Here is a 144,179-nt window from a genome sequence, read left to right as displayed (position 1 = left end):
CTTTGCTGGGGAATGTGTGGATTACCTGTATTACGGCAGGAGGAGGCTGGTGCCCTGTGCCCAGGCACTGTGCAATCACCCGGGTGAGCGATGGGGGGCTGCAAAGAGGGCTGGAAGTGGTGCAATCAGCACATCCTCACCCACAGAGGAGTAATATCCAAATGGGCTGAAATGACAGAAGAAGAGGTCAATTCTTAGCTGGTTTCTGCCACAAAAGCCCAGGACCACAGAGAAGGAAAGCTGCTATGTCATCTTAGGTGAATTAAATTGGCAGTCTAAAATGAGCATTAATTCTTCTCCAAAGCATGGTTTGCTGGGATGGTGTGGGCCCTGGGGTTTTGTCACTGCCCCTGGCTGTGACGGCCTCGGTGGCAGGGAGCCAGCCCACTTCCACCAGCACCTTTCCACCAGTTTTGTTGCCATTACTATTTTTTAAGGCATCACGAAACAGTGGAGGTCTTTAAGCATGAAATGGAGCTGTGGTGAAGATGTTATTCAAAGCAGAGGGCTCTTACTTCTATTTGAGTGGTTCAAAGTAGATTGCAAAGATATTTGCTAATCCCAGTAAACAAAAAAATCCCTGCAGCTGAGAACCATCTCCAGAAAGCACAGGCAGAGTTGGCTCTCCCACGCTGTTCCCCCAGTTTTCCTTCCCTCTCAGTCATGAACAAACACAATATTTGTTTTTAACCCTTTGCCCTGGTAGAAAAAAAAAAAAAATCACATCTTTTCTTGGAACAAGAGATACTTTTTTTTTTTTTTTTTGTACCTTTTGTTCCACAGATGCTAACAGGACAGTCTCAGGGTCCTCAGCATACATGCATCTGTATGAGTGTAAGATAAAGTGGGGGAAGATGGCAAACGTTACAGTGATACTAAGTGGCATGGGGCTAGAAATGCTGTGGTTTAAGGATAATTTAAAATCTCTTTGGCCACGTCACTGTCTTGTTACCTGTCCTGGAAAAGGGACCGCATATAACATTATGAGCCATAGTGCCTGAAAATCCTATGGTTTGCTGTTGAAACCTCTTAAAATGAGGGAACAGTGAGGCAGCAGGCAAACGTTCAACTTTCAGAGTCTCAGAGCTTTTTAGATAACCAAAGAGCATAAAGTTTGCCAGTTAGTATTTTGGACAATGCTAGAGCTGGCGGAGCATGTGAAATGCTGGCAGGGCAAGATCTGGTTTCAGTAGTGGAGATGTGCATTACTTCCCACGGATTATTTTTGGACAGGTGAAAGTAATTATTTCTGATTACAAAATGGGGAATATGTGTGATACCAGGGCTGGGGGTACTGATGTGAGCCCGAGGCCACTGGTGCCATTAGGGCAGCTGAGCCTGCAGGCAGGGACCTGATGGGGGGCTGGGGCTTGGGGCGAGGATGCTTTGTGAGCATTTGGTTGGGGCTTTGGCTTTTAATCAGGCTCTGTAACAGTCCCCAGGGGATCTTGGTACAATAAAAAACAAAGGAAAATATGAGAATATCCAGGAGAATCAGCTCATTTTAAAATTCAGATGAAGTTTTGGAGAGGAGCAGTTCCCATGCTCCCAAGGCTAGGAGAATGGTTTGCTTGTTGCCCGTGCCCATGGCTGGAAGAAGTCTTGTGAAACTTGTTTTAAAGGAAATTTTTGACTAATGGTGGTAGTTTTCTTGTTACCAGAAAAGGAATTTTTTTAATCTCCCATCTGACAGCATCATTAAAAGTTCATCCTCTTACTTAACCTCCACTTCAGCTCTTAATGAGTGTAAAGTAGGTTTGACCATCTGTATATTCCCCCTATTAAATGCTCTTTTCCTAATAAGCTATACAGTAACTCTCTCAGGGGTGATAATTCTGGCACAATAACAGTTTATTCCAATGCAGCCATTCTTTTGATGAGAGTAAACCTGCTCCAAGAGAGCAGCCATGAGGGACAGTGCAGCCTTCACCCATGTCCCTACAACAGGCTCACTTCTCTGATGTTTATGGCAAAAGGGACCTACAGGATAGTGTTGTTCAAGACAATTGCCCAGCTGCTTATGATGGAAGTCCTCAAGTAACTCTGGAAAAAGATGAAGATATTACATGACTATTTCTTGGGACCTATCATGCTGCATAGAGTATTGCAGAGCCAGAGGGAGGTGCTGCATGAAATATGGGGAGAGGCACGTGTTCCTGAATTACCAGCAAGGGGGGTTTCTCGCAGAGAAGGGACCTGCTCTGCCACGAGATAACATGAGAGGGAAGTGCTCTAGTCTGGCAAACTGAGGTGGCTCCCAGCAGGAAATGTAAAAAATTCCCGATTTTTTCCCTTATCAAAGCCAAAAGCCTTCAGCCCTGACAAAGCTGCACCTGATTTGGGGCACCGACCCACTGCAGCCATGCCTGGAGCCCCTCTTGCCTTGGAGTCTTGTGCCTCCCCAGCACATGCTTCTGCAACAAAGAAATACTCCAGGGAAACTGCAACCCTGGTAAAAGCCTGGGAACAAGTATTGAAGGCAAATAAATGGGATTTCAGACCGTTTTTTTTTTTTCCTTTTAGTGAGGGTCACTGGAGCGGTTGAGCACGCTCCCACTGGCTTTCAGAGTAGTCCAGGAGCCTCCTCCATCACCCTCCACAGGGCTTGCTTCACCCCTGCTCACTTCTGTGGTTGTGCTGCAATGGTGCCAGTTTCAATTTTTTCTCTCAGTGGCCTTTCATGAAATTATATTATTTATAGTCCTGTGTCCGTTCACATCATCTTTGCTCTCTAACAATAAACTTAACAATGCCTTTGCAAGCCTTTGTTTTTTGCTGAATGCTGTGGGGTGCTGTGTTTCTGAGCTAACATGCACTTTAAAGAGTCTATGATTTGTCTCTTGGGTATGTTATCTTGCTATTAGCTGTAAATAGGGATGTAGATAATGTTTTACATCTGTACCATTAAGAAGCAACAAATTAGACTCTTCCCCAGCCTCTTCCCCTAGCTCACAAATCTTTGTTAACTCCAGAAAAAATGGAATAAAAAAATCATTGTTTGTAAAGACACAGACAAAACTCTGCAATTCATATGCTTGTGAATATAACAATTGAGATTTTTAACAAGATCTGTTTGAAATTCAATATTCCTTTTGTTGGGAAAGCTCCAAAATGTTGTTATTTGTTTTCACAGCAAAATGAAAAGAAAGCCCAAAGCATCAAAGTTTCCTTTACAAAATGAGATAAAAAGCAATTAATTTCAAATCAACTGTTTAGAACATTTTTTTTTCAATTAAATAGATTTGCTGTTTTCAATAAGGTGCAATACAAAATAAAACACTTCAGAATGAAAAGCCACTTAAGAATAAAAAATATCAAAATGTTCCTTCTCAGAGCAACTGAAACATTTATTTTCAATGTATTTGCAAATTAAAATAAGAAGCTTCTAGCTATTCCCTGGAAAGTTTTGTTTTCACAGGCTGACCAGGTAGCAGCTTTCGAGCTGCCTTCTCCGCAGCCAAATTCCTGGCACCTTCTTGCAGGCTTCCTCTATGGGCAAACCAGAGGTCTGTCCTGGTTTCAGCTGGGATAGAGTTAATTTTCTTCCTAGTAGCTGGCATAGTGCTGTGTTTTGGATTTAGGATGAGAAGAATGCTGATAACATGCTGATGTTTTTAGTTGTTGCTAAGTACTGCTTATGCTAGTCAAGGACTTTTCAGCTTCCCATGCTCTGCAAGGTGCACAAGAAACTGGGAGGGGGCACAGCCAGAAGAGTTGATCCAAACTGACCAAAGGGCTATTCCATACCATGTGACATCATGCTCAGTATAGAAACTGGGGGGGGGGTTGGCCGGGGAGCCGCGATTGCTGCTCGGGAACTGTCTGGGTATCGGTTGGTGGGTGGTGAGCAATTGCATTGTGCATCACTTGCTTTGTATATTGTTATTATTATTATCATTATTATATTGTTATTATTATCATTACTATTTTACTTTATTTCAATTATTAAACTGTTCTTCTCTCAACCCAGGAGTGTTTCTCACTCTTACTCCTCCAATTCTCTCCCCCATCCCATCAGGGTAGGGGGAGTGAGCGAGCGGCTGTGTGGTGCTTAGTTGCTGGCTGGGGCTAAACCACGACAAGGTCAAAGGCAGGTAGCAAATAGTTGCAGACACTTGAGCAAAAAATGCTGAATTTCTCCCTCCCCCATGCTGGAGACATTTTGATTAACTCCCAAAAGGCAGGGGAACAAATGCTTTTTCAAATTTTCTTTCCACATTGACAAAACTCCAGGCTTTTGGCTTTTTTAAAGTAATGATTCAGTAGCTGAGGTTTTGAAGCTGAAAAGAACAGCTCAATTTCGGACAGAGGGGGCTTTCCAGACAGACAGCTTATGCTGGACAGTGTGCCAAAGGAGTGGGACAGACAAACTGCTTGGGCTCCCCGCTGTTCCCCGGCCTCTCGTCCTCCCAAGACATGGATGCTTTGCCTGGCCTCTCTGCAAATGTGCTCCCCACTCAGTATAACATTTTCAAAAGTGATACATTCAGAGGTTTGAGGTCCCAGCTGAGCACTCTGAAATCTGGTTTCATGGATAGTTTTTGGAGACCCAAAGGGGTTGACACAATCTCATTGCCTGATCTCCAGTTTCTTCCATAACTTCTGCATCAAACCTATAACACCACTTGCTTAGTTTGGTAAGGAGTCCATTTCAGCTAAGTTGGTATATCTAGATTAATTTGCTATCAGAGCACCCCTGTTGGGGTTTTGCACTAAATTAAGTTGCTTTTTGAAACTAATTTTTGTTAAAATAGTGCCACTTCCCACATACACAAAATTTTCATGGCTATATGCAACAACCTGCCCAGAGACTCACTAAACCTCCTGCAATCACTGCCTGATATATCCCCTAAAGCAGGACAGTTTCTACACAAACATTACTTAAGGAGATGTATTCTCTCTTGCACACACTGGTTTTTGCTGAGCATCTCATGGCAGTCCAGAACATCTCACTCCTGCATGGCTGCCACGGGTGCAGCTGCAGGTCCTGGGCACAGGCATCCCAGTGGCAGGCAGAGTTTGGCCAGACCCTTGGTGGTCTCCACCCCCACGACCTCCTCAGCTGTGACCAAATGGCGTCACTGCAATTTTCAGGGTTTTTCCTAACTACACTGACCACCATCTCTCTAGTCACCAGGAAACACCCCATGCCCGTTTTTTGACTTTCTCTTCCACACTTGATTTTCCCTTGAAGTTTTTCCTTCCTGGGAGCAGTGTCATCACCTGACACTGATGGAAAAGGATTTGGGAATACACTGCCAACCCGTTTGCTCCCTGGCACGAGGAAACCATTGCAATCCACTAGATATGCCATTTCTTCACCGAACTCCTGTTTGTCCATCTCTTATTAACCAGCGGTTACAGCAACAGACTGATTTGTTTTGCTGGAAACCACCACCAGCATGGAGAGTGGATGTGTCTGCAGCCAAGCATCCACACTGGTGCCAGTGAATACCTTGTTTGGAGAAAAGGGAAATCTTTTTATCACAGTACCAGTGAAATAACTTGAGCAGACCCATGATTGTCCGGGGAAGCTCGGTGCAATTTCAGAAGATCAAATTAGCACAGCTTAGGACTCAGGGAAACCTGAAATTTGGGAGGGATGTGCCTGCTGACAGGCACCATGGAGGGGGCTGCGGTGCTTGGGGTAAAGCTCTGCAAAACACAGCGAGTGCCTGCTCTCCTGGTTTCTCATGTGAAGGTAGATGGGCTTCAGCACAGATTTTCAGCACCTTGTGGTGGCAGGCTGCAATGATGTGCACTATGGCCAGAGCACAAGACTGGTCATATCAGGTCATAGGCACTGGTGATATGTGGGATGGTATCTGCTATAGCAATGACCAATGGAAGCAAATTAAAATTCTATGCAATATTCATAGCTTTCTTAACTGCTCCCTTCCTACCACGAAGCGATCCCCTGGCATACTGGGCTAATTTTGCTGTGTTGGTTTCACTCCTAGTTTTCACTGCTGAATTTCACCTGCTCTTCCCTCTGGCTCCACAACAGCTCTTTCTCATTTTCTGAGGGAGCTCTATTTAGTCTGAATAATTGGGAGAGTTGTTCTTTGTTAGATTTTAAGATGTATTTTCTATGTATCCAAAGCTGGTAGGATTTGCATTTCCCATTCAATTTCTAAGGTGTGATGATCCAAATTCAGATATATTAAGAGGAAATAGGAAATATGAGTGAGAAACACCATGACAAAAAAATTTTCCCAGTTATTAAGATTTGCTGTAATTTTGTCTGTCTGTCTGCGTTCTTTGCTTTTTTTTTAAAAAAAAAAAAAAAAAAAAAAAGATGACTGTCAAGACTTTTCCTAGAAGCCATGCAAATCTGCAAGAGAAATTCAAAACAGGCTTTGTGGAATATAAATCTCCTCTGGACAGTGCTACTGTGGTCACAATATAATAAGAAAAAATTGGTGTGATAAAAAAAAGATTTAAAGAAATCACTGAAACTCAATTATAAGTGGAACTTTAAGAAATCTGTTATTGGCTGGGCTACAAAAGTTAACAGTAATGAATGCACAGAACTGTTTTAAAATATAAAACATGTTATTGTTTAATATTCCTTGATTTTTAATGAATTAAGTTCAAAATATTACGCACACATTTCATAGAGTTGGATTTGTTCACTCTATGCAACTAAGCAACAAAAGCCCATGCATTTTCAAATGGTGATCATATTTAAAATGGGAAAGGGGGCAGCTGCAGTGGGTATTATGCTCAGGAGTGTAGGTGAGCACCTGAACTTAAAACACAGTGCACCCTCCAGAGAAGCAATAGGTGTGGGAGCTCTGCGCGTCTGAAAATCACACTGGAGATCAGGCTTGACTCTGAGATGCTGTAAGGATGCTCTGAGGCATGTGATGAGCTGGGCACTAATCCTGCTCCCATAGGTACAACCTCTCAGATACCTGGTGAAGGTAACTGGCTGCTTCCCACTGAATATTTGCTAATGGAAACACCCCTGCCACAGGACCCTGATGCACCCACCTGCTGCCCCTCACTGCCATTTGCTCCAAGACAAGTTTCCCTTTATTTACTCCAGCTGTGCATTGTGCAATTAAGAACAAGACCAGGTGATACATTTTCAGTCCCTCTTCTTTAAATCCTGCCTCTGCATTTTCCTTGGAGGTAATTGGTGACTTGCACTACTCAGTTTTTGGTTTATAAAAGTTAGCAGTCAGAAGGGTTATCTCTTCTTTCACTCCCTTCATGTTCTCAGAAATGTGTCTCGGAGAAACAAGCTAGGGCTGTGGTGTTGCCCATCTGCATGCAGCAAGGAAAAAAAAAATCTTTCTTCACAGAAATATGGGCTACTTCATCCACAAGGTGAGTTACTGCACAGTGAGAGAATGTTGTGGCACTGGGTTTGCAAATGTGGAAGCTGAAACTGTCATTTTTGGATCCTAGGGGAACTTAAACCCAGCTCAGGATGCCAGCCTATAATTGATGGGTATGTTAGAGCAGGAGGGACTGGGAAGATGTTCCTGTTATTTTAGTAAGTCCAAATAGCCTTCTCCAAAGGGATGCCACAGAGCATCTCAGGGAAGCAGGAGTCAGTACAGGTACATAAATAACTTGAGGCTCAGGTACTGCTTTGTCCAAATTTGAAGGCAAGGGCATAACTCCCTTCTGTGTCTTTTGTTTCTTTGCTTCCCCCCTGCCCTTGTAAAAATACTAAATTTAAAGATCACTGAAAGATCAGAGGGGCAAATAAACCCACAGCAAAGGTTAAGATATCAGCTGGAAGTTGAAGTGTACTGGGATCTGGTGGAGGTGCTGTGCCTGCTCCAGCCTCAGTGGCCTGTGAAGTGGGGGGCAAATGGTCCTAAATGTTACTGCTCCCCACCAGCTTCTGCACCCCTGTCCCTGGAAGGGGCTGTTCTGCAAGCCAAACCAGCAGGAACTGCCCCAGGGAAATTAATGTTTATTAATGCACAGGCCCTGTAGGGGTCCCTTGCAGATGGCACCTGTCCTCCACGTCAGGCAGAAGAAAGATCCTTCTTTTCACTTAGATCTAAACCTCAGTTACTTTAATTCTCTAAATCAGGAGTCACATGCTCCTGCACATCCATCAGGTGTGACAAGGATGTGTTGGTGTAGCAGTAAAACACCAAGAAGGTTGTGCTCTCCCGTGGTATTCACCTAGAGGTGCTCACAGGTGAGCCCCAGGCTTTTAGACAGTGTTATTAGTGAATTAAATGAATGCCAAAGGGGATTCTAAGCAGACTAGCTGCATTAGATAATACAAGGGTAGCGACAATGCTGATCAAGTGCAGCAGGGCTGGTGTGGTTGGAATGGCCCCAGGGAGAGCAGTAGAAAGATGGATGGGTTGGCCACTGCTGTGCTTCCTCCAAGCATCCCTTCCCCTGCAGGTGGAAAGGCCAAAGAAAAGTTAAGCAAAGACTGTCTTAAACTCACAGACCAAGGGCCTTTACTGGGTGCTAGCCCACTGCAAGGGCCATGACCAGGCTCTGCACTGGCATCCAGGCTGCAAACTTCCCAGACCGCTCTGTCTGAGCAGCTGCTCCCAAGGGCTGGGCTGAACTGGTGGGGATGCACTACAGCAGCAGGCACCTGCTGGGAACAGTGTTAAATGCCTTTCCCAATGTTTGGAAGAGTGCTGCTGCAAAAAACTGTGAAACCTCAGCTGGCAGTTCCCTCTGGGGCAGCTCTGTGTGGTACCAGGGATGGCTGGGTGCTGCAGGGAAGTGCCCATGGCTTTGGTCCATGCAGGCACAGATTTACTGGGGAAGGCAGTGAGGGCAATGGGATGGAACAGTGTTCAGGTGTTCCTGCTTGTCCCCGGGGTGGAAAGGTGAGACAGGGGATAGCTGGTTGTCCCTGGTTGCTACCATGTAGAGTGTTCGCTGGCATTCAAGTCTCACTGTAAGATAATTCAATGAATAATGGATGGATTAATATTTGGAAAAGGCAAGCCTGAGCAAAAGACAAGATATGGTGTGTGTAGTCTGCTTGTGCTAAGAAACCTACATGTAGGATCTCAATGGGTCACAGGGATGTGCTTGGGAACTGCAGAGCCTGTGCATGCAAAGGGCAGCCTGCCCTGCTCACCCTCACCTCTGCTGGGCAGAGGTGTCGACTACTGCCGGAAGTATTTTCATGCAAGAGGAATTATGGATTACACACAGCACTTAACACTTTCTAGTTCTTTGTATTCTTTCATCCATGTCTCTTACAGTTGGACTCGATCTTAAAGGTCTTTTCCAACCAAAATGATTTTATGATTCTTACCTTAATTTAGTGGGATTTAATATTTGATTTAATATTTAATAATATTTAATGTTTGATTTGACATATCTAAAGTTGGTGGAAACTGACTTTTATAGTGGTGTTAAGCATGAGCACAGAGAGAGAAGCTACTTCTTATGTTGCCACATGTTAGAAAAGCTGAAGCTGAAATAGTTGTGATGGGGATATCATGCCTATCAGGTCATGCCTGATACTTTGGGCAGCTCAGAGAGAGTGTACAGTCTCCAACCTTGGAGAGGTTCAAAACCTGATTGGATATTGCCCTGAGCTACCTGCTCTGGGTGACCTGCTTGAGCAGGGGGGTTGAACAAGATGACCTCCAGAGGTGCCTTCCCACCTCACTCAGCCTGTGATACTACAAATGATGAGCTTTTAGAAGCTTTGGCATTCTTTCTATTTCTTAAGCTCCTTCATATTGCCTTTGAGTGAAAATAAAATGGTCTATGGATTGGTCCCCCTTTCCCCCTCATGAATGGCTGTGGTGGGCCTCCAGCTGGAGACAGCTCTGAAGGCAGCCACAGAACCTCTCCATTGCCATGGGTGCCAAGGACAACAAGAGGCTTTGAAGCCCAGAGCCCAAGCAACAAACTCTGAAAATTGAAGAAAAACCTCCAAGTGAGAGACTTTAAAAAAAAAAACCCAAAAAAAACCAACCAAACCAAAAACCCAACCAAACCCAAATGCAAAAACTCCCCCAAAGAACCCACCAAAATCCCTTTGCTCCCTACTGCACCCTGCAGGCTGGTCCGTCTTGTTCACTCTGCAGTGGCTTTTCTGGTTTCCCACAATGTCCTGTGCTCGTGAGTGAGCAATGGCAGTATACCCCTGTGGGCTGCCCTTCTCTTTGATGGGACACGATTAGCTTGACAAATGCGTTTCTGCTGGATGGGGCTGTCTGCAGATAAACTTGGGTTCTTGGAAATGGGCAAAATTGGAACTCTATTCCCATCTGGCTGAGTGTGTGCATTTGCACACAGACTGCATTGAAACAATTTCATTAATAACTTTTCTCTCTGGCACAGGCATGTTTATGTACAGGTGCTGCAGGAGGGTACTTGCTGCAGCCCCCACAGGAGACCTAGTGGGATGGGGGAAAGGGGTAGAAAAGACTTGCCTTCTGGATCAGCATTAGCTGCAAAAATCAGACTATCCTATCTAAAGGTTTATCTGATTTTAAAAGAAAAACAATCTAAGACAATAAATGCATTAAAGACTAAAATGTTGACAGTAAGAAAAATTGACTTCCAGTCCTTTAGAGGAAATAAATTTAACTATTTGGCTCTGTCTTGCTTTAATACTGCTTTTAAATCACCTACTTTGAAAATAAATTCATATATTGCAGTTTCCCCACATTGTGGGGCACTGCTGGAAAAATCCTTTGCTGAAGGAATGGATGTCATTAATGTGTAGTAAAAAAGGTTTTGATTTGTTCTAGAGTCTGTTTTAACATGTCTAAATTACAGTGTTTTCCAGTCTAATCTGTCATTTCTTAGAAGAAAATCATCAGCTGATGTTTTTAATCATTCATTTAGTGCCTAAGCTGGCTGCTCATGAAAACGCTGCTTTTCACAGGAATTGGCTTTGAGTAATGTGGGGTTGTAGTCTGTTTTCTTTAAGTTATATCTCAACATTTTTCTTGGCATCATCAGGAGGATATTCTTCTGTTGCAGCACCTCTCAGGTGAATCCCTTTGTGGATGAAGAAAAGGCAGATACCTTTTTTCCTATTCCAGAATATTTCCTCAGGGATTCAGCAGCTGTATAAAATTACAAGATATTCCAAGGTATTGCAAGATCTTGGTTCGCCGTTCATGCTCCTGTTGGGCTCTTGTTTAGCAGGAGGAGAAGGGGAGGAAAATCAGCCTCAGCCAAACAGTAAATGGTGCATGTGAACCTCTTAACACATGCTCGTGTCCGTGTGCTGTGTCTGGCAGACTCAGGCCTGGGGCTCTGGGCTGCTCCAGTTGTGGCAGGGTGCTGGGAGGCTGCACGGGGCTATGCCGAGGACCTGGGGCCCTCGCAGTGTTCAGTGGTTGGAGTTACATGTCCTGATGAAACCTGAGTTCACATTTAAAAACCCTGAAATGCAAAATATCATTCAAAGCCAACAGTAAAAATGAGGCAGAAAGGAAAGAAAGGAGTTATTCCCTTTTAGAAAACAATTTCTGTTCTTCGTTTATTAGCTCATTGTTCACCTGCCATTTGCATTTTTAATGTATTACTTCTGCTGTGTGTAGTGTTGGAGACTTCTGAAAATGTCTGTGAAATTAGACTATGATTTGAATGGAACATAAAAGCTAATTTTATTTAAAGTCATATTATCTTTAAATTGAAGTCCTGTGTCCAGGTTGTATCTTGTTACTAAGTACTGCTTGTACCGTCAATGTGTCTTGGAGCCCAAATCCTCACTGTGTGAAGGGCTTATGGAAAAGGGTCTTCTCTGCCTCTCTCTCCTCATCTTTTCCTCCAAGGAGTTGTGTTTTTCTCTTGCTTATGCACACTTTGTGGGCAAGGCAGATACTGCATCAGGTGGAGCCAGGATTAATCCAGTGAGGAAAGACCTGCAGGGATGTACTCCACAACGTACATGACCGAAGCCTGGTGCCGGCATGCCCTCCCAGGCAGCTCTAGCACGAATTGTGCGGGGCGGCCCCTCCCCAGGAGCGGTGGTGTGCAGCAGTGTGTTGCAAGCAACCCACCTCCACTCATCTTGCACGGCACCCTTCAGCCATATGGTGACATTTGCATCTTCATTGATCACTTGGTATAATGAAAATACAGGCATTTGTTTTGTTGCAACACTTGTCTTCCATGAATGTCTTGACATTTATGTACCACCAAGAGACATTATGTTATATCAGGATTTTATTCTTGTGGCATTATCTACCCTAATTAAGGCTGTCCCTACCTGCTTCAGCTGTGTAGCAAAGTAACAATGAGGTTGTTTTAATTTCCGAGTCTTTTGAAGCTGTAACAAAGGAGGCAGTTGATGCCAGGAGGATGGGTGCTGCATCGTCGCAGCCTGCCTCAAACACTGCTCAATGCCATGCCATGCAGCAAAGCTCTCCATCACTTGTTCAGAGCAAACTTATGTCCTCAGCTGTGGCTGGTACCAAGGATGTGTCTGGCAGCCCCAGCACTGGAAGGGGCACTATTCCTGAGCATCTGTGCATCTCTTTTGTAGATCAGCTACTATAAAACAGAAGAATTGTGTATATATGATATTTTGCAAAGCCAGCTTTCTGGAAAGCTGGGAAAGACCAGGCTTAAATCAGCCTGAGCAATGGGAAAAGCACTCACCATGCAGATGAGTGCAGGCAGTGTTCATGGATGCATAAGTCTTTTTCTCTTGCCTCCATCTCCCTTTCCTGGTGTGTAGCCTTGGTGGACAGTAAGGCAGGTAATAAATGAATGTGCTGGTTTTGGCTGGGGTAGAGTTCATTTTCTTCATAGTAGCTAATATGGGGCTGTGTTTTGGATTTGTGCTGGAAACAGCATTGATAACACAGGGATGTTTTGGTTACTGCTGAGCAGTGCTTACACAGAGTCAAGGCCTTTTCTGCTCCTCACCCCACCCCACCAGCCAGCAGGCTGGGGGTGCACAAGAAGCTGGGAGGGGACACAGCCAGGACAGCTGATCCCAACTGACCAAAGGGATATCCCACACCATGTGATGTCATGCTCAGCATATAAAGCTGAGGGAAGAGGGGGGGTTGTTTGGAGTGATGGCGTTTGTCTTCCCAAGTAACTGTTACATGTGATGGAGCCCTGCTGTCCTGGAGATGGCTGAACACCTGCCTGCCGGTGGGAAGGAGTGAATGAATTCCTTGTTTTGCTCTGTTAAACTTATTAAACTGTCTGTACCTCAAACCACAAGTTTTCTCACTTTTACCCTTCTGATTCTCTCCCCCATCCCACCAGGGGTGGGGAGTGAGCAAGTGGTTGTGTGGGGCTTAGTTGTCGGCTGGGGTTAAACCATGACAATGAGGCATCTCTGCGGAGATGCCCCAGGCTCTTGTGCAATTGGAGTGTCTCATCACCTCCTGCAGATAGCCCAGGTGTCATCTGGTGCCATTTGCTCACCTCCAGCTTCTGCCACGTGCTGCAACTTATGTCCTCTCTCCTAACCTCTCTGAGGTGTACCAGGGCCGGACCAAATACCATTAAGGCCACATGCAGGATGTAAACCATGTGGTTTGCTACCAAACAGCTGTAGTATCCTATTAGCATGGTTTTGCTCATGGAGGAAAACGTAACAGTTTGGGAAAAATGAACCGCAGATGAGGAAGAGAAATTGTCTTCTACAGCTTTTATAAGTTTTATCAGACTGCAGGGCAAGAACATTTTTCTTCCTCTATGTAAACGGAAGCAGTTTCCTTTAGCATTTACGGAAGCATCTTTTATACAGATGCATATATCTATCTACATATAATATAATTTCTGGACACTTAGAGCTGCTGTAAGAGTCATCAGGATTTATGCACAGTAAGCCGGAGTGGGTAGATGGCTCAACAGCTGATTAATTGTTCTTGCTGGAGTAGGTTTGTATTAATGAAGTGCCCGTCACCCCTGCAGGGCTCTAATTCAGAGGAGACAAGTGCCTTGAGGGTGCCCTCCCAGGGCCTCTCTTCCCAGGCACGGGTAAGCAGTGCCACATCCCAATCACAGCTTCATGTCTGTTCAGCCACTGACTTCTTGGAGAAGACTGTCATTAAAATCGGAGACATTTTTTTTTGTGTTATTCCTTCTCAGAGATTGAGTGTTTGGGAAATTGAGCACTCCTGGTCTAATGACAGGGCTCTTCCCCAACATGGGGCCAAATTTCCCCATTCATTTATCTGCCATTCAACCTTTGACATGTCAAAGTAAAAACATAAATATCTTAAAATCACAACCTACTTAAAGAAAAGAAGGGAATTTTTTTTTTTTCTCCTTAAAGTTTGAAAAAAGGCTTTACTGGAAATGGAGCCAAATGGGTCTGACAGTCTATGCCATTGGAAAACAAATACAGTAATAACCTGTGAAATGATCGCTCCTCAGCACAGCCAGTCTTCTGCCTCCACCACAGCTAATGCACTTGCCGCCTGTGCTGCGGCTGGTGGGACCTCCTGAGACCCACCCTGGCAAAGACCAGAAGCCGTGCAAAGAGCTGTTCCAGCTGGAGGCTGGCTGGATGCTGGGCGGGTTTGGTATTGTGGAGCGTAAAGTGAATTATCCTTATCTTTAGTATGAGACTTGTTCATTGCTGTGTCTCATGGGGAAATATGTATTTGGGATATTAATGATTGCCTCCAGCTAAAACCTCTAAGGCAGATACCTTCATGTTTTAATTGTTACTGCTGACATCCCCCTGACTTTGTAGTCTCTCTATTCTCTCTCGTTAGCAGAACTGGTAATTGTATTTTAAAATAATTATAACATTTCCTCTGATGAGCTTAGCTTGTTTAGCTAGGTCGAACAAAGGTTAGAGATGTAATATCTCTTAACAAATATGTTGGGTGGTAAATGCTGAGGAAAGGAAAGAGCTCTTTGAGTCCAAGGATCAAACAGCTACATATTGGTCATGAATAAATTTATACTGTAAATTAAAAGACAATTTCTGAGTATCTGAAGAGGCAAGTTCTGAAGAGCTCATTTGATCAGGGAAAAGGGGGATTTGGGCTTGTTTTAAGACAGAGCATCATGGCCCCACACGAGGGGCAGAATAGGTGAAGAAAGGAACCCTTGGAGTTAAGGGATGAGGTTTATGCTGTGAGACCTTGGCTGCAACAAATTAAATCCAAAGGGGTTTTGAAGAGACACGGGATTCCTCTGCTAACACTGTACTTGTACTGTCATTACTTTGTGTTTCAGCTCTCTGGGATGCCGGGAAGGACACTGCTGACTGGTGAACCAGGGTGGTGGTAACATGCACTGTTGCTGCTGGAGTGTTCACTTCAAAGGAGTCTCAGTGCATGTCCTCTTTTCTGCTCTGCTTAAACCCATCACCAGAACTTGGTCTAGACAGAAGGGACAATGGAGGGTTTCTTATGTCTGTTCTGGTAGCATGATCCTGGTCTGCTTTGTTGGTCCATCTAGGATTTTTTTGTTTGTTTTTTTTTTGTTTTTTTGCAATAGCATATCAATTTGCAGTTATTGGAGAGCCAGTGATGTGAGTGATGTCCCTGATCTTTTCTTTCCTGTTCTCTTCATAGAATCATAGAATTGTTTAGGTTGGAAAAGACCTTTAAGATCATCCAGTCCTTCCTGTGGGTGGATCTCAGTTTATCATAGCCTTTGAGTTTTTGAGTTTGTTGCAGAGGGGGATGCTCTGTGCCCCACAGCATGTCCTGGCAGATGGGTAGATGTCCTGGGGTCCCTCTACACTTGACACTCACTGCCTGGCACCTTGTGATCATGACAGTCCCCCTAGGCTGGCATTCCTTTATGTACCAAGTACCACCGTCCATTGCCCTGCAAATAGCTCTAGAAAACAAGAGATGCTGCTTTATAAGGTTTTTAGTCCAGGGTGAGTTTTTACTAAAGGTGTATTATCATGACTAAAATTACCCTCCTGTATCTATCTGCTGTGCACTTTTTTCCAGCGTTCATACATGAAATCATGAGGTTCTAGTTAAATGAAGATTTTTTGCTTAGAATAAACTTTCTCTTTAAAAATGCTAACTTATATCAACTGGGCCTATGATAGCTTGAAATATAACACTCAGAGAGTGGGAATTATTTACAAAAAAGCTGGTTGTTTAACTGTGCAGTGTCTCTCTGACCATTAGTACTGTGTTCTCTTTGCCTGAGACATGATGTGGAGTTGAGCCTAAGCCCACAGCAAGACACAGGACGTGCTGGGTGCAGCACTTGTAGCACTAACTGTTGAAGCTCGGTTCTCAGGGACAGAAAAAAACCCAAGTTTTGGCTATCTTCTGTTACATTCTTAAAGTGTAGGCAAATCTGGCAATTTTAACAAAAAAAAAAATCTGGTAATTTTGATAGTATGGTGTGCACACTGAAACAGTATTGAGTTTTCAGAGAATTGAGGTTTTCTGTGAGAATGTGATGTGACATTATCTGAGAGTGTGGCCTGTCCTAAAAAAGCATATTCTTTCTGTCTGTATTCTTCTGCACTCACTGTTTGAATTTCTCTTCTGAAAACTTCATATATAAACTACCATAGACTGAGAGCCAAATCTGGCCAAAGGTGCAGCACCTACAATTTCTAGGACTATGAAGAAATGTGAATCAGACAGTACATCCATTTTCCTACTACTTGTGCTGCTGTTGCATATGTTTTGCCTGCTCTGTGCAGAAGAGTCCTCCTCTGCATACAGGAAAGCTGTGAAGCTTCCCACATGGCATCACCAGCATGTAACTCCACTTAGCCCCTTAACACTCACAATCAAATTTTTTTTTTTTTTTTTTTTTTTTTTGTGCATTGTAAAAGGTTGAAAAAAGCTTGCCAGTGAGCAAAAATACTGTGAAAGCACTGATTCAATATCTGCACCCTCGGTCAGTTAATAGCCCTTCAGCTCCTTGCTGCCTAGCTTTTTCCTCCTCTGTTGGAGCAGGGTACAGAAGGACTATTCTAATGATCAGTTTTGGTTAATAGAAGATGAAAGACCAAACTAGCGCATCTGTCAGAGACATTTCTTTTGGAAATGCCAGCAAGGTGAGAGAAAAAGTGAGAGCGACTGGTCCAGCAAGGAGACAGGTCTGAGGAAGACGGTCTTTGGGCAATTCCACTATTCCAAAGCCAGAGCTGTATAGACCTGTCTGTGTACATGCATGCAGGTAGATATGGTGTGTCAATGGCAGTAGCTGTCCTTTTTTCAGAACAATATTTCCTACGGATGTTTTTATCTTTCAGTAGGGAAGAATTTTTTTGTTTGGAAAACACAGCTTGGAAATAATTAGCCTTACTTTACACTACACTTCTAATTTTAAGTACTTTACCATGGGCAAGCTAATGAATTAATCATGGACACTTTAATAAAGAAATCCAGTAGGTCAATAAATTGTTCATAACCATGGCTAATAATTATCTAAAATCATAGATATAGAATCATAGAATCATAGAATCATAGAATCATCTAGGTTGGAAAAGACCTTTAAGATCATCCAGTCCAACCATTAACCTACACTACCAAGCCCACTCTAGACTAATCAAGGGTAGACCAGACTAAACCATATCCCGAAGTGCCACATCTACCCGTTTTTTAAACGCCTCCAGGGATGGTGACTCCACCACCTCTCTGGGCAGCCTGTTCCAATGCCTGACCACCCTTTCCGTAAAGAAATTTTTCCTAATTTCCAGTCTAAACCTCCCCTGGCGCAGCTTAAGCCCATTTCCTCTTGTCCTATCGCTAGCTACTTGGGAGAAGAGACCAACACCCACCTCACTACAACCTCCTTTCAGGTAGTTGTAGAGAGCGATAAGGTCTCCCCTCAGCCTCCTCTTTTCCAGGCTAAACAACCCCAGTTCCCTCAGCCGCTCCTCATAAGGCCTGTGCTCCAGACCCTTCACCAGCTTCGTTGCCCGCCTCTGAACACGCTCCAGCACCTCAATGTCTTTCTTGTAGTGAGGGGCCCAAAACTGGACACAGTATTCCAGGTGCGGCCTCACCAGCGCCGAGTACAGGGGGACAATCACCTCCCTGCTCCTGCTGGCCACAGCATTCCTGATACAAGCCAGGATGCTGTTGGCCTTCTTGGCCACCTGGGCACACTGCTGGCTCATGTTCAGCCGGCTATCTACTAACACCCCCAGGTCCTTTTCGGCCAGGCAGCTTTCCAGCCACTCCTCCCCAAGCCTGTAGCGTTGCATGGGGTTGTTGTGACCGAAGTGCAGGACCCGGCACTTGGCCTTGTTGAACCTCATACAGTTGGCCACGGCCCATCGATCCAGTCTGTCCAGGTCCCTCTGCAGGGCCATCCTACCCTCGAGCAGATCGACACTCACACCCAATTTGGTGTCGTCTGCAAACTTACTGAGGGTGCACTCGATCCCCTCATCCAGATCATTGATAAAGATATTGAACAAGACTGGCCCTAAAACATATGCATAGGACCATCTCTAATGCTAGCCACAGGAGCCTGGCACATCATTTAGGGACTCTTTACAAGTAGAGCCTGCATAGAAATTGTGACCAAGGACTGTTAAAAGCCACCCATTTCATAATCTGCCACCTGTCTAAATGAGAAGCATGTGGGTCTGTAACGTCAGCTTCCTCTGCAGCAGCACACAGTCACTTCCATGTGTGTGGGGGGTGTTGTGTCTTAAACAGCAGAACTTGCTGTGCCAGGTGAATTTTTTCTGGACAGCTTTGTCATTGTCCATAAACAAAATCAAATCAGTCTGAATTGTTAGGAATATTTTTGTCACTCTTCCCAGTTTAGAGGAATCCTGCACATTCACTGCCTGTAAGAAGAATAACTTTCATGTCCTTTGAGGATAGCCTTTCATTACATAGGAGCTAAGATGCATATGCTTGTAACCCTTAAAATGTAATTCCCTCTTTCTACTGAGAGCATGCAGCAGTCTCACTGTGAAGAACAAGATCAGTGCCATCACTCAAAGACTTTGCAGCAACTAGTGTAAAATGAAGGTTTCTCTAGACTACCCAGGCAGTGCATGCAGCCCAATGTTACTTGTTTATTCTTCAAAATCACCTACTGTTCATGGCTGTTTAGTATCTCATACTGTCCTGGTTTCATCTGGGATAGAGTTAATTTTCTTCCTAGTAGCTGCCATAGTGCTGTGTTTTGGATTTAGTTTGAGAATAATGCTGATAACACACTGATGTTTTAGTTGTTGCTGAGTACTGCTTACGCTAGTCAAGGACTTTTCAGCTTCCCATGCTCTGCCAGGTGCACAAGAAGCTGGGAGGGGGCACAGCCAGGCCAGCTGACTCAAACTGGCCAAAGGGCTATTCCATACCATATGATGTCATGCTCAGTATAGAAACTTGGGGGGGTTGGCCGGGGAGCAGCGATTGCTGCTCAGGGACTGGCTGGGCATTGGTCAGTGGGTGGTGAGCAACTGCACTGTGCATCACTTGTTTTGTATATTCTTTTATTGCTATTATTACTACTTTCTCTTTCTCTGCTGTCCTATTAAACTACCTTTATTTTAACCCAGGGGTTTTACATTTTTTTTTTTTCCTCGATGCTCTCCCCCATCCCACTGGGGTGGGGGGAGGGTAAGGGAGTGGCTCTGTGGTGCTTAGTTGCCAACTGGGGTTAAACCATGACACATACATAAGTTATGCACGAAGGCACATGCTCTCTGCAGCTTATGCTTATAAGCCTTAGAAACAGTGGCTGAACTGCAGCTTTCTCACTCACTATAAATACCCAGGTTTTGCTGGTCCCATTGAACACCCCGATTCTTTGTGAACATCCACTTAACAAAAAACACACAGTGCCCAGTGCCAGGCCAAAGCAGGCTGTGAGGATGGTGCTGTGAGACACTTATGGGCTCTCCAAATGATATGGCTGCAAAAATATTTCAAAAAGCCCTTGAGCCTACAGAGTTTGACTGGTTTATGCAAGAAACAGTGGGCTTGTAAGTAATTCTTATACAATATTAATGACATTAAACAATCTTTTCCCAGATGATCTGAAGAGAGATTGTTATTTCCTTCATCACATTTAGATTTACAACAGAGAATAAACTTTAGAAGGCACCACATAAAGCAATTCACAGCATGCCCCTGCAGGGGCTTTAATGCATGGTGTTAACTTTACTTCTTCTTTCTGTGTACATATATCTAATCAGGATTGTACAGATTTTATACAGGTTTTTACAGAACCCCCATCACTGTAGTATCTGAAGGGTTTCCATGGTACTTCAGTCAGGCATGGGCCTTCCTGTAATATGTCTTCAGAGGGAAAATGTAGTTGCAGAAGGGCATTTTACTTCAGAATTTTTTTTTGTTTAGATTTGAACCTTTTTGAGTTTCAGGTCCTGCGGCTACTGTTCTGGTGGCAATAATAAAAAGCTGTGAAACCAAGGCTGGGGCATGTGTGAGGATGGGAATGAACCTCTTAGACAGCAATGATGAAATCACTGTTCATTGACACTACCTGGCATCAGCACCATAAGAAACCTTCTAATTTCAGACTGAACTTTTTCTGCCTGCAGATACGCAAATAGGAGCCAAGCCTTCCTGAGCCATCAAGTCTAGTCTCCCACTATGTCTGTCACTTCATGTTTTCCCATACACGTGTCTGCCAAGGCCCACTTCAGCATGTTGTCTGGCCCGTTGTCCAGGCTGAGAGGGTGCTCCAGAGCCTCTGCTGACTGGGAACTTTCTTCTTGCTTCCAGACTGATACTATTAGTGGGAGTTTTTACCTTTTGCTGTAGTGCCAAACACACCTCTTGGCCTTAATAATCCTTCTCTCTGGTGTTTAGTTTATCCATACTGTATTTAAAGAGAAAAACCCCACCACTCCTTGCCAATGATTTCCATGGCTAACTGCTCCAGGATATTTCATGCACTCGCAGGGACTCGCCGGCCGCTCTTACCCATCTCGATGTGTGCCTGCTCTAGTCTGCACTCATTCATACTGCAGACAAATGGCTTTCATTGTATGCCATTGCATTTAAAAATCAGATTATGTTAGCAGTTCGTTTTCTATATTTTGTAATGATTTCATTTAATGTTAGTCAGTGGATGAGGTAAGCCTGGTGGATGGGAGCTCTGACAATGTTTCTGTGTGTGGTCACATTCACCCCCTTTCCATCCTCAGGAATATTTCATTATCCCTTGCGAAGTGGTACTCACAGATTTTTACTACAGGAGAGCACATAGCTGGTGGTTTGGGCACTGGAGCAAGTGCTGTGGGCTCAGAGCCTTCTTAGTGAGGTTTCCTCATGGAAACCCTTGCTATGGGATGTTGGCAGGCCCTTGGGGTCCATAGGATCTTTCCAGGGGACAGCATGGACACAGGGAATTGAACAAACATGGCAGGTGAGGAGGGAGTCATAGGGTTTAAGCTGGTGACTCTGCATCCTAGAGTGACAAGCTGGTAGTTTTGGGGCTCCAGTGATGCACTGTACCTTGGGCCATTCCGCTGGCTCGTGGGCACCAGTCCAGCCATTGTGACCTGGGTATCTTCACTTCTTCTGCAAAATGGCAGAGCATGGGGAGCTCAACCTGTGGCTGCCTGCCACGGGCTGGAAACTCTCTGGTTGAAAGGCATGCATGCCAGGGCAAGGATTTTTGTTGCACCATCGCCATCAGCAGGGGGGGAATATCGCTGAAATAGGATAAGCAAGTGGTTCAGTGTTACCTGAAATATTTTTGTAGAAACCATGGCAACTGTCTTCCTCAAAATAATAGCAGCTTTGCTGTCTGGGAGCTCATCTTGCACCTGCTTAAGCTGTTACTTGTAGCTAACCCCTTTCCTGCACTAGGGCTGCCCGAGCAGATGACGCCAAGCACCTGAGTACTTGTTTGAGAGTATGGTCATTCGACCATTATGGCTTCAGAGGAACAGCTTGAGAGTAATTTTCTCAGTGAAATCTCTGTGTATGCATATGAGTGTGTGTGTCTGTGTATAATTTCCACCTAGATCATTTTAATTTATTGATGTATAAAAGCTCTTGCAGTTTGGTGTTCATCCTGCATGGCTCTTGTACACAGACAAATCACTCTTCACTGCTGTGTCAGAAACAGTTATTTATGGCCTGGGAAAGGTCTCGATTTTCATTATATTTTATCATTCTCCTTTACACTAACTACAAACTGGGACTGTCTGTTTATTTACTCAAACTACAGTGGTTTGGCAGTATTTCTAGATACTTTGCAAGGCAATGTGAAATGCAGAGAAGAGAGTTGCTCTCCTAGAGGGCTTCTTTTCCCCATGCACAGGGCTGCCAGCATTACAGATACATGGAGGCACACACATTTTGCTTATTCTGCCAACTTATGTGTATTAATGCTATTTAATGTTCACTGTGAGGAGGGTATTTTGGAGGACTTCTAAGGACCAGTTCGGTCTCAGAGCTGTTTTATTTGATGAGGTTTATTTTGTTTGATGGGGTCTCTAAAGAGCATCTTCTCAGAAGCCTTTACAAGAGCATCTCTTGTTGTACCAAATGGGCTGCACTCTGCTACCCTGGGGCTGTTTTGTATCTTGGGGGCTGTGGCAGAGCATATGCTGCTGCATGGTGCTGCAGGGTGTGTGTGTGGAGTGAGCTAGGCAGTGCTGTGGCAGCTCCTGTGTTTGTCACCCAGCTTTCGCAGCAGGACCAAGCACATGGGGAAGCCACTGGGGAAGAGGTTATGAGCCCTTGTGCTTCCTCCCTACTTTGCTGCAACCTCCCAGACAGCTGATCTGTCCTGCTAGCCTGAGTGTGAATAATAGTAATAGTAATAATATGATTTTTTCCCAGAGATTTCTGAACTGTACTGCCACATTCGGATGGAAGAATAATTAATAACACCCAACACCCACCCTCCCCACCCCCCCCAACCATTCTGGACCTGTATTTCTTGAGCATTTTTTAACACGAGTCACTGAACACTGTTATTAAAATAAAAACTTATTGTCATAGCTGCTATAAACAGCCAATGTTTTACGGTGGACGTTCTTTCAGCTGCAGCCGTGTAGAGCCTAGTGCTTTTTATAGAGTCAGAGAGCACCAGCATTTGAACAATACCTTAGTGTAAAAGGAAAATCTCATAATTTTGTTGCTTGATATGGTGATCCATCTGTAATTCAATATCATCAGTCTTATATCAGATGGTAATAAAATCATTGTAAGCTGAGGTACAAATCTGATGTCTTTTTTTTAAACTGAATGGAGACCTTTCAGCCATTTTTAAGGACCTCTCCTTGCTAAGAGTACAGAAATTGTTTTTACTTGATCCAATTTGACATTAGGACAAAAAGTAAATTTCATGCTACATTTAATTTTCAGATGTAGTGTATAAAATCATGAGCTACAAAAGAAAGTGGTGTACTGTTCCTATCCTTTGTCTCATAATAAAACAACAACAAAGTGAAAGTGTGGAGAGAAACAGAAAGTTTCCTAGCGAAAAAAGCCCCACCATGCAGTGGTGAAATTAAGAACCTGTGCATCTTCCTATAGAATAAGTTGTGGCTTTATTTAAGGAGCTGCAATTTGCCCACTGGAAGGTCAGGAGATTATATTCCCTGTCTGCCTCAGTTCTTGCCTGTGGTTCTTACTGAATGCACAATCTTTCATTCACTGCTCTGATAGGCTGACTAATGGATATTAAGGCTGGAAGATAGCTCTAGATATTTAGTCTGACAAATATGCCATGTACTACAAAGATTCACCCTGGCCCATTGATCTATGATTTATTTTCCAGAAAGATACACAGTCTTGATTTGGAGAGTCCAAGTGATGGCTGAATATCAATATCTCTTGGTGCTTTGTTCTAGCTCCAACATCCTCACCTGACAGACTTTGTGTCCTCATATCTCTAAGGTGAAGATGTCTGCCACCCATTCTTGTTATTCTTAGTCTGTGACAGAGATGGCTTCTCTTTACTGATGGTTGTGTTTCAGTGGGTGGCAAAAGGAGCCTTTATTCATCTTCTGAGCTCTACAGTTCTAGGAAGCTCTATGCTTTTTTATCCAACCAAAAACTATACAGTAATTTTTTAATTATATAGTTAATAAATTGGGCTAAGACTATCTAGCCACAGTCAGAAGCTTGCCCTTTATCTTTGGCTGAGGATTAAACCTCAGAAACAGGAGAACTATCACCTAGCAAAGGACAGTTCAGCTATCTGACCTTTTTGTTGAAAGTCTTGAGATGGTACATTGCTGTAAAAACACCATCTGAGCATGTCCAAAAAACACAGAAGAAAATTCACTACTAGAGAGATTAGCATGTTGATACACTGATGAGATACTACAAATTCTGATCATGTCAGATCAAATCCAGCTGCACTTTTTAAGTGGCCCCACATTTCTTCATTGTTTTGTGATGAGTATATTAAGAGTAGAAAAAAAAAAAAAAATCAGAGATTAACATCCCTGCAGAAAACTCATTCAGACTCAAACTAAGCATGGCTGAAAACTCTTGACGTCTTTCTATGTTGCCATTACAACAGGTACATAAATAATATCTCTCCCAGGCACAACTGTATCAGACAAATCCTAACTACTGTTACAGCTCTGTGTGATACACAGGTAATTAGTCCTGGCTGTCAGTTATGCTTTCAGGCATTCTCTTTTTGTTTCTAAGGCAAAATTAGAGTGATTGTTGCTTAGAGGTAACAAAACCCAAGAAATGACCTTATTAAAATTTAGACTTGCCTGCCCTCTCAAACAGAAACCCAGAAGGCTGTGTGTGGTCTACTGAATCTCAGTTTGTCCATAGCATGGAGGCCACGTGGCCTGGGTGACCAAAAGCACCAATGCCTCCGTGGAAAGCTGTGACTGACCCACCACCTGCAAACCTGTAATTGTCACTATATACTGGTGCCAGTGACCTCCTGCTACTGCCCAGAGCCAGGCTGCCATCCCTGCCACAGTGACAGCCCGGTGTGAAGGAGTGTTCATCTTCAGGGACCCAGCCCTTGCCTTTGCATGAGGGTTTGCTGGTGTCAAGGGCAGCTTGCTGCTGGCCTTAAGCTGGAGACACCAAGAGCCTCCAGGACCAAAGGCAGGACTTTGATATCAAGGACTGTTAAAGATCTTATATGAGGTCTTGTGGACCTCCATGCACAGAGGTATAATTTTTTTGGATCCTGATCAGGCAGATAGATACCTCTGGCTATGTAAGTCTGTGTATTAGTGAGTCACCCAGGCTCTATTTCTCCCCTTTGTTCCCTCCCTCCCATTGTTCATCCTCAGGGAGCTTGTGAGACAAGACATTTATGCCATACTTCTCTAGAGATAGCAATGGTTTCCCTTTGTTTCCTTCTTTTTGCAGAAACCCCAGAGCTTGGAAAATCTGAATCGACATGCAGAAAGCAGTTGATGGAAATGTTACCCAGCCAAGACATACATGAGCATTAATAGTTTTGTACCAGTATTAGGAAACACTTCAAGGTTTAACTTCATCTTTTAGTCTCACCAGTATTTTGAGCACCTCAAAGCAGGCTACCAAAGTAGAGTATAGCATTGTGCTCATGTTTTGTGTTGTGGGCAGGAAGTTTTCGGGGGGTCCAGAAACTCACTTTCTTTCCCAGCAAGGAAACACTCTGCTGTTCCACATTCCTGTCATGTCTAGTACAGATTCTCACAACTCCTTTTTCCTCTGTCTTAATATGAACATTACAGGAAGCCTGAGATTGTGCAGCATTCAGCTATATGCCTCATAAATAATGATGGCCAATGCAAGCATTCACACCTGTGCTTTGCTAACTATGTTTCATCCTCCTCAATTTCAGAACAGAGTTCAAAATCCTCCTCCTCATCTACAAAGTCATTGCTAGAATAATGACAAACTCTGCTTTAGGGACTACTCTATCCTCCAGAAAGCTCCATGCTCCAGGGAAGACAATACTTCTGGGACAGAGTCTTGGTTGCTTGAGGTGCACAGGGCATCTTCAGTTGAGTATCCCTGTAGAAAGACGGGAGAGTGGGCTGAGCATGAGCCTGACTGTGAAGTGTATAGCACATTTTTCTTTAAGACCAGGGACTGGTACTAAAGCCAATACTATGGCGGGGGGGGGGGTTGGAACTAGATGATCTTTAAGGTCCCTTCCAACCCAAATCATTCTGTGATTCTAATGCATGCTAAAAAAGAGAACAAGACACCTAACCTCCTCAAATATATGTGTGTGTGTGTATATATATATATTCACACCCTGCAGTAGGGCAAGGGAACGGGCTGGGCAAGCAGAAAGATGGGGTGACCTGTGATTAAGGTGTTGCCCCCAGGCTTTACCTCTAGGCTCCTCTTGCCCAATTTTTAAATCTTTCTGGATCATGCTATCTCATCTGTAAAATGATGGCTGGAAGTACTGTTTTTGTCTTTTATCCAGATAAAATGAGATTATATTAATGAATGATTGTAAGGGACTGGGATAATATGATGACAGGAAAAATACCAGTTGCTTTTGAATCTATGGTCCTACTTGGATAAAAAGAAACTTAATGCATAAATATCAAAGATTGTTTTCTAAAATTACAAATGGTGGGGAAATAAAGAATTCAAGATATGTGTAATTAAAGCCCTTGGAGCAGCTTGGGTGAAAGTCACCATAAAATTGTTCATTATCATATTTCTATGCTGGACTAAAGAGTAGCAGCTTTCCCCTTTTTTTCACTCAGCTTTGCTTTTTTTAGAAGGCATGTTCAATGCTTTGATACTGTTGCTTGCTTAAATGAGAAGACCATTGTTTCTACAAAATGGCACAACTCCAGAGCACATGTCCCATCTGTGCTTGTCTGAAAAGTTACCGTGATGATGCCACCCCATGCTTACAAAAGTGACCAAGCCATTGCAGCCAGCAGCAGTCCATGCCCTGGTTAAACATCAAATAATAGCCGATGCTGAAAAAGCTGCCGAGCTGAAGAAACCTCCCCTTCACACTGCTTATCACAAACCAAAGCCATTAGATCTAGCCTTACATATAGCAGCACTAGCAGTGTGTCTCAAGTCTGGGGAGATGTTCAGCTCCTTTTACTTTGTCTTAGAAAATCACATTGTAAGAAATTACTTAGTCTACCTGGGATTTAATAAAGCAGTTCTATTATATTTTATGTTGTGGAAAATTATGTTGAAGGAAGAACATATTCAGAAGAAAAAGGCCCTTTCCTAATGGTTGTCTCCCTCAGGAAAGAGGGCTGTCGGCTGTGAGGACTTGCCATTCCACCACTCTCTGGGAGCTTTGGGGTCATGGTTCTCACTGCTATTAATTAATGGGAGTCACTCCTCTGTGTGAAAGCAAGACCTGCTGGCAGCAGGAAAAATTCAACTCATTCCTTCCTTTCCCTTCTTCAAAATTTTTGTAATTTTGTGAATGACTACAATTACTATTTTGAAATCAGTAAGCTCCAAAGTTGTCAAATTAGGTATATACCACTGTTAAAAAAAAAAAAAAAACCAACAAAAAAAACCCCAATTTGTGGCAATGTGAAAATGTTGCTGGTAGTAAGTACAGTGGTGTGAAATGAAATCAGTCATGTTACTACCGGAAAATCTGTTGTGGTTATCAAGCGAATAGAAAGTTCAGGGATTATTCCCAATTAATTTGATATACATGACGTTCATTCCTTTTGCTGCACACACTAGCTATTTCTACATTAGCCAGTAAAATTAAGCTATCCATAAACCTGAAGGCTCTGCTCTCATATGCAGTTTAATATACCAATAAGAACAATGCAATTTCCTGAGGATGAATAACTAGGGGCTTGCTGGGAGCTAATGGGCCAAGGTGTGCACAGAAACAATCACACCCTTCTGGTCATTAATCCCTGGGATCAGCATGTTCTGATTATTACTGTGTAATTAGTTAATAAAGCCCCTTTCAAAGTGGAAGAGAGCTGCTTTCTCTGAGCACAATGTGCATTGCATCTATCATGGTTTATTCATTCTGGATGAATCTGATTCTCATTTAAGAGGATGTATTCTGGGAACTTAACATCTCTACTGTAATGTTTCTGTTGTTTCCAACACTGCAAAAATAAAAGATGGTGATGATTATGAATTATTTTGATCTGAAGAAAATTTTTAAGAAGCAACTTACATTGGGAACAGTATTTTGGATTGGGTATAAAAAGCAGACGTGAAGGAGGGAAACTTTCAGAGAGACACATTTGCATGTGTGACTTGGAGAAGATGACACATAATCTGAACAACAAATATTTTCACTTTCTGTTGTCCAGAATTGGAATGATATTTGATTTACTATCTACTATTAAATTGCTATTTACTATTAAATGTATTTTTTAAATAACTGCTTTAAAGAGTAGCTAGTCTTCAAGAAGAATTATCTTGATCTGTTTTAATTTCATGCATATGTTGCATGGCATTTAAGTGTAAGTTGCCAGGCCGAAGGTTTTGGAACTCAGAACAACTTAATGTTAGTGTTTTCCATGACAGATCATAGAGTAAATTCATTGAACAGAATATTCACAGACACAAATACGAAGAGACCTCATTGTAGTCAACTGAATTTTTTGTAAAATATTAAATAAATATTCACAGATAGGTTTTTTTTCTTTCCCCTGCCAGTACTTGGTCCAGGTTAACTGATCAACTTCTCAAGTTAGAAAACAGATCCTTCCCATTCCTCTGTGGAAGTCTGATGAGTTTAGGTCCTGCTCCAGAAGATGTAGTGAGAATCAAATCCAGCCAGAATTGTCTCAATCCCTGATCAGTAGCAGCCTAATCTTCTCCATTATTCAAAGTCTTTTTCAAGATACAGATAGCATTGTCGGCATCCTGAAATGGGAGTGCTGACCACCTTACTGATATTGCTTGACCAATGGAGCTGTTATGGGTTTGTATAAGCAATGAACAAAAATGTGTCTCTCCTAATACCATCAGATCAGCAGTAGTCCCTTTTAATTACAAATCTCTGCTGGGAAATTAATGGGAGCGCCTTTGTAGCCTTTTATTGTTTAACAGAACCTGAAGAGGTTGATTAGACGGAACGAACCCAGTGGAGGGCCACCAGGATGCTCAGGGGCTGGAGTACCTGCGCTGCAAGGGCAGCCTGAGGGACAGGGCTGCTTCTGCCTGGAGAAGAGAAGGTTTTGGGGGCACCTCAGAGCAGCCTTCTCCTGCCTACAGGCAGGTCACTGAGAAGATGGACCCAGGCTCTCCACAGCAGTGCAAGGCAGCAGGATAAGAGACTGTGGGTCTAAGTCGGAACAGAAGAAGCCCACATTATATATAAAGGAAAAACCTTTATCCCCATGGGGACAGTCCAGAGTGGAGGAGGTTGCCAAGAGAGGCAGTGGAGTCGTTCTTGGAGCTTTTCAAGATGGGGCTGGAGAAAGCCCCAAGCCACACGGTCTGACCTTCTTGCTGCTGCTGTTTTGAGCAGGCGGTTGCACCTTCTTTAGGTGCATCAGTGTAAGCAGTCTTTAAAAGTCAACTGGATCCCTGGGTGCAACTGAGTTCATACTGTATATGTAAGGTTGGTACGGTCTGTATTTTCATTTGTAGTTAGGTCAAGTGAATGTTTCTTCTTCTATGATTGAATTTGCTCAGCTTGGGGATTATCTCAGTGAGGATTCTGCTGTGCATATCTGCTCTCTGCTGATTTCTCAAATGTGTTGTACCTTATTTACAGTCTTCTGCAGCTACTGTGCATACTTTCTGTATAATTGAGTTTATTTCATGTTCTAGCTCATTGCTTAGGTTATGAGCAAGCTGCTGTGCACTGGAGCTCTAGAAACTATAGCTGATGATCGTTTTTCAAATTTCAGGCAACATTTTTCCCTATTATCTTATAAGAAACATTCCAACTCATTAGCCAGTTCATGTGCTTTGAAGATATTTTAGTGCACTGATTTTTCAGTTGTGACTTTGTAAAGAACAAAGTCAAGTACATGTTACCACCACTCAAGACTTCAAGCCAGTTACTTTCCACCACTCAATAAATTAAATTAACTGTCTGGCAAGACTTGTTTTCCATAAAATCACATTGACTTAAGTTAATTATTGTCTTCCTCTAATTCTTTATCAATTAAATCCCTACAATAGATTAGAGAGACTCTACCTAATAGCAGCCAATGAAGGTTCAATGAATAAGCTGTTTCTCCAGCTACAACTAAAGAGCATTGACTCAGGAAAAACAGGAATAAGGAGGGCAAGGAGCACAGAAAAGCCAGAGCTGGAGGAAGGACAAAAAGGTCTTAACCTGTGAGATTAGCTGTACCTTCTTCTTGCCTGCAGAGCAAAAACTGTCACTAAACATTTGGGCAGAATAAAGAGCAACAGTGGCAAATGTGTTGCCATGGCAGATGTAAGATGGCTCATTTTCTGTGGGCTGAATCTCCTACAATTGATTATTTGATTTCCCACTATTTTGCCTGAGATTGCTATCAAATTAAGCCACCATCTGTCATTCTGTTTGCTCCTGCTGAAGTGTGGACAATGTTGCAGCTCTTCCAGTCATCAGGTGTTTTCTGTGGCCTCTCCTAAAATTTATTTTATGTAGAAAATCAAGTGTCTAAAACCTTTCTTAGAAATATATTTCATGACTTCTGAAAAAGTTGTCTGGCCCTTTTGACTCAAGTGTTTATCCCATATATATAGCTTGGTGTGCTTCTTTGGTTACTGCTGGCCTTGGAATCATTTCATCATTGTAATGAAAATACTTCATCTAGTACCTCGTCTTGCTGTTTTCCAGATATAAAGCCATAAATGATTATAGAAAGGCTGTTACTAATGTGGTAGAAAGAGCTGTTCAGCAAATGGGTGCCCATCTTATTTTCATTGTTGCTTTTTTTCTTAAAACACTTAAATGGAAGTTGCTTTGTTCTTTGCCCTGCCTGCCATGGATTTTTATATAACATTGTTAACTTCTCTTATTATACCTTCCTATACTCCAAGCTAGACATCATATTCATTTTACCTATTCCTCCTTGTTTCTTTATTATAGATCTAGCTTCTACACGGTCCTCATTTATCCAATAGGAACTTTTACTCACAAAAAATTCTCTGCCTTGATTGTAACTTTTTAACCATCTAAAACTTTTCTTAAAGAACTACAATATTTGTTCTTATTCCTTCTTTTTTTCTGATCTTTTCTTTCAGATGAAGTTGCCTAAAACTTTCCTCATATACAGGAAAAGAACTGTCTCCTTTTTATTGGTACTGACGCTAATCCATGAATCTTACCTTATAGGATTCAGAAAGAACTGGAACAGGTAAAACTTTTAGACCTTGGAAGACTTCTAAGTGGGAATGTAAATAATGAAACTTTTGGGAGAAGAAAAACAACTTTGTTCAATGATCTTTTGACATCAAATTAAAATTTGTGAACATGTACAGAAAGCTTAAAAAGACCCCACAGAAACACCGGTTAGGTGGTGAACACCAGAAGGGATGAACAGATAAGGATACGATCCAGCAGCATGCCAGGTAGCATCCAAGTCAAGGATGCAAATTTCGGAATAGTAACCTAAGACAACAGTCCTAACATCTACATATATACTGTTCTAATTGGTTTACTGTGTTTAACCCACTTGTATGTGTCAAATGTGGAAAAAAGGAACTAAAAAAAGGAAGCAAACCAACTTGCAGGTGGTATAACCAGCTTTCAAGTTGCCGTCTATTATTATTATTATTATTATTATTATTACTACTGCTCTGGACACTAACTTCAAGTCCCTAAGGTAAGCAGGGGTGCCTGTGACACATGGTGTAATTCTTCCACCTACATCATACCTGCTTTGTTCCTCTTAAGCAGGTTAAAAGCAATGTTTTTAACATTCCAGACATGCAAATCCTCCCACTAGATTTCTGTAATGTCAATTAGATTAAATGTCTTCTTGTAAATGAGAAATTTCCAATTATTTTTGCTTCTTACTGCAAGTTCTAGCAACTGGAATGATACTTATTTTCACTTTTTCTGTCATTGTAGGTCAATTTGTTCATGATTTGCTGAGTTAACGTCTGTGTTACATTTAACTCCTTTGCATAGTCCCTTATATTTTTAAAGTACTACCTTCCTTATTGCTCTTCTTGCCTCCATTCCCAATAATTATTGCTGCAACATGGGAGATACTGGTCACCCAGTCTTTCAAAAAACTCTTCTGTTTAAGGCTCTGCAAAAAGAAAACCCATTTCACTCTAGTAATATGACTAAAGATGTGCGCCCATTATTTTTATCCTGTTCCCATCTCACTCGTGGGGACAGAAAAAATGGAGACAAGTTTCTTTCTCTCATCTGTCTAGTTTTGTTTGATATCATATTGGTCCCTGGGTGTATCACCATTAGTAGCAGTTTTCTGGATGTCTTCATAATTCTATCCAGTTCCTGCAGTTCAAATAAAAAAGTCAGGGTTCGTGCTTTTCTCCTCCAAATAGGCAGCATGCACTATCCTGTTGTTCTTGTGCCCCCGAGACAAATGGTGTATAATCTCAGTATTGATAATGGTTATCTCTAATCTTGATATGGCTGAAGAACTTCTGGTTGATGCTTACTTCATACCACAAGGATGCCTATTAGGTTACATCCTGTTTAGCTGAGTTTTGCTTCTTCACAGACAGTTTTCTTGGAAGTTAACTCACCAACAACCTGGTAACCATCTGATGTCTCCAGCCAAGTTGAAAACTGTTTCTATTTCTCATCTTTGACTAGCAGTCTCCAGTCTGGACTGCACATGAATGTGAGTACTGGGGTATGTAAGAGAATAATGGCTTTTATCCAGGCTTGTAGAAAGTCCTGAATTTCACCAAGAACTTGAAGTGACTTTATTTTGACTTTTCAATTAGTTGTTTATTGAAAGGGTCATTTGATCTTGACCAATATTGGTATCCAAATCCAGCCTAGCTTTGGAGAGTGAAGGAGACTTTAAAACTGATAAAGGTCTCAGCTGAAGTTTTTTCACTGGTATGGCTGAGGACTAGAAGGTCACAGTTTTTTACTACAGCTTGAGAAACATAAGGTGCCAGTGGGGTTCCCCCCACAAAACTGCAGAGCACATCTTTGTTATTTATGCATAAGAAAACAGAGGGATGCTAGCAGAATTAAAAAACAGACCATATGAGGCTATAGTAATATTTTGTTCTTATTATTTTGTTCTTGCCAGTGGATAAACCAGTGCAATCATAGGGATGAGAAATGTTGGAAGTTGCTATATTTGGACAATAACTGTTAAATACCCTTCAGAGAAAATACTTCCCTCAGAGGAAGAGACTTTAATTACTGCTTTTAAGATATACACAGGACAACTGTGATTTTAGTTAATATGATGCCACCTTCATCGGATTCTGGGCTGCACCTGGGTGTGTGAGAAAAGCTTAGACCCATGATTATTTTGTAAGCAAATAGTAATATTGCAGTGCTATCTCTGGGATGTGGTCTTCAGCAGCACAGAAGAGAAAGGGAAAGAATTGTGCATAAATGAGTATAAAACAGCAAGGGCCCACAATCACTCTGCAGATATGAAGTTACGTTTCGACTGTGCAAGACTGTGCTATGTATTTTGAGTTGTAGCCTGTGTCCCCTTTTACACTGGGAAAGGGAGTATGCACACCTGATGGTGTAACTCCTCTAAACTCTGAGCATCTTCCTCCTTAGCCATACTGCTGTTCTGCCAGCTTCAGACAAAGTTCTCAAAGGTTTTTGGAAAGAAAAAAAGAAAGGAAATTTAAAAAGGGCACAGGGACGCTCTAGGAGCTTGAAGCTTTTCCCTACGTGCTGGTGTGAAGATTTCCTCAGGTGCTTGTTTATGAAGACAGCAAGAGGCAGCCTCTGCCCAGCCTGGGGTCCCTCAAGGACTGCAAAGCTGAACTGAGTCACATCCCTGTGCCCCAGTGCATAAAGGCAGCAGTAGATCTGTTTCCTTGCTGCCTGCAAATCTTATGCCTTATGTATTCCTTGGGCAAACCAACCATAAAAGTGACAAAATATTGGCGAGTGAAACAATGAAAATTGGTCCCAGTGAGTTTCTGACTGTGACCCAGGACACTGTGAACAGCAAGCTGGAGGCAGTGTGCCTTGGCTTTGCGATGTGGCCAAAGGACTGGATATTGATATGAATGAGAGAAAGGAAAGATTAAGAGAAGTTGCTAAGCAACCAGGGGAAATTATTCTTGGAAATGACATTTGGACTGAAAAGGGCCAATGTCTGATATAAGCCTTCCTGCTGCAGAGGGGTTAACCTAATAAGAATGCTATGCACAGTTATCTGCAGTGGGCTCTTCACCGTCTTAAATGGAAGTTACTTAATAACAAGAGAACTAATTTGAAGATGGAAAAGCTGTAACTCACAGAAGTGAAAGTGGCTAAGGTAAAACTAAGGGGAAAAGGCAGAATAATAACTGCTTGCAGCAAGAGAGGTAAAGCCCTGTCATTGCTGTAGCTGGAGCACAGACAGCAGTGTTAGAAAGAGCACATAACTGTTCAGCACATCAAGTTGCATGCAGTATGTTTACAAGTGGCATGTTTGGTATTTTTTGTTTACGGATATGCCATGACAGTATAGTAATATGTTGGGAGACATAACACCACGCAAAAAGGAACAGAATTATAATGGATTGCAACAGTCACTTGTGCATTGGCATCCTGAATTCACGTTCAGTATAAAGAATGTATATATCTTGTTCCCAATGGCAAAGAAGAGTGGGACTAGCCCCCTAATAGCACCACATACATGACCCGATAGCACACTCATATATACATGTGTGTATGGATGCCACACAGAGGAATATATTATTCAGTGTTGCACGGGCAAGGACAACATCTTTAAAGGAAGCTAGGGATCAGATGAGATCCACAGCAGTGACAAGGCACCTAATCTACCTCTAATTTCAATGGGAAATTGAGTATTTGGTATCTCAGGGATTTGGCCATAGTTCCTACCAAATGGTCTAGACTCTCATCTGCGGTTCTAGACAGAGTCAAGAGTACAGGAGTTAATCTTTTATTTCTAATAACTCTAATGATCCAAATGTCTTATGGACCATAGTCTGAGCTGACAATGTCTTTTATAATACTGTAAAATGCCTTATGGCACTGTGAGGACGGAGTTAGTTTATTCTGGTGAAAGAGAGAAGTGCAAGAGAGCTGAGTCAAGTTTTTGCTTTCACCTAGGCAGAAGGAAGCTGCGGGGCAGCCCCAGGGAGCAAAGAACAGTCTCACACTAAAATCATGAAAGATCCTCTTTCTATGGTCCTAAGTCTTACATTTCTGATTTAACCATGTTGTCTTGCACCAGCCATTTAATCTAGCTCCGTGTTTTGGGCTGAGTAAAGTTAAGTTTTGTACTAACTGGAACCAGGAAGATAATTTTGCACCTTTCTCTAGTATGGGTATTTGCACCAGTATGAAAGGACTGTATCAATACGGATGGTACTTGTCAACTCACTGAAGTGAGATGTAGGGGCCTTTTTGTTATGAAACCAGCACATCAGCATTAGCAAGGAAAAACACACCTTTGAAAACAAAGAACGTTTTTGTGGTTTCACTTTGAAGCTGATCTCATGAAATGTTAAGGTCTAAATGGACTGTCATCACCTTATCCCCTTTTGCTGTCTCTGTAGCCTCAGAGGTAGACAAGGGAAGCTGGCATCTCTGATTCTTGAATTTTTGCTTACCTATCTTCTACTTTGGCATATGTTATATGCTTACCTCTCCGGTGCACGAAGTAAAATAATGCCAAGCAGTGCGAGTTTGTTGTCAACATTTTAAAGCATGTCAAAATCCTGAAATATTATGCACTGGCTATGCACCTGAAAAAAAAAAATGTTTGAAATGATGAACCAACTTTTGATTGAAATAGTCTGGTTTGCATCTTCAGACACTAGTCCATTTTCCTCAAATAGTTCTACCAAAGATGATTTCCCTCAAAAATGAAAAGTCAGTTGGGAGCAGAAAAAGTAGGCAAGCTTGTTTTCCAGTTTATGACTAAAATGAAATGTGGATGTGAAATTTACTGGTTTTAAAATCTTGAAGGACACAGTCACCAGGAACAATCTGTTCAGTTCATTGTATTTCTTAATAAATCAGTTTTTAATGTAGAATATGATTTTATAAGCTTATTTTTTCTTTTGTATCCAGCAAATTCAAGGCAATTTAACAAATAAAACTACTCTTAAATTCTGCTGCATGTAATTTAGATGACTTCCAATTTCCATCTAAATGTTGCTTTGACATATCACTAAAAAGAAGTTTCTTGGAGACAGGGCATACACTGTTTACATTTATGTAAGCAGCTATTGAATTGTAAATGGTTATGTAGCTTAACATAGTTATTCAGTCTTATTTAATCTTGTGAAGACATTGTATGCATCCTTGTGTTACCAAGAATTATGAAATCTAGTGAAAGAACTAGAGTAGTTGAAAGAACTATAGCAGTTGAAAATTCACATATAATTACAGCTTCACAACATAAATCAACTTTTCTTCAGGAAAATAAAAAGAGAACAAGATTAAAATGCATGACAACATGAATGAAGACCTCTTCTGTGGTGTTGGTATGGTATTTTACATCAATTCATCCTGAAAATACTGTGTAGATCAGGCTTTTGAGTCAATCTGTCATAATTTCAGCATTATGAAATGTTAGATACGCTAAAGTCGGCATGGGTGGGGTGCATCTTTCTTTGCCTTTTCTAAGTAGCAGTGAAATGCACCTAACACTGCTGAGGAGCCAGAAAGCCAACGCAGCAGGAAAGACAAGCGTTGGAAGTTGCAGGAAGAAAGGTGCTAATGGAGCTTGAGTGCATGTCCATTTTCACCAGCATGTCCCACGTCAGAGAGCTGCCTCTCCTGGCCCATGGCATAGCAAGCACGGGGCTTGCGGCAGTGCAACAGTGGGATGTGCTGCAGCCCAATGTGTTGGGTTAATGACTCTGCTAGAAACCATTGCAAATCCAAGTCTACAATGACACAAAATTGCTAGAAACAAGCAGTACCAAGGTTGAAGACGTTTAACCTTCATTTCTGATTAAACCAGTTCTGAGAAAGTGTGGATATAAAAGTAGCTCTAACCATGCATGTGGCCAGTGTCTGTGCAGCCCCAGGCAGCAATGCAGGGGATGAACTGGCAGCACTATTACCTTTGCCTTCTCCTGAGTTCTAATGCCAAAGGGGCTGACTTGGGCCAGGGAGCAGCACTGGGATTGCTTTCATACATACAGCTAGCAATTTTTACCAGCAGAAAGCGTGCTCTGATCGCTCCTGTTCTAGCTGGGGAGTTGGATGTAAGTGGCTTAACTCTGGGGTCATGGGGTCTCTAGCATTAAAGCTGCCTCTCACTCCAGGGAAATCTCCTGCTTCCAGAAGGGTGGCTTTCCACTCTTTTCTGACATTAAAGTACTGCTCCCACTGTAATGGGATTGACCTGATTTTGATTAGGTGCCTATAGTAATATCTGCAGTCATGAAAACAGAATAAAATGTAGGTGAGGAAAGGAAAAGACAGAAACTTATCAGAGTTTCTACCATTTTTTTTTTTCCTATCTTTATCCATTTAAAACACCACACCTTTCCAGCAAGGTTAGCAGGTGAAAGCAGGAGCCGGCCACTTGCTTTGTTTGCTAACACTAAACACTGCGCCATGCAGGGGTGCAGTTCAGTGCTGTGTGGTGACCTGGTTTGTTTGTCCCTGTCAGGGAGCTCGAGGAACCGGGGGGTCATGTGCCACATGTTGGTATGATGGCGAATGCCCCCACTCAGCCTCTCCATGGCCATGACGGAAGATAATCACAGGATAAGTTCACCACTTGAGTGTGTCCATCAATGAAATGTTGTAGCATTAAAGCATTAAAAATAATGCACTTCAGACTTAACTCTTTTTTAATGGCAAAAATCCCCAGTGAATCTGCTTAGATTCAAGACAAACAGAAACATCCAGTGAACAGTGTTTTAAAGTGTTACAGGATAGGACAAGAGGAAATGCCCTCAAGCTGCATCAGGGGAGGTTTAGATCGGATATCAGGAAAGACTTCTTTACTGAAAGAGTGGTCAAGTGTTGGAACAGGCTGCCCAGAGAGGTGGTGGAGTCACCATCTCTGGAGGTGTTCAAAAAATGGGTAGACGTGGCACTTTGGGACATAGTTTAATAGGCATGGTGGTGTTGGGTTGATGGTTGGGCTGATGATCTTGGAGGTCCTTTCCAACCTTAATGATTGTATTCTAGTTTTACTTTCATTAAAAAATAATCCAGCCACCAAGCCAGGAAACATGAAATTAATTATTACTCTACCCTAAATTGGACTTGGTAGTGTTAGGCTAATGGTTGGATTTGATGATCTTAAAGGTCTTTTCCAAACTAAACGATTCTATGATTCTATAGGAAAACTTTTAAAAATATTTGCATGCATCTGCCATCTTGCTTTTCGTGCTGTTATGGTATCTAAGTATTGACAGCTGTGCACACAACAGAGGGGTAGCTTGAAATACCACATCTGTTTTCACGGGAGGCTGCAGCCTGCCAGCTGTTCTGGTCAGGGGATCGCAGCCATGAGCAGGTTTTGGTTTTCAGCTGTGATATCTGCCTGCTTTCAAAGCTCTGCTGTGGTGTTCATATCCCAGTGTCACACATGCCCTGTGAGTCCACAAGGTCAGTGGCCCCACCAAGGTGGATCCCTCCGAGGAAGATGAAGGATGGTGGCTGCTGGCCATGCAGCCTAGTGCCCAGGAGTGAGGACACACTCAAGCAGGTTGTCTCCTTTCAGAGGGCTCTGAAGTATGCCCAGATGCGGGCAGGAAAAAGCTGAGAGCCCCCCCGGACTCACTCATGGGATGCACCAAACCAGGGTGAAGGCTGGGACTTTGGGCAATACCTGGGTGTTAGATCGTAACGTGCTACTGGTTCTTGAAATTTCCTTTGCATTAGTCAATTGCTAACCTGGTGGTGACTGCAAGTCCAAGGGTTGTTTTAGATGGTAATCTCAGAAGCCCTAAAATTTTCTTAAAAATTACAATCAACTGAAAAACTGAAAATTGACATCACTATCAGGTTTTATTTATGTGTGAGTAACAGGAATTTAAGCCTTTTAAGCTGTCATTGCATTTCCATTAGTAGAAGGTTGTGTGTGACTTTTATTTCATCTGACAGCACTTACAAGTTCACAAATTGAAAATTATAATAAAATAAAATGTGGTTTAGCTTGATGAAAAGCAATGGTGTCCTTCCTTCATTCTGTCTCCAGATTTCCACTGCAACAGGAATGCAACAGCCACAATATTGGGGCCTTTTTTGGAATAAGGATGCTAAATGAATTTGAATCTGGCAATACAAGTAATATTTGCTTCATCTTATTTATGTTTGTATGCTGGCATACAATAAATATTACATCTAGGTACACAAGCACCTGCTGCCTATTTGCTTATGTGTTGATAATGGCACTCAGGCTTGGTTTTTGCTGCTTTTTCCCTCCCTGAGCAGCATAAACACTTAGAAAAGGCAGCTGCTGCTGCTCTCCACCAGCACGTGAGTTTCTGCACCTTTGCTCGAGGGGGCCTGCAGGGCTGCCACCACTCTGCAGAGACCCTCCTTCTCCACACAGAGCCTCCAGGGCATGGATGCCAGAGATCTCGCCTTCCCGCTTCCTGCTTCCTAAGGCTTGACCCCATCACGTTAAGATTTTAACCATTAAATGTAACTATTATAAATTTCCAAACAGGGTAATTTTTACTTAAGATTAAAAATTTTAAATTACCAACCCAGGGAGTGCCTCTTCCCTGGGATTGCTTTTCCCATCTGCAAGGGGTCGTGTCTGTGATGCCCACAAGCCTGCATTCACAGCCCGTCCTGCTTTTCCCCCATTGCCACTCCTTATTCAGTAATTTTTTATTTTGCTTTTTTTGTGCATGTTCATAGTAGTAAAGAGTAACCTCAGAGTCACCTGGACAGTAATTATGCTCCTCATGAAGCATAATAACACTCAGCATTTCCCAGGGAGATGAGGCAAATCTTACACTTTTCAGCTCCAACCTCAGAGTGAAAAGAACGTTTTCCCTGTATTGTGAAAACACAACGGCCCCACACGGTGAGACAAAGAGTGCTGGGGCACTATTGGATACAATTATTTTAGTGATGCTCTTTGCCTCTGCTTTTGGGTGGACTGCAGAACAGTTTTTTGAGGCAGGGATCAGTGCTTGTGTTAGGGCTGTGGGTGAAGGTTGTAGAGAGGAAACAAGGACAACGCAGAGAGGAACATCTTCAGATGAGCTTTGCAGAGAACAAAGTGGCTCACCTCCTTTTAGTTTCTGTGAAAGAAGCATGGAAAGAAGTTTCTTGCTTCATTACACAGGTGGGGGGTGTGTGTGTGTGTGGGTGTGTGTGGGGGTGTGTGTGTATGTCTGGAATTGTTCTTAAAAACTCTTCTCAGGGAAGAGGGACTTATAAAAATCAAGCAGATGGAAATTAAGAGGAAGGAAAGTCATCCAGACTGTTTAAAATCCTAAATCTCATTTATGGTCTCTTAAAAAAAACAGGCCGATTGAATATGTGAGTGTTCCTCGTAATAAATAGATGTATTTTATTGTGCTGTCAGATTATCTCATGGGAAAGATACCAGAATCTTAAAAGCAATCATAATCTGGTTATCAGTTACAAACTCTATTGATTTATTTTTTAAATGAAAATGTAACTGGGAAGGTACAATATTTGCTTTTAAAAGATGACAATTTTACTGACTTGTGTGGGTTGAGAATAAAAGAGGCAGCTGATGGAAAGTCTACAGATCTGATTGAAGAATCAAACAGAAAATTATTCCTGCATGAGCTGAAGCATAGACAAATAGCCCAGTTTGCTGTGTTTATGATGGCTGTTAGTGATCTGGGACCCGAGAGAAGAAAGGGATTAATAATATTTTATTGCTGTTTAGGGAAATTTTAAATGGAGCCATTGTGATCCTTTACTGGTTAAAGCTTCATTGGGGAATAAGAAATGACTCTTCTAGATGGTGAGTAAAGAAGCAGGAACTTCTTGCAGATGGGTTTTGCATATCGATTGGGAATTGGTACCTCTAGAGCTAATGTGTGTGTTTCTGGTGCAGAGTACAGGCACAGAAGATTACTTCATTAGGCATTTTTTCAAGTCAAATAGGCTGGAGAAAAATGTTCAGGAAAAAACATGTATATCATTGAGAGAAATTTGCAAATCTGCAACATAGTTCAATGGGAGCCAAAGAAAAAGAAAAAAAAAAAAATTAACAACCCCCCAGATACGTACTTAACTGCTGCTGGAAGAGGTGTACAAGGGCTGAAAACTCATCTCAGAAATATCAAGCATAGACATTTTCAGATGCTTTTCAATTTTTATGGCAATAAGAAAGGAAGGAAAAGCAGAAAGTGTAGAATTCAGGACATGAAGAGTCCAATGATGAGCTGCCTCAGTGGGTCCAGAAGCGCAGCCTGTTCACTGTTTCTTTCCTGAGGTGTAGTGAGTCACTCCGGGAGGGAGAGTTTGTCTGCCATCATCCTATCTGACCTTTTTGGTCCAACGAAGAGAGGGGACATAGGACTGTGCTCTTCTCTTGGCCTCTCCCCTCATGACAAACTGTAACTTTGTGGATTTGCAGGGAGAGAAGGGTGTCTGGTGGACCTTAAGTTTGTTTCAGGAGTTTTGAGGAGGGGAGAGGGAGGGAAATGGAGAACATGCACTTTTGGAGCTGGCTTCCACCAACCCGCAGTTTCTGGCTGCTGCTCGGGTCCCCACGTGCTGCTGTCCAGCCCTGTACATGAAACGATTTCCACACAGACCCCACAACTGTGTCTGGGTTTCTTTAAACTCATCTTCCTCTCAGGCTTCTCAGATGATGGATTTAGTCATTACTACTCTGCATCCACTTACTCCTAGAACTGGGGTGGTATTGCAGAGTATTGATGGAAAAGACTGCCTCCAACTCCTCCAAGGGAACTGCAACATGCAGACCCACTGACAGCCGGTTTCACCTCTGAATTTAATTAGTTTTACTAGGACTGATGCAAGGCAGTGTCAAAATCAGTCTTTTATTATCCCATAGTCTGTCTGCTTCTCTGTGAAGCACTCAACATACACTGAAAAAACATGAGCATCCTCCCTAGGATGCTGAAGAAATTGGTATTTATGAAAAAGCTAAAGGGTAAAAGATTAAGACAAAAACTTCTAACAATCGCAGGCTGCTTCTTTTAATTAAAATAACAAACTGAAATAAAGTCATGTCATTTAAAATGAGCTTGCCAGAAGCAAACAAGGGCACATGAGGTATAATGGCTAATAAAAAGGATAGACTGCTGATGAATAATAAAACTTTTGGCACTTCTAGCGCATCCTTGAAATACTTCTATAAGGAAGCAGTATCAAAGCAAAAGGAAAAAAAATGGGTGCCTTGAACCTTCTTTTTTATTCTTTCAAGCATAAAAAGCTGCAATCCAGGGAAAGCATAAAATACAGAGGTTTATCTCCATTGTGATCCTTTCAAACTTCATATTAAAAGTATAAACAAATTTGTAAAAATACATATACAAATAATAAGCAGGTGAGCATTAAAACAACTGAAATGGATTTGTATTTTTCATAGGCCTAGTTCTCCTTTTGCAGAGGTTTTATACCAGAAAAACTTACTCACATCTGTGTATTTACATGTATAAGAGGGACATTCAGGTTTTACACTTTTCTAGAAGGACCTAATGACCCTTTGGCTGCCCAGATGAGAAGGACAAAGACAGCCTTTCTTTGCGTTTTAAAAAGGATCAGCTTCTCGATAACACCTTGTGCCTCTCAGCAGAGAGCAGAGAACAGGTGCATGCCATAAAACTGAATCAGAATTTGCATCCCAAATTAAAGAAAAAGATATTTGAGCTTGTTGATAGCACCAGGCATGCAATTAGTCCCACAGATTTGGTGGTACTATTCACATGATTAAAGTTACTTTGTAACTCATAAAAGAAATCAGACACATGTTTAACTATTTTGTAATGATAGGGCCAGCCAGCATTTCTTGAACCTCTGAGGGATTGCTGTTTGATGTAAAAATCTGTGTTTCATTATGTTGGGTTAAAAAAGGGGAATGGGAGAACAAACCTGATTTTGGTAGTGCATTAGATTTCAAAGATAAATTGAATTTTCTTTTTAAATATTCAAAATTGTAGTGAGACCTGATCTATGGAAGCAGTGTCAACAGGAGTGTGTATCTGCAGTCAGGTAAAAAATCCTTTTTTAATCCAATATTTAACATAAATCCAGGCTTATACTACTGCAAGGATTAACCACTTCAGGACAAAATGTTACAAAAAAAAAAAAAAATTTCAACTTTATGTCTTACATTTTTATGGTCTTTTAAAATTAAGGAATATCTGTCAGCCGATGAGAATTTTGGTAGATTATCATAAAAAGTTTTAAGTGGGAGGTATCCTAGAGAAGCTCTACAGAAAGGTAACTTTTAAAATCAGGACAAAAATATGAGGTAGCAGGGGATGGCCTAATAAGTAGGAAATGCTCTGCAGTAAGACTCTACTGTTACTTTTCCAAAAGGATGAGGTCCAACGAAAAGCCAAAAAAAAAAAAAAAGTAGGAGGAAACCATGAAACCATTTAGCAAAAACCTATGCAAGTGAAAAAAACCCAAGCTGTCTAGAAACTTTTGCAAGTACAAGGCAAGATGATTATTGCCTAATGTGCTGAAATTAGACAGGTTGGTTTCAGAGTGCAACTGCTTAGGCAGCACTCCAAAAAGTGAAAAGTTGAAAGCTTAAAGGATGATGGTAAATTAATTCCTGCCTGGGAAAGGCAGGAAGTGTGGTTAACTGTGGTTAGCCAGGCTGGGATGAACCCTGACTAGTGGTGCTAGGAGTAGTGATACAAACCTGGCCCCAGCCACCCGACTCTCCAGAGACCTTCAAACACCCACAATGTCATTGCAATTTCAGAGCTGATCCATAAAAATAAGGGATGGTCTAGTAGTCTTTACTAAGTCTTTCCCCTCTGCTTACTGATATTTCCAAGCTGTAGATGCTGGTGTTGCACCCAAGCCACACAGGTGGAGGTGCTGGCCTGCGGGTGTTTTCCGTCTTGCAAAGCACTGGAAGAATTCCCTCTTCACAGGGCAGAAGTTCCTCCTGATGCTGACATGGCAGGGAAGGGCCAGGGAGAGACAATGCTCAACCCGCTCTGCCTCTGCATCCGGCCTGGCATGGGCAGCACGTGCTCAGGGATGTGAAACACGGGTGCACTGGTTCCAGCAGCAGCGGGTGGTGACCCCGGGGAGATCCCAGCACTTCCACTCTCCATCCTCACCTGCTGGTCAGCAGGTCTTCCTTGATTTCAGCGTTACAGGATACGGCACTTCCTACACAAACCGCTGCTTATTCAGCAGTGGAATGAACAGCGGTATTTCAGAGGTTTTATGGATTTCCAGTAAGAGAAAACTAGGGGTGGGGATGAAATGTTGACACAAGGGAGTGTTTGCTTGTTTTTTGTAACCCACAGGTGCTAGCTTTGCACCAGAAAAACACCTAAAAAGCATTGGCTTAGGGAGACTGACACATAAACAGCAGCTTTCGCTCGCAAAAGCTCAGCTTCCAAAGCAAATGTCACCTTAACTAAAACAGTAATTTTTTTCAGGAAAATAGTGCTATCTGTCATGATTGCATTTGGCAAGCCTCACTAGCTTTACAGTTGTTATTTAGAAACACAGTGTTTGCCAACATGATACAATTGTAGATGCAAGTCTCTTTACTTCAAAGGGGAAACAGCTTTGAAATGGCAAATGAATTTTGGCAAATTTTGGCAACTACTTTAACAGTGAATTATTGCTGAAAATATTTTTTTTGCTATGCAGTTTCTGTTTTCCATGAGAGCTCATGCTGAGCCAGCTCAGGGACAGGCAGATGCAGTGGTACCACTTTCATAAGCTAAGGCAGAGACTCAGTAAGGTATTAACACACATCTACAGTTGTCACCTATGCACTGACTGATTTAAAATAGATTATTCTTTGCATACTGAGCATTTGGCAGGTTGAACTGAGATGCTTAGATTATTTGATTGATTTCCATTTCTATGATAATCCTGTGTTTGTTCAGTCTTGCCTCCTGTTTGATGCCAGGGATAGGTATTAGGGCTCCAGAGTTTTCCTTCATCCCCCTCCATATATTGTACGTACAACAGTTGGCATTGCAGTTTGGTTTGTTGCTTGGAGACAGCTGCAGGGACGCACAGTGGCATAAATCACACCTGACTCTGTTGCTAAGGAAATAAGACCGTCTCCTGCTTTTCCTTCAGGCCTTGTAATAAGAGAGGCAAACAAAATTTGTATTCAGGATATTTAAAATATTGCTTTAATTTAACAAAAGTGAAAAGGAAACTACATAATGCACATCTGTAACAGCTTTCCTGGGGAACAAATACTGCATTTTCTTTCTTCTGGAGGTGATTACTAGAAGCACAGGATTTGAACACATTGTGTGATGGAGGAGAATAATTAGACACAATCTGGATTTGGGGCACAAAAACTCAATAAACTTTTTGGAGAGTTTTTAAACTTGCAGAGCGTGCGGTGCCTGCTGCTCCCCCTAATGTTTTTGGAGTTTCAAAGAAAAAAACCAAGAAATTTTTGCTACCAAAAGCTTGACTGTAAAAGCGAAAATTGGGCTTGAGAAGCTAGTTTTTCCTTCAGGAAGAATCGCAGATGCATACTTCAGTTGTCCTTGAGAAAATGCTTGTTAAAGAGTTAGCTAAGAAAATATATTTGGGGAACAACAGAGAATCTGTGAACACATTTCTCAGTCTCTCCCAGCTTTCCCTTAGGCTTCTTTCCCGAGAGAAAACTGGGAAGCGGTGTGAGCGTGAGGGCTGGTCGGATGGACCTATTGCTGCTGCTGGTCCCTCAGAGCAGCAGGAAGGAGTCAGGCATCCTCTGCTCTGAATTATTCTCTCCCCTGGTGAAAGCAGCGTGCAAATAGCTCCCTTTGTGTAAACACGACTTCACAATGTGCAGTGTATGATATTTTGCTCTTTTTCAAATAAGACAAACTTTCTTATCTTTTACGCTTTGCAAAACCCGTGTAGGTCCCTAATCAGCACAGCGTACCAAATCCATGCGTTGCATCATGTTGGAAACAAAGTTCATCACCACAGGGAAACACATCCTTGAAAATTTTACTTTTGAGAGGTACTAAGAGGTTTAGAGGTACCTAAACATTTAGAGTCTGTTACCAGTACTGGCACCAATTTGCAGGTCTCATAATTATTTCTTTATGTCTCATTTACTTATTTTGATTTATACAACCAATAAAGGAAGAACCTATCCCTGTCCCTAAGCATTCCTCATAACTTTTGAGATGTGTCTTAAGCTTCCCAAGCTATATCAGACAAAGCACAAGCAACAACATTTATTCCTCTTATGAATCTTTTACAGACCTCAGCTTAAATGCTCACTGTTCATCCTCTTGAGAAGTTTTGCCTTCAAAATTCAGGAAACAGAGCTAGGCTTTGTAGGCTTGACCAGAATACCTTTCTTTAGGTGAAACAAAAATGTCAAACAGTACAAATCTTTCCCACTAATACCTCCCCTTTGATGCAGGGCAAGGCTGATGGCATGAATGGCTGGTCCTGGTGATGGCCAGCACAGGCTCAGGTGGGTAGTGGGTCTTGCAGCTTTCCCCACCACAGGGGATTTTGGAGCTGTGGGAGCCACTGAGGTGAGCTGTAGAGATGCCAAAGCAAACACCTGCCCAGGATTTCACGTGCAGGTTTAACCACCTGGACACTAGTACGCTAACTATTCCATCAGGTTATTAATTTGCATTGCATTAGTGAGTAGAGGTCCCTATTAACATGACACTGTGAACAACACCTGAGCTGAAGAATTTACTGTTATAGTAAAGAAAGTGAATTGCAAGGAGAGGGAAAAGTGAGGAAACATTGAGGGTCAGGGTAGTACGTAGTGCTGCCAGAGCATCTGCCTAACCATTTGCAAGGTGTTTTGTAGGTGCTGTGCTGTAACTGGATTACAAGAAGAATTTAAAAGAAATTACTGTTCTTTTTTATTTCTCCTGCCCTCTTATCTCTCACAGACACAGGCAGTTTTAGCAGAGAGATTCATTGCCTTTTCATACTTATATTTTTAAATATTTTCTTTATGTGTCTACATGAAATGCCAGAATTTCCTTTTATATCTAGCAAGACTTCCTTTTTTCAAGGACTGGGTGCACAGTAAAAGGACATTCAGATTATACCAATGTACTTTTGTGACAATATTTTTTTCCGAAGGTATTATTCCTTGGTCGGCAAGCCATTTATCCACTGCTGGCACATACAGAGCTTCTGAAATCCTTTCCTCCCATATTTTTCTTAATTATCCTTCGTCATCATCCTAGAGCTCTTCTCTGTGCAGCAGAAAGAAGGTGGCACTTGGAACCAATCTCAGCTGAACTTCTCTAACTTACTGGAAGTTGCTCAAACAGCTTCTCCTAATAAAGAGAATTTCTAGAATGTTGTATAGCGAGAAGTATTGGAGAAGAGAGTTGGGGTGGTGACTAATAGATATTGGTCTCTCAGAGTGTTGAAATCCCTCTAGTGTGGGTGATGAACCAGGTCCCAGCTGGACTTCCAACTTCAAGTATGCGCGCATGAAGCATGTTTCTCAAAATGGCTTTGCTCTTCCTGGAGGCAAAAAGTACTGGGTTTCAAAAAGTACTTCATTTACCCTCTGGGATGCCTTTAGTTTGGGGGATTAAGGACATCTGTCTCCACATAGGTCAAGAAAATTTTCAACTTAGGATCCCAATTTTGTTTCCAGGGAAGCGGACTGATGCAGGAGATCAGTGCATATTTCTGACTCTAATTTGCAATGGAAAAAGTAGCTCCTGCTTTTCCTTCTCCTTCCACAACACTCTGGCTGTTTAGCCAACAGTGTGACTTGCAAAGCTCCTGCAACATCCCAGAGAAAGCCAAAACAGTGTTTGTGAAGGCTGGCTCCCTCGTGTTCAGCACTGAGGCTCCCATCGACCTCAAAGGGTTGAGGATTTTACCCACTGCGTCTCCTCAGCCTGTGCGTGATTCAAGTTGTTTATCATCCAGACCATTCACAAACCGCCTGCTGCCACTTTCCTTTCAGCAGTGGAAAATTCTTCCAAAAATGAAATTCTAAAAATGGGACCAAGTATTGCTGGCTTTTTCACTGCATATGGCTAGTGGAATAACACACCAATGCTCCTGTTTCTCAGATGGCATATGCTTAATATAACAGTAAGGAGACATTATCAGTCTATCTTTACAATTTAGCCACTGCTGAATATGCTGTACCATTTCAACACAGAGATTTTCAACAAAATACTTATGCCCTGAATCAATGTACATTTTCTTTCATTCATAAATACATATTGTCTGATATGCTTACATATGTACACTTGCATAAATTTGTTGATTTACATAGAACTGCATCTCACCACAGTTCAACCCAGAATCTTGTTAAAACAAAAGGCTACATAAAAATCTTCAATTTGAACCTAGCACTTAAAATTACATTAATTAAGCCTACATAAACACTTTGTTATGTTTGACCACTGTGCTCTGCTGAGAAAGGTCTTTTTATTTGTCCGGAGAGTGATGAAACCAAACACCAGGCTTTTTTTTCTCTCCATCTTCCTCCTCTTCTTCAAGTCTATCTGTGCCTCCTTCATTTCATGGTGCCTTTGGTGGCACTGGGGACTGCCCTGACAGCAGCTGTGGACACAACCCAGCCATCCCCTGGCTCTCCAGGCCCAGGCTCCGTGTCAGCCCCAGCACCCGAGGAGCTTTCTCTGCACTGCAGCCCGCTGACACCGACATTCCCAGCACCGCTCCTGTCAGCCTCCTCCCGTGGCTAGTCTATCTTCATCCTCAGGTATGTGGGCTTTGCAAAGCTGTAACCACCATGAGGAAAACACTCTGGATCTCCCCTTAGTTGAAAGAAAACAGCATGTGCACTGGCTGGATTAAGTTTCTGCTTTCCAGAAAATTGGAAATTTGTTGCTTTGCACACACAAGAAAGGGTATTTCAGTGAAGTTTGTATGTCTGTGTGCAGATGACTGATGAATTCTTTTGCTTTTCATTGTCTTGTCTGTGCGAGCCCCCACCAACCTCCACAGGCTCTGGAGCTGACATGAAGAAGAGCAGATGCTGCACATTATAGCGCAGTCATGTTCTAACCTGCTCAGCCCTTGCAAAAACACATGTTGAAAGCAGCTGGTTTGCAGAAAGGACAGGGAATATTTATTGCTGTAAAGGACTGCTTTTCCCTTTCGCCCCGAAAAATTGTAACGAGAAGACTGAGTATCTGAAAACAAACAGAACAACTAAAAGATCAGATGTATATGAAGGCAAAGTGATGGTATGCTGAGTTCAGGCTATGGGTCAAGGAAAGGAGCTGCCCAGCGCTATTGTGGGAAGCACTGGGGCTTGGTTTTATTGTCAGAGTGACGCTTTGGATTTGCAAGTGACACCTCGAATTTAGACTCCACTTCTGATGAGACATCCTTCTCCCCTTGAAAAAAAAAGATGATCTCTAGTGCTTGCAGTGGGCGTTGTGGGGGTAAGGCATGAAGAAGCCACGCTCCCAGCCCCGGTGCTGGTCCTGCTGGCAAGGGTATGAGCACTGTTTCCCTCCAGCTGCTCATCCCGAATGGCCCCATCCTTCCCACCGCTGTCCTGCTGGGATCCGTCTTCCCTGCCCCCTATTTGATTTAGTTGGTGGCAAAAGACAGCTTTTGAAGGGATGATTTTAATGTGACCAATGTGTATTTTTCAACATGGCTCTGGATGTCAGGAAAACATGACCAGACTTTAAGGTAATGAATTCAAAAAGCAAGTGCTGAAACCCCTGTTGTTAGACTATGACCATACGTAGGGGCTTCAGTGGGTCAATGCCTTATTCTGATTTCCAAGCTACTGCACCCGATGAAAAATAGTTAAAAATGGGTAAAACGGGAAAACACTGCTAAAATACTGGCAGGCTGTGAGAAGCACTGTATTAAAGCTGCAACCTCCATGAGCTGCTGGAAGCATGCAGCACTTGCAGCACATTGGAGGGTGGTTTGCAGGCTCTCCTACCTGCTCAAGAGCAGCGGGAGGAGGCTGGTCAGAGCCAGACTGCACCTTTTGCCCTTTGCATTGGTTTATGGTGCTTGCAGGTTATGTGGGGAGAAGACTCTGATGGCCTTTTAAACCCTGGTCTTTCCCCAGAGAATTAGGCAAATATTTGACAGCCTAGTGGCTAAAATGCATGTCTTTATATTGCAAAAAATAATGAGTTTTAATCTTAAGGGGATCATATTTTTATGAGGAATTCCTCACATCTTTTATTTGCTCAATGTCATATGGTTCATTACATTTTCAAACTTAATTCTCTTTATAATCCAGAGTTGCACTGCATTTAATGCAACTGTTTTTAACATCTTCTCATTCTGGTAGCAAGTCATGATGCACAGCAATTAAGGCCCAATCCTGTGGGCAAAAAAATTCTTTTGGAACGTGATGCCTGAATTCCAAGCTCTAGCTAGAAATATTTACAGCCTTTCGGAATGGTTCATTAGGTACAGTGCAGTCAGGCAATTAAGGTCTTAGGTGCACAGTTTAATTTGCCACATAGACCAAGGGTGAGGCAGCAATTCAAAGCAGAGAGAAGCAGGGCTGAGTCCACAGTAATCAGGAGGAACTGGACGGCAGAGGGACAGGTGCTCTCTGAAGGAAAAGCAAGACCAGCTCCTCCACCCCATCGCCCCAAAGGATGGAAGTCCAGGTGCAGAGATAAGCCCCAGAACTTAGTCTCTAACCTCTTGGTGATACCACCACCTTTGGATATCAACTTTCTCCATGCCCTTGGGGTATTCTTTTCCTCTCTTCATTACCACCCACTTATTCCATTCTCTTGTTCTACCCCTCTTTCTCTCTCACCTCATTTTCTTGGTCTGGAAGAACAAATACACCTGGTTTCGGGTAAGAAGTTTTATGTTGTTGCACAGAATATTACCTTTGAGCAATGACTGCGTAGCATTCCTTAACATCACAAGGTGGAGGGGGGCATGCCATGGAAATGTGACTTACCACAATTAGTTCTCATCTCTGTTTCTCTAGTGTCCGTCCTGACCTCTTCCTACCTCTTCCTCTAGAGAAGCCAGGTGCATCACCCCTTTCTTTGGGGTTGAGACATGGCCCTGCGTCCTGTACTACCAGATGTGCAAATGCCAACTTGGAACAACTGCACTGCTCACACTGATCATGGGGTGTATGTAATTAAAAAGGAACATTACCTCTCATCCCCCTCAGCAGGCACTGACTGCAGCCTGTGAAATGTGGCTAGCATACTGATTCAAGTAGTGTGCTAAAATCTCATTAGTCCTGCTGACTATTTTCAACACCTTTTGGGAGTGCTTCATTACCATGCAAACAGCAAGAGCCTGTTTGGAAAGCCTCATCCAGGAGGCAGAAATGCATCTTCCATGAAACATGACTCCAGTTGCCAAGAGTGGAACTGACCACTGTTAACACTCTGCAGCTCCTGTTGGAAAGTCTTTGTCATCCATCATCCTTTCTATTTAAAAATAGAAAAGACTTTTCATCTCCAATGGCTTAATAAGTACACACAGTAGATGCACCAGCTTTTAACCAACTGATACTTGTTTTCCATCCAGGGGATCCAAATCCCACTGAATTCAGTGGAGTATTTTCATTATCTTCACTGATTTTGGACTATTCTCCAACAGGCACAGAAATAAAAATAATTTATTATTGCTCAATATTCATTGCTTAAGCAACCATTATACATTTATTTGCTTTCACTATTTTCTCATTTAATGCAGTTCCCATTTCTTTTAGCCTTTTTAAAATAACATTTACTACAGAACATGAATGGTTTGACTGATGTTTGCTCTTTTAAAAATAATCCTACAGCAAAGAAATGGGAACTACGTAACAGTGCATATGTGCTGCTCAGTCATAGCCAAGATCAGTAACAAGATGTCATTCTGACTATCTTGATGGTAAAGAAGCAGTTGTAAAATCTGAGAGTCCCTTTTTATAGCAGTTAATTTCCATACTTTAACAAATTAAAAAGTACTTTGTTATCTATTTAGAAATACTATTTTCCTCTTCCCTCAGTTGCTAAATACCCTGCCTGATAGGTCTGAACTACATCCTAAATAGCTGACACATACAAACTGGTTGCATTTTCTGTTTCTGGTGGTCCGCTGTAAAATTCTGCAAGCACTATCCACTTCTGATTATCTCACCCATTTCATTCCTGCTGCCTTCACTGATTTTCCTGTGTATGGGTTTGTCTTTTCTTACCACTGGGTGATAATATAATAAATATTGTCAATGAAAATAGTTTTTTTTCTTGACTTGGTTCTGTCCTGCATTTTTAACAGTTTCTACCCTGCCTTCAGCATTCCTAATTTGCCTATGCTAGCCCCAAAAGTAAGATCTTGGAACCCAGACAATCTAAATTCTTCTGGAGCGTGTTCTCTATTATCATATTGTTTTTTTAGTAAACATTTTAGTTAGACTGGTCAAAATTTTCTATTCATACAAAGGGGTCTGTCTTCTGACAAAACTAAGTAGAGTCATGGGACTGCCTCGCTGCCTTGAAAACTTTTCATTCTTTTTTCTGCTGCTGGAAAACTTAGAAGTTAGGAGGGGAGAGGTTGGTTTGGAGCTTTCAACTCTATTGTTTTTTAACCAAAAGTAGGTAGGTCTTTTCATATTGATAAGGTCTTTTGTGACCACATCAACAGTACATTGGGTGGCTATATAGATCATGATCAGCACTGGAGCTTGCTTCTGCATTGCCTGTGGTAACTCCACCACTAAACCAGCTCATTTAGCTCTTGTTTTTGTTAAAACATGGTTTTCTACCTTGAGAATGTGCTGGAATTCAAATACTTGAATCAAGCTTTCTCTGCAAGTTCTTTACCAAGCTAAACATGGGGCCTTCAAGTCACAGAGACACTTGTTCATGACAACTGTTCATGAACTTGTATAGAAAAGTTTTAAACATTGTCAGGTCTGTTTAGAAATAAAAAGCACCCTCTCTCTCATCCTTCCCTGTACTGAAGTTGCACGCTTTGCTGTGATCTTACAGGACTGTCTAGAAAACAGTGCTTTTCATGTTCTGCCATCGCTGCTCTTGGTAATGCCATTAGAGTCTTTGCAGTAATGCCAACATAACCAAACTTGTTTGTTTTTCACCAGGTAAAAAAAGCCACTGCTGTGTCTTTAAGCAAACATCTTAGGTGAGACACAGCATGACTCTGCATGACAAACTTAGAAAAGAAAAAACAAGACAAACCTCCAAGAAACAAACCAAACCAAACCTTTTTCTAGAAACCTGAGAGAGAGGAGTAGCTATGGTGGAATTGATTTCCACCTGAGGACTGGATACAAATATTATCATTTATCTTTTAGCCTCTTTACTTCAAGTTTCCAGAATTTCATTAACTAAAACAAACTGTCTTGCCATACACTCTAATTATTATATTCTATTCTAATAGAAGTTGTAGTATGCATTTTGGACTTGTATTTTTATTTGCACTGGTACATACACACCCTTGGGTCCTCTGTATATTACTGTAATGTCTCTGCTTTGGTTATAAAGTATGCAAGCAAAAATGTATGTTGGATCTTTGTATTAACCCATCATGTTCACAGTCTCTGTAGTTCACAAGAACGAAGAGTGGGGATAACATTAGCATCCTGACATTTGTCAGCTGCCCAGAACAAATATGGCTCCTTCTCAGATTTAATATCAGCAAAGATACTCTGATTTTCTCAGTAGAGAATAACAAATCAGAGTGCAGAATAAACCACATTTTATTTTGCTTGAAAAGCAGGAAGAGACATATTCTTTCCCATAAAATGAAAAAAAGACTGTTTACCCTGTTTCTAGAAGGCTTTTTTCCTGTCTACTCAGAAATTTTGTAAGCTGTTTTGACAGGATGAATACTGCTAAATAAAGATTGCTTAATGAATGCAAGGTGAAATTGTCCAGGTAGCCAGATGAAGTATGACACGACAACAGAAATACTTGTTACCTCTTCTATTCACCCATATGGTCATTTAAAAAATTATCTCTTCTCATTCAATCAGTCTACTTAGTTTGACTCTTTAGTGTTTTGTATGCTCGTCTTACATATAAAAATGGCTTTTTACACCTGTTAGCCATAAGGAGTAATGAAGTTGAGAATAACGTGGATCCACTGCATTGTCAGGTAACAAGAAGATAATTGGGCACTCAGCTGCAAACAACTGGAAGGGCTTTGCTGCCCAGATGTGACTGATGGTGTCATTTAAAGCCATGAGAGCTGCAAACATGGGATGGCAGCCAGGATTTGTTCTGAAAAACTTCTATTTATAGAAATGGGCAGCAAGAAGGAGGAAGAGACCAAACCTCAGAAACAGAATGCACTGAAAAACTTCAAATATTTAAACAATAGTAATTCTTCTGTTCAAAGCCTCATTTTTTAATTCATTAACAACAGATTTAGAGTAGCCTCTAGATAAATCAGATATAATAGGAAAATTACAGAGAGACAATGCCCCATTAATCCATTTTTTTCTTTTACCTTTAAGAGTGGAATATACTTTATGCAATTTAGAGAAAAAGATCCTGTTACTCCTTTGTTATTCACATGATTAAAATAGATGCCAAGGACATATGAAAAGGCAAAGTATCTGACTGTTAAAATGACAAAGTATAACAGTGAATGTTTACCATTAAAATGCTAATTTTTAAGAGAACAAAAACAATGGAATGCCTTTTTTTTAACACTGAAATTAATTTTGAGTGCTGAAGTGACATTGCTACTGGCTAAATTACTCTGTTTTTCTGTTCCATAGAAGCAGAGGTGTCACTATTCATCCATGCTGTTATAGCTGCAGACTGGAGAGAACGCAATACATGATGAACAGATAGCACGATTTCAATTTTCCTTCTCTTCATGGCATTTTCAGTGAGCTCAGCATAGCTGTGAATAAAAGAGTAAAGATGGTATTTTTCAGTATCTTGGCACTGCCTTTCATTTTCATTGTACCTGGTGTCTCTTAAGCTATTAAAGTATTTGATTCCTGGAATCCACTTTCTTTGACATTTCAGACTTGTCATGTGTAGGGATATCAGTAATTTGATCAAAAATGTGATTTTTATTTTTTTACTCTTTTTAAATAGGAACAAAAGTTTGTATGGATGCTCTGATTTTGATTTACAGGCTGCCGTTGTTTATAAATCAGTTAAAAATAGTAAAATGGCAGGTTCAAGTTAAACCACAGTAACCTGCTCTTCAATCAAGATAAGCAAAGCGTTTGCTCTGGTTTTTATTAAACTCTTCCCAAGCAGACACACCAACAAATGCTGAAGTTTCAAACCACCGAAAGGCTCCAACAAGCTACCTTTTTATTTTAAATCAAAGCTATCAAAGCTTCTATGTAAATGCTTCTTCAGGTTGCTGTAGAAATGTTTCCTACTTCGTGTCCCATAAAAGCTTCCTCTGCTACCCTGCTTCACTCCTAATTATTTAAGCCTGCACCCCAACAAGCTCACAGAGACCCAGTGACAGATTTTAAGCCTGCTATCTTATAAGTTACAGTGCATTAGAAACAGAGGCAAGCCTCTTCAAACATGATTGGTGTGAGACATGTTAGAGGGGACTTGTTTTTACAAAGCAGAGTATCCATGGTTTGAAAATCCAGACTATGAAGAATCTTACCCTGGGCATTAAAAGAAAAGAAGATACAAAAGCTTTAATTACTTGTGGAAGCAAAGGCCAACAAGTTTCTAGTCAGCACAGAGAGGGACGTTTACAGTTCTCCAGCAAAGTACAAAGCAGAGAGAGAGACACCTGGAATGATATTAGATAGTTTAGTCATTATTATACATAATAATACATTTTAAAATGACAGGATTTTGCTCCGAGCTACACCCAAAGCTTTAGAGACTGGAAGAGATCAACAACAGTATTAACAATATGTTTAACATTTCAAAAAGCTGTATACTTCAGTTTTATCTCAGAAGAGATAGAACACATAGTGGGAGTGGATAAAAATTCAACAGCAGTTTTCCAGGTAATCAGTGCAATCCATTAATAACTTTGCCACTTAAACGGATTTGATCCAATCATGGTGATAAAAACATTCATTACTACTTACTTGAATGCTCTTTAGAAATCTTGATTTTTTTAACTGAAATTTCTTCTTGTCCGTTGAAGATGACATAAAGTAACATCTTCCATCTCTAGGTCATTAGTGGGTTTTATGTCTTTGTATCCATGTGGATTCATCTTTTTTTTTTTTTTTTTTCCTTCATGTTTACTAATACCAGTGATTTTGGAAGGGGCAGATTAGCATCCTAACAGGTCGGAAGTAATACTGCAAGAATTAAACCTGTCTCACTGACTGTTTGCTTACTCCTCCCCTGTTTTCATGTACTACTTGATTCAGATTCAACATCTCCCCTAAGGTCAACCATCTGTTCACATTTCCCCAGTCAAATCCCACCTTAAGAGCTATTTCTATCGCAAAAAGTGAGCCAGCAAAATGTCCTTTATTTATATACCTCAGAAATATTCACTCATTTTCCAAAAATTGTTCATTTATTTTGTGGCTGAAGGAAGAGCTTTTCTTCATACTTGCTCTGTAAACTTGGACAGAAAGAGAAAAGAGGGTTGTTATTAGTTTTTCCCTGCATTTTTATTTCGAAAGCCAGCTGTTACAGAAGATGTTGAGTGAGAACACAAGCTACAGGAGTACAGCTGACCCTCCTAGGAATTCAAGGTGAACTGATAATTGATCCTGGCTCAGGCATGGCTCTCTCCAGGCACTGTTTGGCAGATCTGCCAGATGAACTTCCACATGTGTATCAACAACTTTGATAAAAAATGGTCACGCTGAAGACAAAAGATCAGGCTTGTAACAGTTCAAGATGACTCACAGAGCTTTATCAGGTTCATTCATTCATTGATCTGGAGGCAGTAACGTAAATGCTTTGTTAATGCCAACATTTAAGATGCTTCTCCAAAGACAGATTGGGAATGAGAATGGAAGATACTAGTTTGGGTCATCCTCAAAGGACAATAAAAAAGTATTATCAAAAAAATTGCAGACGTCCAAGGAGCGTTCAAGTAAGGAGCAATGTTTTTTTTAATGTGAGTGACCCATTGCAAAACGGGGAGTGTGTATCAGAGGCAGACAAGCCCGCCCCAGGAAGCAGCTGCGGGATGTGGCCAGGTCCCGGGGGAGAAGGCATGCAACCCCCTAATCGCCAAGGTCAGGGAGGTTATTGCAAAGTCTCAGGGGCACGCAGGGCAAGTGCCCCTAAACGCCAGCCCAGGAGCAGAGGATGCCTTGTCGGCTACAGCTCCGTGGCCGTGCCCGAGCTCTCGGGAGGGCTCTGCTGCCTCCACCCGCCCTGGGGGGACGGGGATGGGGCCGAGCCGGCCGGCGCGGGAGGTGCAGGCTGGCGGCCGCGGCTCCCGCCCGGGGCCCGCGCCGTGCCCCTGCTCCCTCCCCCAAACCCGCTGCGTTATCCAGGCCGGGTTCGCCCTCCCGAGCGCAGGCCGCTCGGAGGGGACGGGGCGGCGGCGGCGGCAGCCCCGAAGGGTCTCACGGCAGCCGGCGCTGCGCCGCGGGGAGGCGGCCGGGGGCAGCGCCCGGCCCGGGATGGGAGGCGGGGGGCGGCCGGGGGCAGCGCCCGGGCTGGGCGGGGGGGCGGCGGGAGGCGGGGCGGGGCGGCGGGGGGCAGCGCCCGGGCTGGGCTGGGCGGGGGGAGGCGGGGCGGGGCGGGGCCGGGCCGGGCCGGGCCGGGCCGGGGCCGGAGCGAGCGGCGGCGGCGGGAGAGCGGCAGGGCCAGGGGCACGGCGGCGGCGGCGGCATGGCTTCGTCGCAAGGGAAGAACGAGCTGCGGTTCGCCGACTGGATGGCAGCTCTGCCCGGCAGCATCCACCGCACCCCGCTCACCAACCTGGCCATCCCAGGTAGCTGCTCCCGCCTCCCCTCCCCGCGGGCCGGGGTGCGCCGGGCAGAGGGGAGCGGAGCGGAGCGGAGCGATCGGCGCGTTTCAGTTCTTCATGCCGCCGAGGAGGCAGCGCGCCGCGGGCTGTGCTGCTGCGGTCTCCTCTTGAGACATTTCATCGCGTTCCTGCGCGCCGCTTCGCAGCGGAGCGAGCGGGGCAGGTGCGCGGGGAGGTGCCCGCAGGACGCGGTGCCTGCGGCCCCGAAGCGTGGCGAAGTTGGAGGCTGCAGAGGGCGCGGGCCGGATCTGTTGGCTGCGTGGAAAAGTAGCGTGTTCCTGTGCCGCTTTACTGGCGTAACAGCCCGTTCCCTGGACCTCGCGTACGACCCAAGAGCCGCGTGTTGCCGGCTGCCTCCTAAACTCGTGTCGTGAGGGCGGGGGGAGCGGGGAGGTGTGCGGGGCTGTCGTGGGGGCAGGCAGACTGCACCGCTGTGCGACTTCATTCCTTGTCGCCCTCAGAAAACGTTCGATCTCAACACTAATTTAAGTGAGATGAGAAACGGCAGGTCGTGGTGCTCTGACTGTGAACTCCTCCTTTCCTGTGCTCTCTGCATTTTTTTGCTAAGGTGTTAACTATAACCGTAGATTCACACAACATACGTGTTAGAATCCAAACCAGCAGTTGATTCGGATGATTCCTGGTTTGAGGGAGCGCCTCATTTTGCAAGACCTCTTTATCAGCATCCTGCCCCCTCTGAGATGTCTAACAGGAATGAGGCTTCAGAGATGCTGAAGCTGTAATGTCTCTTAAGCTCCTTATGAGAAATGTTCACTTCTTGCAACTTTTGTGTAGCAGCTGCTCGTGTTACAGCAGTTTTTATAACACTAGTCAAAGGTGGGTTTTAAGACAATGCAATCGCAGCAGCAATTTCCTAGAATGTGTTTTCTGTTCTTTTATTTAAACATAGGTGTGCCCTTTTAAAATCATGTCTCAGTTCCTTAGAGTTTACAAGCTATGTCTAGTATTTCACTTGCTACAATGGTTTTTGCTATTGGTTGAGTATATCCTGTATAAAATTGTCTCCCTCCAAGGCACAGGAATCCAGCGTCTGTAACTGTTATGTCAAATCATGTTGGAGTTGTAAAAGCTTTTTGGTGTTAATAACTTTTCATTAACCCACAAGCTGTGTAAGGTTCTTGCAAAATATTGGCTATGATGAGAAATGAGTCTGTTTGCAATCCATTGGGCCTTTACAGGTTAGATGTATTGGTTTAGAGACTTTTCTTGGTTTTGAGGAGATTATGATCAAACTTACTTGCTTCCACATGCAAGAAATTGCCTTTGATATGCATCACCTTTAACTGGCTTCCTTGACTGAAGCATCATGAGGCTGTTACTGGTGCATCTGTCTCACCAAGATCTCTCAGTTATTTTCTCATACCCTCTTTGTAAAATATAGGATGGTTTTTCACAGTGGACGTTTTTCAGAGCTTTGGCAGTAATAATACAAGCTTTCACACTTTATTAACATGTTTACATTTTTTTTTTTTTTTTTAAAAACCAACCCTACTGTGGGCTGTAAGTGCCAGTTAATCCCAGTACAGCATTAAGCAGAGGACAAGTTCTGCAGCCTGTAAATGTGGAGAATGACCCCTCATGTTGGCACAGAAGGGTTTTGTTCATGTAACAGCCATGCACACAGTCTTGCTTTTTGTGAAATTAGCAGCAAAACTCCTATGACTTGAGTGGCCTAGTGTTAAGACCTTTGAAATTTGCCCTTCTGTTATTGTAAATTGACACAAACCTCACTTACCTGCCTATCTCACTTTTAAAATGCCAGCTTTGGTAAATAGATTAAAATGCCAGCTTTGGTAAATAGAGCCTTATGGGGTGGGGGGCAATGTATTTCATATGAATTTGTCAACTGGGGAGCCTGGCACACAGGCTGTAGGTATCAGTGCAGTTTAAATATTATTTTCTAGCAGTGGATTTATTACTATATTCAGTGTACAATGTGGAAATGTACAAAGGCAAACATGGGATTGGTTTCATCCTTCAAGAAGAAATAACCTTTGAGACATTCATGTTTATTTGCAAGTTTCCTCCCATATGACCACAGCTGAACATTAATGCTATGTGTGCATAATAGCTATTAACACATAACTGCTATTCCAGTAGTTAATGCAAGGAATGTGTAGAATCCAAAACCTTGTATATCAAATCTTCATAGTTTTAACTTATAAATTTTTAACTGTTTTGGAACCTAACATTTAATTACTAATGTATTCATAGAGTTACTGCTATATCTTGTAAGTAGTGTTTTGTTTACATTGCCTTTTTTTTTCCCCCCTTACCAAAAGAAGCTAACAGTACATTTTTATTTTTTCCAGCAAGATATAAACTTCATTTGCACAGTAGGAATACTGATTTTGACCTTAATTCAGCAGGATAGAATTCAGTTCTGGAGCCAGAGTAACAGTCCAATGCTAATGTTGAAGAAAACAAACTATTAGCTTGAAAATGTTAGAATGAATTTTCCAGATGAGTTGCTTATCCAAAACAGAGGATGTTTCACTATATTAGGGGAAAAATAATGTTGTTTTATTAGAAATCATCAGTACATTTCTCATTGTTTAGGAGGAGTGCTTGGAACTGAGATGATACACTGTTGTTTTTGCACAGACGCGCATGTAATATTTTAACTCTTGCAAAGAGAAGCACAAAAACCATAGTATTCTGTCATGATTTTATTTAAACAATACTGTTGAAGGTGTTTTATGTTCATATTATGTTTAAAAACATGATCACACATCTTTTTTTCTTTTTAATTGGTCAGTTGTTAAGCCTATGCAGGCACAAATTTGTACTATTTATCACCACTTATGCTTCCATAGTCAGTGCTGCATTTTGTTAATATTCCAGTAAATTAATTTATTTGTTTCATTCTCTGCAGTTCAATCCAGGTACTTCTGTCTTCCTAAGACCTGGAATCCAGTAGATGGGGCGGAGATCTCTAATGTAACTTGTGCCAGCTTTGTCAATCAGAAACTTTGCCATTTGGATTTCTTCTAAATATGAGGATGGTGTGTTATACCATGGTGTTTTCTTCTTTCATTGTGCTGTCTGTGTCTGTGTTCTCTTGCACTGCAAATAGCAGATTTTTCTCAAGTGAAGGATACTGGTAGCAAATAATAGTATACACTATTTGGAAATAAAATAATCTCTTAGCTTCCAGAAAATACCACACATACTTAATCTTCTATTGCTATGACAATTAGAACAATGAAAGGATATATTCTTAGGATATCAGCCTAAGGTGTATGTCTCCTAGTGTTTGTAAACTGCCTCTTATGTTAAATAAGATCTGCCTGGCTAAACTCACAACAGTCTGGCTAAGAAAAAGGTGGAGGATTGTGGATTATTTTTCTTTGTGTTGTTTGGGCGGTGTGTGTCTTTTAGTAGTTAGTGAAGTGTAGTTTTGTCCAATGCCCGTGCTTCTTTGACCAGGATAAGAAATTTTTTTTTGTAGATAATGTACATTTATAGAACTGAAACCTTTGTGCCCAAGATGAGGCTAGAAGGTGAGGTATAGAGAGCCTATGTATTCTGCTGTGTTAATGCTGTCTTCTTAATCCAGGTTGAGGCTATGAGCTATGTGCAATACAGTAAAATAGACATCAGTAGACAGTATTTCCTTATGAACTGATCCACTTACTGATCAATTAACTTTCTTATTGACAATCTATAATTATGTATCTAGTTTTATACCAGTCTGAGTTTTTGTACAAGTAATGTGTAATACATGTTTCCTTTTCCCTTGGTGCGAATATTCCAAGCCACTGGGAAGTTTGTAAGAATAATTTATGATGGAAAAAAGTATAGTAACTAATCCCTCCACCAAAATTGGTGCTTGCCTAAGATCTGCCGTATGAGCAATCCTGATGTGTTGCTAGTGTCTGTCCTTCATATAGTGTAGGTAAAATCTTCTGAATTAATTTGAGACCCAAAATATCGCTTGACTGCATAATTTTGATAGTTGGGACTCTCCAGAGTTTCATTTCATAGGAGAGTTTCCTACTTTCTTTGAGCAGATGAAACTGTTGGCCTCAGCATGGGCTCTTGTCACTGGAGGATTCACTGTGAACAATACAATTCTCAGTGAAAATTATTTTCACAGTGATACCAGCTTGGCAGCTATGTTTGCATAATATAGTTCTTTAAGAGGAATGCACAGGACCTGACTGCCTTCTTTTGTTTCTCAGATGAGATTTGTTTTGTATTTTGACCCATAAAGTTCTTTGTCTATCAGCCAGAAAGCAATTACTAGTCACAGCAGAGCTAAAGTTGGCTCATTTTAAATAAGAAGCTGTCGGCAGGTGGAATTCTTTTACCCTACCCATCTTTAGAAAGAGGCTTTGAGACTTGACATTTGTATTTCCCACTATCCCACCATCATCATGCTTTGAAAAGAAAAAACGACCTCTAAGAGAATTCGCTTACAAAAAGGGAGGATATGTGTCAGTGTCAAAGATGTGTTAAGAGGTGGTACAGGGAGATGTGAGAAAAGGATGCATATTTCTGTAGCTGGAATATTTTAGCCATTTTGTGAAGGACAGCACTGCTGAGGTAACGTAGCAGCTCTGTTTTAAATATTTTAAATTCCTGTCTTCTGTTGTAATACCTTGCAAATGTTCAAGTGATTACTTCTGGGGCGGACACTTTGCAGCCCCATGGGGAAAGTCTTTCATCTTAAAAATGGCTAGAAATACTTCCTTGTTGGTTACATAGATACACAGCATTTTTACTGTTTAAATGTTATTAGGAAGCTCTTTAATTTTGAGCTTGAATAGCTGATAAATTGGATGTTTTTAGAGTGAAGAGTAATTGTCTTTGGGAAGCGCTTAGGATCTGTTTCATCCTTGTCTATTCACTAGTGGTCCACAGAGTGCCTCCACCTTGCTTGCTAGGGTCCAATTCTGTGCAAAATTAGCTCCGCCTAGAACTGTAACTTGATGATGCAGGTAAACTTATAAAATTATAATGCCTGTTGCCCATTAGCTTTTGACGTACATGTAAGCATCTGGAAGAACTGTTTCTTTTTCCAGTGCATTCTGTACTCTATTTCAGTGTTCTTCTACCTGAAATAAGTACTTCATGCTATATTTTCTGCTCAGAAAATGAGTGAAGATCTTTGTAACTGACCTTCCTAACTTTTTTAGGATAGCTCTCTTCTTCCTTATTGATGGTCTTCTTTTTACATCACTTTTATCCACAAAACACTCTCTCATTGGCCCTGCGCATGCTAATGTGTCATTTCCACCCCATTCAGAAATATTTCTGTGTGATACTGTTTCCTGTGGCATTCACCATTAATTTCCCCTGCTGTGTCATGTTTCTAGCATGTACAAAATGAAGCTGTTTGGCTCCTCACACCACCATAAAAATCAAACAGTTCAAACCCTTCAGTTACTTGCCCATCTGCTACAACAAGTAATTTGAAACTGCTTTTGCTTGGTTTCCCAACAGGAGCTATTTATTTAATCCGGTAATCTCTGTCCACTCTGTCTCCTGTGGCTTAGTTCCAGCAGAGCTGGCTTCCTCTCTGACCTGCCTCGCATCCCGCTGCCATGGCAGGTGCGGCAGAGGGAGCGGCTTTATTGCCATCTGGAATTATTCCTCTCTTTCCACCTCAGTGAATTTCTGTATCATTTCATCTCTTGGCTGAAAAGTCCTTAACTGCTCTGTGTATCCAAACTGCCCTTACCTTCTGACAATTTTTAACTTTGTGTTTGATATGTGTTTTATGTTTGGTAACTTTCTACAGTTCTTAATATTGTGCAACTTGTGTCTTACACCACACAAAATGATACTTGCTTTGAAGATGCTCAGACACGCTCAACTGTGCAAGTATTTATAATGCAGGTGCAAAGTAGACAAAGTTGTGGAGGGTATAACTTTAAGCCCCCTAAAAGGGCTATGCAATCTCTTCTACTGCTCTGCACAGAGATACTAAAATTTTAGCTACTTAATTAGAAATCGATTGTATATCTTTAGTAAATACTTTTCAGATTTAGTGGACAAATTTGTTTAACGGTTCTGCTCTTCAAAGAGCAGCCAGGTCAAGGGAGAATAACCTCCATGCCCATCTTGTCCTTTCTTCAAAGTAGGTACAAATTATAGGTGCTTAATTTGTGAACAGATCTGCTTGTCTAGTCCTTACACTAAAGCCTATGGGACACTGCAAAGAATATAATTTGTAAGAAAGATGGTTCAAAATCTGAAAGTTTGGATTTTAATCTAAACTTTTACAACGGTGAGTGGTTTTTTATTTGATCTACTGTAGCATACCTTGATTTAACCTTATCTTTTCCATTATTTTGAACAGCTGTATGGTATCAGCTAAGAACTGTACAGAAACACTGAAATGCTGGGGTAAATCAATGTAAACAAATGCAATGAAGCACTTATTTTCCCTTCTCAAGTAGCCTACCAGAAATGGGAATCACTAGTGATTTCCTCTGGGGGGTGCCCACCTACAAGAAGGGCCAGAAGGAGGATCTGGGGAACTAGAGGCCTGCTAGTTTGACGTCGGTGCTGGGGAAGGTCATGGAGCAGATCATCCTGAGTGCCATCACACGGCACATACAGGACAGCCAGGTGATGAGGCCCAGCCAGCATGGGTTTATGAAAGGCAGGTCCTGCTTGACCAACCTGGTCTCCTTCTATGACAAGATGACCCGCTGAATGTATGAGTGAAAGGCTGTGGATGTTGTCTACCCGGACTTTATAAAGCCTTTGACACCATTTCCCATAACATTCTCCTGGAGAAACTGGCTGCTTATGGCTTGGACAGGATGCTCTTCCCTGGGTAAAAAACTGGCTGGATGTCCAGGCCCAAAGAGCTGTGGTGAATGGAGTTAAATCCAGTTGGTGGCCGGTCACAAGTGGTGTTCCCCAGGGCTCAGTATTGGGGCCAGTTCTGTTTCATATCTTTATCAATGATCTCGATGAGGGGATTGAGTGCACCCTCAGTAAGTTTCCAGATGACACCAAGCTGGGCGGGCGTGTTGATCTGCCTGAGGGTAGGAAGGCTCTACAGAGGGATCTGGACAGGCTGGATGGATGGGCTGAGGCCATTTGTATCAGATTCAACAAGGCCAAATGCCGGGTGTTGCGCTTGGGTCACAACAACCCCGTGCAACGCTACAGGCTTGGGGAGGAGTGGCTGGAAAGCTGCCTGGCCGAAAAGGCCCTGGGGGTGTTGGTCGACAGCCGGCTGAACATGAGCCGGCAGCGTGCCCAGGTGGCCAAGGAGGCCAACAGCATCCTGGCTTGTATCAGGACTAGTGTGGCCAGCAGGAGCAGGGAGGTGATTGTCCCCCTGTACTTGGCACTGGTGAGGCCGCACCTTGTCAAAACTGTGTCCAGTTTTGGGCGCCTCAGTACAAGAAGGACATTGAGGTGCTGGAGCGTGTCCAGAGAAGGGCAACGAAGGTGGTGAAGGGTGTGGAGCACAAGTCTTAGGAGGAGCGGCTGAGGGAACTGGGGTTGTTTAGCCTGGAGAAGAGGAGGCTGAGGGGAGACCTTATAGCTCTCTACAACTACCTGAAAGGAGGTTGTAGTGAGGTGAATGTCAGTCTCTTTTCCCAAGTAACAAGTGATAGGACAAGAGGAATTGGCCTCAAGTTGTGCCAGGGAAGGTTTAGATTGTATATTAGGAAAAATTTCTTCATGGAAAGGGTTATTAACCATTGGGACAGGCTGCCCAGGGAAGTGGGCAGGTATTTGAAAGATGTGTAGATGTGGTGCTTAGGGACATGGTTTAGTGGTGGACTTGGCAGTGTTAGGTTAACGGTTGGACTTGATCATCTTAAATGTCTTTAAATGATTCTGTGATTTCAGTAATGAATAATTTGTGCACTTATTTTCCTGTATTTGTGCTTCTGATAGAAAACTGTACCAGTGCTGTGTATGTTTGCACAGCTATACCACTTGAGGTCATATTTCCTATGTTTATAGTAAGGGTTTGTTTTCCTTATAGGAAGCAAAGAAATAGTTTGTGCTAAGAAGTGGTTGGTTAACCTGGAGTTCTGAAATAATTTATTTGTTTTCTACCATTGGCTACATGGAAGAACAGCTAAACAACAAAAATATGAATTGGAGTTTATAACACCAATAGTAACCCCCACTTAAATTGTCCTCTGTCCAAAATGCTTGAGGCACAGCAAAGCTGAAGATCTTTCTTCCCTCATAGACTAGTGCCTGGTAGATGGGGACTAAATGTTCAAAGGTGCTGAGTGCGGCCAGCTGCCTTGGAAGCTGAGGGTCCTCAGTCTTCTACAAGCTCAGATCCAAGTATCCAAAGAGAATCTTCACTGTGTGATGTTCCTACTGTAGAAAAATGTCACAGCCACTTAAAAGTTGTTTTTCTTGAGGTGAAATGGAATATATTGTTTCCTCTGTTTGGAAGTACAGATTTCATCTGTCTATTTTAAAACTATCTCACAGTTTTCACTGTGATCTAATTTAAAACAAATCACTAGAACATTTTTCAGATGCTTTGCCACCTTTTAAAACATCTGTGTTCATATTGAATAAAGTTTAATCTTCACTTCATCTAATCTCTTATCTGGTTAGCTTGCATACCTCATGCTTAAATACTTCATCTTAGTGTTTCAACTAGGAAATAAAATATTGCAGAATAGCTAGAAAAAGAGAAAGGAAGGGAAGAAAAAACTGATTTCTTTAGTTGTGGTTCCAGGCTTCACTCCCATCTGTGTGTGACACTTAGGATGTTTCAGATGATTGGAGATCTATGACGTGCTGTTGCTATGAAGGCGAAAACCTATCCATAAAGTTTATTGGATTATAAATTTTGCTTGTGATTTAGAATAGCCAGGATAAAGGGTACAGAACTACCTTGGTTTTTAAATAAATTCTGTAGCTTTTTTTTTTTTTTAACAAAACAAAACCCAGTGAGATGAACATTATACTTTATGCTTTATCCTGTTGTCGTGCTATCAGCCACAATGTATTTGTGTTCGATAGAAATTTTTTTTTTTTAAATCTTACTAAGCATTTGGCATGCATTTATACTTTGGCAGCCATGCAACTTGGTTTTATAACTACAAAAGGTTGCTAAACTGGGAGTTAAGTGACAGTAGGAAAAACAAACAATGTATGAGTTACATGTAGTGCTATTCAATTAAACTGTTGGCTTAGGGCCTCGAAGTGTATTAGTTTGTTTTTGCTTAATCCTTTTGTTAAAACTTTGTATTCTTCAAAAATACATACTTCATACTAGTCTGGATGTTCACACCAAAGCCAAATGACACATTTGTACAAATTCTGAACCAGCGCGTGACTGGAACTGTCTTTTGTTGTTTCACTTGGATGCCTGCCATTAAAGGGTAGCATAGAAATGGAGATGTTTTAGTCATTTTCATTATCTGTGAAGCTGCTGTATGATCTTAAGAAAGCTGTTAGAAATCTCTGCAATGTTTTGTTTTTCATAGACCGGGGCTGGTAATCTCAGGAAGACCACTGATACTGAGGCTGGCTTTGCTCTTAGGAGGAGAGCTGGGTTAGGAAGTGTGCTCCATGGGTAGTGGAACGTTTCACTGACCCCTAGGCAGTGCTTTGGGAGAAAGGCTGTTTGTTTGTTTTACACTGCAAAGCTCACACAAGCTTTTGGTGGAGTGCTGCTGTCCAGCCATCTGAACGCTATCCAGAAGTTGCTTTGTCAGCAGAGGAGACATTTGAGTAGGTACTGATTCTAGTTGCTAGTGCAGGAATCCCAACATGTTTGCTATTTTAGGGTTAGTCTTACATCCTTCTGTTGAAACCCTTAGATTTTGCAAGACTGTTCTAATCATGTAGCTCATGTTCACAAATACTGTCTGAGAAGCTGTGCAAGGCGAGGAGGTGGCATTCCTTATGTATCACGTGTGCAGATGCATACTCCCATCATGTGATCCAAAAATGTGAGTCTTTTGCATTGGTTCCCTCAGACTTGAAGTGTCTGCTTTGACATCTCAAAAGTGAGTTCTTTGTGTATGATGGAGAGATCAGGAGATCACTTTGAAGCTACTGCAGAAGACATCTACCAGTTGCTTTTTCCATTGCTGGAAAGTAATGTACATTGGCAGTCTGTATTGCACTGCAGTAGGAGTGAATCATTAGACAGTGCACTGGGGTGAGCTGGGGCTGGAGGAAGCTGGTTTGGACAGAAATTCCTCAGTTACCCTCAGCCATAAAAAGGGGGAGGAGGGTGTTGACTGGAAGCTCTCCTAGAGGCAAAGATCTAACTTGGACATTGAATAGCAGACGCTGTAGGTTAGTCTGTGTTCATCTCTGTATCCTCACTGCACTAAAAAAAGTGCTTTTAGGGGGTTGCATCATTGGATCCCCAGAACCTCTTCTCAGCAGGTGCACACTGCAATTAGCTGTGCTCACTGCCTGTGCACAGTGGGCCTCGGAGTACACCACAGGAGTCAGCAGTGTATTTTTTTTTGGTCAACAAACTGCATGTTTAAATTCAGGACTACTTAAATTCAGGGCCATGTAAGTATGTGAATCCAAGTCTGGAATTTTCTGGTTTGGGTAGTGTTTGTAGGTTGTTTTTTTTTTTTGTTGTTTTTTTTTTTTTTTTAAATGCTTCAGCTTTCCCCCCAGCTGGTATTGTTCTCTCACCATCTCCACGGTTGAAGTAGAGGCTTTTCCAGTGGCATGGAGATGCTCAGTTTTGATGAACTTCAGTCTTCAAAGCATTGCTTGGTTGGAATTCTGGCTTACCCTGCTTCTGATGCAAAATTGACAGCTTTACTATTTCCAGTAGGAGAGGTTGCCTCAGAAGAGTCCTGTCTTTGATGGGAAAGGGGAAGCACACGTGTTTTGACCTTCTAGTCATGCTTCAAGTCTTATCTAGTAGTGCAGGCTCTGCTGCAAGAGGGAGCTGGACTCGTGCTGTTAGCCAAGTGTTATTTAGTGCATGTGCCTAGTGAGTGTTTTGAGAAACATTTTAGAAGTTGACAATAAATAAGGAGAAATCAAGCCAGCTTCAGTAATTTTTGGATGTAGCTGTCTTACAGGGGAAACAAGCCAAGGGATGCTATGAAGGACATGAGCAATGCATGTACATATGAATACTGTTGCTGCTAGTGTGCAAGAGGCAGGAATCCCTTTAGAAATCAAATTATGGAATATGCAGAAAACTGGGATTTCTAAGATCAGTTTTAATGAACTGGCTGTCAATGATGCAGGCTCTTCTGGCAGGAAACAATGTGAATATGAACCGATAAAACCAGACACTGACTTGTTTGAGAGCTCAGGATGATGCAGTGGTGATACTGAAGAGAAATGGTTTGCTTTTGTGCTATTGTGTATTTGGCCCTGTCACATCCTTCTGCTCTGCAAGGGTCACAACAAGTCACTGAAAGGCTGGCTGGTCTGGTCCACCGTATGATTTCAATTCCTAGCTGTTTGTTGATGTACTTTTTACACCACAAAATTCTTACAGTTTCCTCTGAGGCTGCATCCTTTACAAAAATGGGAGTAATCTCTGCTATTGGAAAGTGACTTCAGTTTTGCGGAAGAGCCCTGTCAGTACATGGACAAATAAACAAAACAAGGACTAAACTGAGCCAGGGTTATATGGTGTGGGAGATGCCAGCATGAGACGTGCTGTGCTGAAGGAGATCAAAGGTGCAGTTAGTTCAGTGCCCTGATTCTGACGTCTTCTCTGGCCTGTGTCAGGGAAAGGGCTTGAGGATGAGGTGAGAATAAATGGTTATTGCACTCCACACGTACCCCTTTACTCTTCTGGCCTGTGGATTTCTTGAGCCAAAAGGTTGCATCCAAATTATTAAGTTTTATAATGCCGATAGACTGCTTTTCCAGCAGTTTATAAGGGAGAGCTGTGTCCCTTAGTCTGTAAATGAGGCTGGAATAGGGACTTTCCCTATTCCCCTTGGCTGTTGGAGAGTGTGAGGTTTGTATGGCCACAGGGAGAGGGCACAAGAGGGTTTGTGACACTGGGTCAGTGATGGGAGAACTTGACTGAGGCAAGTTGGGGTCCCTGCTTCTGGGACTGCTTAGGTTTTTGACACTGAATAGATACTGGATAGAGCAACAGAACCTGTACTGGGGGCTGTGGATGCAGCCTGAATGCCTCTTTCCCAACTGAGCATGGATGTTCATCTTGTTTGTGGTCTTCTGGGGCCTGTGAATTTTGCCCACTGCTGCAGAGATGTAGGGGTATGGCTGGAGGACATCCTCATCATTCTCCCAATGCTCAGTAGTTTCTGGCTGTTTACAATCCATATAAATCAACATGTCTTTGCTCTGGAGGAAACATCTCTTTCAGAATTGCATGCATTGTGCCACCTACCCTAGAGGAACTAATATTTGTGGTGGCCTCTTTCCAGCCCAGCCTGCTTCTCAGGGAAGTCTTCAGGCAGCAATAAGCCACCAGTGTAGTTTTTCAGAACTGGATTTTATCTTTCTTGGGCATTGCTTTCCCAGATATGCCAAGAGAGAGAACGTTTCTTCATCTTTAAACCACCTTTCTAGGCTGTGAATTAGCTTGAATTTTATCAGAGAGAGGGGAGGTGATGGTGTTTTGTTGTCATTTTAAGGTTTTAATAATAGGTGTTTTCATATTTTGAATAGTATTCAGAAGTGCTGATAAACAAACCTAATGCCTTGAAAGCAACTTCTTCGAGTCACATGAGAGATAATGCTCTTTCCTTTTGAAATTGCTATTGTCTACAAGAGCGTGCTGTTCCTGGAACACAGAAGCCAAGAAGCAAAACGCAATCACTTTTATGTTGCACTTTCCTTCAGGTGTCATTTCAACTCTGTCTTAAGCGTGGGATACAGGCCAGAAATACTTTGTTGGAGAATATATAGAACCAGTAGAAATGTGGAGAAGTATTCTTCTGACATGGAAATCACATTTAAAAGTAAGTGGGGATAGGCTAGCAATCATATCTCTCTCTGTCTTGGAGAACAATTTGTAAGTACTGTTTAATCTAGGAGGCAAAGTAATGTGTTTTCAGAATTCCCACCAACTTACGGACAAACCAGGAAAGATCCAGGAGGGAGGGAAGGAAACGTTATGCTTGAAGTAAGCTTTTTGCATGAGTTCAACCCAGTTCACAGTTAAGTTTGAGTAGGTTTTCTGTGTGGTTTGGTTTTGGACAGTTTATTGGATAATAGAATTCACTTACTGCCAGGAGAAATTTTGACATTAGTCTGTCTGGGCTTGGTTTTCCACTGCCTTGTAGCATGTATAAATGCAGATCTGTGTGAAGTGTCACTAAATCAGAGCAGTAACTCTGTATTTTTACTTTGTGCACTATGTGGTGTGGAACCGAGTCTGTCTTGGTTAGCTCTTGATGAATAAATTGCTCTGAGCAGCTGAAGAAAGCAATGCTGATTAGATGATGGACTTAAATATGGCCCTCTAAAATACCCAATGCAACTCGTCTGTCAGAAAAATGAGTACCAGCTTATGTTGCTTCCAGTCTTTAAGTGAACCATTATTAAATAGCTACATGAAAGAAAAAATAATCTGTCTTCAAAGTTAAAAAATCACAAGCTTTACAATTCAGCCCTATCCAAAAATTCCATTGTCTTTGATTATGACCTAAATATGAATTAAGGAACAACTGGAGAAAAGCAGGATTTGGGATTTTACTTATCGCATTTCGAAGTCAACTGACAGACACACTGTGATGACTAATAGTGCTAGAACAGGCCCTTAGTTTGTTGTTGTAGTGAGTTAAGGAACATACAGAAGAGGAGGAAATAGCATGTAATCTAATATTTTTTTGAGACAATGCGCTACTGAAATACCACTAAGTAATGTTTTGGTCTGCATTATAATGATACTGGAGCCAGCTGCCCTTTCACAGACTTTCTCTTTTTTACTGTAAAATGAAGAAAATATATGAGGCTTTCAAGTGTATTAACATTTATTTATAATAATATGTTTTAATATTTAGGCAGCAGTATTTCAAAACCAAGCTAGCTTATTTTCAAAGTCTTAACATATCTTTTAAGATGGTCATATAATTGAAGTCTGGAGCACTCTTGGGACAAGTAAATGTAATTTCTGTTTTTTGTCTCCCAGTTCAAATGCAGCAATCTGTTCCTGGAATGACTGCGGAATTGAGACACGCATTTGAATTGTGAGACTAAAACCAGAAATCACAGCCTTTACTTGTCTGTTGTAACAGCCACAGACACTTCAAGATGTACCTGCTCTGGCATGGGCTTATCCACAGCCGCAGACACTTCGGGGTGAACTGCTCCCACGTGGACTCATCCACAGGTCACAGTCCCTTCCACTCAGGTTCATGCTGGAGTTCCAGCCTGCCCAGTACAGCAGCACAGGAACAGCAGTGACGCCCTGGCCATCTGCCAGCCCAGGCGCATCGCCATTGCTGTTATCAAAATGTTCCCAGGCACAGCACAGTAAGATGATAAGCGGTACAGCAGTACAGCAAGCAGCGAAAGCAAAAAGCAGCCAGTAACGAGCACTAGACTCTAATGTACAGTGAGGCCAGCAAGCCCCACGGCAAGCACAGGAGCCTGCCGATTAATAGCTAAACAGCAATAACAGCTATAAATCCGATCTAGCACATTCAAATGAAACCTGTCGTTATCTCAAACCCTTCGAGCCCCACACTGGGTGCCAAAAAAGGACTGTCATGGTTTAACCCCAGCCAGCAACTAAGGCCCACACAGCTGCTCGCTCGCTCCCTGCCAGTGGGATGGGGGAAAGAATCGGAAGACTAAAAGTGAGAAAACTCATGGGCTGAGATAAAGACAGTTTAATAGGGAAAGCAAAAGCTGCACACACAAGCAAAGCAAAACAAGGAATTCATTCACTGCTTCCCACTGGCAGGCAGGTGTTCAGCCATCTCCAGGACAGCAGGGCTCCATCACGTGTAATGGTTACTTGGGAAGACAAACACCATCACTCCAAATGTGTGTGTGTGTGTCCCACTTCTTCCCCCAGCTTCATATGCTGAGCATGGCATCATATGGCATGGAATGTCCCTTTGGTCAGGTGTCCCGGCTGCGTCCCCTCCCAGCTTCTTGTGCACCCCCAGCCTGCTGGCTGGTGGGGTGGGGTGAGGAGCAGAAAAGGCCTTGGCTCCGTGTAAGCACTGCTCAGCAGTAAGGAAAACATCCCTGTGTTACAGCACTGTTTCCAGCACAAATCCAAAACATAGCCCCATACTAGCTACTGTGAAGAAAATTAACTCTATCCCAGCCAAAACCAGCACAACACAGAAACAGAAAATATTCTTCAAGAAAGGGCTTTAAAATGTCTGTGGTGTAATTGAGGTCACATATGGTTGTTTCATGACAGCAGCATTGGTCTGTTTTCTGAAGCCCTGGAACACCAACGCTCTTTATATCTCTTTTGAACAGCTTCTTACAAAAGACCAATCCTCTTGCTTTGGTCTCTGATCTTGGCTGGATTTTCATGCCATATTACTAACTGTGGGATAGCTTGAAAACAAGTAGTTGAAATAATACTGAGGTGCAAGGGGAGAACAGAAGATCAGCTGTCATGGATTTGTGTATTGCATTAAGGTAAGGATTTATGGAGTTTTTGATGCCTGGACTGGGTGCTGAGAAGAGCAGCAGAGCTGGAGATCCTTGGGACATCACAGTGCAAGTGACCAGACTGGGTGACTTTGATATTAGCCCAGCTGAAGTGTGCAGCAGACGCATCTTTGTACTAATGTGTAAAAACACTGATGATGAGCGGTATGGCTGACGTAGGACAGGGCTTCTGACTTTTGCTGATGCTTCAAGAGGGAGATGTGAGATGAGATTCAGTGAAGTGGACTTAAGAGGCAAAGATATGCACTTAAAGCTTGTCTAAAAGAAACAGTCAGAGCATGGAAAGTGTGTGCATCATTTAACCATCTCTATAACCTCTGTACTAAATACAGATTGTAAAGGATTCATATTCTGTATTACAACAGGATGTTTTCCATGTTTCATGGACCAGAAAAGTAAATGGCTTGCTTAAAACAGCTGAGGCAGGAGTAGGAAATGAGCCCGAGTTTTATAGATCTTAATTTAGTGACTTAGCCTTTGGACCATGCTTTTTCCTAAACAGTAGTGTAATTTAGAATTGATGTATTCTGCTCTGGCAGTGAATTACCGTGTTGTATAATAGAGGACAAAGAGGGTATCCAAAGCTTCTCATGACAGCTGACACATTAGGTTTAGAAATCTTGAATGTTAGACTTCTGTGGTTTGCACTTCGTCATACCAGCAAGGAAAGGAAATGTTTCCCACAGGAAAGCAACACAGGTTCATTTGTCATCAGAGGGCATGATGGCATACAGAGCGCTAGATGGTATTGCCCACCTCTGAGATGGTCTCTGAAAAGAAGGACCAGTCAGAAGTGAGACCAGGTCAGAAGCGAGACCAGATTTGAAGTGATTGTGGCAGATGCCCATGGGTTGGAGGATGAGCCACAGGAGATGAAGTTTCTGGCCTCATTTGAAAAGCAAAGAAAGTGTTACAGCAGCTTCGGCTAAATGGGTGGTTTGCAAGGTCTGCAGAGGAAGGGCTGGCTAGTTAGCAACAAATTCTGAGTTATGTTAATGGTTGCACGTGCCGTCCATTGGAGTTACGTGAAAGCACTGCCTCGCCATTGTGCTGGATGTTCCCTAGTGCCATCCACCACCACTTCTTCCCCTTTCAGCAGGTGAACCACAGCCAGCTGGTTTTCTGTGTGTCCTTCAGTCACCCATGCAAAGAATCAGTGTGGGATTTGTTTCCTAAAGTGAAGATTGTTGAGCAAGTTGTGTATCACCATAGTCTTTAATATATGCTAGTGGGGGGTGGGACGAGGTGTGAGCACTCAGAAGCCTCCTCTAGTACTGTCTGAAAACTTGAAAGCACCAGTAGTTTAATCCACTGACCCAAAGTCATGCAAGAGAGAGAACATAGTAAGTTAAAAGGGGAATAAATACACTGAAGGCTGGAGGGATGAGGACAAACCATTTAGGTTACTACACTAAATCCCTGCCTGCAGATTAGGGGGTGAGCGCTGCCAGATTTAGCTCTATCTCTTTGCAAAGAATTTCTTCAGAAAGCATCTAGAATGCAGCCCAGGAGTGGTTTGCTGACTGATTTTGCTTCTAAGACTTGAGCAAAAGTGAAGGAAAACATGCTCAGAAAAAGGGTGCACAGGTATTATGCTGTGATTGGGAAAATAAGTGAAATTTACAGTAACAAAACCCACATTTTACTGCTAAATGAAAGGATATACCCAGGCACTTCACTAGCTTCTAAGTTCATTTGTGGGCTCCAAAAAGACTGCTTTACTTCTGTTGTTCTTACTTACGTTCTGAAAATATGTGTGTCTGCCATATCCCTATCTATTAAATTCTGTCCTCAGAACCTCTCTTTGGAAAGAACTGGCTGTATGGCATTGCAAGCCAGGCCTTTCTTTAAAAAATGTGAAAGTGACAGAATTTACTGCAGAGAAGTTTAAGTAAACGGAATGATAAACCATGCAGGAAAAAGGTTTCTGTGAGCTCCCAGCAGAATGGGCCTGTGTTCTGACGATCTGGCACTGAGATCGAGTTATTTTGCAGTATTGAAATATCCCACCAGTGCCAAGCTAGGGTATTTAAAGTGAAAACTGTTGATGGAAGATTTTTTTTGCTGCCAAGTTTAAATCAGGATATGGAATTGCTGAGGGCCTAAAATGATGTTTGCCACTAGGCCTGTGCCAGCTGTTAACATGCTTCTTGCTGCTCTCCTTGACAGTGAATTCATGTTGATTTTAGTGAAATAAGGTTCAAGTAATTTCTTGATGATGGACCTGATAAATTACTTCGGTAAAACCACAGGTTAAAACTTGTTTACTATTGTCCTGTTGTGTATGATACTTGCTGAAAAAAATAATAAAATAAAATCTTGGTAACAATGTTTGCATCCAACCAATCTGAATGGCTTTCAGCTGAAGACAGTACTGAATTGGTAAAATTGGTTTCTGGGCAGGGTGCTTTTTCACTGCTGCAATGTTTGGGTCCTGTTTCATTTAATGTTCTTCATTAATAACCTAGGTGAGAAGCAGCTCATTACGGAAATATGTGAGTAATAACAATTGAAAGAAGCACATGAGGAAAACGGTATCCCATATTGCACCACAGTGAAATGAACTTCATTTGTATAAAAATAAACTAATAGGCGGGGGCTGAACTGTAGAGTTATTCAAAAGGCAGTTGTTTTTTCAGAAGAGGGACGTAAAACATGGTAATTCAGGAAGAGACCTGGAGGGTAGCAGTGGCTGGCATTTTGACAGGTGAGGCAGATGGGAAGAAATCACCACTGCAGGCTTCAGCCACATGCTCAGAGGCATGGTATGTAGCATAGAGATGGTAGTCTGGTGTGGACACAAATGAGGTATGGTATTCATCGTTACTAGGAATACAGACAGAAATGGAAGCTGGAAGTGAAGTGGCAAAGCCCATTGAGATAGCGTGACAGCGTGAGGAGTAGCGAAGCACCCAGGTACAACTCTGGATATTGGGCTAAAATCAGCAAGAGGTGACAACAACAGGAAAATGTATCAACAGTAGATTAACGTACTACATGATTCAAATAACAGAAATGAGGTGTGATCCCTCTGAGCTTCTTCAAACACGGACTGGAAAGAGTGCCTCGTAAAACAGAAGTTACCACGTTACTGGGTGGGTGCCCTGCCTGACCTCAGAAACCCTCTCTTCCCATCCTTTACTTATCTTCAGGAAACCCAAGTTGAAACGTGGTATTTTTCAACCAGCCTCCATTGTAGTAATGAGTGATAAATGGCAATAGTCCATTTGTGGTAATGAGTGATAAATGGCAATAGTCCATATGTAGAAACTTGAGGGCTCCTGGAGGGTCAAGCAATCTTCTTGACGCTGCAGCATGGCAGATCTTCACCATCACCTGCAGCTATCGTCAAATCTCCCTTCTCTTCCAGCAGCTTTAGCTTTCAGGCCTCTTGGGGAGGTTACACTGCATGTGGATAGCGTCAGATGGGTTCCACCCAGCACCAGTCACCAGCTGCGCAGGGGACTTTCTGCTGCAGGTTGGCAGCAGGTTGGTTTACTTGTGAGGGAAGCTTCCGTGGAACACTTCTAGAAACTTCTTAAGAGATGAAAAATGTTCATCCATGGTTTACTGATTTCTCTCGAATTGAGATCACCTTCTGGCAAAAAATATTTAGGAGAAGTAGTTTAGAGAGTAGCAATTAAGATGCTTTTATAGTTCTTCATCAGGGGCAAATTTGGGGGGTACTCTAAATTCAGGGAGTTTGCTGCTAGTGCAAACCATGGGTGAGTTACTGGAGCCATTGCTCTATAAAAACTGATGCTGCTAATGCCTTGGTAAGGTTGTTTTTGCCATGCTGGATAAAAAGCGTGGACAAGCACTGGAAGCGTGACTTTTCTTATATGACGTGACCTGCTCTCTTAGTTCTTCTCTGCAGGGGCATCTTAAACTCTGTCAAAATGCAGCATTCCTTTTCAGTGAAGTTTTGTGCTGAGTAGCTCCGTCTGGTAGAGAGCCAAGATCTGTGACCTAGGAGCTTCTCTCTGGATGATTGTGTGTGTGGCAGAGCCTAGCCAATTGAATTACAGCCTGATAATTATGCAGAAATCACTCCTCAAGTTTTTAATTCTTTTTCTCTTGCCAGTGAGGTTTTTTACATCAACAGGCCCGCTGGTAGGACTGCTTACCCCTTAAGAAACCTCTTACAAACCTGGAGGATAAGAACCACAGTTGAGCCTTAACTGGTCATTGGTGTAATTCAGGTGAGAATGAAATTCACCCCTTAATGCTTTGCTGGAATCAAGGCATGTTCTGTCTTAGAAGAAAATCTAAAGCAGGGAAGACGTGCAGAAATATATTAATAATTAAATAAAATACTGCTTTCGAAGGTGCAGTAATACTTTGCGGTTAGCTGTCCTTGAGCCATGGGAACACCCAATCAACCACTGTACCGGGGCAGTTCCCTGGCAGCCGTGCTGCCTGTAGCTCACTTTCCATCGGTCTTGAGCTAGGCAGGCGGAATCGTTATTTTTGGCTACTGCCTATGCTGTCCTTACTGCTCTGCCACCACTTCAGCCTTAACCACATGAAAGAACCTCTGAAAGATCCCGGCAGAGAGGAAATTTGGCCCCTCCATGTGTGGTTCAGGGGTGCTAGTTGCATCCTGTCTTGCAGAAATACTTTCATAAGGCGAAGGCAAACCAGAGGTTTGGTGATGTGGAAAAAATGAGTAGTGTCTCCCTTTCTGAAGCTTATCTTGTAAAAATACATACTTAAAAAGAATTCCCGTTAGTTTTAATTTACACAATTCCTGAACGTGTGTGTTAAAATGCTGTGATGCCTAGCAGGAGCCCACAGGATATCAAATTACCCTCTTCTCCTTCAGAGAGTGATGCTAATTTTCTGAGCTGTTCCTGAATCTGCAAAGGAAAGAAAGAATGAAGTCAAACCCCACACAATTACCACAGCATTTGTTGCTCTGTTCATACTACCTGAACAGCCCTTCTATCCCTAATATGGTCCTCTTTTTACCCTTGTAAAGACATTAATGCCTTTTAAGAGTATTTGAGGTTCAGGTATGTGGCAGTCTCATTCTGTATAAAAGAGCGTGTTTCTGACTCTGCTGTGCTCCATAATCACAGTTCTCTGGTTGCCCCTAAGAAGAAGATATTGCTGTATAATATGTTGGAGTAGGATTTCAAAGCCTGAAGAAGATCAAATGGTGAGGAATTGCTTCCCCCAGCCACAGGGAGGAGGGGGAAGCTGGCTACATCAGAAGAGGCTGCAATCTTTGCTGCTCCTGTGCATTTCAGTCTCAGTACCTTTGGAGGTCAGTTGAAGATGATGTCCCATAAACTATTTCATGAGCTGTCCTTTTAAAGCTTTTAAGGATACATACAATTCTGACACTAGAAATTATGAAATCCTGAGGAGACCATTTGCTACATCAAGACCATGAGGAAGGTTGATGTTAGAGACCCTGTGAGATTCATATTTTCGATGGAACTGTCTCTTCCTACAGAGTATGAAAATGTTTCTGAGTCTGATTAAAGAATATGAGCAATGTGTTTTCAGGATGGCTCTCCAGTAGGAGCATAACTATCACAGCATGCTCTGGAAGTGAAATATAAATGTCATTTTTACTCCATGTATATTCAGTTTGGAATTAAACTGTGCGTTTTTACCAATGCGACTGCTAGCAAAACTGATAGATTGAGAAGTGAAATCTGTTAAAGTAACACTAGAGTTCTTTCCAGAAAAAACACCCTATTTCAGCATGGGGTTTTGGGGTCGCTGTAGAGTCTGTTGAATGGAATTACTCTGAACTTGAACCAGTTTCTTCTTCTGTGCTATGCAACAGTCCATCATAAATAACCATTACCTATTGTGGCCTTAGAGGTCTGTAAAGAGATCCTGATCTGAAATCCCGTAAGGCTGTTGTTGTCTATTTTCTATAAATTCCATATTGTCAGGAAAAGGAGTTGGAACGTAACACATGCTTTTTTTCAAGCTGACAAAAGCCAACAAAAAAGGAATACTTTCTTTGGGATGGAAAAATAGGCATTTTCTCATTTAAAAAATAAAAAAAAATTACTTCAGTCATGAGCCATTTTAAATGCATTAATTCAGTAATGGCAAGATATATCAAACCCAAAGGATTTATTTCAAACCAAGACGTTATATTATAAGGACCACATAAATAGCTGTACTGCCATCTCCCTATTGTCAGAATGTTCAGAAAGACTCTGAGGTCAAAGTAGCTGTTTATTCTGTGAGTTTTTCCAGATCTTGAGGGTTTTCTAACTTCTGTCTGGGTCATTTTACAAATAGGACATTTCTTGTAAAGGATTCATTTGCAGGGAGCTGAATGCCCCTGTACAGAATGTGGTACTCCACCAAAACTCCCCATATTAAGGTCCTATTTAAAAGCTGTTTCAAAAATGAACAGATTTCTAGTTGAAAGCTTCCCTTTCTGTGACATCTGTAATATAGATTTTTATTTTTTTAAGACCACTTATGTTACATATTTCAGTTTTTGGTGAGCGTGGACTTAGATCAGAAGTAGGGCTGTACGATGGAAACTCTTGACAACGAGCCAAGATGAGCTGCAAATAGTTGAGAACTAAGTATGTTTCTGCCTCCAGTGTTTTAAATCCACTTCTCTTGGGGAGCTGGCTGTTGTAGGCTGTTTTTGGTGAACAGCCTATATTGAGTTCTAATATGATTTCTGTGTGAATCTGTGGAAACTGTCTGTTAATTCCTTTGGGTGTTTCTGTTCTGTAAACCAACCATTTCCTCTAAAATAATACCTTGCAGGCATTCTTGAACAATAAAATGTGTAAGCTTGGACTGATAGGTGATCACACATAAAAAATTAATGTTATCTCTTGCTGATTTGAGAAATAGAAAATATTTTATGAAATGGACAACATGTCTTGTTAGTTTTGTATCAATGGTCTGATTGAAATAACCTTTTTCCTGTTACCTGCAAGACCTGGAAAGTGTGGTAGTATCACCACTTTGCAGAGGCTTCTGAGATCTCTGTCAGAAACCAAACCATTATCATGTCCTTTTATTTAAAAAAAAAAAGCCTGCAAGAGGCAGAGACTACTCCTGACAAGGTTATGAAAGAGTATTTCACTGCAATGCCAATTTTGTTGTCTGCTTCAGGAGGAATTTTGCCTGGATGGCTAAATGACTGGTTTACTTGTACATGCTCTGAAGCAGTGAGTCTTTTTTAGTCTTTTAGGAGCAAAAGTTTGGTTTTTAGGAGCCAGAAACAGGCAGTGATATCTGAAAATACTCACTTAAACAATACGCACAGAATACGTGGACTGACACAACATTGGTCTCCAGGTTGAACAAGGAGTGATAATTATGGCACAGTTAATTAAGGGCAGTTAATCATGGCTACAACAATTTCTTATAACTAGATTTTTTCTCATTTTATTTCTTCCTTCGTAATCATTAGACTTTCTTAATTGACCTATACAACAGCGAGTGCGATCCTGTTGACTTGTAGAATTTTTGCTCTCCTTACTCTTACTGTCTTTTGACATTTACTGTCTTTTGACATTCTTTATGAAATTTTTCATCTTCAATCTTTTAAAATTAAAACCATTATTTTGTAGTATTGGGATTAGGTAGTTTCTTTTGTCTTTTCATCCTTTTGTTCAGAAAAAGTAATGTTTGATAAGGGTTTTTCTTTGGATGTTTATTTTCCCTTCAACAGACTAAGATCTCAAATATGGACAGTTTAGAATGAAGTTATAAACAGACTGTTGTGGGGTAGATTAGGGTAGACAGGGTGTAGCAGCGAAAAACATGTTTTCAGCTGTAACTTGTGTTTAGTTTTTCTGGCTAAAGTAGAATTCTTCCAGTATCAGAGTTGCTTAGGTAGAGCTTTGTTCTCAGGATGTTTCATAAAAGCTCAAATTCTCAAAGCTTACTCATATCCTCCAAACAGAAGTCAGAAGGTGAATAGGGTACAATGTGGCTGTGATCCTGGTTCAGTAGGTTAAAAACATTTGGGATATAGTAAATTAAAAGTATGAGAAGGTAATTCTTGAATCCAGTGACACAGTGAACTTTCCCGAACATTCATATAACCTTTCTTGTGAGAAGCAATTATGTGTGTGAAGCTAATCTGAGGGAGTTTATTCACCGCTACTCATAGGAGAATAAATTGATGAATCTGACTGATAAATAGGCTGCAAAATGCAGACAGTATTATTAGTCCCAGCCAAATTCACTGTTTCAAAGAAAACTGTGCGCTAAGCTACATCATAGGAAGAGTGAATCTGTGTGCTTGGAATATGTGTAAGAACTGGGAACATGAACAGCTGAGATACAAGATAATGAAAAGAAACCATATAAAGGCAGTGAATCTTTTCAATATGTGATCAGCAAAAGGTAAAGGTAGTGTGGATCAAAACATTTTTTAATTCCTTGTTTAAAGCACAAGCACTGGACTCCCAAGAAGCAAATGATACCTGTATATATTTTTTCAGGCTTCCAGGTGCTTAATGTCAGGTGGTGATTTACAGAATGCAAAATTTTTCTGTGGTATTTAAAGTATTTAACAAGTCAGTTTGGGATTTTTGCTGGCACTTGCTCAGGTAACATGCGTATATGGGTTTACTTTCACAGGAACTGGTAAAAGTTTAAATGTGGATTCTCAAATGCACCTGGAATTCATGAAACCATGCTCTCGAGAAGCCAGAATTAGAGAAACCACGCTTCTCAGAGAAGTCAGTGCTGAGGTCCATGTACGTGTTGCCCTAAGATGGCCCATTTGAACCTCAAGTAAATGCATGTGGGCTCCCCTGAGGACAACAAGTTTTTTTTATTTGCAAGGCATTTTGAAAGTGGCCCTGTTATGTGACCATGTTTGTGACACATGTCCCTCCCGTAATGCAGGGCGGAGTGCTGTCTGTCTCTGTCCGGGTGTCCTGATTTCAGCACATGTTCTTGAATTCCTGGAGAGAGCAGTGGATAGGATTAGGATGTAACAAATGATTGCAGGATCCATCACAGCCTTTTAAAGGTGGCTGTACATGTTGCAAGCTAATTTTCTAGGTTCCCATTCAAAGGAGTCCAGCACAATTTTTGATTCATATATATATATATATGAATGAAAAGTAGATATATTATTTTTATATTTGTTTTAATTTGTGTGTGCATATATTTATATATATAAAATTAATCCATTTATGTTTTTTTCCAGCTCTTGAGCTAGGCTTTCACCTATAATGATCTTCTCAATTAATTATCCTCTGTGTATAGGTCTTCAGGGTAAAGAGGTAAAAATGCAGTATGACTTTTCTGCTCAAAGTTCATCACTACTTAATTGGTATGTTGGAGGCAGCAATATTCACTGTCCTTAGGCTCAGTGTTGGACACCAGCTGTGCCACTGATTTAAAAGATAGTTAATAAAAGTACCTGAAAGACTACCTTCTCTTCATCAGATATTGTAACCAGCAGAACACAGGGCTTTGTAGCTAACTTAACTCCTCAAACCTGAGTGAAAGTAGTAGTATCACTTGTATCTGGACTTCAAGACTACTCAGTCGCCTTTCCTCCAGAGAGATGCTTTAGTGACTGGCGTTTCTTAAATTCTGGAAGTTAGCTGTTTGAAACATGTTGTTAATAATGGACTCCCAGGGGCAGGTTGGTCCAAGCTGTCCGTCTCCCTGCTGTGCACACTCAAAGGGCTTGAAGATTAAAGAGCCTGCGCCTGCCCTGCACTGTACTTGGGCACAGGCTTCACATGCTGAAAAGAGTAGTTAGGAGACACGTTACTTTTGTTGAATTTCTGCAGTTACGTAGGATCGTAGAATCACAGAATAGTTTAGGTTGGAAGGGGCCTTTTAAAGGTCATCTACTCCAAGCCCCCCTGCAATGAGCAGGGACATCTTCATGATCAAACACTTGCTAGAGAGCAGCACGATGTTTCTTTGGTAAGTCAGCTCCTCGTTAGACCAGCCCTTCAGGTAAGAGGGCTGGGGTGTCCCTGGCAGTAGCTGTGGTACTCTTCCTGCACTGGGAACAGGTATGCAAACCTGACATAAACATGAACAGGGATTTGAAAAATGAATTTTCTTTCCATTCATGCCTGCCACCAGTAGTGTTATGCAGATTTGTCTTTTTCTTCCTTTGCATTCTTTCATTTGTCCATCTCTTGTCCCTGTTCTAGGTTGTACGATGTCCAGGGGAGAGGCTACCTGTGGCTTAGCACGCTTAAGTCGTACACAGGGCTAATTTTAGTAAAACCCTAATTTCTTTTAAGAAAACAACCAAACAACCCCCAAACCAAACCAAAAAAACCAGGGTAAAGGACCACTCTTGGTGTTGCACTGGCTGCTGGGCTTTTTTGATGAGTGACTGAGAGTAGAGGTCTCAGGAACTGAAAAACTATTCTGGCCCAAATCCTGATTGTTTCAAAGTTTGCCTTTTTGAAGATGAGGCAAAACTTTTCCTCCCCAAGAAAGCAGATTACCCCTTCAAAGGATAAAGAGCTAGGTTTCACGTGCTGCTAGAGTAATCACTTGATTAATCAATTTAGTAATTTGGATATGTGTTAATCATTGCATTGACTTCAGTACATATGTGTGTGTTTGTATACATGTACATACGTTTCTCTGTGTTTGCTCATTCAGGTGATGAGTCCCTGTTGAAAGGTCATAGGGGATGAAACTAGAATTTATTTTGCAAGCTGCAGAAGGTATATGGGACAATTCAAGTGCTAGATGAACAAGCTAGAAAAGAAAAACTTGTTTAGAAAGTTCTTACGTCTTTGTAGGAAACCCTCAAAAGCTGAACAATCCTTTTTCAGAGTAAACATTGCCACTGTCTTCTCCAATTCTCTGTTCCTCTGTTCTCCACATGTGTGGCACTGTTGAACACATGGGCACCCTACACCAGGTGGTACAGAAGCAGTCGAGCAGCAATACCTGTCTTGCTCTGACAAGAACCCACGTGGGAACTCTCAGAGAACATACATGTTGTGTCTGCTCAGGGACTTTATAGTAGTGATTGATGTACTGTTTAACAAAAAAAAGAGTGTATTTGTCAAGGCAAATTATCTTTATTTACTAGATTGTTCATATCTTTACTTCTTGTAAATGAAGTACCCCAGAAAAGTTAGGTTTCAAATACCAGACCTTTGCACAGACACTCTACTGTAGAGTCTGGACATCTCCCAGGTATTTAAAAGATAAATGACCATTATTTCCTTTCTCTCAATTAATTTTTTTTTTCTCCAACATCTGTACATGATCTATCTGATTTGGCTGGAAAAAGCTGCTGGGGGAAAGCAAACTTGAAGAAGTGGGGACTGTTTGAATGGGGCATGGCTTTAATTCCCCAGCTCCTCTGCGTGTAAGAGCTGCAGCCCACCTTCACGCTGCAGGTGGCTACTAGGTGCTTGTAGCAGCCCCATGCTTTGATCTTTCATGTTTGCAAGATTACACTTAAGCTCAGTAACCCTGACTTGGGGGCATGTTCCTTGCGAATAACTCGGTGTTGATACTTCCTGTTAGGTTAGGAAACTACAGGATTTAGGGCCACAGGTCAAGTGCCATCTCTCTGCCTGGAAGCCTTTTTAGTAGCTAAAGCATGCCTTTGGCAAAGCTCCATCTGTGTGTGGACAGCAGTGTCGGATGGGCTTCTTCAGGACTCTGACCATTAACAGCAGCTTCACGCAGAAGCTTCCCTGGAGCACATTTTATGTATTTTACCTGTAGACTAAAGCATGGGTCATCTGAACTAAACTAACAAATGCCTATATGCAAAACCTCCTCTATGTTTCCTTGGCTCTGCTGAAAATCTCCTGCACTGTATGTTATTATGACTCTGTTTCTATTTCTGTCCCCTTGCGCAGCCTTGTCTTCTGTTCTTGTCTGGTCTCTTTGGCTATAGATGATCTGCTTTATTGCATTGTCTCTTCCTGTCTTTTCTTTGAGGTTTTTCCATTTTCCATTTATGAGTTGTGATTTTCAGTATCTCCTCTCTCTGCTCTCCTCTCCCCCCCTCCCCATGGCTGCTGAATATTTGTGTTTGGTACAGTGGTTAGGAACCATTAGCAAGACAGTCATCTTTGGCCAGGAGTCATCATTGCCAAGCATCAGTAATTACTTTCTGTGGACAGACACAGAGATATTTCAACTCCCTTGAGAAAAGAGGCATGGAGTAGAAGTTAAGAGCAATTCAGAGAACTACTACAGTGAGATTGGATTTTGTAAGATGATGAAGTCAGATTACCCACATTCACCTGGTGCCACAGTTTGTTTCCAGTTCTAGTGTTGTTCTGGTGTGTTTGAAGGGCTTCAGAAATGGTGATGGTTGTGGAGAGAGCAGTCACCTCTCCAGGGACAGTATCATGAAGAACATGTGCCAGGTCAGAATGCCACAAAGGATATATGGACCACGTTTTCAAGATGAAATGGATGTCATCTCTGTAACTGCATATATCATCAGTTGGACTGAAGGAGGAGTCTTACTTAATTTCACTGTGATGCTGTTTCTGAAGTGAAAGTTTTACATCTGTAGACCGAAGAAAATGGCCACAGGAGCCTTGTTTGCTAGGAATCATTAGAGGTAAGAAAATTTTTCAAAGTGTGGAATTACAGATGTGGAATTAAACTTTTGGCAGTGAAATGGGCACTGGCTTTGGAGGCTTTAGGCAAACTCCTTGTACTTTTACTTCCTTCAATTAAATGCTTGTCATCCTCCTCAGCTTTGCTGTGATTGTTCTGTGGGACGCTGCTGGATGTGTGTTAAGGACGTTCTCAACTGAGTGGAACCTAATAGGGCTTTGAAATATTGATGAATAAAATGTTAATTTTTAATTCCCCATCAGTTTGAACTAATTGGCATTCAATGTGCTTTTGTCCAAGAGACTTTCTGACATTATATGGTTTAATGTGTATGCACATTTAAATAAGCATGGAGCTACAGGATTTTACTTTCATGGAGGTCAAGGTGTTAGGTTTAGTAGAAGAAAATGGTTTTATGTGCTTCTATTTATAGTTATGCCAATGACCCAAATTCTGCTCATGCATATTGTTTGACTGTCGTCACATAATGCTGCTTCCATTGAGCTAATCCAGCCATAAGGTCTTCAAGAGCTCATGCAGTGGATCACATATTAATAACTTAATATTGAGCCCTTCTGAACAATGATACCTTTTAAGCACAGATACAAAACTTGTTGGTATGTATTTATGCGTTCCTTCCTTCCTTGTGCTGGATCACTGACCTGCTGTAGCTTCAGTCTTGAATGCCTGCGTTTGTGCTTGTGGCTTGGAAGACCTAAGCCAGCTAGAGTGATGGTCGTCTCACTTCTGTCCTCATTCATGTTTTGGTTGTCTGGTGGTTTCACCTAATTAAAATTCATTAATTTCTATTATGTCTGTATTTGGAAATATAGAATGATGGTCACAAATCCTGGTTTTCATTAGTGGGGTAGAACTTAACAATGTACAGTGGAAAAGAAGTGTTAATCCCTGTTTCTCATAGTCAAAGGTTGTTTTCATTTGAAGTGGATGAAATACAGCTAACATGTTATATCCTCTTTATGCTGCCAGGAAAAAGGAGCTTAATAACACTACAAGAAATAGTAGCAAAGAACTGATGAAGATGGGGAAATGCTTCCTTCTGCCCCAGGAAAATACATTATTCAGTGACTGCCACTGTGATATGTGGCTGACTGAGGCGAAAACAACATAGTTGGTGCTCAGATTGCATTTCTGTTTGAGTGAGCATGGACTGCATTTGCATAAGCAATAGCCACTCACTGGGTATGGCCACAAGGAGAAGCTGCTAATGGTAGGTCACCAAAATATCTGCTTCACTGGTGGTTGTCCAAAAGATCAGTTCTGTTTGTGTATTTGCCATTGAAGCATTCATGTGAGGCCATTTCTGGCATCAGCCACTCCACTGCCAGAGAAGATAAACTTGGACTCTTTTGCTCTTGCCTCCTTAATGTTTTTTTCCTGCAAAACTGGGGATATGGTTTCTGGTATATGCGCGGTAATAAAGCTTGTCAGACACAGCCAGCCAGAATTCTTCTGAATTCACATTTAATTTATGCACAGCACAGCACGCAGCAGAGCTGATGGCTGCAAGTTAATGTGCTGCACTTTAATGAGATAACTGTTTGCCTCCAAGGTTTGGAGGTTTATGCTAGTTTTATTTGTCAACCTGGCCAAAGCCAGAGCCATAAGGAATCACAGCCCTACACTGAAATATTTTATTTACTTAGCTGATAGTTTTGCCAGAAGACAAATTGGTGAAGTAATTAAATAGTGCTGCTTCTATTTTAGAACAGGAATTTTATTTTGGAGCCTGCAGTTTACAGTATGTCCTTGTCAGTGTTCTGGCTCATGAGTATTACCTAGATAAAAATATTCTATTCACAATTTCTCTGTACTTGTGGAATTAAATTTCTACCTGTCTTTGAAAATTGATCCCCTCTTCTCATTTCGTTTAGAGGTGTACATTACTTGGGAGGAGGGACAGGGGGAAAAATGTAGGAACTCTGTAATATCAAATGCAAATGCAGAAATTTCAGTGTGGCAGAGAGAGCTGCAAAGTCTCCCATTAAACAACAGATTATATGGCTCCACTTTTTTTTTTTTTTTTGAAATCCAGTTCATCCCAATTGAGTCCTTCCATTACAACTCAGTCTTTTAACCGTGGCAGTTCCTCCTCATTAACTAATTACTGCATCCATAATGAAAAGAAGATGAACCCTAGTCAAGAAAAATGAGGTTATGATGCATCACTAATGAGACCATTTCTGTCACGCAGTGGGAACACGCAGGGATCAGGAGGCACCTGGGAGCATCACCCCTGCTGATGGCTGTCAAGTGCCAGCCCTCACAGGTCTGCTGCCCGCGCCAGGCCCCTCCCCGGGGTGGGCAGAGACGAGCACACTGTGTGGACACGGTGCCTCTTACAGCAATCTTGCCGTCTGAACTGCTTAAATCAATGCGTCCTCTGAGAGGCTTGCATTGATTTATGTAAAGCCAGTTAAAATATGATTTCAAGACTCTGTACTCATGCAGAAACATTGTTTCTCTACACAATAGAGTGCTTGGAAAGGAGTCTTTGAGGCAGAGCTAACATCTCGTGCGTGTCTTAACCTTTCATGTCTAAAACCTGTCAAAGTAAAGGTCAGACTGACCTTTCGCTTCACCATTCTACCTTTGCATTATGTTTTCTGCAAAACCAAAGCCTGTAAGACTTGCCACCTTTTGCAGCAGGAGTACAGCCATGTTACGAGACTCTGTAGTTGTCTGTCAGTTTTGTGCACCATTTGTGACACAAGCGATTATCTGTCTGGATACAAATGCATAAATAAATAATTATTAGGAGATAACTGATAGATTTGTGGGAAAATGCTATAACAGACTTCAGCTGAAATGTGCCTGATGTTAGTTATAATCTCCTCCTGTTTCTTTGCTGCTAACAGAACGTTACGGGGAGTGGAGAGGGATGGGGAAGGAGTGTACAGGAGGGGATGTGCCACTAAATGTGATTGGTTTTGGGAACAGGGACAACCAAATTTGTGTCCAGCCCTTTGCAGAGAGACTTCAGAAAAAGACATACAGGGGCTATATTTGGAAATATTAAACTGTGTTTGGCAATCAAGTCAGGTGATGTAATCCATAGAAAGCACGAGATTGAGCCGACCTTCTATGCATTTCTTCAGACAAATTAAAAAAATGTTGATTTCAAATGCCATACGGCTGGAAAGAAGAACATAGACAAAATATCAGCACATTTGCCTACATGTAAAGCTTTTTATTTATAGGCATCTTTCCTTTCTTTTGGACCATGAGCTGCCTGTTAACATGTGTGTCTTCCCGGATGCCAATAGCATATCAAAAAGAAAAGTCGTGCATGTGTGCAGGGAGGGGTTGTGGAGGTGGCTGGGGGAGGGAGGGTTTTGCTTTCGAGCAGGTGCCACCTCTATAGCAAGACAGTTCACACAGCTTCTGGGGATTCTTTCTCATCTTAATGATGGAGCCTTAGATATTAGAGCAGTCTGAGATTAATAGTTACTTACTTGACAGAGGAAACAGTAAATTACTGCCATGGATTGCCAAGTGCTGTTTCCCGTATCATTAAGAGCTGGCAGCTGAGTTTGTTACCTGTTGATGGGATTAGCTTAATGAAGAAACTTAGGGTTCACAAAATTATTAAAAGTTCAAGAGGTTTGGGTTTTTATTAGCCTCCTGCTGTTCAAGAAATAGGCTTTTTAAGGACTTGCTCCGAATTTGTGTCCAAGGGTGTCCAATCTGATGTTACTGTTATTTTTCTTGACGCTTTCATAGCCTTTCCAGGTCAATTTGTTGCTGGCGGTGGGTGTTTTCATCATGTTAATGAGATTTCTTTTTTTTTCTTCTTGTTTTGTCTGTTATCAGATTCTTTTGGCAGTGTTTTAGGGTTTACTCTATAGTGCTTGGTTTTGTTTCAGGAATGTTTTTTTTAGTGTGTTGGAGCACATTTCTTGTTTCAATTATTTCCCGTGGAGTTGAGTAGCTGAGTGAAAGAGATGATTTCTCAGTGTTTGAAATTCTCTACCTAGTTGTATATAGTAGTTAAAATGAGTAATACTTAGAGGTTCGGGGATATAGGTCTTCTGGGTATGGCGTGTAAATTTGAGAACTAAATGGTAATGTGGCTTCATTTTTCTTCATTTTGGGTAATCTCCATTCGGACACCAAATTCAGTATCTTCCCATACTGTGGTAGTTTCCTTAGGGCTGTGATAGTCCAAGAATATCAAGAGCCAGGCAAGTAGAATAGATAGTATCTTTTGAAGACCAGTGGCTATAATTGGAAAAAATGGGGTAAACTTTTAGGTATAGAAACCTTTCTCCAGGCCTGAAATGGAAGCAGCAGACTTCAAGCTAAGTACAGAAATACAACCTGACACTAATCTAATGCTAGTGCCATCTAAGAATAAACACAGTCTGAGTAGCTCAGTCTGTGAAACATGAAAGTGTCACTGTCTGGATATCAAATGGAGTCCAGCCTTGGTTGCGCTGGGCATATCCCAAAACATGCTTTCCCTCATACCACCAAGGACGGGCCATATGGGCACTGTTTGTCATGTCATGGGGAGAGAAATACCAAGATGGCTTGTGTAATTTTAGTTTGTCCAGCACAAAGTGTTATGAGGTGATGTGCTGTTTCTCCCTGTGGGATGTCTGTCTCATAGCTTACAGAGATCTCTCAGGTGGGGTTTGTGATGGTTCTCTCTGGGCTCTGTGTGGCTCTGTACTTTACTCTCTACGCTGCTCCTGTAGAGCAAACGCACAAAGAGAACAGTGCATTTCGCCACAGGTGTTTCTGCAGGACTTGTAACAGCAACTCTGGTCTTGCAGGCTCTCCATGCTTTTGTTCTTGTCCACACCTCCCTACCCATCCCATCAAACACAGGGTGCTCTCCCCTGGTTTCAGAGCCCAGTTTGCCTCAGCCTGACCGGTGAGTCCTGGGAGCCATGGAAGGTTGGTTCTTGCCTGTGTTCCTGTAGTAATGGCCCCTTCTCTTGAACCTGAGTCGGCATTTCGCACAAGCATCATCACCTTTTCTCTTACGCTTTTTTCTGTGGGGGAAAAACAGTATTTCAGAGTGGGAGTCTTATTCCAGTCTTTCCCTAAAATTGAGCTCTACCATAATGGAAAAGCATGAAGCACTTAGCAAGCAATTGATGAGCTGTGACCTTTTTTTTTATGCTGTTAGTTATTATCTTAGTGTTTCTTTCAGCTCTCCTCTTTTGATTTTTATTTCTACTTCATGCATTTCTTTTTATCCTTAGATGGTTAGATCCTTGCAGAGGTACAGGCTGTCTGTGGTGTGTCTCTGTAGAAGTTTCTCCAACTCGTGTCTTAAGCGAGGCAGCCATGCTTCTTGGTGAGGACTTCTTCAAGTTATCCCAGTACAGATGTCATTGCTACAATTGTACCTCAGGGAGAGAGAAAAAAATTGGAGATATTGCTGAATATGGGAGAGTACGTTTAGAAATTTAAAAAAAAAAAAAAAAACAAACTGAACATTTCTGGTGCTCAGTTTGAAATATTATGAGCCTGGATTTCCAGACTTCTTGCACTCTGAACTGTTTTCACCCCCTCTGCAACACACACCCCTTATCCTTTAATCATATTCCTCCCCCTGGACCATGTGGCCTGATGTCTGGAGTTACTGAGCACTTCCAGGTCTTTCACATGTTCTCTTGTGTGTACTCACAGCTTGGTTCCTAAATAGGGATTTAGAGCAAGGACATTTTAAGTTGATGCATCCAACAGGGATTATATGCCATTTTGGCACAGAGTTGTTCATGAGAGTGACTAATTTCTGGGCAACTCTCATTGCCTGGGAAATGCTGTGGTAAGAAGTAAGACTTTCTACTCTTTGCCTGTCTGCCACAGAAGGGTTTTCAGGGTCATGGTTTTAGACTTTAAACTTTAGATGGACTTTAAATTCTTTTAAGGTATGGCTAGTCTCTTGAGACACTAACATGCCCATTAGTAATACAGGGATAATATTTCCCTTCCTTTAAAGATGCATTCATTAATAGTAGAGATATGTATGCTGGGATTAATCTCACCTAGTTTTAGCTGCCTGAAGTGAGCTATTTGTCTCATTTAAAGAGTGGAGAAAAAGAATCACCTCCACTGGTGAATTATCCTAACTTATATTAGATATTCTATGATATTAGACACCTATATCTGGACAAGTTAAGTACACACCAGAGGTCCCTCTCTTTCTCTCTCATCTCTGCAGGAATTTAGATGACCAGTACCAGTTTAGATGAGAGGCTTAATTTTAAGCAGCTACAACTGGGTGAGGTGGTTGGGGTGATAAACGTGGACCAGCTAAGTGGATGTTCATCTGTGTGATGAAATTAGGTATCCAACACATTGCTGCTGCTGCAAACAGCATGTGTTCAGCTGCGGATGGTTTTACTGCTAGAATTTTGTAGAGATTTCCCATGATTTTTAATGCTGAGGATTCCAATCCACCCATACTGAGATCCTGGAAATCTTTTCTGTGTCTAAATAGCACTGTACAGTTGCAGGAGCAAAATCATAAAAACATTTCTTTCCTTTGGCTTGGTTTCAAATAGGGTGACATCATTTTTATCAAACTGCCTCTATTAGTGCTTTAATTCAGCAAACAGAGATTGCTAAGTAAGGTTCCTTTTCCAGCCAAAACGTCAATCAGAACTGCGTGCTCCACAGAGTACTGTACAAATTAACATTTTAACATCGCTATTGTAGTAATTATTCTGAGCATCTTTCTTTTATGACACTCAGAAGAAAAGGGATGACTTGTCGCTGAATTTCCAGACTCTAATTTTCTCCCTATATAAGTGTGCTCTGCCGACATCTCTTTCCCCTCTGGCTGTGCAGTGTTTCTCTGCTGCTCATACCCAGCTGGGAGCTCCCTGCCTTAGTTATTGAGCTGCTACAATAGAGGGCAGGAAGGCTCCAAACAGCCTTTGTGTATGTGAACAGGTGGTTTGAATGTTCAGAGGATCTGATGAATAGACAAACATATGATTTGACTGCAAGGGAGATGATTTGATGGCAAACAAAAGGTCACATACCAGCAAAACTGTTAACTGGTGGCATGAGGGTGGGGACTGCAGTTCTGCTCACTATTCATTTTCCTCCTACACTGAGGGGCAGATTCTGCCTCCATTGCAGCTCTTCTTGCTGCACAGGATGAGTGAGCTTTTTGGGTGGCGTGCCTTGTGTGCAGCCACTAAATAGAGCATGCAGCAGTTAGGGATGGATTTCAGCACAGATTGGTTGCCGTATGTCTCCTGTTGCTCTCTGTGGACCATTTATGTGTGGCATCATACACAAACCCATGCCTGGCACCTGCATTCACAGTTGCCTTGTCATCCTTGAACACTTCATTTACTGCCTAGAGTGCAATGCCCTTGCGTACCTCTTTGTTGCTGTTTGGCTGGTGAAAATCAATCAGTGCCACGAAATCTGGCTTTCTGTATGCAAATAATTGAACTATCTTGTTTCTGGAGTTCCTCAGAGGAGGCTCACTTGTGCAAGAAGGAAACAATTAGTCTTTAATGTGGATTTGTACCGCTGCACAGAAAGAGGTCTGTTAGTGAAATAAGGCACAAGGCAGAATATATCTTTTGCTTGGGGATCAGGTGCAATTCTGGCATTGTTTCTGTTTGGGACAGCTAAGCACCTGCAGCGAGAAGTACCTATGCTTGAAGTGCACTGCAGCAAATAAAGAAGCCATTGTATTGCCAGTCTCTGCTCAGACAAAATAGCTTGCAATTCAAAGGCTTTTCATCTCAAGGTTTTGTGCTGATTATTTCTTTGGCTTTCATTGACCTGCACCAGGTTTGCTTTTTATTCTTAATACTTAGGCGAAATTATGGTTCACCTAGCAGATCCAGCAAATTCATAAAACTCTGCACTTGATAACTGGGCTGCATTAAACCTGCCTGGAACAATGCTTGGAAATCAACTGTGGATGTTGAAAAACTGTATAGTAATGAAATCTGAACTTTAGTAACACCAACAGCTACATCACTATTATAAAGGGTAGAAATCTTTAATTTCAATTTTAAATTCCTGCCTCTTCAATGGCAGAGATAACTGCATGTTGTAGTTAAGCACCGCCAGGCTTAAAACTGTGTATCTCACTTGGAAGAGCCTGGATGTCACTGACTCCCAGCAATAGACACTCCTGTGAATCAGAGTTTCAAAGGTCTTTGGGAACAGAAAGATAGCAGTATATGCTCAGAAGGTTTTTCAGAAGAACTGAAGAAGATTAGTTTCTGTGTCCTGTTGAAATGCATGTTAAAAAAATAGTAGCCCCTATAGCAAAGGGATTATTTCATCCCCTTTTCTTTATTGTGTTCAGTGAAGAGAGATTGTAATACTTTTAGCTATTAGTTTGCAAGTGGCTTTCAAAAAACCAGAGTACTTAATTGGAAGACAGGTATGTCATAATTCATGATGCGAAAAGAGATCTTTTTTGTTGTGTTAGTGACTTCTATAACATTAAAGCAACTGTGTGTTGCTAAAGATGCAAAACTGCTTCATAACAAGTACATTGCAAATTTTCTAGACAGTGATTATAATGTGTGAATTAGAGCTAATTAAAGTATGTCAGTAACATAATGTACAAAATGGCTGATTGCCAGTTGCAGGAACAGATTTAGGAGCTTCCTGCAAATTTTAAATTTTGATGAATATGTTTAGATTTCAAAACATGCACTCTGATAAGAGGTATTTATTCTTTGTTTACATGTCAGTGCTGTTGCTAGTAACAGAAGATTACGGACTAGGTGTTCATCATAGGTGAGAAATAATTTGCCATGCAATTATTTTGATACTGTGTGCTTAAAATATTGAACGTTTTCACCGTATGCAAGGGTGAATGTTATATGGTCGTGAGCACAGCACAAAACCAAACTTCTGCAAAAAGGCCTCTTGTGTTGTACATGGGATCTGTTCAGTCAGTGAGGAAGCTGATGGGGCAGGAAGGGAGGATGATGTCCCCCTCATGGCACCATCTGGAGCACCGCGTGCCTCCAAGGATGAAATACAGTCTCTGCAGCTGCTGTCATAGCTGTGTTTGGCTTGCTGGACTGGCAGCGGCACCAAGGGGCTGCCTGGCTGCCCGAGGCATGCGGGTTTGCGGGGTGGAGGGCGGCAGTGCAGCAAGGTGGCTCTTGTGGGTGAGAGGGATATCCTTAAGGTCCATGACAGGCGTTGACAAGAATATTGTTAAGCCATTGACTGAGTGTCTGCTTGCACCAGGTACGGCCTCAACTGAAAATTCAGCTATGCCTAGTTCCTATGTGGCACTTTTTACTAGGAGACTTTTAATGGAGAGAGTATATTAATATCCTCCATTTTACAGAAATGACAGTTGAGCGATGAAGAGATTTCCACCAAAGCTAAGCACTGAATTTGTCTTCCACACTGTGCTCTGGGTCACAACTGTGTGTCAGAGGGATGGGGGGGTCCTGGGAGCTTTGGCTCCACATGGCTTCATGTGTTTCAGTGATGTCCCAGCAGGAGAGTGGTTCTGCATCCAACAGAGCCGTTAATGTTGTCAAAAAGCTTTTTAAACAAAGTTCAATACGAAAATCTAGGTCTCTGTCCAACTTGATCCTCTTTTAGATAATTGCAAGTGGCTTGCTGGATTGTTTTTTTCCCAGTGCAGCTGCTCCTAAAAGAAGTAACAAGGATTTTATTTTTTGAAAGATCCGAGTTACTCAAAATTCATCAAAGTTCTGAATTAATATATATGTCCGTAACTGGAAGAAAGGCAGAGAGAGAAGAAAAGACACTGTCTGATAGAGACTCAGCTTTGACAGTCTCGTTGAAAAACTTCAATAATAGCAGTGTGGAACAGCTGCTATTGTGTTTGGCTGTGGAGTGGGACTGTTAAACCAAGACGCTGTCTGCCAGTGCCATTTTATTAAAGAATTACTTAATGGTTTAAAGAAAAGGCTTTCACACAAGCCACTCACATCCTCTTACAACTGGATCAGAAATGGGCCATCTTGAGCAAGTCCTTGAAAATGTCTTGAAATAATATTCATGCCAAGGATGGCATAGAGCTAGAGAGTGAAGAGGAAGGGCATGTTAAGGCAGTTTGGTCCGTGATATTCCTGCCTGAGTAATAAGGGCAATCTCTACCCAGAAGAACAGGGCAACGCAGAAGTTATTAGGGAAGCATGAAAGAATTTGTGCTGGCATCATTGCTGCAATAGAAGTGTCAGCTTTACCAATTATCGTCAGCTTTACCAATTATCGTCAGCTTTACCGATATCGTCAGCTTTAGCAATATCACCAGCTGTGGGATTATTGCAGATAACAATATTTTGACTTCCAAGCTGAGGAAGTGTCATGTTAAAGCCAAAACACAGTCAGTCTAGGTGGACTGCAGTCATTGCCATGATGTTCAGAGAAAACACAGCTTTTTTGGGCACATTCAAGACCGAAAATATTCCATGTTTGGGTGCCTTGAAAGGTCCTTAAAATACATTTATTAATTTTAAGTTTTGCTGTATCAAAGTTAACTTTTAAACTAGGGGGATGAAAACAGCTGAAATGAGTTAGAGGAAGGATGAGGATAGTATCCAATTACATATTAGGAAATTACTGTGAAATGTTGTATTTATGTAGTGTTAGTATGAAACAGCTAAACTAATTATTGTTTTTAAAGATATGAGCATATCCAGTGTAAATTAGATGTATCCTGACCCTGGACAAAGTGCAGATCAGCTGACTGTTCATTCATTTAACCAATAGTACTGCCTGTGCTTTTTCATTGACTTCTTAATGCTGAATGGTAAACTCTAACAGCCAGATCTGCAGCAGTCTAAATTGGCCTAATGGGTCATTAGAGCTATAATGATAAATACCAACTGAGAATCTGGTGTGGACTGTAGACTGGAAGTTTAGGAAATGGAATACTGCTATTCTATAACTTGTTTCATTCATTTCTTAGAGTCCTCTGTATTGTATAGTGGCTTATTTGATTGCTGTATTGAATCAAGCAGGGATGCTGTTAGCAGCAAATAATGCAAGCAGAACTGGATTGAAATTGGATTGCTAGGCACAGTGTGTTTGATGGGACTTCAGGTTGATCGATCGTGCAGAGCTTTAAATTGCCTGTTCAGTGATGGTAGAAGAGATGAATAAAAGGCAGGCATTGGAAGTTTGAATCCTCACTGTTCTGTGTGTCTTTACTTGTTGCCATTCTGTTTGCAAAATGACATTACTAGTCTCTTTATGTTTCTGGACCAGAAAGGTTGTGCACCAGGTGGTGTAGCTGATAGACACATTTTACAATCCTACACTCTTCCAACAGTAGCTCTTGTAACTCTTACCTGTATTACAGTGTGGGGTTTTTCTTTTTATTTGATCTACCAGCTAAAATAGCATCCAAGTGAGTCCCATTTCCTGTCTCTTGGTTGAGATTGGGACCTTTCTTTAGGCTTCTGGTGTTTTGCTGTGTTTTCTTTCCTGTTCTTTTGTGATATCACTTGGTCTTCAAGGTCAAAAATGAAATGAGTGACTTGTGTGGATAGGAAGATTATTCAGAGTTATAATTAAAAGCACAAAAACTTTGGAAGGGGTATTATTAAACCTCATATTTTAGGGTTTAACCTTATTCAGAAGTCAAGTTGTGAACCTGTGGGGAAGAAGGGGTGGCAGATTACCTCATACCTCTGTCTGTCATCGTGGACCATCAGATGACGACAGACTCTGAGCCTGTTAGCACCCAGAGATGGTTCATGACGCTTTGCAGCCGATGTTGTACAATAGCCACAACCATCTTGAACAGTCACATGCAAAGTCTTTGAAGGAGATTATTTTCCTTGTTTTGCAGTTGGATGTAAAAGACAAATACTGATTATGAGGAAGAGACAGTTAGGCCTCCTAGAAAGGTTTTTTCTTCTGTAGTACTTTCCCAGGGAATCATGTTGTAAAACGGTGGTTGTATGTGGTAAAGCAGAGCTGTGCTGTATTTGCAGACCTCTGGGCTTGAAAAGGCCAGTGACATCTTGATGTGGTAGCTTGGTGGAGGGATTATATTTACGGCCAGCTGAATGAGCCCACGTGATTCCTCCTAGTGACTCTGCTCCGGTTGCCCTTTCTCTTGCACCCTGTTTAGTTACAAACTGACTGTGGGGGACCCCCTGTGCTGGAGGGATACCCCATTTGTACGCACATAGCTGGGCCTTTCTAATGTTCAGGATTCAAGTCCTTAGGGCAGTTTTTCTGGATTTTTGCAGGAAAAAAAATGCTTTGGAAAAGATGTAGTGTTTTCCATTCACATCTCAGGGCTTGAGGGAAAATATTTCATTATTTCCCTCTAGTGAACATGAAGTCAAACATTACAGTGTGTTTGCTTATAGTTGAGGAGACCTTGCATGAGAAAGGCTTCTTCTAGAGCACCTAGTCTTGGGAGACATGTCTTGCATTCAGCACAGTGGCTAAGGGAGTTATTATGTTTGTAGCAGTTTGTCAAATATGCCAGCCAATACACAAAAGTAGAAGTAAGTCTGATGTGAAGATTTGGTGCAACCAAAGGATAAGGAAAGGTGCAGAGCAAGGGGAATGGTCAAAATATAACACCTTACATGCTCCCCCTCTTCCTCCCCTTCCTTTGCAGTATTTTACATCCTTCTGTTGTCTCTCAGCCTTTGCACAGTCGGCTAAGTTTTTGTACGGACAGCTTATTAAAAGTGGTCTTTTAAGACGGTTTGTATGCAAAAGCCTTTGCAAACCAACTCAGAAAAAGGAATAAATGTTTCTCCCACCTGCCTTCCCAGCTTTCTCTGACAAGAATCAGATTAGCTGCTCAGATTTGTCCCAGCTTTTCAAGCTCAGTGACTGAGAAAATGAAAAAGAATCTAGCCTGGATTTCTTGCATGGTAATAGAAAACTCTGTCAATATTGTGCCTAGGACAGCCCAGCCTGGAGTGCTGATAAACTGACTGTCAGTGCACTCATTACAGTGCAGAAGGAGTCCTTATTCTCTGCGTTGCAGGTGTCCTTGCAGCAGAGTTTGATGCTTGTACAAACGAATTAAAAATCTTGCCTTTAAAGTTCTTGTGGAGATCCATCTCAGATTGCAGTGGCTTTCTTGCAGGGATCTTAAAGGTAATAGAAAACCTGTTTTAAGGCATCATTCTTCCACTGGCTTGCAATGCAATTTCGTTTTATCCAGTGTAATGCAATTTAATTTTATCCAGCCACAACTCCTGGTTTTCTTGACCTTAAAATAATGGGTAAAGATGCAGAAACTACATATGCTGTGCAAGTAATTTTTGTCAGCTAAAAGATCACTAGAACTGTTCAGTAGTGATGCTCAGGTTTAATAGAAAATACTGCACTGTTGTTTGGTTGTTTGTGGGGTTTATTTTTAGTAAAGAAAGTGAGAAGGGAGAACACAATGAAATAAGAACTATACTGAGGCTAACACATGTGTCAATGCAGCCATGAGTTAGGAAAGGGCTGCACTGTGTATACCAGAGAAAAAAATGTACATCAAAGAAGAGGGGAGAGGCAAGAGATAGGGGAAACGCAAAATCAAATATCCAAAGTGTTCTGTGTTGCTGAAAAGATGCAATAAGAGGCAAGAGAGAGATCTGTGTAATCAGAAGCAATTATTTCAAGGGCAATTTCCTCTTGTTACCAAGAGTACTGAAGGCTGTTTTCCATGAAAAGAAATCAAATAAAAGCACAAGAGGCAGAGGTTGTCTGATTTGATCCTGTTCTAGATCATGAACATTGAATTACTTGTGGCTATACATAACAAGTAATGATCTCTGTTTCTCTGTGCATGGAGAGGAAGAGATATGAACAGATCGACAGCCTGTTCTCTTTTTATAAGCCTCCTCAGTTGCATACTGCCCTTCAAGGCTGTCCTGTCAATGGTAGCATTAGGGTTATGAACAAGAATTATGATTGCAAGGCACTCACTGTGGGGAGATGCCATTTCGCATGCTCAGCAGAGCTGCCCAGGGTCATCACAGCTTCTCGCTAGTCCCAAAGCTATTGACTCACAATTCAAGTGCCACTGATTGCCCCAGGAGATATGACTTGGATAGTGATGGCATACTCAGCCACACTGAGCTGGTGCTGGAATACAATACGCCCCAAACTATTCCTGGCACGTTAATTTTATGCTTAGAATCCGATATACCTCTTGCTATTTTTTCCTCCCTGAAATGTTCACATTCTTGTATGCTAGTCCCTGAATTAAGAAGAAAGATAGCTAATACGGTACTTCTGACACTAGCATTTAACTAACATGTCAGATCTGATAGAGATCTCTGATGTATCTGAACAAGCAGCAGGGAGCTTGCAGAGCAAAAACTAAAAATAGCATAGTAGATTTGTTTGCAGTGTTCCCAAAAATGCAAAACTTGAAAGGATTGTCATTTGTGGAGTGCTGGTGATAGACAGTAGCTACAGCTCTGCCCCCAAGTATTTTATTTCTAAGTGATTAGATAGCTACTTTGTCTTCAGATTATAGTTGTCCATAAAATACAAGGTTGTATGTGATGCTTATTAATGTGATATAGAATATACTATTCAATCTTCGTATAGGCAATCAAATTCCTAAATGAGAAGGCTGTGGCAGTCTGCCTATCACAGTGCTTCACCTGCAACATGCAAGCCATAGTGCTGTGTCCAGTCTGCTGTTGAAATTTGTAACTTCTGATCATCTTAAACTATATGTTTTAGGTGCTTGATCAATCGTGATGTAAAGATTCTTTTAAAAAAAATTGGTAGTTACTCTTGCTGTGTCAGAAAAAAGAGCCGATTTACTGATTTTTGTAAGTTTGAGTTGAAGTTCTTGTTCCATGAATCCTGCTGATTTTTAGCCGGATAGGTGAAGGGAGCCTTCTTCTATGACAGAATTTGTGCTATGTGTCTGCTCACAAACCATCGTCAAATCATCTTTACAGTTTCACTTGACTGAACAAATAATTTTTTTTTTTTTTTTAATTTGTGGCTTATTGTAGGGCAGGCTGTAAAAGTTTTAAAGCTTTTGCACCTTCTAAAATTTTCAGTGCGGTGCACAAACATCCAACAGTGATTTTTTTTTTTTTTTTTTGCATTTGGTGTACGCACAGGTGATATTACTGTCTTGCTCCTCCACCTTTTCTTCTGTGCACAGGCGAGAGGTTTAGATCACATTCGGAAAAAATAGTGGGGAAGGCACACCAACTGATTCTCTCAATGTTCCAACATGATCTTTTCCACTTCTATGTCTATAATGAAAAAATGTTCCCCATGCTGTTTGCATTTAGATATCTGCAGGAAATCTGGTGGCCTGACTTGCGCTTGGCTCTTGGGGCCATGGAGATGGGGAGACATTGTGAGCAGCGGTGCTGCCCAGAGCTTGCCCTGCTGCCACTGTGGTGTTGGGCAAGGTCTCCACAGAGCTGATTAAATGTGAGAATTAGCCTGCTCCACTCTGCACTGTGGCCTGATCGTGCAGCCCGTTTTCAGGTTTCCAGTGGTGTTAATCTTACATTTGTCTGAGTAAAGACTGGCTTGTTTAGAACCTACATTTGATGAAACTAATAATTCCCTTAATGGTGAGCTTTTAGAGTACAGTAATCTGGGGCTCCTGGAAAGCCCCCGCCACTCATGTACTGCTCCACTGTGCTGTCTTCTGTGTGCTGCCTGCTTGAAGTCTGCAAGGAAATCTGTCTGGAGGTGGTTTGACTGGGAAGAGGTGGGAGGCTATCTACACTTAGCAGTGTCTCAGAAAACATTATAGCACCTCCTCCTACACAACTAATTACAGGACAGTAAGGAAGTTACCAAGTAAGAGGGGAAATGTGCCCTCAGGAGGGCAGCATGTGCTAATTTTCTGTTAAAGAATAGTTTCTTTAGCAGAATTGGCCTTGTGATGTCCATAGCTGTGAATGTGCTCCCACTGTTTGGAGAGCTAGAAATATAATTACAGCTTGTTTTTTCTTATTTCTTTACTTTTCAACAGAGTGTTGAGAATTTGAAATGTGGAATTAACTGATGTAGTGTTCTAAGAGCAACAGGAGCTGGTCTTTGCGTTTGCAGGAGGGAGCTGAAGAGTCTGAATGTGGGTAGTTTTGTGTACGCTAAATGTGTTAGTATGAATTGAATATTGAGTAACCTAATCAGATTTTGAGCCAAGCTTGCCTGTCATAGTGTGGTAATTGCCAGTTATCTTGGGCCTTAAAGCCAAGTAGATCCTTCCCCACCTCCCAACCTGTTCGATTTTAGAAGTGAGTTCCTTACAGGAAAGAAGCTGTGCTTAGGTGAGGCACTGATCTTGGCTCAGTCTAGTAACCAGAAACACTTCCCTGCAGGCACTGCCATAGTCCACAAGCTGTCTCTTAAAGAACAATTTAAAATGGTAACAGCTTCGGCCTGAGTCAAGAGCAGCTTGTCATGGCCCTGGAGATTATTGGCAATGTCAACAGCTGTAGGCTCCCCTTGGAGGCAGTTGTAGCCATGTTCAAAATCACAAACCAAAATGATCCTCAGGAGTGTTTCATAGGTGATAAGGAGATACTAGAGGAACAAGAGTAAGCAGTAGCTTAAAATCCTGTCTTGTGCATGAAAATTTTGTTTATAGGGAGGACAAAAACATAGAGTCATTCCAGGTCTGAAAGTTGGTCACTAGATACAGGATGCCATCTCCAGACTGATGGACTACCAGTTCTTCTTTCTTCCTAGCTAAGAGGCTGGTTCAGACAGGTCCTTTTGAGCAGTCTTCAATGATTTGTAGTAATCTGTGCAAATATTTTTCTTTCTTTCACTTCTCTTTGGACTCAGGAGAAGGGGGGGTTGGACCAGATGACCTCCAGAGGTCTCTTCCAAACTCCACTATTATGTGATTCTCTGAAGGATAAACTCTCTGTTCTGTATTACATTGACGAAGAGCAGTTGCTTTGTGCTGGGTTTTGTATGTTTTATACTTTGCCACGTGCAGTTCTAGGCTGTGTTCATTGATCCAGTAGTCGATGCAGCTGTTGTAGTTGTGCTGTGACAGTCCCTGTGGATTAAGGCGCTCCAACGGAGATGTTTTGGCTGAGAAATGCAGAGGTCCACCTATGGCAGAAGTAGTATTAGAAACCATGTCTGGCAGAGGTTGACAAAACATGACTTTGAAGTGGTTTTTAATACAAAGTAGTTCTGCTCACCCTTGCAAGCAAACCATGCTACAATGTTTGCATACTAATTACTGTGCACCTATCTGGTTTCTCAGATTGTCTGACACACAACTTTGTCTGCAGTGAGAGTCGCAGTAAGGCAGCACAGCACAGACTCCTGGTGCTGTGTCCATAGGCACAGGACCAAGGTCCAGGTTATGGTTATGTGCAATTCCAAGGGCCGGTCTGGGACTCACCCGGTGGCAGAGGGAAAATGCACCTTTATCTCCTGCAGGAGGAGGGTGGGGAATGAGGCGGGGGGCGGCCTGGGGTTCTGGGAAGTAATGGGGAGGGAAGGAAGCAAACATTTCCTTTCCTTTTCCCACATTATCACCGAGGTCTTCAAGGCAGAAGGGGATATAAGCGGAGGAAGAGAAGACTTTGTTGGAGGCGATAGGACTGGCACAGAGGACGTGGGCAGACTGGGGAGTAGACTTCTGATGGGGCAATTGTGATTGTGCTGTATTTGCAGCAGCATCTAAATTCTTTCAAAGTTAATAGTGGTGTAGCAAATGTTGCTTTAAAAGCTTCATTCTGTCACTCCTGCACCTTTTTTGTTTATGTTCTTAAACACGACCAGAATACATTTTCTCTTTTGTCACTGCCTGCCTCTTCTTGCTCCCAGATACTTGATGACTTCAATTTAGCTGGTGTTAATGTAACTCCAAAGCAATCTGGAATTCTGTTTTTCTGAAAGAAGCTAAAGCAAAATGGGGCTTTTTCCTGCAGACATTCATGCACATGATTAAAACCATTTAAATGGTTAAGTATGCTTAGGATTGGGCTCTGGATTCGTACTTTATTGGTAATCTCCCATAAAAAACCAAGGTTAATTCATTCCTGTAGTTATACTTTGAAAACATTAAAATGCTTACTTAACAGGTTAAAACTGTTGACTTTGAAAGATTTAACTGTCTGGATATAAAGTTGTTTGTGCTGTGTGACCTGGAAAAAGATTTGATTTAAGAAGTGGAATGATTAGTGTTCATGTTACCTCACAGACATTTCAAGTTTGTTTAATGGGCTTATTTTAAAAAGTCTTCATTTTGGTTTGTCTTTTTTTAATAGAAACTTCAGAGCTTTATATACAAAAAATGAAATAGCTCTTCTGTTTTCACTGCTTGAGAGGGGGTGATTTGGTTTGATTTATGTATGGACTAGCTCACCACCTACAAAATGCAGGCTTATAAAATATTTTTTTCTTAATTTCTGATTAGAAGGTTCACTTGAATAAAACCCAGATATTCTTACATATTATAAAGAGTTCCTCTCGTAAAGAAAAGTCTGACTTTATTTTTAATGAAAATCCTGATTTCCATGCTGAGACCAAGTTACAAGAATGTGTGGTTGTTTGGGTGGCCAGGACTCTGGTAAGAGCACCCACTGCTCCGGCTTTCCATTGAGAAGGTTTCCTGAGCCTTCAGAAAGCTAAAAGGTATGCATCATCCTGCTGGCACGGCAGGCAGCATTGTCTGAAAAGCTGGGCTAATTTATGAGGAACTGCTTGCGGGTAGGGAGTTGTCAAAATCCCATGCAACTGTTGGAGGTTGAGGTGGCGGGGCGAGACTGTGGATGAACTTGCTTGCCAGGTACCTGCACCCTTGGCTAACTATGGCAGTTTGGCTTGTTGTGACCATGGGGTTCAGGTGGGTGAGACCTGGTAGGTGGCCAGCTCAGTCTCTGCAGGCTTCTTAATTCAGACACAGAACAAAAGAAAAGTTTTGGGGATTGCAGGGAGAAAGCTACCTAGTCTCTCTGCAGAGGGGTAGTTTTAGGCTTCTCAGTTCCTCTTCACCAGATGTATGTTGACTTGCCTGGGGCTGCCTGTGCATCTTTCACTGCTTTACCTAGAAACAGCAGCATGGTGCTTGGAGAACCAAGCTGTTTCTCATAGGGTTTTGACAGAGTTTATGAGTCTAGAAGGAGGTTTTATGAGTAGCAGAGAGTTGTCTGTACACATTAGACCATAACTTAATGTGATCAGATACATAGCCGGTGGGCCTGTGTATGCAAGAATGGGTCATACACATATACTCTTGTTCTGACTCTAATGGCTTATTCATTATCTGGATTTTTGCATTATGTGAGGTAGCGTCTGCCTCTTTTCCCATTCCTTTGGATCATGGAGTGCTGAGTGTATATAGGTGGCTAAGCCCTGTGACCTTTGGTTGGTGTCAGGGGTGCATGACTGGTGATGAACACTGGAAGAACACCTGATAAGTGGACAGTTACCTGTTGAGAAGCTTGGTCACTGCACAATCTATAATCTCTTTTTTTTCCCAGTTGTTTTTGGTTTGCTCTCCTGGGTAATATTTTTACCAAACAAAGCTTGTATCACCCAAGCAGTTTAAATGCTAAAGGTAACTGGACTGTGAAGTCTGAATTGCATTGCTCTTGGTAAAACCTTTTGTCTTCCTGAGATGTGCTGTGGCTTTGGTGGAGAACAGTGCTTAGCCATCTTAAAAAGCAGGTAAAACAAAATATTGAGGTACACCAAATCTAGTGGTCGTGACTAGGCTTTGCTATTCCTTGAAATAGCAGTGTGATTAGGTAAAGATTCATAGGGAGTTGTTTTTCTTTGATTAATTTTTAAGGCCAAACAAGACAGTGGGAACAGACCAAATGAGGTTGGGAGAATACCTATATTGGTCTCCTGTGTGCCAGAGGTCATGGAATTTGTCCTAGCTGTTCTCCACAACATCCAAGAAAGGTGTTGTGATCTGATGTCAGTCACTGTATAGCCCTCATTGACAAGGATGTTTTCAAAAAAAGTGAGACTGCACCCCATATGAGGTTTCAGCAATGGTCACCAAGGGATGTCATCTCCTCTGTATGGGAAGACAACAGCAGGTAAAGCTTTTAATGACACCCAGAGTGGTAGCACAAGAGCCCACTTCCAACAGCTGTTGGGTAACTCCTACTGCAGAGACAGGAGGAGCCTGAGGTAAAACATGCCAAAAACTGTGAAACTTTATTTCTGTCTGTGGTTTTCCTGTGACTTGTGGATCTTCAGGGTGTGGCTGCTGCTGTCAGGAGCATGCTGGGCAGTGCTGTTTGATTCAGTACCTCTATTTTAGGTGCTGTTTACCCCGTGTTTGTTAAAGGGGATGGTCAGAACCAAGAGTGAGGCAAAGGAAAGGCAGGGTTCAGCTACGCTTGCCTGCTTTATGAATGATATGTTAACATTTAGCCACCAAAAATAGTAGTTTTGCTGTGCCTCTTTGTAAATCTCTGTGGGACTGAAGAAACAATTCCTAACTGAAATGCCCTCTCCCTGAGGGACTTTTTTCAGCATTGAGCCCAATTATTTTTTAAATGGGGGATTCAGCCCTCCAGGGAAGCCATAAATATGTCCACAGCTGAGCTGTAGTGGGGTATATTCCCAACTGTCCCATTAAGGGAATTCAGTAAAGAAAACAGGAGACTTTCTCCCTAGTAAAAGTACTAGCAGCTGTTTTCTTGCAAAGTGATACTACACATTTTACTCCTGAATATCTAAATAGTGTTTGGCCACATCTAAGTTAATGAAAATGTAATGTCTTGGTGGTTGAAACTAGCCACTTCCATTTTTTTGGATCATGGCTGGTGCAGTGTCTGCTGATAATTGCTTCTAAGGTTGAGAGACAAGAAATTAATCTTTTGTATCTTGGGGAACAGGGGGAATAAGCAAACACAGAATAATTTACATTGGAAGGGAGCTCCAGAAGTCATCTGGTCCATCCCCTGCTCAAAGCAGAGCTAACTCCAAGTTAGATGAGGCTTTCAAGCCAAGTGTTGAGAATCAGGGATACAGAGCCCAGCCATGCTGGGCTCCTGCTCCAGGGCTTAACTGGTCTTGCGGGGAAGTTGCTTTTTCTGTATGTCCAAGTGAACAAGTCTCTTTCTGCAGAGCTGCGTTCTAGACAGTTGGTCCCCAGCTGTGCTACTGAATGGGGTTCTGTGCTGGGTCCATCTTGCCTTTGAACTTCTTAAGGTTGCTGTCATCCAGCTTCTCTGCTGTGCTGCATTTTCTCTGAATACCAACTTTCCCCTCCAGAGCATTAACCTCTTCTCCCAACTTGGTTTCACCTCTAAACTTGCTGAGGGTGCTCCCCATCACATTGTCTGTGTCACTGATGAAGATATTAAACAGAATTGGCTTGTAATCAGCTGCAAGTTAAGACTTTGAACCTTCAGCCACAGCCTTTTGAGCCTGACGGTCCAAGCAGTTTTTCACATAACTTATAGTGCACTTGTCTGTTGGTGTCTTCCCAGTTAGCATATTAAGGGAGACTGTGTTAAAAGCCTTGCTGAAGTAAAAGGAAAATTTTGTTTTCCCTAAAGCCAGTTGTTCTGTCCTAGAGGGCAGTCAGGTTGGCCAGTCATTATTTGCTCCTGTTAAATCCATAGTAGCTGTTCCAAGTCACCTTTCTACCGTTCATAAGCTGGAAATGGTTTCCGTGAGGACTTGCTCTGTGATCTTCCCTGGGACTGAAATGAATCCGATGGACTGTTGTTCCCTGGATTCTTCTGCTTTCCTGTTTTGAAGATGAGTGTAACTTTTGCCTCATCTGGTCAGCATGACCTGTCAAAGGTGAGAGGGCAGCCTTACGGTGATCTTGGCCTGTGCCTTTTGTGTGTTCAGATGAATCCTGTCTTGTCCTGTCTACTTATATGTGTCTAACCTATATAAGTAGGCCTTAACTCAGTCACCTTTTACTAATGAGAAGCAGTTTGAAAAAAAGAAGGTACTAGGCAGGGAGACATGGGGTGCTTGAGAACAGACCTTGCCAGTGAAGACTAAGGCAAGGAAGATACCAAGTACTTCAGTAGTTTCCTTGTCGGGCGTTATGAGGTCTCCTGCCCTGTTCAGCAGTGGGCCAGCATTCTCCTTGCTCCCTTTTGCTGCTGATGTGTGTGCAGGAGCTCTCTGTTGCCTTTCCCATCCCTTGCAGGTTTCCCATCCCTTGCAGGAATTCCAGCCAAGCTGTGAACTTCCTAGCTCTCTCTTTGCATTCCTCCTCTGTTCCTCCCAGGGAACCTGTCCTTGCTTACACCTTCTGTGCATGGCTTTTTAAGTTTGAGCTCACTCAGGAGTTACCCATTCTGCCAAACTTGCCTCCTGCCTTACCTCCTTGTTTTCTTGCACACTGGGGTGGATTGTTCATACGCTTTAGAGAGGTTGTCTTTCCATTTCAACCATTTCTTCCGAGTCCCTTGGCATTTAAGGTAATTCTCCCACAGGCTACCACTTACCAATTTCCTGAACAAGCTAAGACTGCTGCTCTGAAATCCAGGATCTTTATTCAGTTATTGCCTTCCTTGCTTTCCTCAGTATTTTAAATTCTTGTATCACCTCATAGTCGCTTTGGCTAAGGCTGCCATCAGCCTTCATGTCCCTAGCCATTTCTTCCTTAATTCGTACCACGTCCAGCAGCGCGCCTTGTCTGCTTAAAGGAGTGGCTGCAGAAAAAAAGTGTTTGATGCTCTCCAGACTGTCTGTGCCCTGCTGTTCTACTATTCCAAATGTCTCAAAGTTCCCCATGAAAACAGGCCCTGTAATTATGATTCCTTCCAGCTCTTTAAAGAAGGCTTGTCCACTTTCTCTTCTTGACTGGGCAGTCTGTAGCATATGCACATAATGTTTACCCCTTGTTTGCCACCCCTGTGATCCTGATCCATGAGTCTTCATCCTTGTCTCCTTGGATCAACGATATAGTAGAAATAGTGGGAAAACAGTGTGCAATATTTTAAGAGAGTGCTAGACACTTAGTAAACTGGTGAGAAAGTATGTTTACACACAAGGAATATCAGCTCACTCGTCATCCCTGAATGACTCGGGATGAGTAGTTTCCCCTCTCTTTTGCTTCCCTATGTCTCAGACTGTGAAGTCTCTGTCATAGAGACTGTCCCATACATCTGGTTAGCATGTCCCCTGCCCTACTATAATGAAGATAGCTGATGTGCAAGCATTGCTATCTTCCAAAGATTGCAGGCATCATTGCATTAGTATTTCTGAATGTAGTCTGCATCCTGTCTTTATGGGAGCTGAGATTTGGTGATACAGAGAACCTGCAAGTCCACTTCCCAGCAGCAAAGTAGGATGGGAATGTCCCCATGCACCAAAGCAAAGTTGGAAGGAAACCTGGTTGCTAAAAACAAGTGTATGTTTGTACATGCTTCTCTCATTACCAGGAACATAGCAATTTGGGGCATGACAGTGGAAAAGAGCGTACTCTAATTTGTTCTGCCAAGTGTAAGGTTTTTTAATTTCCCCCAGTTACATGAGTAAGTTGGTTAGTACAAGAGGGCAGGATGAAGGCAAAGGCAATGTAGATGAGTGCATGATGAAAATAAATATTTAAATGATCTGTTCAAATTACTTATACATGTGGAAAGACAAAACATTTGCTGTATTTTTCAGTCAGGAGGAATCTTTACATACTCTTGAATAGCTGACATTTGCGTAGTTCAGTGTCAACCAAGTTAAGTCAAGCCTTATTTTCTTTTTGTAGTACTTAATAGGGCCTCCTTGTTTTGCTTACAGAACATGGAGGTTCTCAGTGCAATGTGTGCTTTTCTCTGTACATTACCTGTGGGAGTCCCCATTTTTAGGCTCAAATATGTGCATGAAGACCTTAATTAAGAAAAAATATTTTTTCTAAACTATCCTGCTTGTAATGTTCAGCCACTTCTAACTGTGGTGTTTCCTCCACCTCCTACATGCTCTTCTCTGTGTTTTGCATTACCAATAGCTAAAAGCTGCCTGCTGACAAGTTTTTCACCTTAGTTTTCTGCTGTGAGAACTGTTCTGCCTCTCTTGACTTACATAGTTTTAAGTAGTGTTTGGCACTGTGTTGCATATTGGCCATGGTGGTCAAGTTTAGGTACCTCTTCTGCAACTTCAGGTTGCCAGTGGCTGTAGATCAGACAATAAAGGACAAATGGTTTAATGAACCTTAATACTATTTTGAGCCTACTGCTGCAATCAGTTGAATCATAGAATCATAGAATGCTTTGGGCTGGAAGGGACCTTTAGAGGTCATCTAGCCCAACCCCCCTGCAGTGAGCAGGGACAGCTTTAACCAGATCAGGTTGCTTAGAGCCCCATCCAACCTGACCTGGAATGTTGCCAGGGATGGGGCCTCCACCACCTCTCTGGGCAACCTGTTCCAGTGCTTCACCACCCTCATTGTAAAAAACTTCTTTCTCATGTCTAGTCTAAATCTATTCTTCTTTAGTTTAAATCCGTTATTCCTTGTCCTGTCACAACAGGCCTTATTAAAAAGATTCTCCCCATCTTTCCTGTAGGCCCCCTTTAAGCATTGGAAGGTTGCAATAAGGTCTCCTTGCAGCCTTCTCTTCTCTAGGCTGAACAACCCCAACTCTCTCAGCCTGGCCTCACAGGAGAGGTGCTCCAGCCCTCGGATCATTTTTGTGGCCCTCTTCTGGACCCGGTCCAGCAGGTCCATGTCCTTCTTGTGCTGAGGGCTCCAGAGCTGGATGCAGTGCTCCAGGTGAGGCCTGACCAGAGCAGAGCAGCAGAATCACCTCCCTCGACCTGCTGGCCACGCTTGATCATGTTTATACATGTACTTATTCTGACATAAAATCCTACTGAAATAATAGGGACTTCCGTGGACAAAGTGAGGGTTTGCAAGATCCATCCCTTGCTAATATCAGTAGCTACGCCTTGTTTTGAACAAGACTGGATTTACTTTGATTTCTAGATTAGTGCAGGTTACATTGAGCAGAACATTTAATGCGTATCATTGATTTTTCCCTGTAATACTGTTGAAACACAAGTCACTGCTCTAATTATTTGTTTTACCATTAAAATTCTGCATGCAGATCTGGTCCCCTGGGATATCAGTGTGTAACCAGATATGCCATGATCTAATCAGGTTCTGCGAGGAATATGCTATCGCTTCAACACTTAGCAGTAGAAAGCTTCATCAAAATGGAAAATTTATCTAATGCTTGAAGTAAAATGCAGTTCAAAGAGACAGCCATGAAAAGCAGGGGTGTATAAAATTTTAAGACATTTCTCAGATTAAACAAAGCAAAATCCAAGCCAGAGCTTAAAATGATTTGTCGTGACTCCATTTATTGTTAAAGAAGAAAATGTTATAGCTGTCACTTCACTTTATAGGGTTTGTTCCAGTTCAGTTAAAATAGCATCGCCATCAGAAATGACTGACTAGCAGGATTTCGTTAGTGTGATACTTATTTGCCACAGTGTGCGTGCTTTGTAAAGTAATTTTGAAAGGCAACTACAAAAGCATCAGTAGCAGACAAGACTTGTGCTCTGAACTCACTTTGATGATAGATTTGGATCTCTGAGGGCCTAGTGCTACAGTCCATTTCAGAAATACAAGTCCTGCTGACCTTGAAAGAGTTTTGCAAGCGGTGTGACGTAAGCTGAGGAGCAGACCTGCTTGCTGTGGTGGGTCTGACCAGAAGGATCCCCTCCGGCTGGGACAGTGGGAGTGCAGCTCTGCCTGCAGCCGGACAGTATTTCTGTATAAACTGCCAGATTTCACCACCAGGTATTCAGAAGGCTAGTTGTAGGGAAGGGTGATGAGCATCTCCTAGGGTCAGCTCATGTCTCCATAAAGCAAGACAAAGTCCCTTACAGAAGAATGATTATGTGTTTGCCGATGTCCTTAGCTTTATAAGCTGCTGTCATGTAAATGTCTGAATGCTGAGCAAAATAAGTTGTTTTTTTGTTTTGTGGTCTTTTTTTTTTTTAATGGACATACCTTGAGACAAAGAGAATTTTGCATAGCAACGTGTCTTACATACTTGTATTCAACTTTGTCAAGCTGTGAAAAATGATAACTTCTGTACATAGGCATGTTAAGTAGTATGTCTTGCTCTTGTCAAGAACGTGCAGGGGAGTTTCTGTGTTTTATCAGTGGACTGCAGTGCTATCCTTGGCTTTGTCTATTGTACTTATGTAGCAGAGGAAAGCAAAGAATTTTAGAGGTGAATTTAAGAAGGAAAACATCATCAGTAACCTTGTTGATGGCCAGATGAGATCTGAAATAAAGAAAAGGTCAGAAAGGTTACATGTCCTTGGCATTTTTCAACTCTTCCTTTAGCTGGCGATAAAGGTGTGTGTGCGGGATATTGTTGGTTTGGTTTGGTTTATCTTTGGTTCTGTGAACTAGATGGCGCACAATTCAGTGTGCAGGGCCAGACTTTCCTCCTTGGCTCTAGGGATTTATTACGTGACTAGCTTTGCTGCAGTTACACCAGGATTCCTTTGACATTCAAGAGCCCACTGGCTTCACTGAGCTTAGAGGTGCGAGTTCCTGGGAGGTGCTGGTGGGGTAAATGCTGCCAGACAAATGTAGTGTATTGAGAAAAAGGGCAGGGGAGGAGTCTGTTGGTGAGTGTTGGTACAGGTCAGAGAATTATGTTTATTAAGAAAGAATCACTAATTACTTTCAATATATGAATACAATATTGATCATTTTCCTCTGTTGTGTTTTTAGGGTCTCATGACTCATTTAGCTTCTACATCGACGAAGCCTCTCCAGTTGGGCCCGAACAGCCAGAGACGGTCCAGAATTTTGTGTCTGTTTTTGGGACTGTGGCTAAAAAGCTGATGAGGAAGTGGTTGGCTACACAGACCATGAACTTCACCAGCCAACTGGGGGCAGGTATACGGTATTTTGATCTTAGAATTTCCACCAAGCCCAGAGACCCAGACAATGAACTCTACTTTGCTCATGGTTTATTCAGTGCCAAGGTCAAGGAGGGTCTGGAAGAGATCAATGCGTTTCTTGCTGACCACCCTAAAGAAGTGGTCTTCTTGGACTTCAATCACTTCTACGGGATGCAGAAGTACCATCATGAAAAGCTTGTCCAAATGCTCAAAGACACGTATGGAAACAAAATGTGTCCTGCCATATTTGCCCATGAAGTCAGCCTCCAGTACCTGTGGGAAAAAGAACACCAAGTGCTGGTGTTCTACCACAGTCCAGTGGCTCTTGAGGTACCATTCCTTTGGCCAGGTCAGATGATGCCAGCTCCTTGGGCAAACACAACAGATCCGGAAAAACTGATTCAATTCCTCCAGGCATCAATCACTGAAAGAAGAAAGAAGGGCTCCTTTTTTATATCTCAAGTAGTGCTGACGCCAAAGGCTAGTACAGTGGTGAAAGGGGTTGCTAGTGGTCTCAGAGAAACAATCACAGAAAGGTAAGTTTCTGGTGGGTAACATGTGCTGACTGTGCTGAATGTGTGTTTTGGTAATGCTGCTTTTCTAATTCCTTTTAAAGAAGCTCCAGCAGATGTATTTCTTCCATGCTACTGTGGCTGAGTCAGAACATGGGCATAATCCTAAAATATTTAAAGAGCAACACATTGAAGGAGATGCTTTTGTATCTTGAAAGAAAATTTGGCACTAAAGCCTAATGAGATCTTACGGGATTGGCTTAGCCTTTTTTTTTTTCTGAATGCAGGTTTTTCCATTTGTTTTGTTTTTCAAATGTGGCTTCTTACCATGAACACTGAACATCTTGCCTTGGATTTCCTTACTGGATGTGGACAAATCAATCTGAATGATCTAGATAATTTAAGTTTTTATTTATGCATCAGGCTTCAGGTATTGGCTAAATAATTTTTTCATTTTGGCTCATCAGCAAAACCTGACACTGCAGAATTTGCATCCTTAACTACGTTCACACACCTTAAAGATATATGGCTTTTCCCTGTGCATACCATCGCTCATTATATCAAAGATATCAGGACACCATTAGAGTGAATTTGCTTCCTAACAGGCCTTCATTTATCATGCAGGAAAGAGACTGCAGACCATTGTAGAGGTTGTGTACATGGAATACTGTGTTGACAGGCTATTAGTTGTTACATTACAAAAAAAGTCGTCTGTGCAAGACATGCATTATTTATACTATTCTGACTTTGATAAATCACAGCCAATTTTCAGCTTAAAGGCATGTATGTATGACTATGTTCTTGACAGCTTGGTAGGAAACCTGAAATTTAATGCCAAGACACAAAGCTTTTTTTTTTTTTGCCCCCCCCCTCCCCCCCCCCGTGAAAAAAGAAGAAGGGTTGCAGAGTGTAAAAAATTTATAATGGGGATCAATGGCCTGCTAATGTTCTGCTCTCTGCATGGATGTGCCTGTGCCAGGAAGGTCTACTGGGAAAACTGTCCCCTTCTAGGAGATGAACGACGCAGTGTCTGTGACACTACACCCTACAAAAGAAACATGCCTCATTTCTGAGAAAGGCTGAGCCATTTTTATCTCAGCTTTCCTAAGCGACTGTTAACTTTCAAAACCAGGGAAAAACTTTATCTGAAATGGTAAAACACTGACACAGAAGGTTTTATAAGCAGTGGAATATGATTCAGAAGTGCATGTGTGACTGCACTTGCAGCTTTTTGTACATCCTTCACCTATGTTTTTACAGGCTCCATTGGACTGGGGATCTCCCTTTCTGGTGAGTCTGAAGAGCAATTCTCTGTACTGAAATACTACTTTGTTGATGGATTTTACTGTTAAACACTCACCTTGTTCAGGGATTTGTTTTCCCTGGAAAACATCTTTCTGAGTGTTCTTCAGAACATGAAGAAGCACAATCAAGAAACTACCAGGTTCTTCTTCAAACTTGCTGCATCAATAAAATAGCCATTAAAAAGCCTTTTCTTTTTCTCTGGCTCATAGTGTGCTTCCTTGAAGGTGTTTGGAAAGACAAAAAGTACAAATGGATTCTGGATATGTTGAGCTGAGCTCTGAATGGCTTGAGCCTTGGACTTTTAGTATGCCTTTCTCTAAAGCAAATTTTGAGAATATAACTTGAAATGTCAGTAAATAATTGGGCTGGAATACCTGGAAATGTTGTTTTTCCAAATTGCAACTGAGATTTTCACATGAGCCACAAGTGTGTAATCATATCTGCTGAATGAATACTTTTTTCCTTCTTTGCATAACTATTTTAGCCATTGCAAAAGAAATGGACCTTTAAAATTGCTCGTATTTAGTCTTTCAAGCGTGGCAGCTCATTTTGAAATCCTACTACTTATTACAGAAATACGCTGCAGGAAAACACAGGCTTGGAATGTGTGTTAATCTATGCAGAAAGTGAGCTGGTGCATCAAGTTAACTGCTCTGAAAGTAAACATGAAGTAGAGCAGCTTCTCATTTGATGATAATCCTGTTAAAAAATAACTAGATGAGCAATTAAAAGATGCAGCACAATTACTAGAATTTACAGCATTTTCTTCAATCTCGCTGCATTGATGTTTCAGTATTTTAAAAGTATGTAATCCATACTGGATTATGCTGGGGCATATGTTCCAGCTGTCCTGTGTTTGCTACTTTGAACCATCTCACAATTACTTGTAAAAATATTATTCTGTCCTTTTTGGAATAAATACACAGATCAAATCCCATTATTGTGTCCAGCTGGATAACACATGTGCTTTTGTTGTTAGTTGCTGCATAGATTTATACATTTGATACTATTTTCTGCTTATTAACAAATGCTGGTGAAGAGCTTTGAGTTAAGAATGCAGTATCTTGCTTTTGGCAGCAGTTTTGTAACCACACTTGGGTGGAGTTGAATGCAAATGTGGAATAAGGTTGAATTTTTCAAATAATTCTGGTGTGGGGTTTTTTCCCCCTAAATGAAATACTACATTTAAGAAATGTTCCTTTGGTATTTTCAAATAAACCCCTTAGTTATCTCTTTTTTTTTTTTCCCCCATCCTTACAGTGGCCATTTTCATTTACATATTGAGTTAATTCTGAAAATAGAGCAAGTTTAGATCCTTTCAGATCCAATAAAACATATCAAGTTTTGATCTCTGAAGTTGTTTGTTGCTCAGGAGATTATTTACGATTTCAAGAGCAATGGTCACCTGAGAGGGAGAATGTGGTTTCTCTCAGTTGCAGCATCCTTCAGAGCAGGAAAACTGCAAGCAGACACTGTGCAGCAATCCATGCTCCTTTCTACTGCTTTCTAGCTCATGTGAAAGAGCATAGTGAAATATTTCTCTGTAGCCAGCACCAGATGGTTGGTTTAATAGCTCTTCATCATGGTTGCTTGTGGTGATGGAGGCCCACATGTTTGTACTGCAGTAGAGCAGTCTCCTAAGGTGATGCATTTCAGAAGGAGAAGTGCTGTTATTCCTCATCCTGTTCCCTACAGCACAGATAAATAGAGAGGTGGAAGGCCTATGGTAACCTTGATTTTAAAAAAAACAGTTTCATGCTCCTAAGACTCAATTCAGTAGAAGATACATCAGGACTGTTTTTTACTGATAATGTTTGCTCACAGGCTTCGCTTCTGTCATCACAATTAATACTCAGTGGGGCAATAATTTGAAAGAAGGAGAAATTATAACGTCATCAAGCTTTCTATTCTGCACAAATACAAGAGGGAAAAGCTGTTTCTCATAAGCTGTTCCTAGGACCACAGCTCAGTGTTACAAAACTTTGTAACACAGCTTTTGTCATCCTTACTTGAATGAGGAGAATCTCTCACATGCTTGCATGTTATCTTTCTTGGATTTGATGAAAAACTTTGAGGACTAAGAATATGTTTTAAGGCTTAACATTCTGTCACGCACAGTTTAGATGCCAAGAAATACTCTTTGATTAGCAAACAGTATGTACCAAATGAATTAACGTTCCCTCTGCTTATTGAATTAACTTCACAGTAAGGCAGCTGCCTTCAGTACATCTGAAAGGTGGTTGTGAAACAACCTTTTGATGAGTGTAGAGCTGTTCTTCATAACTATCTAGTTTGTTTTCTGATTTGCAGTGAAATCACTAATTTTATCTCTGACACTGGAGACAAGCATGGTAATCTCTTTGTTGTCTCTGAGGTTGAATAATACAGAAGAAGAAGAATAGATCTCCTTCAGAGAATGCAAAAATTCTGTGGTACTTGTAAAGCTTTCGAGAAATAGAAAATAAACACACACCCAGCTGATTGTCACTTGATTTCCAAATTAATCTCTAAGGATAATGTTCCCTGTAGCTCACTAGCTCACATGTGACTAAATCCTTGCCCACCATGCTAAAGCTTCCCCCTTAGCAACCAAAGCAAATTAAAAAAAAAAAAAAAATCCTGCACATGAGAATGAACCTTTGAAGTGGAGGCAAAGCATCCTATTAACAAAAGGGGTGGTAAGTAGGCCACAGAAGCTGTCTGGAGAAAAGCCATCTCTGGTGCAGTCATAAACTAAGCAGGGTTAGATTTAGCTAGTGAATAGGTAGATACTATATGAAAAATAATCCCTGGAGTTGCAAGAAGTAGGAGTTTTGAGTCAGTTACTGAGGGTGCACTCTTTCTCCAAGCCATATTTCAGCCAGCAGAATTTTTGAGAGTTTCTGTGTTGCTGGAAGAGTGGGGTTTGATGATGTTTTTGATCCAGACTTGGTACTGACTGATGCCATTCTTAAACTATTTTATGTGAAAAACAACAACAGGAATGGCAACTGTATTTTGCTAATTGTCTGGGCATCCTTTCTGCTTGTAACCTTGATGTCTGTCTCCATTATGGACTACAGGAGAGCAGCAGGCTCCGATGAGCTGGTTTGGATTTTGGACTTGGTGACCCCATAGCAGCACAGGTGGTGTGTGAGCTTTTTTAACTGCCAAGAGGCAAGTGTAGACTCGGTACCTCTCTAATGTGTATGGTACAAGCACGCTTCTCCCTCACTGCATTTGACTTTGGAGGCGGCTGTCTTCCCCCCGCCTCCCCCCTTTTTTTTTGACCCCAGAAGTCACAAATTATCGTTCTAGTATATTACTAGGGAATTTGAAACTACCGTGGGCAATCCAACCAAATCCTTAGCATTTCTATTCTTCTTCATGCTACCCTTAATTACTTTTCTAGTCTTTCCACACAAGAGGCAATCTCTGTGTTTGCACACAGAGCAGCACAGGGAGACCTTGGTTTCATTTGAAGCATCTATCTGCCATGTCAACAGGCCTGCACAGTAAAATCCCAAATGGGCTGTGTATGTTCAGGCTGATTTTGCTGGGAGGCATTTTAGTGGCATTTCATCATCGGGGCATCTGTCCGCACAAGCATTTTAGTATAGTGTTCCCTTGGGAAGTGCTGGGTGGTTGTGTCTGATGGCTTTGGTCATGAACCTGGCATAGTATTTAAATGCCACAAAACACAAGAGCACAGGATTTTTTGAATAACTTTGTTAGAGAAAAGTATTTATCTACATACCTATTAGTAGCTTGTGGAATTTAGTCCAGAAAGGAAGTTGGCATGGTGATCACCAGCTCTGTGACCACCAGCATTACTGGTGGCTTGGCTTTGGGCTGTTGGTTTGGGATAGTTGGCTTGGCATTTTCTTGGGGGGGAGGACATGTCTCACAGTCTTTTTCTCTGTTTGGCCTGCTTGTGACTTTTATTATGTTATGCACCAAAACACTTGCTTGCAGTTACAGTATATGCTGTGTGAATACTTGTAAAGATATTTTACGTGATCCTATCATCACACTCTGAGTACAGTCTGACCCTGTGTATACAGAAAGCAGCAAGTGTTTTTCATCACAAAAAGGAAATGTTCATTCCCCCAGCCCCACTGCTGTAAGCTTTCACTAACGTCTACTTGTCTCAAAGATTTCATGCTTCAATCAGCACGGCTGCTGTAGTGAAATTGCAAATGGCTCATTAAGTCAGTTGGGTTTTCTTTGATCTTTCTGACATTACTTAGATCACTAAGGAAACTCTACAGCTAATAAATGCTAACAATTGCTGAGCCTGGGGGAAATGCATTTGTTGGTGCTGGGCCTTGGTCTGCCTAGCTGCTTTTACCTCATTGTGAAAGGGAATGGTTGCTTGATGGGTTGGTCCTTCTCTTCATTTATAAGGTTGAAAATGAACACAGAGATTTACACAAACAAGCCATTCCAGATTTATTCATAAGGTGGCTTTCAAGCTGATAATGACTTTCTGTAATACAAAGACACTTAATACAAACTCAAGCAAATACAAACTCAGCAGGTATGACAAGATCTATGTCTCTGTGTTGTATTAGCACTCGCATGCTGTAAACTTCAGGACTATATGAGTAAGTAGATCTATAGGCACATCCTTGTCAATTTTTAAGCAGAGAACTGGGCAGTTCTGGACTAACTAACATACACATGTTTGGAAGTTTGAATTTTTAATCTCCTGTAGCTGCTCCATGGTCCTGGAGTGGTAGGATGTGGACAGAAATTGTCAAAAAATTCCTGTCAGCTCTTAAAACCCTGTTGCACATGCTGTATCATTCCTTATGGATTTGGGCAATTCTCAGCATCCTCCAAAGCCTTAGAGGGCTTTCAGTTTTAATCGAGAGAGAATGCATCCACACTCTCCCTAGAGAATTCACCTGCATATCCCCAACTTCTGCAGTGGCTATCTGTGCTTGGGTGGTAGGCTAAGGAAGCCTTAGTTAGAGAAAGGCTCTGGGATCCATTGTCAGAAGGTATACCAAGCCTGCAATTAATTTTATTAAGTGCTTCCTCATGTTTACAAACAAGTAGCCTTTGTGGACTGAATGAGCAGTTAGGCATTCAGGCTATAGCCAGAGTTGTATTGGGGCAAGGCATGCAGAGGAAGCAATAAGGGATCCTGGCACCCTGGTGCCACATTTCTACAAAAGAAATGGCTGGAACAGGGGAAGGGGAGGAGGACTTGTAAATATGGAAGGCAGCCAGGCCAAAGGCCTTGGTATGTACCGCCTTCTGTATGATACAGAACTTGCATAGGCTATAAAAATGCCCATGTTTTTCTTCTATTAAAACAGAGATGATAAAGTGTGTTCCCTAGGAATTAATTAATGTCTGTGGGATGCAATGCAATTCTTTCTTAGGAAGCCACTGTCATTGTGAAAGATGCTGGTTTGATACAATATAAAGTTTATTTTTATTTCTTTTGTTCTTAAAGCCTGGAAACGTTTAACCTCATTTTTTTTAATCTTTTCTCTACAACTTTACTCCTAGGCAAATTTTTCATAAGTCCATTTTCTTCCAGGATTGATTTTTTTTTGGGGGGGTCGGGGGGGGAGCGCGCTAAGATACAGACTTCATGTAGTCAGAGATAATAATAAGAGTGTGTCTATAATTAAAATGATAGCATTGCATGTATATTCCCAGGCTGTACAGTTGCTTCAACAGAGCACAGCCTATTATAGTAAAATGTCTTTCAGTATTATCTCAGTCGCTAAGAAAAATAATAAAAGACATGTCTTTAAAACACTGAATGATCATACAGTGGGATTTGACCTTTGGCAAGATTTTAATATTGTAGCTGTTGATGTGAGAGTTTTTGTAACTAAGCAACTGTCATCCAGAATGTATTATATCATAAAATAGTATTAAGATACGAAGGAGACCAAGTGGTTAGAGTGGAGTAGGAGCCATGGTGAGACGCAGCCACTTTCCCACTGAAAATTTTTGTTTTCTGAGTATAGCACAAAGGAGGAACCTTGCCACCATTTGTTTCATGGTGGGGTATTGAAACCTGCTTAACTTTATCTTTCAAACAGTGCCATGGTGCTGTCAGTTGTGCCAGTAAGCACTGTTGTGTTGTAAATCAAGAACGAAATCAGATCTTGTGTGATGGGCTCCTTAATTTTGCTGCTGGACAATGAAGTGGGGCAGCCATGGACCTCTATTCCCCTCCTACTTGGATTTATAGAATCATAGAATCATTTAGGTTGGAAGACCTTTAAGATCATCCAGTCCAACCATTAACCTAACATTACCAAGTCCACACTAAACCAATCAAAGGTAGACTAGACTAAACCATGTCCCAGAGTGCCACGTCTACCCATTTTTTGAACGCTTCCTCTTGTCCTGTCGCTGGTTACTTGGGAGAAGAGACCAACACCCACCTCACTACAACCTCCTTTCACGCAGTTGGAGAGAGCAATAAGGTCTCCCCTCAGCCTCCTCTTCTCCAGGCTAAACAACCCCAGTTCCCTCAGCCGCTCCTCATAAGGCCTGTGCTCCAGACCCTTCACCACCTTCGTTGCCCTTCTCTGGACATGCTCCAGCACCTCAATGTCTTTCTTGTGTTGAGGGGCCCAAAACTGGACACAGTATTCCAGGTGCGGCCTCACCAGCGCTGAGTACAGGGGGACAGTCATCTCCCTGCTCCTGCTGGCCACCCCATTTCTGCTACAAGCCAGGATGCTGTTGGCCTTCTTGGCCACCTGGGCACACTGCTGGCTCATGTTCAGCCAGCTGTCGACCAACACCCTGTCCTGGTTTTGGCTGGGATAGAGTTAATTTTCTTCCTAGTAGCAGGCATAGTGCTGTTTTGGATTTAGTAGGAGAACTACATTGATAACACATTGATGTTTTAGTCGTTGCTGAGTACTGCTTATGCTAGTTAAGGACTTTTCAGCTTCCCATACTCTGCCAGGTACACAAGAAACTGGGAGGGGGCACAGCCAGAAGAGTTGATCCAAACTGACCAAAGGGCTATTCCATACCATATGACATCATGCTCAGTATATAAACTGGGGGGGTTGGCCGGGGAGCCGCGATTGCTGCTCGGGAACTGTCTGGGTATCGGTTGGTGGGTGGTGAGCAATTGCATTGTGCATCACTTGCTTTGTATATTATTATTGTTATTATTATATTGTTATTATCATCATTACTATTTTACTTTATTTCAATTATTAAACTGTTCTTTTCTCAACCCAGGAGTGTTTCTCACTCTTACTCCTCCGATTCTCTCCCCCATCCCATCGGGGTAGGGGGAGTGAGCGAGCGGCTGCATGGTGCTTAGTTGCTGGCTGGGGCTAAACCATGACACACCCCCAGGTCCTTTTCCGCCAGGCAGCTTTCCAGCCACTCTTCCCCAAGCCTGTAGTGTTGCATGGGGTTGTTATGACCCAAGTGCAGGACCTGGTACTTGGCCTTGTTGAACCTCATACAGTTGGCCTCGGCCCATTGATCCAGCCTGCCCAGGTCCGTCTGCAGGGCCATCCTACCCTCAAGCAGATCGACGCTCCCACCCAACTTGGTGTCATCTGCAAACTTACTGAGGATGCACTCAATCCCCTCATCCAGATTGTTGATAAAGATATTAAACAAGGCTGGCCCCAAAACAGAGCCCTGGGGAACACTGCTCGTGACTGGCTGCCAACTGGACTTAACTCATTCACCACTATTCTCTGGACTTGGCCATCCAACCAGATTTTTACCCAGCGAAGACTACACCCATCCAAGCCATGAGCTGCCAGCTTCCCAAGGAGAATATTATGGGAGACTGTGTCAAAGGCTTTGCTAAAGTCCAGGTAGATGACATTTACATAGTCTAAAGTCTGAAACTGGCTTCTCTCCTTTCCCAGTGAGACCCATTCAAATTACATCTCTGAGGCAATGCTGTAATCCAAATAATTCCTACAGGTATGTTAGCGTACTGTGTTGGTTGAGTAATGGGGAAGGGATCGTTTTAGCCAGTACATTGGCTGCCTTGTTCCCCAGGGTTTGAGTGGATGTTGAAAAGAAACTTGCCCCCTTGTGAGCTGGCTTTTTCTCAGAGCTAAGTTCATTATGGTTTGCCTTGGTTTCGCTGCTTACCAGAGGAAAGCAACAACAGGGCCACCCCTCTGTTCCCTGCTTTTGATTGAGGAAAATGCTGAAGCAGTTAGGACCCAACTCCTCACTACCCTTTCCTGCTGTCTCAAGTGAGCTGTCAGCTGTGTAGGGCTTGTGACCACCATCCGAGCATCATGAGGAGAATCTGCCTCTGCTCAGGACCATTGTTGTTGCATCCTTTCCTTAGCCGCCTTTCACCATCTCTCTTCCTCCCATGCACACTCTTTTTACTTTGTTTTCATTTCTTCCTTTGGGCTTTTGCAAGCAGGCAGCCCAGCAAGTTTCATTTCTACTTCAGCTATATGCGTGGTGATGGTTAGGATTTGGACAATTAAGATGAAATAATTAGATCTGAAACCAGAGTGTTACCATCAGCTTTTAAGGTTGCCAATGGGAGGAATTATGAGAGGATGTTTCGCTCCTAGAGATGCTGTTTCAGGCTGTCATCGGGTACTAGTTGGGCAGTCCTGAAGCTCACTGCTGGAAGGTCATCAAAGTACTTGCGTGTTGTCTAAGACCGATGCTGTTTCTCTGGAAAGTATGAACATGTGCCATGGCATGTGTCTGTGCCTGGTTTGGTCCATCTGTTAAGCATCCTTCTGCAGAAGGTAAAGGACAGGGCTCAGTTGGGAGGGGTGAGTAAGGTCTTTGCTGTGGCACTGGAAATGAGAGCCATGCTCTTGCCCTGCACTAATGCCAGGCACAGTAAGTTCTTCTGAGCCTGTTGCTAATCTCAGCTCAGAGATTGTTTGGCTGATAATGATCTGTCTCACCTAGTGGTGTTTGCTGCTGGCTCCCTCTCTCCATCAGACGGCTTTTCAGTGATATTACTGTCTGTCTGCAATAGAACAGAGGAGACATAAATCCAGCTCAACAGTTTTCTCTTGGTGGAGGGGTCCCTTCGTTGAGCTCTGCATTCTGAGGAACATTTGTGGAAGTAGTAATCTATGATTGTCAACTGGGTTTTTTTTCTTCTAAGCTGTTTCTCATGAGAGTTATCGGTGGGCTGTTGCTTGAAAAATATTTTCCAGCTCAGGCAGGACTTTTCTTTCTTCTCTGGTGACTGGAAATAATGCATTGGATAGACTGACCACAAGGATCAGTTACTGTAATTCCCTCTCAGTAACCTTCTGGGCTTCTCTCCTGCTTGCAGCCAGCATTGACCGTACCAGCTGTGCAGCTCTTTGCAGGGTACATCTCTTTGGAGTTGCAGACTTGCATCTGCCTTTTTTTTTTTTTTTTTTAATGTGGTATGTATTTTTCTTCAGGCCCATGCCTATGAACTCCTGTCATCTCGTAAATTACTTGTCTGCTGTTGCACAATATACGAGCATGTTGGGTCACAAGGCTGTACTATCTAGCAGATCTCCCCCAGAGTCAGTGCTGGGTGGAGGGGTGCAAGGTCTCTCTGGCTGGTCTTTGATGCTTGATACGAGGCAGATGCTCAGCTGAGGCGGACCACACCATCAGCATCTGGTGTGAGAGGTCTGTAGGAGGAAGGGGACTGGAGCAGCTCTATGGTGAATGTGCAGCTTGGTCTGTATCCCGCAAGCAGTGTGAGCTACCACAGGGACTGTTGCACTCAGTGCATAGCTGACGTAACAGCTCTGCATTTTCTTGTGCACATGGAGCGGAGTGGTCCAGCACAACTCCATGTCATGCTGAAGGAGGAGGGAATGACCTCTCTTGGCAGCCTCTCTTTCCACACCTCTCAAGTGGATGGACCTCAAGGCAGGGACTGGCAGAGCAAAGTCCCTCCTACTGTAAGAAAAGATCAGGTTCAAGACCCCCTGAGGAACCTGAATGTACACAGGTCTATGGGACCTGATGAGATGCATCACAGAGTCCTGAGGGAATTGGCTGCTGTAGTTGCCAAGCCACTCTCCATGATACTTGAAAAGTCATGGCAGTCAGGTGAACTCCCTGGGGACTGCAAAAAGGGAAACATTGCACCCGTTTTTACAAAAGGTGGAAAGGAGGACCCTGGGAACTACCGGCCTGTCAGCCTCACCTCTGTGCCTGGGAACGTCATGGAACAGATCCTCCTAGAAGCTATGCTAGGGCACATGGAAGAGAAGGAGGTGATTTGAGACAGCCAGCACGGCTTCACCAAGGACAAGTCTTGGCTGACCAACCTAGTCTCGATGGAGTGACTGCATCAGTAGACAAGGGAAGAACTACAGATGTCATCTGTCTGGACTTCCATAAGGCCTTTGACACGGGTCCCCCACAACATCCTTCTCTCTGAATTGGAGAGAGATGGATTTGATGGATAGACTGTTCGGTGGATAAGGAATTGGCTGGATGGTCGCATACAGAGAGTAGTGGTCAACAGCTCAGTGTCTGGATGGAGATCATTAATGAGTGGTGTCCTTCAGGGGACTGTATGGGGACCAGTACTGTTTAATATCTTCATCAGTGCATAGACAGTGGGATCAAGTGCACCTTCAGCAATTTTTCAGACACCACCAAGCTGAGGGGTGCAGCTGACATGTCTGAGGGACGGGATGCCATCCAGAGGGACCTGAACGCTCAAGATGTGGGCACATGTGAACCTCATGAGGTTCAACAAGGCCAAGTGCAAGGTCCTGCACCTGGGTCGGGGCAACCCCCAGTATCAATACAGGCTGGGGGATGAAGGGATTGAGAGCAGCCCAGCAAAGAAGGACTTGGGCGTACCGGTGGATGAAAAGCTGACCATGAGCCTGCAATGTGCGCTTGCAGCCCAGAAAGCCAACCATATCCTGGGCTGCATCAAAAGCAGCGTGGCCAGCAGGTCAAGGGAGGTGATTCTGCCCCTCTGCTCTGCTCTGGTGAGGCCCCACCTGGAGCGCTATGTCCAGCTCTGGAGCCCTCAGCACGTGGACCTATTGGAGTGGGTCCAGAGAAGGGCCACAAAAATGATCAGAGGGATGGAACCGCTCTCCTATAAGGACAGGCTGAGAGAGGTAGTGTTGTTTAACCTGGAGAAGAGACGGTTCTGAGGAGACCTTATTGTGGCCTTTCAGTACTTACAGGGGGCTTATGAGAAAGATGAGGACAAACTTTTTAGTAGGCCATGTAGCGATAGGGCAAGGGGTAATAGTTTTAAACTAAAAGAGGGTAGGTTCAAACTAGATACAAGGAAGAATTGTTTTATGCTGAGGGTGGTGAAACACTGGAACAGCTTGCCCAGAGAGGTGGCAGATGCCCCATCCCTGGAAACATTCAAGATCAGGTTGGACAGTGCTCTGAGCAACCTGATCTAGTTGAAGATGTCCCTGCTTATTGCAGGGGGGCTGGACTAGATGACCTTTAAAGGTCCCTTCCAAGCCGACCTCTTTGTTACGGCACCTCTCAACCAAATATCTATCCTGGCTTCACTCCAGGAGGATTTTAGTTTATTGTTGATGTGTTCTCTGCAATCTCTTGCTATATTTTTACAAGCTATATAATGCATTTTTTAGTCTACTTTTTCCCTGGTGGTCTGTGATGTGGTTTGTTTCATTTGCAGTATAGCAACCCTAGTTCATCAATGTGGAGTTCTCATTAAATAAAATATGAGATCGATTCAGAAGTTACCAGTATTACTGGAAACATGAGACTTCTCACAATGTGTGCCTACTTTTAGTGCTGATCAGAACCAGTAAGAGCTCTCCAAATCATCAAAGCGTTTTTGTTTTTAAAGCTAATTTGAGATCACATCAGTGGTATATTGGTTAATATTTTATTTCCTTTTTTAAGAGTTTGGTCTACAGTTGTTAGTTTTCTTAGATGTGGCAGCAAGTGCATGTTTATGTAAATTGTTTCAACCTAGCAATTACAAAACCATTTGTTCTTTTTCCCATTGTTGCAGCTTTTTATTGAAAACTGCAGATATCTTAAAGTCTACTCTTCTTTTTCAGGAATGCATCTTTCAGTGTTTTTCTCCAGAGAGAAGTCTTTTTTAGCAAGATAGTTTATGTCAAAACATTTCAACTTTTTACTTCTATTAATTCTGTCTTGTCTTCAGATTTATGTTACAGTGTTAATTAACTGCAACATTTAATGCTGTTTCTATATTCACAGCTTTTCATTTTTGTATTCAGAAATAGGTCTTGAACTTTATTTGATGGGAAAGGCCAGCATTTTGTATTTTCTTTCTAATTCGAAACAAAATCACATTTTGAAATGCTGGAGTTTCTGACAGAACAACAGTTTTTGGTTTCGGACCAGATCTATTTAATACTACAGTGGGTGTATAGCACTGAAGTACCCAGCCTTTACTTGCCCCTTGATATCACTGTTGATCAGGTGACAGTCTGCAGACAATATCATACTTTTCCTCTCATTCCTAATGTCCATTTTAATTTTGCTTGTGACTGTTGGAAATTACGGTTTTATCCATTAGCTATAGGGTGAATACCACTGCCCAAGCAAAGTAGCAGTATTATTAACAATAATAAGTCACACCAGTGCGTGGTGATAAACATTGTAGAAGGACAGAGTTCTTCAGGGAGACACTGTTGTCTAAGGAGTACTATGGCGCATCTCCAGGACTTTTACTTTTTCCAGGAAAAATAAGTCAGAAGCTGTTTTTATTTTTTCTCTAAGAAAGCTCAACCTCATTATTTTGGGCAAAAGTGAAATGGCCTGACTGCCCTACTTAAAATTTAAAATGATTTGAAGTCAAGGCAGACAGCATGATGGTAGATGTAGTCTAGAGTTAGTGATTCGGGACTATGCAGTATGGAAGAGTCTGACTCAGCTTCATGACTGATCTGAATTTTGCTGTCAGTCATGTTATGTTGCCATTGATTGCATCATCTAGACATTTCAAGACTGTTGGCTGTAAAGTTGAGTTAAAAGAAAAGATGACTATTAGCATTTGATTACAAAATGCCAGTAATCAACGTTAAAAAGGATGGCTCAAAGGTCAGCAGAAATATCTACCAGAGTGAAACAAGCAGATTTTAGTCCTTCCAGTGGATTCCTTTGCACAGGACAGTAAGCAAACTGTACCAGTGTTACCTTAATGATAGGCCCTTGTGAGTTGGTTACAATAACAGTATTAATCCTGCTTGTCTTCATGTTAAGTTCTGTTATATTCAGTGTGGAGCTTGGGAGTTAGTTTTTCATCTAGTGTTTGAATTGTCAGGGTTCCTCTTGGAGCCTTCTTTGCGACTCCCAATATCACTGCAGAATGTTTTATAGAAGCTGTAAGAAGTGAATACACTCAAGCAGAGAGGAGAGTGGCCTGTATAATCTCCATTGCAGAATTGCTCAAGGACTAGCATAAGCACTGCACATGTTCAAGTAGGCCTATGAAAACAGTGGTTTAGAGTGGAGAGTAGCAAACAACACCCTTACCTGAAAATGTCAGGGGAATGGTCTGAGCCCCCACAAGCTTTCAGGAGAAGGGGAAACTGAAGAGCTTAACTGGAAAGAAGTGACAATTAAAGATACAAAGGTTAGTGGAAAGTAAGATAAATGTTGATGAGGTTTTGCCAAAGGTGGATGGTGTCAAAAAATCTTCATTTGTTTTTGTAACTAATTCTGTGGAAATTTTACAGGAAAATTCTGGGGTTTTGGTAATGCAGGTGGTTAAATGTTAAGTAGGTTATTCCAAAATGGAATTTGGGAACTGGGAATGGCGTTGGGACTGGTTGGAAGTACCGGACTAAAGAGAAGGTAATGGTAGCATTCCTCAAAGAGCCTGGTTATCTTTAGTATTTCCATGAAGGACGTTGGTTTCAGCTGTAGGAGACCGCTAACGGAGTTTGCTGGTAACACAAAGTAAGAGGCTATCATCATAATAGCGGAAAGCTGTGGAATAACATACAGCAAGAACTGGATGCCTGCAGTGTTTAGAAATGAGCTGGAATTAAGTGTTATAAAATGCGAGGTCACAACTACGGGAGCATGCTCTGGTAAGGTGGGATCTCGTCAGCTGGGGAAATCTCATCATGACTGGCTAAAGCTGAGCCCTCAGTGGAAAGCATCTGGTAAAAAGAGCAGTATCCTCTTGATATGCACTGAGGCACTTCCAGCATGCACGAAAGATGGCGATATTACTGCCCAGGGTGTTGGCAGGATATCTGTTTGGATGTCCTGTGCAATTCTGATCATCCATGTTCTGGGGAGCGGATTAAAATTGGCACAGATGCAGAGAGGGACTACTAACTACGATAATCAGGGAATGAATTGCTGAAGACATGGAGGAGCTTGTTTTGTTCATCCTAGTACAATGAAGACTGAGAGGCTATGTGATTACTGTCTATAAATATCAAGGGGAATAAATACCAGGGAGGGAAAAGAACAGTTTAGGCTAAAGGCTGGTGTTCTCACACAAGCAACAGTTATACACAGACTAAAAAAATTTAGGCTAGAAGTGCGACGGGGGCTCCCTGCCATCAGAGCAGTGAAGTTTTCCAACAGTCTTACAGCTAGAAAATTGGGAGTGAGAAAGCTGACTGCTTTTAAGATGAGCTCTGTCAGCTTTTGAAAGAGGAACAGAGATCATTAGCAGATTCCTCTTGGGCCCCCTTCTATGGGAGAACATGACGGCTGCTAACCTGCCTTTTCCAAGGCAGCTGTGCACGGTCTTGTCCGTGCCACTTGCTTTGTCACTGGAGATGGGAGGACAGGACCACCCGGTGCAGCATTCCTGTCCCTGCTAGGTTGCTTGCTGGAGCCCTGGGAGCAGTCTGGTCTTGAGGCATGTGAGAAGCCACTGCCGGGTGATGGGGAAGCGGGTGCTCTTGCAGCATTCATTCATAGCCCCACTGGTTATTGAGGAGTCAGAGAAGACTGTGTTAGGGGGGACAAGTCCTCCTGACCTGGGACCACCTTGGCAGGAAGATAGCCCAGTGAGCCCAGCTGTAGCCAGAACAAACATTTCTCACTGTTAAAGAGCAGTGGCTATTCTGTCATATCTCCTGGGTACCGTATTTCACATAATTATAATTGGTATAATACAGGATTTATCATATGAATGCTCTGGGCTTGTTAATACTGGGTTGTGAGGAAAGCAAGTGGAAGGAATGAGGAATAGCTCAGGGAAGGCTGCTCCTGGTAGATGCTTCACAGCAATGCCCAGGATGCTATTTAGGAGGATATTACCTCTGGGATCCAGCTGATTAACAAAGCTGGTTTAGCTGCGTGAGGCCAGAGCTAGAAGCCAGAAAACATGTAAAGCATAATAAGCAGCTTAGTCTCCCTCTCTGGTGCGATGAAGCAGTTGTTGTGGAGGTGCTAGTGGGTGTGTGATGACCCTAGACTCCCACAGCCTGCAGTCTGGGTGCCAGGCTGGGGTGCCGGGTGGCAAAAAAGCAGTGCAATAAAGATCCTTGGTGCTGTGTATTTATTTGATGCACACCTTGCAAGGGAAATGATGAAACTAGCTTTGCACATGAAGGCTTGGCAGAGAAAGAGGTGAGGGAAGTTCAGTCCACGCAAAAAGGCAGCTGTTAGTATAATCAAAGGAAACGACAGCAGGAAGCAGAAGAGGTGTACCTGTCTCAGATGGAGAGAGGAACAGCAGGGAGGAGTTTTGATGCCAAGGAGAAATTTACTGGAAAAACAGATTTGTAAGCACCATAGATACTATTTGTGAAATTGGGTCAAAGTTGATGACTAACTGTATTTGAGGAAAATATGTAGGAAAACATTTCACCTTGATATTTTCTAATTTAATGTTTTAGAAATATTGTTCTGCAGTTTTGGAATAACTTTATTTTAAAATGACACCTAATTTAAAACTATTTAAATTTTAAAAGACCAAGAAGTAAGAAAAGAATGTTTAATTGGCTACATTGAACATTAACTAGACATTTAATTTTTTTAATTGACTGAAAACCTGTATGTTCTTATACAATTTTGTCCCCCACCATCTCATTTTTGATGTGTAACAACATCATTCAAATCAGAGCTGTAATTATGTCCAATTTCTGTTACTTTGCGTGGCCTGAAGCTCTTGCTATATTCTGTGCTTCTTCTTGCTGTCCGTATAGCAGCAGTGATGAAAAACGACTATTTCCCTGTACCTTTTTTCAAAGGCAATTATTTTTGTCATAATTTTCCATTTAAATTTGGTTGGGTGGATTGCTTCATTGTAATCTACTTGCTGATGTTTCATGAATGAAGGAGATTTCCACCTTCTCTGAAGAATCAGAAAGTGTTAAATTTCTGGGAATGCTGCAAGACCCATCTCTTTACTGCAGCTTTCTCCGATTTGTGTATGGTTGTTTTCCTTGCATTTTTCAAAATTACATTCTACAGTATGTCTGTCTGAATAATGTACTGTGGAATATACTGAGCAAGGTACTATGGCAAGCAGCTACGTGCAGTTTCCTGGACTTTGGTTGTGTGTTCTCTGCCACTGCAGACTGACTTTATATCTCCACGTGATGGAACAAAAACCTTAGAAGCACTTAGAGCTGTTTATCTGAAAGAAAATGGAAATTGCTTTGCTCTGTATTCAATAGCAAAGGATTCAGACATAGGTGAGATTTAATTTAATTTCGAAGCGTCTGCAGGAAGAAAATATTAATTTTGCAGGCTATGCTATTAGACTAAAAAAAAAATCCATATTTTACCTATTTAATTAAGTAATTTAGATTTATTGTAGTATCTATTTCAGCGGAAACTGTGCAATGATGTGTGAAATTCTGTAACAGGTCATACAGCAGAGTGATAGTGCTGGCAGCCAGAAGTTCCTTAAATAAACTCTGCCTTCCACTTAGCTGCTCTGCTTTTCCTGATAGTGATACATACCTTTTTACTAACTTTTCCAGTTACTCAAAAGTTTTTTTTATTTTCAGAATGGCTCTGCTACTTCATCTGTGTTCCAAGGTTCTGGGCAGAGCTGAACACTGGTAAAAATCACCTCTTCTTGGTTGCTCTGGTAGACCCTATTTTATTGTTCTCCACATTAAATTTCAGAGTATTTCCTCCATGCACAATCTTTTTTTTTTTTTTTTTTAATTCATTGCCTTTTAATCTCTCATCTTTCTTACATCATTCAAATTTTACATGCTCAAAAATGTGAGGTTTTTAATGAGGGGCTGAGCCATCAGCAGCAGCAAGTGAAACTGGGAACTGCGGAGTAGCTGGGCAGCTCCGTACCTGGAGTCCCCTAAGTTCCTCAGCACGAGAGCTCTTTGAAAGGTCCCAGACAACACACAGTGGCAACCCTTGGAGAAAATGAAGCCCTTGGCTGAGTCTGGTGGAGGAAACCTTGGATGGTCTACTACTGGCTACAACATGCCCTGTGACAAAGCAGTTCCTGCTCTGCAGTCAACTCTTAACACCTGATCTGAATGGTTTAATATAGTGATTCAAGTGTAATAAGTGTATGAATAAATGATAATTCTTTTTTTTTTAAAGAACTAGAAGATGGGGGGGAAAAAAGCCTCAAACCTGTAGCTATTCCCTTGACTGGTGACAGAATCATAGAATCGTTTAGGTTGGAAAAGACCTTGAAGACCATCCAGTCTTACCATTAACCTAACACTACCAAGTCCACCACTAAACCAACTAAGGGTAGAGTAATAATTTCATGTTTCCTGGCTTGGTGGCTGGATTACTTTTTAATGAAAGCAAAACCTAGGTTTTTAAGGTTGGAATCATTAAGGTTGGAAAGGACCTCTAAGATCATCAGTCCAACCATCAACCCAACACCACCATGGCTACTAAGCCATGTCCTAAAGTGCCACATCTACCTGTTTTTTGAACACTTCCAGGGATGGTGACTGCACCACCTCTCTGGGCAGCCTGTTCCAATGCCTGACTACCCTTTCTGTGAAGAAATTTTTGCTGATACCCAATCTAAACCTCCCCTGGTGCAGCTTGAACCCATTTCCTCTCGTCCTATCGCTAACTACTTGGGAGAAGAGACCAACACCCACCTCACTACAACCTCCTTTCACGCAGTTGGAGAGAATGATAAGGTCTCCCCTCAGCCTCCTCCTCTCCAGGCTAAACAGCCCCAGTTCCCTCAGCCGCTCCTCATAAGACTTGTGCTCCAGACCCTTCACCAGCTTCATTGCCCTTCTCTGGACACGCTCCAGCACCTCAATGTCTTTCTTGTGTTGAGGGCCCCAAAACTGGACACAGTATTCCAGGTGCAGCCTCACCAGTGCTGAGTACAGGGGGAAAATGTTTTCTTATGTAAAGATGTTTTCTTAGGTAAAGCAGAGTTTTTCTCGTTTCACAGGCATGGGAATAAATTCCAGTTACTACTTCCACAGGTCATGCTTATTGTCATTTCTGTGAATTTCTTGGCATTTCTTGAACAGTCAGATTTCTGTGTGAGACTGGGACCAGGACAAACTGGCTCAAGCAGGTAGACTGTGCCACATGCAGGCACCTGCGTAAATGGGTGTTCAGGCTTCTCTCTGTTTGGACCACAAAAGATTGAAATGAGTGTCATCTGAACAGCACTCAGATCTTTCTGTTCCCCTCCATTTTCATAGCATAAGACTTGCACCACTGTCATGAAAATGGGAGCTGTTTCTCCCCTATGTGATCTCCAAAGAGATAAGACAAGCAGTTGATGAGCTTATCTAACTTGATCTGCCTGATCACTGAGAAAAGTGAGCCTTTGAACACAGGCATCCCGATGACAGGCAGTAGTTTTGCTGTTAATCCATGGACTATCATGTATTTGTCCATAATAGCATAACTATGTGTGTGACGACTTCAGTCATGATATAAAAGCTAAATGCCTCACTTTGTGTGGTAGCACTTCAAGCTTTTAGCTCTGGCATTGCCCATTTCAGTTCCTCACCACATTGACCAAGAAGGTACCCAAAATACTGGAGTTGCCTCATTAATGAGATTATTTATACTACAGGGTCCACTGAATCCTTTCCCAGCTGTCTGCATTCCTCATGCTACTAATTAATGCCCTAGGTGCAATGGCTAAAAACACGGAATCAGGGAAAAATAGGATGTTGAACATTAATCACCTCCAGAACCAGCATTTGCTGCTATTAAATATCCCATTGCATTTTTGTACAGGCATGGAGGTGTAGGTTCAATAAATTCAGCTGAAATGTTCTTTGAAGGGAGGGCAGGAAAGGCCCTTTTGAGCTAGTTTCTGCCTCCCCTTAAAAACGAAACCCAGAAAGCCAACAACAGCTCAATAGGAGAGTGAAGACATCTGGCCCCTGGTGACTCCACACAGTACAGTACTGTGATCAATTATGTTAAAATATTCATCTGACCCCAGCATGGTTTTCTGTGCCATCTTATTAGGTGCATCTCCAAAGTGTATAAAGCAATTGGAGATGGCCGTATTATAGGCAAGCATTTCAGAAGAATGAATTCAGGCCTGCTGGATGTTAATGTAGGTAATTCTTGCAACATGACAGCTCACGGGCAGTGTGATGTCCATTCAGTATCCAGGGAAAAGAATTCCCACCTGTGTGCATTTGAGACTGTATTGGATTTGTGTGGCAAGGTTTGAGGAGTAGGGGGGCTATAGGAGTGGTTTCTGTGAGAAGCTGCTAGAAGTGTCCCCCATGTCCAACAGAGCCAATGCCAGGCGGCTCCAAGACGGACACACCACTGGCCAAGGCTGAGCCCATCAGCAACAGTGGTAGCACCTCTGTGATAACATATTTAAGAAGGGGAAAAAAACCTCCCCAACAACTTGCAGCTGGAGAGAGGACTGAGAATATGCGAGAGGAACAGCTCTACAGACCCCAAGGTCGGTGCAGAAGGAGGGCAGGAGGTGCTCCAGGCACCGGAGCAGAGATTCCCCTGCAGCCCCTGGTGCAGCCCATGGTGAGGCAGCTGTGCCCCTGCAGCCCAGGGAGGTCCATGGTGGAGCAGATATCCACCTGAGCCCGGGGAGGACCCCATGCCGGAGCAGGGGGATGTGCCCAAAGGAGGCTGTGACCTGTGGGAAGCCCTAAACTGGAGCAGGCTCCTGGCAGGGCCTGTGGAGAGAGGAGCCCATGCTGGAGCAGGTTTGCTGGCAGGACTTGTGACCCCGTGGGGGACCCACGCTGGAGCAGTCTGCTCCTGAAGGACTGCACCCTGTGGAAAGGACCCAGGCTGGAGCAGTTCGTGAAAAACTGCAGCCCGTGGGAAGGACCCATGTTGGAGAAGTTCGTGGAGTTCTGTCTCCCATGGGAGGGACCCCACGCTGGAGCAGGGGAAGAGTGTGAGGAGGAGTCCTCCCTTGAGGAGGAAGGAGCGGCAGAGACAACGTGTGATGGGCTGACAGCAACCCTCATTCCCCGTCCTCCTGCGCTGCTCAGGGGAGGAGGTAGAGAAATTGGGAGTGAAGTTGATCCCAGGAAGAAGGGAGCGGTGGGAGAAAGGTGTTTTAAGATTTAGTTTTTATTTCTCATTATCCTACTCTGATTTGATTGGCAATAAATTACACTAATTTCCCCAAGTTGAGTCTGTTTTGCCTGTTACGGTGATTGGTGAATGATCTTTCTGTGTCCTTATCTCAACTCATGGCTTTTTCGTGGTATTTTCTCTCCCCTGTCCAGTTGAGGAGGGGAGTGATAGAGTGGCTTTGGTGGGCACCTGGCATCCAGCCAGGGTCAACACACCACAGAGACTATTAGTAATAAAATTTCACCCAGTATTGCCCAAATTTTCTGGTTCTAGTCAATGTGGCCTTGGTAGTGCCTATTTTATGGCCACACTACTGCTGCCTGGAGAGGATCTGAGGGGTAAGAAGGAGAATCTAAGGGGTTCCTTCCTAGCCCGTTCATGCTGAGCTCATGTAAATCTCTCTGCTTCAGTTCATTTGTTCCTTGGTTGTGTCAATTCAACAGTTTGGGAGGTCCTGTTGTAAATCAAATCTGGTCAGTAAACTGGCCCATTTGGGACAGAGGGAGAGCAAAAATGGTTGATTTGTTTCTGTTAATCCAGACCATTTCCATGTGTTGGTTTTTATTCTGTTCCTACAGGTCTATTAGCACAACTGAGAGAATGGTAAATTATGATCAGGGAGCAGAAACAGCTGGAATGTAAAAGAAGAGGACCTTTTAAACTAGTTTTGCCACAGAGAAAATTATGGTAGAATGATGTACTGTGGAATGGTACCTAAGGTTCATGTTCCGCAGAGAAGCTTATTTACTGATGAACAGTAAATTTCAGTGGGAGCAGAGTGAGACATGGTGAACACTCTTGAGTAGCACACCATAATGCCATTATTTTTGTGGCATCTATTTGTGGGTACTCCAGTTGAAGCTAATGAGGATGTATAAGGATATTTATGTAGGGATGCTCTGAATACAGAGGAGGGTTGTGACATCTCCATCACTGGAGGCTTGTAAGAACTGATTAAATTGAACATTTATGAGGAGTGGTTTGTATTGTTGATCTTTGTGTAGTTGATCCTGCCCAGGATGGGCTGGATGAACTTGAACAACTTTTCAAGATTCTTTCCAGTCATGATTTTTACGATTCGGTGACACACAAAACATCCAGTTCTCATTGGAGCAGTGAATTCTCAACATCCTTGAAAAGCCAAAGTCAGCGTGTGCTGTATTACTGTTCCAGAATTAATCAGTGTTCTTGCAAATGTGGGTAAAATTGGATGGTGGTGGGGAGTTAAAGAGTATGGGCATTCAGATTCAGGCTCGTGTGCATACATCCTTCTGCAGAGGAGTGCTATTTTTCTTGAACAGTAACACCTATTTGCAAAAAGGCTGCAGGGAGGCAAGGTGCGTGCTTCACTGGAGAGGGAACAAGTGCCACATGTCACCTTGCCCTGAGCAAGTGGACCTGCTTCCGTTCTCGCTAGTGTTACCAGTAATGGGCACTTAATGCTAGACAGCATCGCACTCTATAAATGAGACCAGTTTCTCACTCTGGATTAGGTTGTACTGGCTCCCTGCACTCCAGAAGAAAACCTGTTCTCTGCTTTTAGTGATCAAACTCTCATTAAACAGTGAACAGCCCTTTTATTTTGTGTTTATAAAGTTGCTTTTCCTCCTCCTCTCCCTTGAAAGATCTGCAGAAAAGAACGGCTGTTTCTCCATGGGAGGTCCTGTCTTAAAAGCACTGCTGTCATTAGTCTTCTGTCACATTGTCAGGTTTTGATGACTCAGGCATTAAAAAAAAACCCCAACCACCCCTCTTTCTGAACTAAAATAGCCTAAGAGCAAATTTTTTAAAGCAAATTTTAATGCAATTAGTTCATATTTTCTTTCTGAAAGCTCGTAATGGGACTCACAGTTTTGCTGCTTGAACTGAAGCTACTTGAATACTTAATTATTATTTTTAAACAAGATTCAATACCCTTGGAGTCCACTTGAGATCTTTGGTAGATTAAAAAAAAAAGAGGTCTTGAATATTCAATAGCTTTGAAAAGGGCTATGCATGTTTTGTTGTTTAGGGCACTGTTTCCCATCTGAGTTCTTTAATGCATCAGAAAATGGTTCCTGAAGGAAGTGAAAAATTTAAAAAGAAATCTGCACACAGTTCTGTTTATATGAGCGAGCAAACAGAACAGGGAAAATAGAGGTAATAAAATAACTGTCAAAGCTGAGCCTAGATTTTACTGGGTTGTAAATGAAAATCACTGTAGTAATGCTATATGAGAAGGTACATGGCTCCTCAACAAAAAAAGGCTGAAAATGATGATGTAGGGCATGTTTGCATGCGTGATATAAGCCATCCTGATACCCAGGGCCTGCCCAAATGATTAGTACCTCTGACTGACCTAGTGAGGTGCCACCTAGAGATAAAAGCTTTGGTGTCAGAAGAAATACAGCCACATTAAATATCTCTGCATGACACTGTGTTGTCTGGTGTAGGTAGGTCCCTACTGCCCAGATCTTCTCCATTCTTTCACTTGTCGTGCAGACTTTTGGGCAGGTCTGAGAGCGTCTGCAGGAGGCTGCAGGGCGGTGTGGGTGGCAGGATGGATCTGGCCCCTGATGCTGAGGTGCAGTGGTGGTGGGCTGGGACTGGACCACAGCCCTTCCCACAGGGTCCTTCCACGTTGTGTCTGGACACGTTGCTTTCATCCCCCTGCTCTCTCGCTCTCTTGGGTGTGAGGGGCAGCAGTCTGGTACTTCCTAGTTCCCAGTCAATGCAAATACATGATATGTTCTGTGTGTTCCTTCAGGACAGAAAATTTTTCACCAAGATTACTGATCCCAGTCCATAGTCGAACCCAGGTAATGTGCCGTTCCCTTCCTTCCCTGCCACTGCTCAAGCCCTCCAGTCCTGTGGTTTTCCTCTCCCTGCCCTGCTCGTGCTGCTAGCCCTCCCCTCCTGCTGGGGACGTGGAAAAAGGAGTTGACATCAGATGCTGGTTTGTGGGGCAGTGCTGCACTGGCCTGGCAGCACTGGATCTGGCCAGCACCGACCCAGGTCGGTGGAGCTGCAGCAGGATGAAAACAGTGACCCAGAGAGAGACTCCTCTCTGTTTCCCTGGAAGGTTTTGCTGATGGGCACACCTTCTCTCCTCCCTGGCTCTAAGCTAAGCCAGGCAGCACCCTTCTGTGTGTGTGTAGCTCAGCGTTACATGGTGGCTTTTGCAACCCTTAGGGGTTAGAAGTGATTCCTTCCAATTGTGGCCTTAAGGGCTGGACTGCAAAGCTGTGGGATGTAGCCAATCAGGAAGTTTAAGGGCTGACAGTATTCTGTGTCTGTCAGCTTTTCCAGCTGTCTGGCTCTTCGTTTGTAGCATGGTAACGTAGGACTTTTCATCTTGTACATCCTTCAGAACATTTACCCACAGCGCTGGAACCTCTGAGGCCAGTAGGACTCCTGATCAACTCATCTAGCTTTCACTGCATCACTTATAGCGGAGGCAGCTGAGGCACAGTGTTGCGTCAAGAGGGCTTTGGAAGGTACCCAATTTATCGTTTTAAGTTCGGTCGCATTCAGTACACTGAACTATCACGATTATGTATGCACAAATAACATAGGCACCTTTTGTCTAGTCGCGTTGCATGAACTACCACGGCCACACTTAAAGCATCTGGTCACGTTCAATGAGAACTATCACAGCTAGACCAATGAATCAAAGCAATTTATTAAAGCAACAGACACACAGGTTCTTTGGATTACCGTCGATAAATTCACTGACTGCAAGGCACATGCAAACACCAAAGCATGAATAACACAGATGCATCAAAAGACATAAAGCAACTCTGTTTCTAAATTTCCCAGGGAGGCACTTGGTATAACCAAGTGTTCAAATCTTACCCAACGGCGTCCCGATGCGGGGCAAGAGAGGCTCAGCCCGTCGACTGATCGCACAAGTCAGAGTGGTACGCAATGGTATCTTCCCTAACATCGCCTCTCTCTTAGGCTAATTTATACTATTTTTTAGCTTTCAGGTGGAGCTTGAGTGGCTCTAGTCATATACGCTTTTGTTATGATTGGTGTAAAACTTTCTCGCTTCGTTTTAAAGGTATAGGCTAGGAAAAATTCAAAGTGCAAGCTCAGTGAGGAGTGGTCACACCTTAGAGGCAGGTAGGTTTGGGGATGGAGGTGTGTTTTGGTATTATAATGATATTATAATGAGCAAAGTTTACCAAAGGACAGCATTTTGTCAAAAACATGACAAGTTGTTGGCCCAGGGTCTCATATTGTACCTTTTCTATTGTCCTTCTTCATTCATCCATTGTTTGCCCAAGCTCTCGCAGTGTTCCATTATACTGCACTCTGTTCCTTTGGTAAGTACATCTACAATAGATAATTTGCTATCTTTTGGCACAGTCAGGACTATACAGGGACTAAAAGCAGCAGCAATAAGGTGACAAATGCTTCATCTTTTCATGTCCGTAGATAGACCAAGTCTCCGGGTTTGCAGGAGTGTACTGGGGAATCCAAGGGCACAGGAGCTGCCCCGGCTGGGCAGGATGTTTCACAGCAGTCCCACCTGGGGTGCCACACAGAGCCTGTCCGCAGTGTCTCCACACTGCTCCACTCTCCAGGCAGTTACATTTAGGGCCAACACACCAAGTTCCCCTGGTCTTGCTGACATCTAAGGTTGCAGGCCCAAGGAACTTCCATGAAATGGATTCCTTGCATGCCAGCCACACTCCACCCTGGAGGCTTCTTCAGTGCTGTGCCTTTCCTAAAATTGTGAATCTAAGTTTAATTTCTAAATCACCTCCAGCAATTACTCCACACACAGGAGGGCTGGAAGACTTGAGGTTGCCTTCAGGAGAGCTAGAGCCTGTCCTGCATGCAGTTTCAATAGTGGTGTTGCGGTCATTATTACCAGCATGACACTGTTTTATTAGGAAAACTCGTTACACTAACACAATGGAGCGTGGATATAGTTACAGTATGACTAGACTGCTATAGTTAATGGAGTTGCAGCAGAGATTACTGACATTCACTATCTACAAGTGTGGTCCATATTCACATGGATGGGCTGTCCTCAGCCCTTGCAGAATTGGGATCTGAACCATTGGCGTGAGAGCTTCAGTGAGACCCTTAAGCACAGATATCAACATTGTCCACAGGAGAGCCAAGACCCACCTAACACAGAGGCAGTGATGCTATCAGGGTTTGCAAACTGAGAGGCTTGCACATGCTCATGCACAAAATCGTTTCTTATCAACATTGCAAGAATATCTATGAAGACCATGGTAGGTACTGGGTTTCTGTGAGCACAGTCATGTAGGCGGCTGCCACACAGCATGGTTTGTGTTCCTCTGACTAAAACCCTTAATGAGAACAATTACTAGTTTGAGGCATGCAGAGACTGGAAATTACAAGGAAGGGTGAACAAGGTTTGTGCTGCTATCACAAAGGCACCCTGAGAAATGTTAAAGCAGACTTATTCTAATAATTATTGTGAGCATGTGAGAGATTTGTACTGAAACTGAGCAATGTGTGGTTTCTTACAGTCATTGAGGTAATCCATTTTCAAGATGGCACTATGGGAGGAAGATTATCTGTATGGGTTTTTTTTATGAATTTCTATCATAAGCAGAGTTGCATAGCCTAGATCAAATCTTTAAGGTCAGTGGAATCTTTTGTTCAGTTTTTTTTTTTTTACAGGATTGTGTTCTTTGGCTTTGCTATGCAAATAAGCTTTTTGTTGGATAATCTGATTCACTTTTTGACTTATCTTTGAATGCTCTCTAGTCCCGTGAACAAAAGATTTCTGTGACTTTATCTAATAATTTGCATATGAGCAAAGGGTCATGCAACTGTGTGCTGTGTGAAATATCAGTAAAAGGTAAATAACCCATTTAACTACCCAGGCTAACTGGAGATGAAATGGCAGGGCAAACTGAGTCTAAGATAGAGCACTAATCAAAAGGAGGCATGACTATCTGTTAAAGGCTGGCTTAGTAAGAACACAGTAGGAAAAACAAAACAGTATTTCAGTCTATATGGCTAAGTGTATAGACAGCAAACTGTGGTCTGAAGACAGAATTACATCAGAACCAGCTTCAGAATAAATAAAGGGTACCAAAAGAAGTTAATTATGTCTCAAGGGGGAGTAAAATATCAAGGGTATCAATGTATGCAGAAGGAAGGAAGAAAAAATCTCTGCCTGCCTGCAATCAATCAATTCACCTTTAAACTTGAAACTCTTTTGAGTTTAAATAGGATAATATTAAATACAAAAGTAACATACTGCCATCTTAGAAGTTCAGCCTTGTGTCTTTGTCCAGTGTTCAGCAGCATCTCTTTCAGGTGAAGATGCAGTGGAGTTTTCAACTGCTCTGAGCTGCCTTTTGTCACCTTGGTGGTCCATGCCATTCTGCTGAGATCTGTCCTGGTTCTGGTTGCTCACAGATCTTGTCAGTCAACGGGCATTGCTGGATATTGAACACCTGACCTGTGCCTGTTACAGTTCCATGGAGTGCAGCTTTTCAGGATTACATAAACTTAAATCTAAAGATGCTGGCTGGGTTCTTATATAGCAGAGTGCTTAAGCTCGGTTTTATGAGCTGATGTGCATACATACCTATGCTTCAGTCATCTTGCATCAATGAGTGAAGTAGAATGTGTTGCTGGGCTTAAACGTGGATCTTATGGTGGATTTAAACACATTTTGCTCAAGCAAAACCTTAGTGTTATGCATTCTCCTGTAAAATCATAGAGGGGGCTAATTATAACTGCTTGGGTTTTTTCAGTACTAAATTGTTTCAATAAAAAATGACTGATTCCGGTGGCCACTGACAGGTACAATCTGTGTCTGCTAATAGTTCTGTTTTCTTTAGATCAGTTTTCCTAAAGCTTTTGGGAGCAGATTTAGGTTCAGCGTGTTCAGCTTGATTTAAATTCCTGTCAGACCAACATTTTACATGTACCTTGCCTCTGTGAAAGAGGCTGTACAACATACTGGCTGAGGGGGAATCACAGATTTATAGATTTTAGAGCAAAGGGAGAACACGATGTTCATCTAAACTGACTGCAGCCCTGCCCAGTCTGTAGGTTCTTTTATTTAACTCAGCAGCTTGAGGTTGACCGAGAGTGTATTTTTGGAATGATATCCAGGCTTGATTTAAAGACTCCAAGTGCTACAGAGTTTGTCACAGTTGTTGGGAGTTTGTTCCAATGGTCAATTACCCTTTGTCTGAAAAACACCCTTTCTCTGAAAGAATCTGTACCTTATATTTTTGGAACTCTGTTAACTTCTGTCTTCTGAAAACTGGATCGTGCTGCTTGACTTTCTCAGCAGGACTGGGGAGGCCTTTATTTTCACAAAGGTATTTCTTGTGTCGTTAGTTTATATTTTCATGGTGTGAGAAAAATTTCCTTATACTCACAAACCCAGTTAGGCAGACATCTTCTACACCCCCTGTATTCCTGTGCTAAGGGTCTTATATAATAAAAATCTGCCATCTTAGAAAAGAGTTGATAAGACTGTGATGCTTTTTGTTTCAGTTACTAACCACTGGTTAATGATTAAATATAATTCATGGCTGGGATATTAATACTGGGAAAGAAAGGGTATTCCTCATATGCTGTACTTATACTGTGGAAATCTTGGTTGCTCCAGTGTCCCCCAGAATATTGTTTTCAGTATTTCCTGGAGTGTGTCAAACATGCTGTACAAATGGCTTGAGTTCTCTGTTACTTCTTTTTCTATAAACGGTTCCCATGGAGTCATATGGCTGGATGATATTGAAAAGGTATCTGGTCCATGCCTTTGCCCCTAGGCAAGATCAATGATTACTGTGAGCCTGTATGACCTTCCTTTCATTCTTTTCTACTGAGAAATTGAAACACAATCAACATATTATTTCCACAGAGAATAAAAATTATAAAAAGAGGTGTTTTCAGAAAGCCTGAGCCATAATCTGTGTCCTTTCTCATATGGTTCCCCTAGAAACCAAGTAAGATCAATGGGATTCACTATTGGTAAATCATGCCTTGATGCATTTGTCTCACTGCTTTATGAGTAATCATTGTTCCTGTTTTCTCCTTAGGGCTCTTCCTGCAATGATGCAGTGGGTCCGAACTCAGAAACCAGGAGAAAGTGGTGTGAATATTATCACTGCAGATTTTGTAGAACTTGGTGACTTTATCAGCACAGTCATAAAGCTCAACTACGCCCTGGATGAAGGTGAAGATGACACTACTTGATAGTACTATATGTGTGTTGTTGCATTACTTAGAATTTAAAAAAAAAGATTGCATTTTAAAAGAATTATCTTGTAAAACACTGATCTTCCTATAACACGCTGAGGTGTTTAGGGCTTTAGTGGGTGGGCGTAGGGGAAATGTTTTAATCAATTATGATCATTTTTTACATTTGTGTTTCATGTGAAGAGCAAAACTAAACATGTTTACAGTGTTTGATAAAAGAAGGCCATTTACATGTTTTCTGTGAGGTATCAAATACAATTCATGTGTCTTCTATGGTTATGAACAGTGCCGAGAAATCTGCTGCTTTCGGAGCAATGGGATGTATATTGCCCTCTGCCTGCCCACAGCAGGATTCCTGACAATGCGAGCATTACACCGGGAGACTAAGGACAGTATATCTGGCCCAAAAATTTTAAGCTGCTACACTTCATCTATTAGGTGATTTAACTGATCATATTTATCATGAGCTATAGGTTTAAATGCCTTTGTGAAGTAAATCCAAAGTCATGCCTCTAACATGCATAATCAATGGACAGTAAACATGATGTATTACGTAGCTTGCACAGAGCACAGACTAAATCCTGCTTGCTTTTCATTCTCAGAATGGGGTTTTCCAATGTCTCTGCCCCAGGTCAAGACAGCAGATATGTGGTGCTGGCCTAACTCTGTACTAGGAGCTGCCAGTGTGTATCTTCCCTGGTTTTAGCAGGAACAAAGTTAGGCCAGCTTGGAGGACCACTGCCTCCCAGGTTTAATCTTATGTAAGAGCCTGATCCAACATCCACTGAATTTAATAGGAAAATCCCCTGTGTTTGGCATGGATTGTGCATAGGATCAGTAAATTGTGTGTGCTGTAAGGTGGGCAAGATTTTGTCCCATAGTGGAAACCTGCTTTCTGCAGGACTAAAGCTGCACTTAAAAAAAATAGGTGCAGACTAAGTTTCTCTTTAAGGCAGCTACAAACACAACACTTCT

At 42.3% G+C, this 144,179-nt stretch overlaps 1 protein-coding gene across 1 annotated transcript; it reads left to right on the top strand.

The window, feature by feature from the left end:
- Positions 1–57,716: 57,716 nt before the first annotated feature.
- On the top strand, positions 57,717–143,201 carry PLCXD3 (phosphatidylinositol specific phospholipase C X domain containing 3). Its single transcript, XM_075726949.1, has 3 exons — positions 57,717–57,819; positions 112,595–113,303; positions 143,045–143,201. Exons 1-3 carry the CDS (start codon positions 57,717–57,719, stop codon positions 143,199–143,201), a joined length of 969 nt encoding a protein of 322 aa, XP_075583064.1.
- The last annotated feature ends 978 nt before the right edge of the window (positions 143,202–144,179 follow it).

The sequence above is a fragment of the Pelecanus crispus genome, chromosome Z, assembly GCF_030463565.1.
Source record: "Pelecanus crispus isolate bPelCri1 chromosome Z, bPelCri1.pri, whole genome shotgun sequence".
NCBI classification, from domain to species: domain Eukaryota; kingdom Metazoa; phylum Chordata; class Aves; order Pelecaniformes; family Pelecanidae; genus Pelecanus; species Pelecanus crispus.
Note: the sequence above shows the minus strand (reverse complement) of the source record. Positions and strands in the feature narration are given on the sequence as shown.

Bases quoted from the DNA above. Each gene is read 5' to 3' on its own strand.
- PLCXD3 (XM_075726949.1), top strand. From the start codon at position 57,717: ATGGCTTCGTCGCAAGGGAAGAACGAGCTGCGGTTCGCCGACTGGATG. The intron at 57,820-112,594 runs GTAGCTGCTCCC...TTGTGTTTTTAG, and splicing joins CACCAACCTGGCCATCCCAG to GGTCTCATGACTCATTTAGC. The intron at 113,304-143,044 runs GTAAGTTTCTGG...TTTTCTCCTTAG, and splicing joins AGAGAAACAATCACAGAAAG to GGCTCTTCCTGCAATGATGC.